This window comes from Mastigoproctus giganteus, chromosome 1 (assembly GCF_048544385.1).
Source record: "Mastigoproctus giganteus isolate SK-2022 chromosome 1, ASM4854438v1, whole genome shotgun sequence".
Taxonomy (NCBI): domain Eukaryota; kingdom Metazoa; phylum Arthropoda; class Arachnida; order Uropygi; family Thelyphonidae; genus Mastigoproctus; species Mastigoproctus giganteus.
Genome location: NC_143575.1, coordinates 182,411,474 through 182,555,652, shown reverse-complemented (window position 1 = coordinate 182,555,652; position 144,179 = coordinate 182,411,474). Strand labels below are relative to the sequence as shown.

The window sequence follows — 144,179 nt, the reverse complement described above, 5'->3', positions numbered from 1 at the left end:
TAGAACATGTACTGATTACTTGTCCAGCTTTTGCAGATGAACGCCGAAACTCCTTCAAAGAGCTAAACAAACATCACTCCCTCACTCTCAAAACCATACTGGAAGATAGGAAAAATATAGCAGATGTTTTTCAGTTCCTTAAGAAAATAAATTACTACAATCAAACATAAGACTAAATATTATTTCTAAAGCAAGCTATAGTCATTCTCTGTTACTCTTGGAAATCATTAGCAGCAATATACGAATTAAAACAAAACCATTATATAAAATAAAATTTTACAGGCGCATTTTAGCCGCAGTAGCTCTTGCGCCAAGAATCCTTAAATCAAATCAAATCAAAAAACAAAAGCAAGCAAAGAAAGAATCCTGGATCCGTTTTGCCTCAAGTTTTCACAGAAATACTGATTCCAAAATAATATGGAAAAAAATTAGACAGCTGTCTGGTAAGTTTCCTACCATACCTTCTCCAATTCTCTCTTGGAATGGGAAAGATCTCTCTAATCCAGTAGATATAGCTAATGCTTTGGGCAATACTTTTGCCGAAATCTCAGCAGCAACAGCCTATCCTACCTCATTCCAAAGAATTAAAAACACTGAAGAAAAACATGGTATTCACTTCAAAACTGCCCGTCTTCTCCCATATAACAAACCTCTGCAATATTCTGAACTTTTACATGTCATTAAAACCGCCCGAAATGGTGCTGCCGGGCCAGATGAGATTTATTATATCATGCTACAACATCTTGATGACAAAGCTTTGCGTTGCCTCCTGGTCTTTTACAATCGCATTTTTTTAGAAAATGTTTTTCCAGCTACTTGGCATCACTCTACAGTTTTGGCTTTCCTGAAACCTGGAAAAGATCCATCCAACCCCAATAGCTATAGACCAATATCTCTCTCAAGCTGCCTCAGCAAAATTCTTGAGAAAATTATCCACAGAAGACTCGTCTGGATTATTGAGTCGGAACAGCTAATGAGCCATAACCAATATGGCTTCCGTCAAAACAGGTCATGCTTAGATCTTATGGTCAAGGCTGAATTTGCCATACGTAATGCTTTTGTCAAACGTGAACATCTAGTAATGGTTTCAATAGACATAGAGAAGGCTTTTGATACCACCTGGCGGTATGGTATACTTAGTGATCTTTACCTTCTCGGACTACGAGGCAACCTTCCTATATTTATTCAGAACTTCTTACATACCAGATCATTTCAAGTTCAATACCAACATGCCCTTTCCCCAACTTTCATCCAGGAAGAAGGTGTTCCACAGGGATCAGTACTGAGTGCCACTCTTTTTGCTCTGAGAATAGATTCTATCACTAAGCAGCTTCCAAATACAGTTGAGACTTACCTTTATGCAGATGACCTTTCGATCTCCTGTCATTCTCAAAACATGAGGTCTATTGAAAGACAGCTTCAGATAGCACTTAATAAAATTCAACAATGGGCGAGCCTCAATGGCTATCGGCTCTCACAGCAGAAAACAGTTGCCATCCACTTCTGTAGACAACGCAAACTTCATCCAGATCCCGAACTTCAAATTTCTAACATCGTTGTCCCAGTCACCAGCAACATCAGATTTCTTGGATTAATCCTAGACAACAAGTTAAATTTCCTAGATCATATTAAAAATGTACGGACCTCATGTCTAAAGAAGTTAAACATACTCAGAGCTTTATCTGCCCAAACGTGGGGTGCAGATCGTACCTCGCTTCTTCGTTTATACAGGGCATTAATCAGATCCCGTCTCGATTATGGTGCTCCAATCTATGATTCTGCCAGAAAGAGCGCATTACGCTGGCTTGATCCAATTCAGCACAGTGCTTTGAGAATTGCAACTGGTGCATTCAGAACGTCGCCAGCACATAGTCTCTACATTGATGCTCATGAGCCCCCACTAACCTTACGCAGGAAAACACTGTTACTCAAATATGCTGTCAAGATACAAAGTTGTGCCTCTCATCCCGTTCAGTCATACCTTTTCAACCCACCATTAGAAATCCTATACAGAAACAAACCTAGTATAGTAAAGCCAGCTGGTCTTCGCCTTCTTGAATTGGTGCAAGTTTGGAATATTTCCATCCATTCCGTAAAGCAGGTGGCAACTTATACTCAGCCACCATGGGCTCCTCCTCCTCTTCCAACCTGTGACACTTACCTCCGTCAATGGAGAAAGAATACTTTGCAAGCATCAAATGTCAACCAAATTCATGCAGTTCACACTCAAAGATATACTGATTTCTCTCCAATTTATACAGATGGCTCTAAATCTAATTCAAATGTTGGAGCAGCTGCAGTGTTTCCGAATACAACTGTATCAGTTTCCCTTCCATCAGAATTTAGTATATTTTCTGCTGAATTATATGCAATTAAACTAACTTTAGAAAATCTTTATTCTGACAGTTCCTTAAAATCAGTTATTTACACTGATTCACTCAGCTCAATCATGTCATTATGTAATTCCTCAGATAAAGTTCACCCTGTTCTTGATGAAATCAGAAGCTTATTACTGCAAATTAAAGAACGCAACCAACTGGTCACTTTTTGCTGGATTCCAGCCCATTCCGGTATTTTAGGCAATGAACTGGCTGATAAAGCTGCAAAAAACCCAACTACATTTGATCTAACCAATATCCCTGTTCCAGCATCAGATTATGCACTAACCGTTCATGCTGCTTGCCTATCACAGTGGACAGCACTCTGGCACTCTCAGACTAATAATAAACTCTTTCAGTTTAAACATGATCCAAAAATTTGGCGCTCCAGTATCCGTACATCGAGACAAGAAGAAGTAGTCCTTTCAAGGGCAAGAATAGGACATTCCCATCTGACCCACCTTCATTTACTCACAGGAGATGATCCACCACAATGTACACATTGTTCTAATAATTTGACTGTAAAACATATTCTTATTGACTGCCCCTATTATAAACAAGCCAGAACTTCATCCTTGATATCATTGGTTAACCTTCATAAACCAGTAACTCTTGAAAATCTCATTGGTGATAAGGCAAATATTTCCGAATTTTTTGACTTTCTCCGGCAAACTGGGCTTTTCAATTATTTCTGATTTCAGATTTTCTTTTGATCTATGGAAAACTCATGTTTTAATATAATAAGTGAATAGGCACATTATAGCCTTAGCAGCTTATGTGCCATTAAGCCTCCAGAACAACAACAACAGCCATTTCATTAAACCGGTTCAAGAAACTAGTAACTGAACACAGGTCTGATTCAAATTACCTTCTGCTCAACTCCTGGAGTTTAAAAACAGAAGAAATACATTACCAATTTGGAAATTATGTAAATAAATTAAAGGAATAATTGTCAAAAAGCTTGTAACACTATGCAATCATTTCATCATTTTTGAATTAATAATTCTAATTGTAAAAATTCACAATGTAATTAATAACTACTGTTGACTGTCCATCAAAAAAAGTTTAATTTCTATGGACTCGCAGAGTACACTCTGTAACCTTGCAAAAGACCTTCTCGTCAACCAATCCTTTATTAAAAACCATAAAAAGTAAGCTGATACACATTCAGGAACTCCAGCAAGTATTCATCTTTTGCGGAATCCCAGTCCACCCTGGGATATCAGGAAACGAACGTGCAGACTATGCTGCCAAAGATCCATCCAACCTAGCCTCATCATGTTTTTGCGTTCCATATATTTTGATTACAGATCTAATACACGAATGATATCTAAGAAAAAAATGGACACTTTTAGGGCAAGCTCAAACGGATAATAGGCTCTTTCAAATAAAACCAGAGCCACAGTTATGGACCTCTAGCTTTCTTGCAAACAAAAATCTGTCACGGTCAGATTACTCATTTATTTCTACTGTCGGGAAATGATCCTCCATGGTTTACACACTGCAACTCTCCGCTCGGATTGAAGCACATTCTTGTTGAACGTTCCTTATCCACTCATGTTCCAGCAACTCTCATTCAGTTTTCTTCCAAATCTTAAAGCATCTTTGAAACTGTCTTATCATAGGTAAGGATGCTAATCTCGAGTTATTCTGCTTTCTTAACTGGATAAAATTATTATTTCTGCCTTTGCTCTTAACAGTAATCCTGGGTAACTTCCAAATCACTGCTAGCGCAATATATCCGTTAGACCAAAAATAACAACAAATTATGTGTATAATACATAATTCTGACTCACCATATATTTTCGTGGAAATTTAGCCGTCCTCTTCTTTATCTTTGAAGGCAGAGCGCTACAATACTGGGAGTATTTTCGCCTACCAATTTCTTCCAAACTGTTAATACTGTACCCCGACGGCAAGGAAACGTTCCAAGAAGACAGTACCACCTTCAGAGACGGTTTGAAAAGCAGTCCGAATATATGACATCCTCATTATTCCCACCAAGATCCGAATCTGAATCAAAAACCTGCGCGAAAACTTCCAAATACTCAAAGAGGAGCTGTCAAAGAATATGGAAAATTTCAGAACATCTTGAGATTTTTCGTATTCGGAATTTCTCTGTACATTTTGGAGAATTAATTCCATAGAGGAATGCTACTGCCGTCAACGCAAAAGATGGACCAACCTATTCTACTCGTATGGTATTTTTCCAGGGCAATGTTCTAACATGACGTTTCAAATACAGGAATTATATTCCTAAGGGTCTTTGCTCGAAAGTTAGAACAATTATTCTTTGAGGCATAACTACGTCACATCCTTTACCAGCTGCCTCTTATCTCTCTTGTGTAAGGTATTGCATTTTTCACTGTCATCGCATTGCGTACAACGAAACAGGTTTGTTTATCCCATCAAATACATCTGTTTTGCAATCTGAAATCTAAATTTCATTTTCTTCAATCACATAGAGCGAAGGACATAACCAATAGAACAGCCATCTCTGTGGCCTACATTACTTAACACCTGAAAGTCGCTTTTGATCTGCCAATAACATTTCTGCCTTAGGGCTAAATGGTGGCTAAGTACTCAAACTATGGGTGATAGTAATTTGTGAAGACTGTTAACTGATTAAATGAAATGGGCTATGACAGTGTTGAAGCTCTTACTGCAAAAGGTTAAGCGGTACCTATTACAAAATAAAAACGCATAAAACTTAATATTAAGACTTAAAAATAACGTTCGATATAACAAAATCATGAAGACATTGATAAAATAGTTCAGGAGAGAGAGAGAGAAAGAAGGAACTATAAGAAAATGTCAAGTTCTTCGAGCACTTGGTTACAGTAAAGATCGCATAAACTAATACATCACCTGAAGGTACATTAAGTACTTATCCCTAGAGGATTTGGTTATCAGCTGTCGAAGCACTTAACCTGAGCTGGTTGACTTCGATTAACCCACGAAAAGAAAGAGGACTAATGTCTAAGAGTCATATGTAGGCGGCTCCTGAATGCCGCTTCAACCTCGCAAATGTCTAAGAGCAGATCAATGACTAGTGCTTGTGAATATAGTAAATAAAGGGAGATGGTAGAAAGCACAGACCCTCACGAGTTGTGCAGGGGATCGCATCTTTGATTTATCAACGTCTAGAAGTGTCTGGGTTCAATTCCCACCTCTAGATGAAGTTGAAAGTTATACTTCCTGTAAGACTGTTCCAACACATGATAAAATGGTGTCAAAACATTCAAACTCATCAGCATAGAAGGCACTGTTCACAGTGCCTTCTTTCGTCATAAGCAAAATTTTCCTCTTGAACCAAAATGCGATCCAGGACAAAATATTGTTCCAAACAGTGAAAAATCATCGGCTGAAATTACAAAATTTCTGGGGCTCATACTTAATAAGAGGTTGACTTTTTTGAGTCACCCTCTATTGGTACACAGTAGTATCTCGTCCACTGCATTTAGAGGTTTATCTTGGGCATTCTTTCTTAGCTGTCAGGCACATTTTGGCCTCAGCTGCCTTTGTGCCTTTAAACATTCATGCTACCACCATTTTAGCTATCATCAGTAGCTATTCCTTCTAATTATCAATAAAGTTGCCACCCTCTAAAATGTTAATGAAGGATATTCAGGTCCCACTTGTAAGTCAAGTAAATCACGAGTGTCAAATTTTGGTGGCGTCAGATCGTTCTGAGACAACCAATCCATTTCGTCTTCTTCTGACTTCATGCTAGTAGGACTTAGCAGCCAGCATATTTCCCATGTGCGAAATCCACAAGTACTGCGCCTTATACAAGTATGTTGGAGCCGACCACTCGGTGTAAAAATGGAAACTTGTTTCCTCTCTTTCTTTGAAACTCGACTTTCTTCAATAAAACTTTCCTGAAAGTGAAGAATTTTTTCCTGATGATTTTAATTTTCACATCTCCAGTTGGCTCTAGTTTATTGATGGGACCTTCCCAGTTGGGTGGGTACAACTAAAGACTATTAGAATATTACACTGTTAGAGATGTTGAGGCTTTGTCTACACTGCTCGACAAAATTAACAGAACAAATAGAAAATGTGGTATAAGCCGTGCAACTTGCAATGAAGCGGGACAATATTGGGTATGTATGGTGGTGTACCATAGAATAACGAAGAAATAAGGCGACAGCGAGAAACTTCTGACAGATATAAGGGAAATTTATGGGGATTATATAAGAATTACCAAAAAAAAAATCACATTACAGAAGTCGATATAAGATGCTAGAATATAACGTCACATGACATCAGTACGGCGTATGATCCCCTCCAACAGCTAAATAGGCGATGAACCATGCTGGATATAAGGGTGTCTATAAGATATTGTGGCAACAAAGTCCCATTCTTCCACCAGTACGGACCTTAGCTCACCAAGTTGACTGTCGGCGAGCAATGCGACACCCAAGGGCGTCACACACACATGTTCGATCCGGTTTAAGTCTGTGATCGTGCTGGTCAAGGCAGTCGTTGGATATCATCAATTTCAAGATATTCCTCCACCACTTGAGCTCTACAGTATGTTCGGTGGCGTTTTCGTGCGTGAAAAGCAATTCTGGGCCAACTGCAACCCTAAAACGTCGCAAATAGGGTTCGAGGATCTGTTCTCGGTATCTCTGCGCAGTTACAGTATCCTATCAAAAATATGAAGGCCGTTGATTATTATTCCGCCCCACACGAGAACACTGACTCCACTAGAAGTGTCCCTTTCTCTGATGTTGGAGAGATGGTACTGCATTCCTCGTTGTCTCCAGTTGAAATAATGTCTAAAATCTGTTTGTAGGCTAAAACAGGACTCATCAGAAAACAGATCTATACCCCATTTGCCAGGTCTCCAATTTAAAGAGTGTTTTTCTCTACTGGGACTGAGTTTTCATTGTGTTTCTCTCTTACTCAATCAACTTTTCTGTTAAGTAGCTCTATTTTCTTAAGAGCACTAAGAAGTGAGCCCAGAAGACGGAAAGTACCTTTTTTCTTTAGGATTTAGTGCTCTTACTAATTGTACAAACCTCTACGCTTGGCCACCAAGCGTAGAGGTTAGTACAATTAGTAATAGCTCCTGCCTTCCCGTGGTGGGGCCGGTAACCTGGGTAGTAAAAATAAACCCCCCAGGGGCAAAAGGAGCCAAAATGGATACAAATAATTATCCATCTATAGAGCCATCGAGCTCAAGGTCACAGAACCTTCAGAAGACGTAGACCATGAATCCAATCAGGCCAAAAGACTTCGAATAGAAGGAGTGTCATCACGATATACCAAATTTCCTGATGATACATTCACTATCCGCCCAACTTGTGGGCAAGTTATCGCCAATCTTAATCCAAAAAACTTTGGAATCTATTGCTGGATCACCAAAAATGGTGATCCAGCAATAGATTTGGTGAGCTCCTGATTGAAACAGCCACCTCAAAACATTCTGAGCGACTGGTTTGACAGTAACAACTACTCCCCACAAAACCTTAAATTCATCAAAAGGTGCCATCAGTGAGTGGGACCTAATTCCACTGTCCGAAGAACTACTCCAGGAACTCAGCAGTTAAAGAGTAATAAATGTGAAAAGAATTATGACCAAAAAAGATGTAAATCTCAATCCAATTAGATCCATCAATATGACATTCAGCACTCCAGATTTACAATCCTCAATTAAAGCCGGCAATCTGAACTGTCGCATTCGACCTTACATTCCGAATCCCGTTCACTGCTTTAAATGATGTCAGAAATATGGTCATTCCCAGCAGATTAAACCATATGTCCCATCTGCGGCTCTAAAGATCACACTCAAGCGGATAGCTCAATCAAAACTACTCCTGTTTGGCCAAACTGAAAGGAAGCCATCACCGAAAATTTGTGAGCTATGGATAACAGGCAAGAAAATTCAAAAATACAAAAGAGAAAATAAAGTGACGTTTCCTGAGACACGTAGACAAGTTATGTCGACCATGCCTAATAGTCGTTCTTATGCAGCTCGCACTCGAAACATTGTTTCTACAGCAGCTCAAACAGATGTATCAGTTCCGCCTAACACCTCTCTAGTGAATTGGCTTAAGTCTCTCTAAAAACGATAATCCTCCAAAAAAAAAAAATCCCAGTTGAAAAAGAACAATTAAAATCTGACTCAGGCTCTAAAAATATTGGAATCTCCCACCAACATGGATGTAGATGAGCTGCTAGATAATGAGGAGCCCATTCTAGAACTCCATGCAGATGACACCATGGATATTGGACGCCCCACATTCCAAAACAAAAACAGGAAAAAATGTCCCGGTTACAAAAAACAGTCAGATGAATCAATCTCAGGTAAACCTAAATAATGCATAACATCACACAGTGGAATTGCAGAGGACTACGCAGTCATTTTGATGACTTAAAAGATTTAATAGCTCAATTCAATCCCATAGGTGTATGCTTAAAGGAAACATTCTTGTCACCTCAAGTTTCGCCAAAACTTTCAAATTGTACCATGTACAGACGAGAGAGGAACTCAGAATCACCTGCACGTGGAGGAGTAGCTAATCTTGTTAACGCTAACATACCATCCATTCCGATCCAATTAAGAACTACCCTAGAAGCTGTGGCAGCTCGCATTACAGTTGGTACATCACTTATCATTGTTTTCATTTATATTCCACCATCTGCACCACTTCTGCTTTCAGAACTTGACAATCTCATCGCACAACTCCCAACTCCAATTTGTCTTTTTGGTGATTTTAATGGACACCATCCGTGGGGGTCTGCTACAATGGATAGAAGAGGCAAATTGATGGAGGAATTCATGAATAATAATGGTCTTAACTTATTAAATTCTGGATCTCCTAGCTACATCTTCCTACCAACCGGATCTGTTTCTGCAATAGACTTGTCAATTTGTTCACCATCCATATTTCCAATCATGACATGGTCGATATTAACCGATCCCTTTAACAGTGATCACTTTCCAATTATTTGCTCAGTATAAACAGGGGTAACTCCAAATCCTGATCAACGATCCACTTAGCAGTTTAAGAAGGCAAACTGAGGTGGCAATTCTGCCCAAATACTCTTACACAGATTTTATGTTCAAAGACAACATATTTATGATGTAAACACTTACAAAACCAATCAGATTCTGACTGCAGCTAAGGCTTCCACTCTTATCGAAAACAGAGAAATCACTGGTGGAATACAGATTGTTTAATTGCCAAACAGGAAAAAAAAAACGTGCTTGGAATAATTACCGCAAGTATCCCACCACTAGTAACCTAATTGCTTTTAAAAGACTGAAGGCAAAAGCTAGACAAGCTAAGCGGAAAGCGAAACGGGATTCATGCATTGCTTTTGCCTCAACCGTCACCAAAGACGCGGATACACGGGTCATCTGGAAAAGAATACAGGCGTTAAATGGGAAATTTGTTCGGATGCCTTCTCCGATACTTCATTGTAAAGGGAAAGATATTTCTACTCCTGAAGAAGGCCCCGGGTGCCAAGCGTTATGGTGATCAAGCGATTTCCTGAGTGATTTCTAGAGCGTTTTCTCAAAGATATAGTTTTGTTTCAGTTATAAAAGTTTCCTTACTTTTCTATTATTAGGCAACTTAGTTTTACAAATCGTAAGCACGTTTAAGAAAGGAAAAACACCTTTCTTCTTTTTTACTTAAATTAACGTGCTAATTTTATACCACTTGGTCACTCTAGCGGCACTGCTCCTGCCTCCCCATGGCAGGGCCGGTAATCTGGGAGAAGAAATCCACTCTCCCAGGGCTGAAAGGAGAAAAGATGGATAACAATATGTATCCATCTTTAGAGCCATTGAGCTCAAGACGAGACAACACAAATGACAATGAAAATGACTTCTCCCAACCCAAGAGGCTGAGAACAACCCCTCAAGAGGATTGCCATCATTCTACACTCTCTCAGAGAATAGGTAAAGAAGCAAATCTCTCTAAATTCTTTTTGTATATAAAACAAATAAAAATGTATGACCGTTTCTAACTGCCCACCGTGCAGTTATCATAAGTAACTCAATTAATTTAGGAGGTGCAATATGGCCTAAGTAGCTCTTGCGCCAGAAAACACCACAACAACAACTCTCTCAGAGCAGCCTCTGAGTAAGTTATCACCATTCCTTATACAAAAATGTATTGAGTCTGATGCAGGTTCACCGAAAACTGTAAGGCGACTTCAGTCCGGGGATATTTTTGTAGAGACCATTAAATCTCGACATTCTTCAAAGTTATTAATGCTGACTACCTTTGGTGGACAACGAATAAAAGTCAATCCCCATGCCACCCTAAACTCCTCGAAGGGGGTATTGCAGAATGGGACTTATTAAATGTATCAGAAGAGGAAATAGTCCAAGAGCTTCGAGAATAAAAAGTAATCCAAGCAAGGAGAATCCTGACTCGGAAAGATGGTATTCTTGTTCCCACAAGGAGTATAATCCTCACTTTTAGCTCTCCTGTCCTACAAACATCTATTAACGCAGGCTATCTTCATTGCCATGTCCGTCCTTACATCCCGAATTCAATCAGCTGCTATAAGTGCCAAAAATATGGACACACCCAAACTGCATGTAGAGGTGAGGCAATATGTCCAAATTATGGATCAAAATCAATCTGAATGCACTGCTACTTCTCATTGCCCAAACTGTAAAGGTAAATCACCAGGCGTTTTCCAAAATATGCGAATTATGGAAACAAGGAAAAAAAATCCAAAAATATAAAGTCAGGTACTCAGAGGCGAGAAGACAAATACTCAAAACAGAACCAACGCTTACATGTGCCACTGCTGCTAAACAGTTTCAGTCAGTAGGTGTCCAAACAGACATTAGTTCCTCCAAATATATCCTTCGCTGATTGGGCACGTTCCTTGCTCTCTGCTTCCAAACAGTGTCCTTCACAACAAAAAACTGAACAAGCCAGTAACACCAATTACCATTCCAACCGACGTGCCTCAAACAGCAAAACCAAAAGTGGCAGAAACTAAGGTACTGAACCCACCAGTTTCAACGGGAATGGATGTTGACCAACGCAGTGAATCAGATGATGGTATATTAGATATTCATGCGACTGATGAGATGGACGTCACACGTCCCTACTTTCCAAAAAAAGGGAAAGCGAAATTGGATCGATGCAAGCAAGTTTCAACTAAAAATCAGTCAGAAACAAAACTAAACAACAAAACCACTTAATGGAAAGATTCCTCCAATGGAATTGTAGAGGCTTTCGCAATACAAAAGACGATTTATATGATCTCATCGACCGGTATGATCTAGGAGGCATATCCCTACAGGAAACCTACTTAAATGCACGAGTGTGTCCCACCATTAAAAAATATACCATCTTCAGACGAGTTAGGAAAATAGACTCACCAGCCCGTGGAGGAGTGGCAATTCTTGTTAGAAACAACGTTCCATCGAAACATATTGCTCTTCAGACTCCTTTTGAAGCAGTAGCAGAACATATTGTAATTGGCATCACTCTGACAATAGTATCAATATATATATCCCTCCTAATTTCTTATTCTCTTCAGACGACCTAGAAAATCTAATAGACAAGCTACCATCTCCGTTCTGCTTGCTCGGAGACTTCAATGCACATCATTCGCTGTGGGGGGGGGGGATCTTCAACAATTGACAAGAGAGGTAAGCTAATAGAATCCTTTCTTGATGCTTATCAACTCACCCTTTTAAACACTGGCGAGCCAACATACATTCATTTTTCGACTGGATCCATGAGTGCAATAGATCTCTCGATCTGTTCTCTCTCCACATATATACTATTACGGGGTGGTCTGTTCTTGAAAATCCACTGAACAGTGATCACCTGCCGATACTCTACAAACTCCAAACACGAGGAAACTCCACTGGATCCATGAGTGCAATAGATCTCTCGATCTGTTCTCTCTCCATATAGTTGCTGATGCGCCAATAAAACTCAACCAACCAACCATCTCTCCATATATACTATTATGGGGTGGTCTGTTCTTGAAAATCCACTGAACAGTGATCACCTGCCGATACTCTGCAAACTCCAAACACGAGGAAACTCCCCTTCACTACATCGCTCCATTTGGAAATTTCGTAGGGCACACTGGGGTGAATATGCCTCTCAAGTTCGGTTAGATGATAAAATAATGCAATCTCAGACCATAGAAAATGTCACGCAACACATTACTACTCAAATATTACTAGCTGCTACCATTGCAATACCAAAATCTTTACCGGGGAAACGGAAACACAGTAACTACTGGTGGAACCAAGATTGTACGCATGCGAAACAGGAAAAAACAGATCTTGGAATTTATTTCGTAAATTCCTCACAACTAGTAACCTAATTAACTTCAAAAGACTGAAAGCAAAATTCCGCCAAATAAGAAGGAAAGCAAAGAAAGATGCCTGGATTAGCTTTTCCTCAAGTATAAATAAAGACACGGACAGCAAAATCATCTGGAGGAAAATTCAAATGCTCAATGGCAAATATGTTCAGTCCCCATCTACAATACTAAATTGGAACGGGAAAGAGTTGTCATCAGCGGGAGGAATAGCAAATGCCTTAGCAGAATCATTTGCCAGCATATCAGCAATGTCCACCTACAACCCAACCTTTCAACGAATTAAAAAATCTGCCGAATAGCATAAGATAAATTTTTCTACGGCAGTTTCACCCATACAACCAGCCATTCAGATTAACAAAATTTCTAGGGGAACTCAATAAGTAGTGCTGCTGAGCCAGATGGGGTCTATTATATAATGTTAAAACAAAGCAAAAAGAACATTGTTAAAATGTTACAACCGTATTTTCTTAGAAAATACCTACCCACTCTCCTGGCGTCACTCAATTGTTCTAGCCTTCCCGAAGCCAGGAATGGATCGTACCTTTCCTCATAACTACAGGCCAATTTCACTGACTAGTTGTTTAGGAAAAGTCTTGGAAAAAATGGTCCACAAGTGGCTAACTTGGTTCCTGGAAGCAAACAACTTACTAAACAGCAGCCAGTATGGATTTCGAAAGAATCAGTCAACGCTAGATGTGATGATAAAAGCAGAGGCAAACATCCGAAATGCCTTCATAAGGAGAAAATATCTAGTCATGATTAATCTCGATATTGAGAAAGCGTTTCATACCTCCTGGCGATATGGTGTACTTTAAGATCTTCATTCTTCCGGCTTGAGAGGGCAGTTACCCCAATTTATTCAAAACTTCCTATGCAACAGAACGTTTCAGGTTAGATACACGAACAATTTATCCAAATCATTTGAACAAGAGGAGGGTGTACAGCAGGGTTCCATTCTCAGTGCAACATTATTTTCAATAAGATTTACAAACATGACACGGGATGTACCAAATACAGTAGAAACGTACGTGTTTGCCGATGACCTTATTATCCCTTGTCAGTCCCAAACTATGAACACCATTGAAAGATAACTTAAAATTTCCATAGCTAAGATCGAATCATGATCACTACGAAATGGTTATTCTTTACCAGAATAAAAAAAACCAACTGCAATTCATTTTTGTAAGAAACGCAAACTACATCCGGTTCCATAAATATTTTTAAAAAGCAGCCTGATTCCTATCACCAACACTTTTCGTCTGTTGGGATTATTTTTCCATACTAAACTTTGCTTCCAATATATCTTGCCTTCGAACTACATGTCATAAAAAATTGAACATCCTAAGAGCTGTCTCTGCTATGTTCTGTGGTGCTGACAGAAGCTCTCTCCTTTATCTCTATAGAGCTTTAATAAGATCACGCCTAGATTATGGATCACCTGTCTATGACTCCGCTAGAAAAAGTTCACTATTACGTCTGAACACCGCACAGCATACTGCCCCTAGGGTAGCTGTGGGAGCCTTAAGAACATCTCCGGTCCACAGCCTGTATATTGAGGCAAATGAACCTCCACTGAATATAAGGAGAAAATCCCTATTCTGTAACTATGCACTAAAGATTAAGAGTATTCCATCACATCCTAGCTGGCAGCACTTGTTTAATCCTCAATACACCATGCTATATCAAAATAAACCTAATGAGAATCGCCCCATCAGGGCTTCGACTGCAAGAGCTCATGATCAGTTGGAACATTAATTTTCAGAATGTTTTCCAAGACCTTGGTACTCCTGAACCTCCCTGGACTGAATTCGTACCTCTCAGTGACAATTTCTTTTTAAGATGGGGGAAGAACTCCCTGGCTAATACAAATTTTCAACAGTTCCATAAATCGCATTCCTTGGAAAACTCAGAAAAAGTACATATCTATACTGATGGCTCCAAAACAGATACAGCAGTAGGTGCTGCAGCAGTTTCTTCCACCTTCTCAGTAGCTGTGTCTCTTTCCACTGAATGCAGTATCTATACTGCAGAATTATTCGCAATAAAACTGGCTCTAGATAATATAAACCACTACCATTTATCAAAGAATCTTTGATATATACAGACTCCATAAGCGCAGTCACTGCTTATTCAATCTACATTTTCTCCCTCTCACTCCATTCTTAGAGGGATCCGATCCAAGTTATTTTACTATCAAACAGTCAATCAGAAGGTTACCTTCTGCTGGATCTGTGGTCATGTCGGCATCTCAGGTAATTAACATGCGGATGATGCTGTTAAATATCCCATGGAAAGCATGCATACCTTCATGCGATTATTACTTCCAACGTTGGGGGAAACAATCCCTGAACAATGAAACTTTTCAGAAAATACATGCAGCCCACTCCTTGTCAAATGCACAAACTCTGCAAATTTATACTGACGGCTCCAAAAGTGACACAGCTGTGGGAGCTGCTGTGGTTCTACCAAAATCAACAGTCTCTGTCTCGTTGCCTCAGGATTGCAATGTTTTCACTGCAGAACTCTATGCCGTTAAGATGGGCTTGACTTTCATTGCTAATAACTCCACACCAAAGACTATAATATATACAGACTCTTTGAGTGCAGTGACAACGCTCCACGGCAATTCCCGCTCTCCACATCCATTGATAAATCAAATAACAACTCAAATATTGGATCTTCATAAAAATAGGCAGAGTGTCACTTTTTGTTGGATCCCAGGGCACACTGGAATACCAGGAAATGAGCATGCAGATAAAGCAGCAAGAAATCCCACTGACAATGACAATATCCAGATTCCTTACACAGACTATAAATTAATCATTCACCAAATATGCAATGAAAAATGGAGAGAAATTTGGCATAATCAGTTAAATAACAAGTTACGAAATATAAAACAGAATTCGCAGGTATGCAAATCTAGCTTCCGCTCAAACAGGCACGAAGAGGTTGTACTTGCCAGGGCAATTGGACATACCCACTTTACGCATCCCTATTTATTGCAAGGAAATAACCCCCCACTATGCTTGCATTGTGATTCACCACTAACTATAAAACATTCTTATAGAGTGCGATCGTTATCAGTTTATCAGATTCACGTCATTCCGATGCGGTCCCTCTGTAACTTGAATGAGTCTCTTCAACTAAGACATATTCTTGGAGACAACTCTAATCTATCTGAATTTTTTCACTTTCTGAAACAGATTAATATATATACATGCTCTTATAAACTCGCTTTACTGATCTGTACAGTGTCTCTCAACAGAAATAGTCGCAATGTGGTCATAGTAGCCCTTGCGCCAAAAATCAACAACAACAACAACAGCTAAACATCCCGACTCTGGATCTTCCAGACAACTAAAAGTTCCCTACACCGATTACAAATCTATAATTAAAACAACATGCAGGAAACAATGGTCCTACCTTTGGAAAACTCAAATCAATAATAAACTGCTGCAGATAAAAAAGAGCCACAACTGTAGACATCTAGTTCCAGGAGAAGCAGGCGACAAGAAGTGATTCTAGCAAGGCTCCACATCAGTCATTCGCATCCAACTCACCTGTATTGGCTTATAGGAGAGAATCCTCCTCAGTGTTTCTTTTGTCAGTCGCAGCTAACAATAAAACACATCCTCATAGAATGTCCCCCACATTCAACAGTCAGAAAATCATGCTTCAGCTCCCTGTCCGACTTACAGGAACCCTTAAACCTTATTTAATGTTCTTGGCAATGAAGCAAATTTCGAGGAACTGTTTAATTATTTGAAACACATAAATCTGTATAATAAACTGTGATCATAGTGACAAGCAAATCATGAACAGGCACAATATGTCCCAAGAGGCCCTTGTGCCAAAAAAACCCAAAAACAACAACAACAACTCCTGAAGAAGTTGCTAATGCACTAGCGGAATCATTTGCAAAAATGTCAGCTTCCGCCTCCTATGCATCCACCTTCCAGAACATCAAAGCAGATGCAGAACGGCCTACATTCAACTTCTTCAAGCGCCGCTCATGCTCATTCCCGTACAACTAACCCTTTAAATTAATAGAACTTCAAGAATCATTAAACAGGTCTTCCAACAGCGCCACAAGTCCAGATGGAGTTCATTACGTTAAGCTGAAGCATTTACTTGAAGAAGACTTGAGAACTATATTATTTTTTATAATCGGATCTTTTCTGAAAATGCCTAACCTTCTCCTGGCGCCATTCGTTCATTATCGCCTTACCAAAACAAGGAAAAGATCCTTCCTGTGTTGAAAATTACAGGCCAATATCTCTTACGAGCTGCATGGGAAAAATTTTCCAAAGAATGATTCATACTAGGCTCACTGACATCCTGCAGTCAGAGAATCTCCTTCCAGATCATCAGTATGGCTTAGAAAAAATAGATCAATGGCTAGATTATGGTTGTCCAGTGTATGACTCTGCCAGGAGCACTACTTTAAAACGGCTAAATTTGATCCATCACAGTGTCTGAGGGCTGCGCTGGGAGCTTTCAGGACTTCTCTGATCCAAATCTATATATTGAAGCGCATGATCCCCGATTACACCTGCTAAGATTCAGAGGCTACCATCGCATCTAAGTTGGGTGTATCTTTATAATACTCAGTGGGATTCCTTCTATGTTTTCTTCCCTAATGTTAGTTGTCTTCGAATCACCTCAGATCACAAGTTGGTGATGATCTCTCCACCAATAGAGACTCTGTCTTATAACCATTCTCAGCTTTGTGTCATCTGACTTAGAGATTGGAACTGAGATGAGCTATGTGTTTTCTGGTCCTCGTTTCTGTGGTTGGACTGATGTTTAAAATATTTTAATCCGAATATATAGGATCAAAATTGGCTTTCCGCAATACCCGAATATTATGGAATCAAGGTCTTGTGAGATCACTTGGAAATGCCCAATGGAGAGCTGTCAATGTTTTGCTTAAATTCGTGTCCATGAAATTGTTTCTGTAGGGATGAAATCCTTTCTCGTTCAATTGTAAACTCCAGTATTTTATTGAAACCGCGATTTTCTAATATATCTGCTGAGACTATTCAAGATAAGAATATAATATTTTCCCAATTGGCTTTTATCCAACTCTCCAGCTTCGTTTTCTGCATACACTAATGCTCGCAACAGTTGTAAACAAGTTATTAATACATCCAAAGTTTATTTTCAAAAGTCAGAAACTTGCTTCTTGTCCAAATGGTAGTTGAGCCTACTGATCTCCTGCCAAAGCTGTTGGTCGCAGCATCTATCCACCTATACTTCTGCATCTGTTCCATTCTCATTTAAACAAATATCTAGCTTATTACTGTACCAATTTTTCTCCAAATCTTGTATCGGTCAGCTTCAGTCTTCTCCTACTCATAATGTCACTGAGCATATCACAATGCAGATGCTATCAGCAGAAACAGCCGCCATCCCTCAGTCTCAATTAAGAAACCATAGCCATAAAAAAACAAACAAACGCAGCATGGAACTTCTTCCGCAAATATCCCAACACAGCCAATCTTATTAATCATAAGAGACTTAGATCAAAGCACGTGACATCCATTGAAAGGCTAAAAAAACTCCTCTATAAAATGTGCATCATCAATCAACAAACATACTGATGCCAGAATAACCTGGAAAAAATGGAGCAGTTAGATGGTAAATATCATATGTTACCCTCTCCCGTTCTTAAGTGGATGGGAAGGAGATCTCTAACCCATGCAGAGATTGCAAATGCCTTAGGAACTGTGTTCTCTGAACTTTTCGCCTCAACCGTAAATCAGCAAAATTTCAAAAAATTAAATCGGAAGCTATGAAATTCAAACTAAGCTTCAAAGCTACCTGTCCTTTACCCTATAACCAACCACTGATTGAGCTGAAAGAATCCATGAATACCTCAAGAAGAAACAGCGCTACTCGCCCTGACGAAATTTACTATATAATGCTTCAACATCAAGATCAGCAATCATTATCCTCATTATCCTGCTAAACTTTTAATCGGATCTTCTCTGAACATATATTCCGCAGTTCCTGGAGGCATTCTTATGTGGTAGCCATCCCTAAATAAGGAAAAGCTCATTCGATTCCTTACAACTGCACACCGATTTCTTTAACCAACTGCTTGAATAAAACTTTGGAAAAAAACGCTGCACTGGACATCTACAGGTTGGGTGCAGCTGATTTTCAAAGGCCTAATTTAAATACACACACCTAACCTAATGATCTATTAGTGTACGTGAGACCATGGTTCTGTACCTCATTTACAGGTAAATAGATAAGTTTGATTGTATATATTATTATTTGATTATATTTTGCGTTTAATTAAATTAATTAATTGGAGTCTTGGATGCGTTTATTTATCTAAATCTCTCTCTCTCTCTCATTTATTGGGCTTTTTATGATTAATACTTGCAAATGACAGAGCATTGGCCAAAATAAACCACTTCATTTGCCCATTCCTTCTAAAAGTTTATCAATAGGGCTATTAAGAGGAAGCATCCGTATCTGTTTTGCAACGATCATTTTTCGATTTAAATTTTATTCGCGTGTGTGTTCCCTTGGGTAACGATGCCATAAACATTTCTAAGTCTTGACTACTTCAATTGGATCACCACGCGGGTTCCTAGTTTTAACATCTTGCAATTTACAGAAATTCAGACTTTCTTAGTAAGAATATTCTTTTGTACTCCAAACTAAACTTATTGCTCTTCCTTGTATTCTTTCAGGCAGTTCTACATCCTTCCTGAAATGAGGTTTCCAAGCCTGATGTAGAAGAGTTAAGGCTAGACGCTGTTTTATTTATACAAAGTTTTGAAATGAACATCAGTTGAATTTTTTTTTAATTAGACTCCGCTCTGTATCCATTCAGGGTCGTCTTATACGAAAGCTTGGAAGGTGCTAGCTCTCAAGGGTAGCAACAAAGAAAATCAAAGTAAATAGCAGCCTTCTTTTCTCTGTTCTCAATTTCGCAAACCTCGTTAACTTTGAATTTTGCTTTTAACTCACTTTGCGATGATTAATGGAATTGCACGACAAAATGGTAAGGCACCCAGAAGAGACAGAATAGAGGTGGTGGCCTTTAAGAAATTTCCTGAAGTAAAAGAGGATTGTTTATTGGAAGTATGCAATCAGTGTCTTAGAGAGGGAGTGTTTCCTGAAGAATAGAAAGTTGCTAGAGTAAAGGTACTTCACCAAAGTCCGGATAAAGAAGTTTCTGACTTGGGTCCTATAGAGGATGTTATGGAGGTGTTTGAGAGGATGCTAATGGATCGAATACTGAAGAAGTATGAGCAGAAGGGGTTTGTATTCTCTCAACAGTTTGGGTTCCGGAGGGTCAGGTAAACTATGCACAATTCAGGCTTTAACAGAGAATGTCCGCATGACCATGAGTAAATATGCCCAGGGTGTCTTTAGAGACATTATAAGGAGGCATTTGACGGACTATGGTGGAGAGTTTCTTAATGAGACTTGGAGTGATGGAATGTCCCGATAACTTCTTCAGAGTCATGCGCGATTATTTTAATAAGAGATCTGTAGAGATTGTAATGAAATATACACAAGTATATGAGGCATTAACGAGGGGTGCTTCGCATTGTTGGACACTTTGCGTGAAACGTTGTGATCGACGATATATTAGAACAAAATTGGGGCCACTGTGATGCAGTTTCTTACGCAAATGGGCTAGTGGTTGTAGTTTATGTGGAAACACGTGAGCAGCTGGAGGAAAGGGCAACGGCAGGACTAGTGCCTGCGTTGCCATAGTGGAAAGATGGACAGATCTCCATAAGTTAGAAATCTCTGAGAGAAAGACGCGCATGACTCTATTGAGGGGACGTTTGAATAAGGGGCATTCCTACCGAAAAGATATTTATAATTAGTCCTGTTTCTTATGCCTCTTGGTCAGATACCTAGAGTGCTTATAGATGAGAGATAACAGATGATGAGCAGAGCCCTTGATCAATTATATACGAATTATACACTAATAATTTTGTGTTTCTCACTGTATTAACATACGCTTGCAGTGCTTCGGGTAAATAATGTGGTCATTAGACGGACGTTAATCTCTGCACAGCGATTTACCCTTTTGGGGATCACTCGGGGCTGTAGAACAGTCTCAAATGATGCTTTACAGGTGTTGGCCGGCCGAATGCCAGTTGGTCTTCTTATTATGCAAAGAGCATTAGAGTTTGCTACTAAATGGGATACGTCAGAAAAATAGTAGGCTTTAGATCCCGCTCAGATGTAGGCAGAGAATATATTAATGGAGATGAACTTAAAATGTTGAAAAAAAAAAAAAAAAAAAGCGATTTAACGAAGGATATTTCAAAAGAGGTGATACCGTTTCTGCGATGGGTCGGGTGACCTAATTCTTTTTGCCCAAAATAAATATAATGAAAAGTATAAAGAGTTCGCCATCTTTGGAGTTCCATGGGATCTTTATGTTCACAGAACATTGTTTAAGAAGTCGATTGTATGAATTAAGAATTGTGGTCAGCTCGGAATGTGCTTGTAGGATGACTGAGGATGTAACTCATACAATGGACTATTGTCCGTTGTATAGCGAACTTAAACATCAGTTCAGATCACCTATTGGCACTTACTGTATAGCATAAGATCATGTACTGGAATTTGTTCCATAGAATAGGCTTTTTGAGGAGAAATATATGTACTGTATATGGCGTTTCTGGATTTCGCAAACGCCACTCGTTTGTGGAGGAAGGGAATTGCTGATGTATAAATAGATATAAACATTTACAGTTGTCTTATTGTAGATACTGTAATATTCATAAATAGATGCTTTTATGAAAAGAAAAGAGTTATTTTTGTTGTGATATGTATATTTTTAAATGTTACAAGTTTATTTTTAATGTGAAACGTATATTTCAAAATGTACTAATGAATTAAAATTAGATAGTAGACAACCCGCCTCCCCGGGGCAGGGGCGGTAATGGGCCCCATTACGCTTGATTTATCAGGTAGTGAGATACGGCTAAGTGGTTGACAGTTAAGTTTTTATATTAATTGTGCCCTAAGGTTCGGATCAGCATCGCTGAGGGAATACTTGGCTAATAATCTATAGTTCAAAATTATCATGTTAACTGAATTACACTTTTAACGCACTTTTTTTTTCAATTGCACTTTTAACCATGATTACCGCCGCCGTAGCACAGTGGCATCATCACCGTCTTTCCACACAGGGTTGAAAATAATATATTTTGTGCTGTTGTTATCGAAGTATGGTGTCAGGGGAAGGTTGTTAGAAGGTTATGGAATCTCGGTTGTTGCTAGATTAGGAACTCGGTGATAATTAGCGAAGTCACGCTGTTCTTTTGAGTACATGATGCATTAAGCTGACTTATTGTATTCACTGTAAACAACATCAATACAGCTTTCGTTTATATTTGACCAGGAAAAAAATCAAAGGCCCTTATTGTAATAAAATGTAATATCTTATGCAGCCTTGTTTGTATGTATTGACGTTCATAGCTCAAGCAGTGCCTATGTTTTCCTATATAACAGAGGAATTTTGTTGCACATGTGGGCAACAGGTGCAACCTGTTGCCCACATGTGCAGCAGGTACAAAAAGGTATATAAATGTTTGAAAAAGGTATAAAAGTTATGGAAGATTTGCAAAGGTATAAAAGTTATGGAAGATTTGCAAAGGTATAAAAGTTATGGAAGATTTGCAAAGGTATAAAAGTTATGGAAGATTTGCAAAGGTATAAAAGGTCTGCAAAGGTATTAAAGGTCTGCAAAGGTATTAAAGGTATATAAATGTATAAAAGGTCTGCAAAGGTATAAAAGGTTTGCGAAAAATATAAACGTATAGAAGGAAATGTTGCAAATTTTTAGGAGAAAGAATTTTACTGACAAATACTACGTGTCTTACCTAGATGTATCTTTAAATCTTTCTTTCATCATGATGGAAAATACAGTGTCTATACCTTTTCTGTGCACACTCAAACGTGTCTTTGAATTAGCGTATTTGAAATTCATATTTTAGATGCCGGTGTATATATTTGGCTTTCTGGTGTAAATTCTGTTGATTATAAATATACGTATTTATATGAATATTATATTTTTGCATCTCTACATTCTCCCTTACCCTTTCCAACCCACTTTTCCAAAGTCATGTTTGAAAAAAAAAAGCGCATAAGCAACTTTGTTTTTCAACTTTATAAGAAAAATATGTCGAGTTGTTTGATTTATTTATCTCTTCTGTTGACGAAGTGAGTCATAAAAAAAAAAACCTTGCTTTCGTTTACTGCTTAATGCACTCAGCGCGTTAAAAATAATCCTAAAGGTGTTTAGCATCTGTAGCCCTATTTTTACCCTACTAAGAGCTCCTCACAATCTCAGTCAATGAAACTTCAGTATTAACGATTTATTATCCGCACAAAACGTATGTCCTATTTCCAAAACGTTCCCATAGATGGCGCATGAGGGTTATTTAACATTCTATCCAGCATCCCCCATTTCAGTCTCGTGTTCCGCTACAAGCAACATGTATTGTAGCGAAGTATGGTCTGTGTAGATTCATTTAAGATTGGCAGTTTATGACGCTATCGTAAATCTGGCAATGAGTACAGAACCTCCTCACATCGAATCTTAATAGAAACGAAGCCTGACTTTTCGCATTTATTTCACAGATGGGATGTTGTATAGTCAGGTAAGCGATTTGAACTTAATTTCACTTTATTGATTAAGGAAGCTTTTTTTTTTTTTTTAATAATTTATTATTATCTTGACATTTTTATAGAGAAGTAAAGTGGAGAAACCGGGTTTTTCAGTTCCTTCAAAGAGGGAGGGCAAAAAATTGTCTGAAATATCGCTATTATATAAGATGGATATTGAGCAGATCTATGAAATTATTCTTTTATTATTATTTTATAAAAAAAAAAGCGGATAATATGATAAAATTTGACGTCATCATCAAAATTTAGGTGACCTCTTTAGGTATAAAGTTCAACATTCTTACAAATATTCGAGGAGAATACTTGATTAGTTAATCACATCAACGGTAATTAAATACTGATGAAATGTGTAAAACCCTGAGGGTCAGGACATTTTACTAACCCTACAACTAAATTTCTGCGTGCTCAGAAATTTTATTAGGACGATATAACATTTATAATTATTATTTTTTTAAATTTCCGGTTGAATTTATTCACCAAATTTGAAAGTGTGGTAAATAAACGTACTCCTTTGACCGTCTTTTAACTCAGCATTAAAAATAGGATTTCCATGCCAGAAATAGGATTTATGTTTCCGTTGTTGTTGTAGGAGGGTTTTATGAGAATCAGTGCATAAGGCCATATTGCTCCGTGTATACTGTCTGTAAATTGCGTGTGTTCTGAGGCTGATTTTCTCTTTGCTGGACGAAAAACCTGAGTTTCCGGGAGAAAAAATCGACGCTACTCTCGCCTGAGACCGACTAACTTAGCCACGTTGTGAAAAAGCCCATAAAAATTCCTCGCGTCATCGACGGGAGTCGAATTAAGGTCTTTTCCACCCGGTGTGGGCAGGACGGCGATTGTACCAACTGTGCTACCCACGAGGGCAATTTATTGATGCAGATTGGTCTGTGATTTTTATTTTTTGTTATTATTCGATTAAGCAGACTAGAAATGCGTATGCATTTTAAAATAAGTATAATTTTAGGATTCTAAACAATGTCTAAATATCTTTAGGAATCTTCTTTTGGAAATTTTATCCAGAAATCATATTTTTTAAAATTATTTATTAATTTATCATTTTTAGCTTAAAAACGCAGGAGAAGGAATTCGATGCTATTTTTAATAGTCTACAAAACTTTTGAAAACACGTTATGAATTTCAAATCAGAGCTTTATCATTCTTTTAATTTTAAAAACGAATATATTGGTTCAAGAGAAAAAAAAGAGACATTCTGCGCTTCTGCTTCCATGTAAAATCTTTTTTTTTTTTTTATCAGCAATATGATTATTAATTTAAAAGGTATCTGACTGACTTAAATTTATGATTTTTCAGCGATTTATCCTTCCTTCCTTTCTGTATTTACTGATGCGAAATTGGAGTAGTATTCTTTATAACCATTCTCTTTAACATAAATGAAATAGGTTATCGTTATGTACTCATTTGAAATTCGAATAAAGTTACAAACTGAACAGAGAAAGAGTCATTCTGATGCGTGAATACAGAAAAGAAGAGAGTAATGAAAAAGGTTCCTTAATTAGTTGTAGTGGTCCATAGAAAACCCAGTAGAAACGGTAGATAAGTTCAACAGTTACTTCTAAACAATATTTATACACGAAAGCAAGCTTGTAAAATAAGTGATGTAATTAGGATGAGATTCGTTTGTTAGAAAAGACCCTGAGGTTGATGGAGGGTAAGGCTCCAGGAGAGATTAGCATATATTCAGTTATAATTAAAACGGCTACGTAGGGCTGTATCAGACCGCTGAAAATGTTAATGAAAAAGCCATTAGACTCTGGGAAGATCTCCTTGGAATGGAGAAGTACTAATGTGTCCTCTGTCCACAGAGGTGGTCTAAAGAGGAGTTAGTCAGTTATAGATCAGGGAGTTTGACTTCTCTGGTAGGGAAGAGAAGTTCAAGGTTAAAAAACTTAGGTAAGGTTATGAAGTTCATAGGTGAGGTGATTCAGAATCATCTCGACAAGAATGGTATCGTGAATGAATCCTAGCACGGGTTCGTTAAAAGGAGGTTTTGCCAGATAAATTTAGTAAATTACTGTGACATGGTCATTGAACAGTTGGATGCAGATAACAATTTTAATATTATGCATCCGGACTTTAGTAAAGCGTTTGATATCGTTCTTCGTGGAAGACTACTATACAAACCAGAATAAGTTGGAGTTATTGGTAAGGTCTTACCGTATCGCAAAGATCCGATCTTCAGAGTGAAATAGTGTGACAATTGTGGTCCCCAGGGTTCGGTGTTGGGTCCTCTCTTATTTATAATTTTTATGATATTGGCGAAGGTATCTAAGGAAAGCTGTCAAACTTTGCTGATTGATTTGAAGGTGGGAGGGGATGGTTAACAATTCGAGTCAGGCCATATTGCTTCAAAAAGACTTGGATAGGTTGCATATATGGTCCGAAAAATGACAACATTTAATGCTTTTAAATGTAAGGTTATGCATTTTAGCCAGCAAGTTATAGATTACTGTAATCAGTTACCTACATGGGTGGTAGAGGCTGACAGTTTGGAGAAATTCAAAGGTCAGCTAGATTTTACCTACGGGAGGAGAAAAATACATAGATTGTCCATTTCCTTTTCGTTTATTATTTATTAATTATTTTTTTTATTAATGTTATTTTATTCTTCCTTTAATTTTTTTTTTTATTTTTTGGCTGGTGCAGCATAAGCCTTAGGCTTCCTCGCACCATATGGACATTACTAATACTAAAACAGAATCCTGTAGTCAAGTTTAAGCTCGGATGAAAGGGGAAACAGGTGGGTACTACGACAGAAGTGTCTTGTCTATGATTTAAAATGTAAAAGTGCCCTTCTTAGCTAACAGTAACCTCTTAATCCACACGGGAATGCAGTAAAAAAGGATTGAGATCGGGTCTAGTTGATCTCATGGGTTCATGGGTTTTCAGCCAAGAAACTCGGGTTTTCATCCCAAATATAGCATCACAGATTAATCTAACATAAAAAAAAAAAACAGACAGTATGTATTGATGTTTGATAGCATTAGTTGCTTTGGAGTACATTGTAAACGACTCGAAGTAAAATTGCAAGGAACTATTAACATCAATAAAGACGAGATTAGTAGGCTTAAAGATGTTCAGAATATGTTCATACTATCACAAATGCTTACAAATAGTCAACTGAAATGTCAATAAGGCAGTGTTCTTGAGAACTGAGCATGAGCCAGTAGTGTTCTATGAATTTTAAACAACATAAATTGGAATCCAACATACTGCTGTTGCTATATGCATTTTAGAAATTTATCTATGTCATAACAAAGGCGAAGTTGATGATTTTGAGCATATAATTGTAGGGTCAGAAGAGACCGCATTCAAATTACTATAAATGGGCATTTGGATCGTCATAGCTGCTACACATGACAAATAAAAACACGCCCGATTTTCAGAAGTATGCTAACCTTCCAAGGATTATTTTGTATATGGAACTCTTCTCTCGTGGAATAATCGAACCTTGAATTTGATTGGTGCTGTTTTTTGAGCAAAATTTTCTTTACTTTTAAAAATAATGTGGTTCCTGCAGCATTTTCTGGACACAGGTGTACCTTCAGCTGGATAAGGCACCACCACCATTCTTTTGCTCGAATGTCCATTCCTACATAATACTGAATACTTTCCCCCGTGATTGTTAATTTCGTTTATTTTATCAGTAAAATTAAGATCTGGAAGTCTCCCTACATTCTGTTGAGTTAACTGTCAACACCGTCATTTGGCTTGAAGGCATGAACGATTCCAAACCAAAAGCTAAAAAAGTCGCCATTTCTTAGTTTGATATTTGGAATTCTGTTGGAATTGAAGGATAGTTCATTCACCAACGTGTATTATGTCCGTAAATTGCATGTTTCCTCTGGTCGGTTTGCCTGTTTTGCTGGACGAAAAAACCCGAGTTTCCGAAATTCCCGAAGAAGGGGGGGGTGCTACCACAGACTTCCTTCTCAGAGACCCCATCGAGCTTGCATCGGTTCTGACCTAAGAATGGGAAATCATATCTCCAGCGCTAGTTAAATATTTTTCTGAGTATGAGCCGATCCACAACTGTATTGCTACCCAAAGGATCACGCATCTTTTCTTTTTTGGCCCCAGGTGCCAAGCTTTCCGTGGCCAAGCGATTTTGTGCGTTCCTCAAAGTATTCCTTTTAAAGAGCCTACATCAGCTAGATGCGGAGTACTCAGTGTACTGGAATCCAGCCATCGGAATATGCTGAGTACTCCGATAGCTGGACCGACCATCCACTATCAGGCTATTCGTATTGCCACTGGAGCATTTCTAGTGTCTCCTGTCCAGAGCCTCTATCTCGAAGCGAATGAGCCATCGTTATCGCTTCATTGGAAACTTGTCTCTACAGTGTGCATAGTATTCAGATCAGGCGCCACCTGAGGTTTCCCACATCTGCGCCATATGTACACTGTGAATAAATACAGAACTACTGTAAATGCCATGAAATAGTGTTGTGTATTGAATGTGAAGTATTTGGTTCGATTCTGTTGTGTGTCCTAGCATTTGGCCGCAGGACCCCTGGTGGGACCCCACGTTGCCCGCACACACCGCTAGGAGGTAGCCAGGCTGCCCATTATTCTCTGGCTTGTCTCCACTAGGGTCGTCTGAGCTTCCTGAACGGAAGCTCAGGAAGTTCAGGGACACCATAGGAGAGGAGGAGGATATATAAGACACACAGCAAGAGAGCTGCGTGTAAGTCCGACTGGCGAGTCAGGTGCCCGAGGGCTACTTAATTTTATCCAAGTTATGCTTTGTTGGCTAGTTAAGTTAGGATTAGGTGTTTGGAGTCTTCCTATTCTGCGATGGCAATAGGGTCTTCAGTCTTGTGAAGAGTGCTTGCGCAAACGTGGTAAACTCAATAGGAATAATTTTCTTCTGTGATGAATAAGTGTTCATTTCCTTGAGAGGTGTCTTGTGTACGTGTCAACAGGATGCTGCGGGGGTCCTTATAATGTTGCCAGGTATATACAAAATGGTTTCAGTCTTCTATTTCACCACCTACATAGTAAGGGTTGTGTCTATTCTATGATTCCTATGGATGTTAGTTTGTGGTCAGCTGATCTCTGTGCGGTAATGAGGTAGGTGGGATAAAGACCAGGAGGAGAGCATCAATTTGGTGACCGGAAATAAGGCATTCACATAAGGTATAAATGTTTCTACATTGTGCTTTAAAACTGAAATCTCTGCCAGAGAACCCAACGTGGACACCTGGTGAACACTCGCCAGACTGCCAATCAACCTTTTGGTATTCTTATCCAAAGAGTACTCAGAGATTTGGACATCACATTAAACAATGTTGCCCATCAGCAGGGCAACCCTCCCCACCCTGGCTTGCTTGTGTCCCAGCCTGTGACATCTCTTAACAACTGGAGAAAGCACATTACTCCATCTGCTATCTACCTGCAGCTCTTTTCAGCACACTGATCTGAGCATTCTGACTTCCTACCAGTCTACACAGATTGCTCGAAGTCAGAAGTGTCTGTGGGATGTGCCGCTGTCTTCCCAAACACCACGATATCTGAGCAGATCTCTCACGAATGCAGTGTATTCACTGCAGAGCTGCACGCAGTTGAGCTAGCCTTAGATCATATAGAAACCATCCACCACCAAAAATCTATTATATATACACCGCTTCTCACAGTTCATTGCAGGCTTTATCATCGAGGAGGTTCAATCTTCATCCTATCTTGTCCCGGATACAGTAGAAGTTACACTTCCTTTCTCACTCTGAATTTGATGTTCGCCTCTTCTGGATCTCCTGCCACATTGAGATCTTAAGAAATGATTTGGCAGACACGACAGCCAAAGCAGCGACCCTTTTTAGCTCCTGCCTTGCAATCCCCTATACAGACTACAGTCAATTAATACGAAAGAAACTAGTATCCAAATGACAACACTTGCTGCACTGGCAGGCTGAAAACAAGTTATATGAGATTAAGCCAGCAATCGAACATTGTCATTCGAATCTGCGCAGGAATCGTAAAGAGGAAGTTGTTCTTTCTCGGCTTTGCATAGGACATTGTCACTCGAAGCATTGCTATCTGCTGAGGGCAGACGATCGTCCTATGTGTAGAAATTGTGACACCATTTTAACAGTCACCATTTTAATTGAATGTTTGTGTTTTTATAATGATCGTCGTTTGTGTTTTTCCCATCTGTCTCAGCCTTATACACTCAGACAAATTTTATCGGACAATGACAAAGTGTCAGATATATTTAAGTTTTCGCAGCTTATTAATTTATATAATTTTATCTAGGATGTTTTATGCTTTATAACTGTTTTATATCATATAATCTTTTACAGCAATATATCCATTAATTATATATTTATGTTATTAAGACACATAAAACCGAATGTATCATTAAGATATCTGTTGTTATCTAATAAAACGTTTTTGATTTATTTACGTTTTCATGCTTACTTCCTAACTTTTGGGCACCGCCAGTGTATAAATGAAATGTATTTTGAAGAACTAAAGATAATTACCTGTTTCATTCGCATAGATTCCCATTTATGGCTCTGTCTTCAATGCCTGCCTTTAAATTGTTCGCTTTAGAAGGAATACAGATAATTTGACAGAATAAGTATTGTTTTTTTTAAGAATGACTTCAAAGAACTGCGCTGGTATTTATTGCAGGGGCTTCATCTATCGGAAAATCGACAGAGCATTTAGCGGAGAAGAATGCCCTACCACAGAAAAGTTATTGACTTAGAATTCTTCCCTCTAAGAATCCTTTTATTGAGGATATTGCGCTTTATTGCGGCAAATACTGAACTAACCCATAGTTTTGAATTTTTACGCTTTTTTTTCCCCTGAATAGCTTTGATATTGGAATTCGTTGATGACAAAGGCAGATAGATAGTCCAATAGTTTGATTTTACTCCTTTTGAAACAGTTTTTTTATGCCAACTAGGTTTACTTAATGCGAAAATATTCCAGCCAGGAGTTGTATGGTGCTGGGTGGTTTATTTTTGTTCTTCGGCCCTATTTACGCAAACAGAGTAATTTGTGAGAGTGAGATATCTTAATGTTGAATTAGTTTTGCGGATACCATATGAATATCACCAAGGAAATTTAATTTAACTTGTTACTCGCCCTTCAAGACGAGTGAAAAGAGTGAACAGTGGATGTTTATATTAAGGTAAATTTATAATTGAGAATAAAAACCGCTGGTTTGTTACTGATAGAGGAAGAAAAGTTACCAGCAGTTTAGATAATTATTGAGAAAAGCTTGGGGAACAACTGCTACTATATGTTATTCTACATCTGCTTTCAAAACCAGATGGATATTTCCATATAGATCTCATTCAGATTGCGTCTCAGAAGTTGCATTTGCAGTAAGCTTAAATGAAGATAAGTGTTACTGAAATCAATTCTATTGAACAAAATATCGATTCGTCCTCGAAAAAGTTTTCGTTCCTGAATTTTTACGAAGAATCAATAGCTGGGACCATCAATCTGAGCGGTAGAATCACCAGTGCATTCTAAGCATCACAATACACCACAAGCTTAGAAAACTTAACGAAATTTCATGTCTATCTCACCTTAAGTTAAGCAAGAAAAATAAAAGTGGGGTAAAAAAACCTTTACAGGGTATTAAAAGAAAAAGGCACAGAAATTTGAGGCTAAGAAAAATAAAACCACAAAAAATGCAAAGCTACCCTTACAAGATTTAGACCAAACAAAAGATACATCGATGATATTAATGCGTGAAAAGGAGAAAATATAAACCAATTTTAAAGTGTGGCTGGATAATCTTGTTAAAGTGACTCAATGGAGATTTTGTAATCGTTGGGAAATATTTTGTTAAGTAGAAGAGAGAATACAAGAGATACACTCGTAGAAGGGAAAACATAAAGCATCTCTCAGTGACTCTAATTTAAGCAATTGTTTCATGTTAATGTTCAAATTACTTCTTTGTAAAAATTTGCAGTAGAGAAAGAACATATCAATGACAGGGTAAAAAACATATCAATGTTTTATCAATGAACAGGGTAAAAGATAAATAAATTTTATTGTCTATAAATTCAACAGAATCCATTTTACAAAAAAAGTGGAACATCTTTGTCCATTTTGCCCTAACGACTACCAACTTGGACATGGGACGGGACGCAAAATATGAAGGAAAGGGCTCCTAGATTGGATACTCCTGTTTTGCGCAAATACTAAATTTATAATCATAGTACTAACTCTTAAAATTTAACAACACACATTCTAAAATATCATCGGACGTAGTCCACTTTTCAAAAACATTTTATTGAAGACACGAGTAATTATTATTTAACGAGAAAAAGAAAATGAAAGATAATTTTAAAAACCGTTATTTATTAAGTTTGAAATCCATTATTTAGAAAAACATCAATTTCCTAAATTACATGAGTTCAGTAGAGTATAAAATTCGTTCCCGGAAACAGCATCCATGCTAAAGGAATTCTAAGGTTTTTAATTCTCATGGAAAATGTCAATTCTTTATTGTTAGAACATATGGTTCAAGGTTTATACCAAATCTGCCAAAATATCAAATAGTATTCATTAGGAAACTGGCCAGCACTCCTTTTGTAACAAAAGCTCTACTTATTATCTTAGAGAGAAAGAGAGTACTAGTGTTCTTCGTAAATTTGTACCAACTGGTGCAAACGGGTTAGGTGGCACCACGAGCTGTAATCTTCTTAGATGACTAAGGAGTCAAATGGTACAATCGAATATTCCTGTATGCTTCTTTTATTGGGCAGATACATGATGACTGTGGTTTGTCATAATTAATGTCTTTGATTAAAGTTAGCTTCCACGACAATCAGCAATGATTTTGAATACTAATTGAATCTTTAAAACGTTGAATGATATTCAGCACTCCATGGATAAACTCGATGGAGGGGGGGGGGGGAAATGGTTCGTAAAGGCCATTCCCGTCGCGAACGGGAAGTACGCATTTCTCAAATTCTGTTCGTGATCCGAATCGAACCCAGGCTTTTAATTAATTAATATTAATACGATATTTTTGAAAAGTCATGAAACAGATGAATTTTTCTCCTGAAGTGAGATTTAAAAATGTTTCCAATTCGTTTCCAAGAACACAGACCAGCTTTTAATCAACTGTTGTTCGATGCAAGGTAAGGATCAAAAGTAGGATTTCGGTTTCATCTATGTTTGGGAGATGCACCAAATATCCGTGACATCCATCACTATTTAGGGGCATCATAACGTAATGAACGAACACAGATTTCTCAGCAGATCGTATTCCAGAAATATTCCTTTCTGCCTCATTTCCCTAAGGTTATATTGGAAGAACCGTTGCTATAGTAACGAGTCACAGTTGACAATAGGATTGACCTAAGAGAATTACTTAGAACCCATATATAGAAACAGCTATAAGAGACATACTCTCTCTCCTCCCCCTCCAACATCCTGTCTCCTTTTCCCCTCCTTCTTTCACTGCGCATAAGAAGTGCGCAAGTAAAAGCTGTTGGCAACGTCCCGAGTTGTCCAAGTAACTGTACTCTAACAGAAGAACATTGGCTGGTTGATATTGCAATGGCGTTTTGTCAGCCAGTGCCATGCGGATGAGAAAATCTATTCTGTAGTTTGTGCGAGTCATTCTTCTAGTTATAGACAAACAAACCTTAGCAATTAATGAGGACGCTAAGTATCAAGGCTTAGAAGCACGTTTGCGAGTTGATAAAATACAAAATACTTCCATTATCAGAGTAAGTGACATCTGTCGAAATTTAGCAGAATGAAAATTCTAAAAATGTGAAGTCCTAAAAGCGATATCGGAATATTTAAGGCAATGATTGGTGTGCGGGTGGGAAGGGGCTTTGTTTTCAGACTCTTCTGACAGTTGTTGCCTTTGCCTTACATTTGCGTCCATTCCTTTCAAAATCGTCACTGGAACGTGACAGGAATCTCTGCTTCATTTTTAATGTTACCAATAAAAATGAATTTTAAGATGCGTTTAAATAAGGGTCATTGAACTAATTTCTTACAAGTTTATTGCTCCCCAGTGCGTCTTCCAAACTCAGTCACTTATCGTCCGAAACTATCTCTTAGCGTTCCGGATAAGAAAATTTATGAACAGCACTCTCAACTTTGAAGTTTGATTACAACCACCCGAAACTGCTCGGGAGGAAGGGAGACCCTTAATCACGCCGGAGTGTCGAGAGCGGACTCTTATCTTCAGAAACACCTAATGTACCATCGAAATAAGACGAGATAGCAATAAAACGAAAATCGTGAATATCTTAAGGATTATTTTTATGCGTAAGAGTTTGTTTACCTCTCTGTACTGATTGGAGTGAAGCATTTTTTCGAATGAAACTCTTTTAAAGTAAATATCGTATCAAGTTGCTGGTTGAAGGGGAAAGTGCAGGTATGGAGGTCTGTACTTCGTCAGTTCGGGAAGAAATGTTAGTTCTGTGTATAATTTGAATGGTTGCTGAACTCTTTATTCTATTTCGTATAAAAACTAACAACCATTCAAATTCGACTTGTGGAGTAAGCTTTTAAAGCTCATTGTGTATTCATACGTAAAGTAATTGTGATGTAATGTTGTAGCTAAGAAGTATTTTACAGCCTATTTTTGTACACGCAAAATCGAAAAAGATGATCATGTATTCTTCGATCGTTTCGCCATTTCCTGGACGAAAAAGACATGCATCAGATAAATCTATGCAACCCTTGTCGCAGACCGTTTAGCTCGACCACATTTTGAAAAAAGTGGATAATTTCTCGTGTTATTGGCGGGTTTCGAGCCCAGACTTTTCCACACAGTGTGGGAGGACGTGATTACAACCACTGTGTTACTCGCCAGGATCCGTAACATCGCCTCAGACTTGATACTACTTTCTGGCAGAAAGCTGATGGTATTGTTTTTCCCTTCTCCTTTAAGGATCCTTGAGCTTCCCCAATGAAGAAGTCTTTGTTCAATTCTGCCCTTTAATTCATCCCAAAGAATGGTCAGTTGAGTTTATGTCGTTGTGCTACATGGTGGTCACTGCAATTTTCTGATGTTATTCTCTTCAAACCATTCGTTTGCAATTATGTAACGTGGATTGTTTTCGTATTGGAAGGTTTAAGGGCCGCTTTCTTAAAATGTAGGTCATGCAGAATTATCCAGAACATCATTGTAGGAAGCAACGTTCATGGTCCCATGCACTGTGACCATACCAGGAGAAACACGCTCAGACCATGACATATTCTCTTCCCAACTTCAGAGTTAGGACAACAGACACAAATAGTAAACGTTCTCCAAATTCAAACACGTCCATAAAACTGAACCAGCGTGTAGCGTGACGCATTGCTCAAGACGCCCAATTTCTTTTGATCCAATGATTAGGTTCGGTGTACACACCAATCGCGTTATGTGTTTGTTTTTGTTATCTAAGGTTTGCGGACGCAGCTCTTCTGTGAAAATTCATGGAGAGTTGTTTTATACGTATACACGTGTCTTGGAAATACAGATTTACTTGTGATCCATCGAAGCTACAAATGCGGATTATCTAAGGTCTGATGGCAAGATCTCTAAACAGCCGTCACAAGACATGTAGGCTTAGGCTCTTGTCAGTCAGTTAGTATTACGTCTACCTTGTCGTTCGTCATTCGTTCGGTTCAATGTCGCCACTGGATTCTCAAAGGAGTGTCCCATAACTGTTGGTACGATAGTGTACATTTAACAAATTAAATTCTCTATCTTCAATCTCTGAGTGTTCAGTCTCCATTGCAGAAGATCAAGTGTATTGCCCAGAAGAATTCTAAAACTTCTGAAATATTTTAATTTGCAAAATACACCCACGCTCGAATTTTTCCAGCCCTTCATTTCTACTTCCAAAAGAGGCTATCTGTCTGATATCTGATTTATTTCCAAGAATTTTTTTTCTCGTGTCTATCAATATAAGCAGCACTGATTCCTTTTTCTCACATGAATTTAAACCTAACATTGTCAACAGTCACCGTCTGTCTCAGTTTCTTAGCTGTCTAATATTACCTTTCTTTCTGAAGTCTTCAACAGACGTTTCGTTCAACGTTTTCTCCTAACTCCCATGTCCGTTTATGAAACTCTAGTGTAGAAAACTCGATGCTTTGTTCCCGTGTGATTATTTTCTTGAAAATCTATAACAGCAGCTAGACATTCCTTTTCATCTGCCCTGTCTGACTATCACGATTTCTGATGAATTCCTGTCCCTCATGTTCTTTATACTTTCTTACATTTCCTCTTTCGCATTATTCTTTTTTTCTTCTCGGTACTGTAGAGACAGAGAGAGAGAGATTTGAGTTTCTTAGTCCCTTGGTGATCCTTCTTTGAAAAACTATAAAATGTCATTGTTTTGTTGAGTAGAAGTAAAGAAAAGGAAGAAATAGTGAGTTAGCGTGGCAGGAAGGCCTAAAAACTAAATATTGTCATCTAACAATCCATTTTATTCGTTGAAATATAATCTCTATGACCATGTGCGAGGTTTCATGCGCCCAGTCGCTTTAACTCCATGCTTTTTTGCTTTTGCTCTATCTTTGAACAAATGGTTAATTTCCTTCCTGTGTATATCGCAAAGTCCTTTCTATGAACGTTCTAGAATAGATAACTGAAGTACAAATGGTAAACGTAATTTATAAGCTATTTGGCTGCTGTTGCTTGTCGTACTTGGTCTTGTATGGTTGCCTTGAAGGAAATAAATGTTCACATTGATTTATTTCTAATTGTTGCTTGGAAGAAATATATATATAAAAAAATACAAGACGAAATCATATTCCCTGTTTCTCTGTTAGGATGAGAAAATTGTTAAAATGGATACAGGACATTGCATTGTAAAGTGAAACTTCTAATTGGAAGTAATTAATGCCTAATTTTCTGATCTAAGTGGATCTAATCACTAATTATAGACTGTATTATAAGATCAAGCAAGCTATGATTTATTGGTAATTATTGCTGTCTGTCTGGAGTAAGATTTCTTGTAGGCAATGAACGAAGCCAAAGTGTACATTGGAGATCGAAGATCGATTTGTGGACTTAACTTACTTTTTCTCCTAAGCTATTTGCGTGCTTTGGAATTTGAAATAGTAGATGACAGGAAATCCGTGTTATAGCCTACAATTAAAACTTTATAAACTGTCAATGTCACGTCTACTTCTCGCTTAACTGACAGCACAGTTGAAACTCTGCTGTAATTTATGCCAGGGTAAAATTTGTTGCCGTGTTCATTGTACTCCTTGGTTAGCATCTGCCTGAAGACTGTGCTGTCACATGTCAACAAGATTGACACCATAGTCATCTCGGAAAATCATCCACATCTGTACACTACAACCCAATCCATTCTTTTTCCACTTTTATTCAATCCTTTCATTCTATTCATAGACACTACTGTCAGTCAATGCAGCGTCTCTGATTGTACGTGTTTGTTGTCTGAGTTTTGAGATGAGAATCCATAGAACTGACAACCTGTATTTTTAGTCAGAGAACTGACTTATTTTTCTTCGAGTATCTTTGTGGAGGTTTGAATTGCACCTATTCTTTAATATTTTAGTAAATATTTTCGTATTTTCCAGCTGCTGAAAATAAATCTGGTAGCCATCTATGAAAGACGATTGATCTCTTAGCTTAAGGGATGCAATACAGCACTACGAAAACTGACAACAGATCTTTTAAGATTAAAATTTAAAAAAAAATGAAATGGTGATTATTTCAATTCGTTACAAAGAAAAATTGTAAATTAATTCAGTTAGCTCTATAAATTAAGAAGAAATTCAAAATGTCGCGAAATGCGTATATATTATTTGCTGATGCACCAATAATTCAACAATAGCGCTGATTTATACCAACTCAAGAGATTCAACTTTGATTATTCAAGTGGAACCTTGGGACATTTCTTGTAATGTTTTCAATACAGATGCAAGCATTCTGCGCATCTGTAGATGCCAAAGACATCGTAGTCGGGGTGGGGGGAGAGGGTTAGGTGAAGAGGAGGAGCTTATCGAACCCATTACGGACAGGAGCTACAGAAACAGGCAGCTTATGAAAGCTATTAAGATAAAACTATGTAACAGATGGCCAGGGTGTGAAATGTTTATTTTAATTATGTTTCTAAATGCCCGGATGATACACAAAACAGACGAACATAATCCTCTTGGACTAGTGACACCCAACAAATATTAAGCAAGAAAGAGAAATGAATGTTGCAACTAATGAGAAAATTTTGGTCCCATAGTGTATCGTATCGCTATGAAGTAGGTCATAAAGTGTCAGTTATTAATAGTTTCCTCCTTAGCGGAGCTAAAGACACTTCTTCCTCACACTTCTGCCTTCAACGGCTTCTTTTTCTTTTTTCCTTTTAAGAAAGTTTCGATTACCGCTATGCAGCCTCTATAAGTCTTGCGCCAGTCAACAAAAGAACACAAACAAGTAACCCGATCACACTTGGAGAGTGAGTGCGTGTAAAGCGGAACCTCGAACATGAATAAAGGTCTTGTTACTGAAAACTTCTCCACACGCTCTTTGAAACCCTAGAGTCATTGTTTCCTTTAATGGAAAGATTACTAGGCCTGTTAGCCAAACTAGACTATCCCTCTAATCTTATCGTTTTTTACTTCTATTATTCAAAAGACATGCGCGTGAGTCTCATTATCATATTTGCGAAATTTAGTTCATTGTCACCTCATTTAGTAAATTGAGAAAAAGAAGAAAATTTTAATCAGTCTTGAGTTAGCTTCTTTAGCTGACCAACAGCAAAATCAACTCCAACTTTGACAAAAGGAAGGCTTTAAAAATTTTTAACCCAGTGATCCAGCCCTCGTGGATAGCACAATTGCTAGGATCGCCGTTCTCCCCACACAGAGTGGAAAAGACCTGAGTTCGAATCCTGTCGAGGATGTGAGGAATTTTTATGGGTCTTAACTCAACGTGGCTGAGTTAGTCGGTCTCAGCAATGGTAGCGTGGTTTTTCTTCCGAAAACTCGGGTTATTCATCCAGAAAAACAGAAATCAACCTCAGAACACTCGCAATATACACAGAGCAACATGGCTTTAGTTGCCGATCCTCCTAAAAACCCAATAACAGCAACCATTGATCCACAATATCTGTATAACTCTGTGGCAGAGAAACTAGCAGGAACAAACAAATATGAACTGTTCCAGATAAAATGGAAGTTAAACCTTTTGAGATCATAGATTTAGGAAGAAGTTGTCCTAGCTAGAATCAGAATTGGCCACACAAATCTAACCCACACGTGCCTAATCCGTGCTTGTAACCGTTAAACACACATTAACAGATTGCAGAGAGTTTGAAAGAAATTGTAAAGAGGCTTTCGATTCATTACTTAACACATGAACAGCGCGCACTCAAAGAAATGTTAAGGTACAAAGATAACACGCATGATGTATTTAATTTCATGAAAATTATAAACTACTGTAGCCTTCTGTAATGAACATAAAATAGACAAACTACTACATGTATCCAAATAAAAACTGCTTTTTAAATAATAGACTAAGAAGGCTGAATGTTTAACACATGCCAAAGTGAAAAATTTCAAAGTATCCATAAACATCGAGGCCCTGACGCACTGTGGCCAGAGAAGCCTGTCACTTAATACTAAACCAAAACCAGAAAAAGAGGTCATTATAAATGCATGTGGAGAAGCAACCATAACGATGGGTTGTCTTCGCTCTCATCGTTGAGAACTGCTGAATTTACACTATCATTGCTATGGTATACTTCCACATCCTGAAAGCTACATAATGGATGAGTGCCATAGACTCTTCAAGTTAGGTTTACCCAAGTATGGTGATGTGATACCGTAGCCTGCTGGAGTTATTAAATATGCATTTATTGAGTAAGTTTTTGTTCTGTACCCCGGATAGCTACCAAATGGGAAAAGATGTTTACAATATCGTTCTTTTTGCAGCAGCCAAACACCTTCGCTTTATCTACTGGACCTTGCAATTTTCCAGGCGGTTTTATGGATCCGAACTCGAACACGATACCAGAAACCTGCCCAAAACAAACACAAATTCGCCTACAAGAAGAAAAGGTTTTTCTTCTGATATTTATAACAGCAGATAAGTTAAATCCAGGATATTTTAAAGAACAATGTATGACAATCCGTTCGTATATCTACAACATTCTACCAATTGCCAGATCTATTCAAATCCTCCACGAAAGGTTGTATGATCCTAAAAATTCCACCAAAGAGTAGATTAATGGAACAGCTTGCTTTGGCAGTGTGTACACGGAAAACAGATTAAGCAACTTATGAGGTGATACTTGGGATATAAAGTACCACGGTGGAAGATTGATCAGGCTGACTGGACTGCCTTCCAACATCAGGCAAATTTTGATCTTAGCACAGTCAGTCAAGAGCCTATCAATGATGCAGTTAAGTACATCACAGAAAATATTGTCCAAGCAGCTGCGAATGCTGTTCCAAAAACATCTGCCCGGTTTCCACCATATCCCAAACCTTGGTGGAATTCACAATGCACAGCAGCCAAAAAGGCTTAAAACAAAGCGTGGGGGATATTCCGCCGATATCCTACCACGACCAACCTTATAGCCTTTAAACGTGCACGAGCCAAAGCACGCTACATCCGTCGTCAGAGTCAAAAGGAATCGTGGATCCGTTTTACATCATCTATTAACCAGTCTACCAACTCTAAGGTAGTCTGGGATAAAATCCGGAAAATGAAGGGGAAATATACATCCCACCCTTCTTCAATCCTAGATTATAATGGATGCGCTATTGTAGATCCAACTGCAAAAGCTAATTCTCTTGGGGAAACATTCTCTAACATCTCTGCAACATCTTCGTATTCCCCAGAGTTCCTGGTCCTGAAACATAAAATAGAAAAACAGGCACTTAATTTTAAGTGTAAGAGTGATTGCCCCTATAACGGGGAATTCACTATACACGAACTGAAAAGAGCCCTCACTCTTTCAAAAGCAAGTGCTGTTGGATCAGATGGCATCCATTATGAAATGATTAAACATCTTTCACCAAAATCTATGGATTATCTGCTCACTCTAAGGTATAACAGAATCTTTATCGAAGGGCAGTTTCCGGATTCCTGGCGCAAGGCAACCGTTCTTGCTTTTGCTAAGCCAGGAAAGGATCCAAAAGTCACTAGAAATTATCGTCCCATTGCTCTGACTAGCTGTTTGTGCAAAATACTGGAGAGAATGGTTAATTCTTGTTTAATCTGGTATTTAGAAACAAATGACCTTCTCTCCAACATCCAGTGCGGCTTCCGAAGGAACCGGTCCACTTTGGACCATCTTATTAGACTGGAAACATCCATCCGGGATGCTTTCCTAAAACGTGAACACTTGGTGTCGGTGTTCTTTGACATGGAGAAAGCGTATGACACAGCTTGGAGATTTGGCATATTAAAAGATTTGCACAGCCTAGGCCTTAGAGGGCATCTTCCTGTGTTTATTCAAAACTTTTTAGCCAATCGATCTTTCCAAGTTTGTGTGGGATCCTCACTCTCTCGTTCCTTTAGCCAAGAGGAGGGAGTACCACAAGGATCAGTTTTAAGTGTCACGCTTTTCGCCATAAAAATAAATTCCATCACAGAACAACTTCCTCCAACTGTAAATAGTGCCCTCTATGTTGATGACTTTAGCATTTTTTGCCAGTCGTGCAACATGAGGGTTATTGAAAGACAACTGCAGAAAGCCATTGATCGCCTTAATTCCTGGGCTAATGGCTTCAGGTTCTCGCCGGAGAAGACCGTTTGCGTACACTTTTGTGGCAAGCGTAATCTTCATCCTGAACCTGAATTAAGGCTCGGACAAAATGCCATTCCAGTAGTGTCAAGCACAAAATTCTTGGGCCTTGTGTTCGACAAAAAGTTGACCTTTCTTGAACATATTCGTCAACTTCGTACAAAGTGCACGAAGGGACTAAATATTCTTCGCTCTCTCTCCTCTACTCGTTGGGGAGCAGATAGGTGTACCCTACTACGTATTTATCGTGCACTTGTACGATCCAAATTGGACTACGGGGCCCAGGTATACTCCTCAGCTAGAGACAGTGTCCTTCGATGGTTGGATCCCGTCCACCATCAGGCTATCCGTATCGCTACTGGAGCATTCCGAACATCTCCTGTCCAGAACTTATACGTCGAAGCAAACGAACCACCGTTATCCCTTCGACGTAAGCAGTTGTCTTTAAGCTATGCTTTAAAGCTGAAATCCCTGCCAGACCATCCTACGTGGATATCTGTCTTTATGCCACGTTGGGAAAACTTGTACAATACCCGTCAGACTGCCAATCGACCTTTTGGCATTCGTGTCCAAGAGCTACTAAGAGAGTTTAACATCATGGTAGACAAGGTTGCACAAACACCAAAAGAGACTCTTCCACCCTGGCATGCTCATACTCCATAATGCGACTTCTCCTTTAAGAAATGAGTAAAATCTGAAACCTCGTCATCTGTCTACCATCAGCTCTTTTCCGCACACCGAGCTGAGTATTCCGACTTCCTGCCCGTCTATACAGATGGCTCGAAGTCTGAATCGTGCGTAGGATCTGCTGTTGTCTTTCGGGACACTATAATATCTCAGCAGATTCTTCCTGAATCCAGCATATACACTGCAGAGCTGCATGCTATAGAGTTAGCCTTGGATCACATTCGAACTTCTCAATGCCAAAGGTCAATAATATATTCTGATTCTTTGAGTGTATTACAGGCTTTATTATCTTTGAGACACAACTGTCATCCAGTTCTCTCTCGGGTTCAGCAGAAGATATATTCTCTTCATAAATACAAATTTGATATCCGCTTCTGCTGGATTCCTAGCCACATTGGGATAAAGGGAAATGATTTGGCTGACACTGCAGCCAAATCAGCAGCTCCCACTAACGATTGTTGCCTGTCAGTCCCCTATACAGACTACAGGCAAATAATACACCAAAAGATATATTCCCAATGGCAAGAATTATGGCACAGAGAGAGAACAAATAAATTATACCAAATAAAGCCTCTAATACAAACATGGCAGTCCAGTCTGCGCAGGAATCGGAGCGAGGAAGTTGTTCTTGCCCGACTCCGCATAGGACATAGTCATCTGACACATTCATTTCTGCTGAGGGCGGATGATCCTCCTATGTGCGAGCAATGCGACACCATTTTATCCGTTAAACATATTTTATGTAACTGTTCCAGTTTTAGTAATGCTCGTCTTATCGCTTTTAACCATCTGACTGAGCCTTATACACTCAGTCAGATTTTATCTGACAATGACAATGTGTCTGCTGTTTTTAGCTTTTTAAAATCAATAAACGTTTTTGCTCGTGTATAAAATTTATATTTTACTGTGATTTTTATTGATTTATATTTTATACCTTCTATACATTTTGACATAGTGACCTAACTAATTAGGTCACTGAATGTTTAAAATTTTTTATATATGACCTGGTCTTGGCGCATTATAGCCTTGGAAGCTAATGCGCCAATAAAAAATCAAAACCCCCCACCCCTTGGGATATAAAGAACTATTGGATTTATGTATGAAATAGGCATTTTGAGATTTTCGCCTGATCAAATTGTAAATAACCATCTAAATGTAATTAAGCACGATGCTAATTGCGAAATATGTCTCAGAATGTACACAGACAACAGATGGCGTTGTTGTTAATTATAATGGTTCCCCTCGCTGCTTCTACTAGTTTATTTCCTACGAATATATGCATTTATAAATCTGTGTATAGATCTACGTATAGGTATACCTTTAAGAAGAATCGGTAATGAATTTGGTTCGTATTAATAATTCTACAGTTGTTAGTTTAAAGGGGAGGCGTGCGGGAAGGAGACTTAATAAAAGAAATATATTTAGGAACCGCATCAAACAGGAACGAGGTTTATTTAAAGATGGTAATGTTTCAAAAACATTTACAAATCTTTAACAGGGTTACTGGGAGACAGTGTACATCACCCTTACATTAGCTTAATGTCTTATGTATAGGGTGCCTATAAAAGAAGCAAATACATTTAAACATTTAGCGCACGTTACATGAATCATACAACGATGAAATAAATGCTGCTTCTGTGAACAAAATCATATCGAATTTCATATGGCAAGGTGGTAACACACCTCTAACGTGGATCACTCATCACAATGAGGATATTACCACAAAACTCAATATTATTTTTATGCTGACCATAAAAATAACTAAAAATAAAACTAACGTTTGGCCCCTGCTTCGACAAGATGGGAGGTCCTGTATGGCTCCGCCACGATCAGTTGGCTAGTGGATTCGCCTGCAAAGGTTAACTGTGTCAATGTCATGCTCCTACCCTCATGGCCCGAGGGACAGGATTCAGGCAGGAGCGATGTGGGTATAGCGTCCGAGTTGCTCTGGCGTCCCACTCCCGAAAGCATTTATTGCTTGCCAGGTAATGAACGTCCCATTTGGGCTCTGTGGTGAGTGGGGAGCCCGGGCGCCGAACAAACGCAAAACTTATGAATAGTGATGAATTATTTTTTTTTTCTGGGGGCCCCCATCTGCTTCCTAACTGAAAACCAAACTGACGAAAAAGACAATGCCAATGTAGCAAAGAGACCACGAACCGAAGTGTCGTCAGGTCCCACTTCAAGATTCTTGATTATACATTTACACACTGTGAAACCTATTGGGAAAATGCCGCCCTTCTTTGTATAGAAGGGTTTAGAGGGGTTAGTAGATTCCCCGAAATCAGTTAAGACGCTTCGTGCTAGGGCCCTCTTAATTGAAACAATAAACGACAGAGACTCAGAACAACTACTCTGAGCAACGTCGATCGGATGAATACCGATAACAGTGACAGCACACAGAACACTAAATTCATCAAGAGGTATCATCTTAGAGTGGGACTTCCTTGGGGTTACTGAGAAGAAAAACTGAGGGGAAAATGATCGCAGATGATCTGCCGTGGAGCTACTGCCTGTCCATGTTGCTCTGCAAAAGACTACGAAAGCACTGCATATACAACCACCAAATCCACTTGCGTTAACTGCGAAGGTGAGCACCCTGCATTCTCCAGGCCATGTCAACGGTGGAAAGAGGAAAAAGAGATACAAAGGCTCAAGGCAGAGCTGAACAAGTCCTATTAGAAAGCGAGGAAAACAGTCGAGCCAATAAATAGTAAAAAGCCTATATATGCAGACAAAGTTGCAGGGAAACATTCATTGCGACGCAAACTGATATGCCTATCCCACCAAAAGAGTTATTCACCCCAGTTGCACGCTATTTATTGAATTCTCAAAAACTCACTCAAAAAACACAGTCAGCTGCTGCTTCAATATCAATACCTCCTAGCTGTCCACCACCATCGAAACCAAGTGGGAAAGAAAAGCCACAAAAACCACCACCGATTACACAAGAAAAAATGGATGTCAAAGACAAGGAGGTAGCAGATGACTCAGTCCTGGAATTCTTTGCCGAAGAAGAAGAACAAGAAATGGATACAGGCTAATGCACATTCTTTCCAAAGAGAGGAAAAATCCAGGACTGAGAAAGTAAAGCTCTCGGCAGTTCGAAAGCCATCAGACGAACCCATCAAATCAAAATGACAACCATACTATAATTCTTACAATGGAATTGCCGGGAAAATTCTTAGAGGCAATGAATAAGAGTGCAATCCAAGAACATTTTACATAGGCACCTTCACGACTTTGGGACGTTTAGTAACCCAGTATACCCCATGTTCTCTCAGTATATTGAAAGTGGCTGCCGATCGGACAATCCCCCTCCCCAGGACAAACTCCTTGGGACAAATAATAATGCGAAATTTTTAAATGATGATTTTTATTCTTCTTATTATTTGTGGTTTAGAAACACTTCTTTCTCAAGGATGCACAACATGGTTTTGTTAAGGAAAAATCGTGTTTAACTAACCTAGTAAACTATTTGACACAGTTACTCTTGAGGAGGATGTAGGGATTACTCATGACAGGCTACTGTATAAGATTGAACAGGTTAGGATAACTGGTAAGATTCTAAGATGGATTGCTGTTTGGCTGCAGGGCAGAAGACAGAGGGTTGTGATTAATGGATGTTCTTCAGATTGGTGTAACGTCACGAGTAGGATCTCTCAAGGATTGGTTCTTGGACCACTGTTATTTCTCATTTTCATAAATGACGACGAAGGGATAGAAGGCGTAATGTCAAAATTTGCAGACGGCGTAAAGATTGGCAGAGTCGTTAATGATAAATGCTAGGACCTTCAGGATGACTTAAACAGAGTTCAAAGATGGTCAGAAAAGTACCGGCTATGTTTTAATGCCATTGATTGCAAGGTCTTCGAGAACAGCAACCTCCAAATGAATTATACGCTTGGCGGGGTTGAATTAAAAACAGTGGAGGGAGAAAGGGATCTTGGAGTTACGGGAAGATATGAAGTTTTCTGAACAGTGTAAACAGGCAGCCAGGAACGCCCATGGTGTCCTATCGATAATTTTTCGAACGTTACCCTGTACAGGTAATGAGGTCATAATTCCACTGTATAAGGCAATTGTAATACCACATTTGGAATACTGAGTTCAAGTATGGAGACCTCATCTGAAACAAGACATTGAGCTTCTTGAAAGAGTCCAAAAACGGACACCTCGAATGGTGAGATCGGAAAACGGACGACGGCACGAGGAACGACCCCGATTATGTGGGCTACGCAGCTTGGCAAACAGAACCTCAGAGGTGTCCTGATTGAGGTTTACAAGGTTATGATAGAGATTAGTAGAATGAATGAAGGTGGAATTCTCACTGTTATAAAGAGTTCGAGAACTAGGGGCCATAAATTCAAGTTACAGGGATTGAGGTTTAGAATAGATTGTAGGAAGTTTTCTTTTAGCCAGATAGTTGTTGATTGCTGGAACAAGTTGCCTTCGCAGGTAGTTGAGGCTAACAGTTTGAATAAATTCAGAGGTCAACTGGATAGTTACCTGTGTGAGGAGGGAGCATATAATTTGTGTTTTCTTATCCATTTGATTGTTTTATTCTTCTTCGTCTTTTTTGCCAGTGCAGCAAAAGCCTGTGGTTTCCTTGCACTATATGACGAATACTTTTACTATTACTATATCGATTAAACCAGTAATGTACCAGATTCAATAAAATGTTGGGCAAAAGAACAGGGAATTTACATTTGTAAATTTTTTAATGAAAAGTTGCAATAATGATGTAATTGAATTTTAGACAATTTGAACTGCTTTTTTTGCAGTGCTGCAGTTCGTTATATTGAGTATTTTGTGATATATATATATATATATATATATATATTCATTTATATTAAAATTTTTGTTTTTATCTATTACTTAGGATTTTATAATTTATTTATTTATTTATTTTTTTGCAAATGGCCAAGTAATTTTGTATGATGCTTATATATATCCATTTGAGATCCTCGTACATTATATGTGTATATATTAGTATTAGTAATGGCCGCATAGTGCAAGAAAGCCTATGGCTTATGCTGCACCAGCCAAAAAAAAAAAAAAATGGAATAAAACAATGATAAAAAACTAATAATTAATAAAAGAAAAGGAAATTAAATCTATCATCCTATAGGTTTCCCTCACCCGAAGGTACTATCTAGATGACCTTTGAATTTCCCCAAACTGTCAGCCTCTACTACCCATGTAGGCAACTTATTCCAGTAATTTATAACTCGCTGGCTAAAATAAAACTTCCTGCAGTCCAATCTAAACATCTCTCCCCGTAACTTGAATTTATGTCCCCTAGTTCTAGCATCATTTATAACCTTGAAAATTTCGTCCTCATTCATTTTACTGATGCCTCTCAGAGCCTTAAACACCTCAATCAAATCAAATATCCTCTAAGGTGTCTAATTTCCAAACTCTGCAACCCACATATTCGAAGTCTTTCTTCATAAGGACGCCCTTTTGCCGACTCACCAGGCGAGTTACCCGTCTTTGCAGACGGGTAAATCAAGAAGCTCGATGTCTTTCTTTAGGTGCGGTCTCCATGCTTGAACACAGTATTCCAAGCGTGGTCTAATAAAAGCCTTATATAATGAGATTATCACGTCCCTAACTCTACTTGCAAAAGTTCGAAAGATCATTGATAGGACACCATGGGCCTTCCTTGCAACCTGTTTACAATTCTCAGAGAATTTCATGTCTGACCGTATCGTAACATCTAAGTCCCTTTCCTCCAGTACTGGATTTAGTTGAACTTCACCAAGTGAATAAGTTATTTTGAGATTACTGTTTCCCAGGTGTAATACCTTACACTTTGTTGTATTAAAGCACAGCTGCCATTTTTCTGACGATTCCTGAAGTCTATCTAGGTCTCTCTGAAGAAGCTCAGCTTGACAGTGATCATTAACTACTCTACCAATTGTAACATCATCTGCAAATTTAGACATCACGCCTTCTATCCCTTCATCGATGTCGTTTATGAAAATTAAAAACAACAGTGGTTCTAATACTGATCCCTGTTGAACCCAACTTCTTACATCAACCCAATCTGAGGAATAGCCATTTATCACAACCCTCTGCCTCCTGCCCTGAAGCCATCCTTCTATCCATCTAAGGATTTTCCCAGTGATTCCAACCTGTTCCGGCCTATAAAGCAACCGCTTATGTGGGACTGAGTCAAAAGCTTTGCTGAAATCTAAATATACAATGTCGAAATTATTCCCTAAATCCAGCTCGTGAGTGACCCTTTCAAAATAGAGAACCAAATTTGTTAAACATGATTTTCCCTTTACAAAACCATGCTAAGTATCCTTGAGAATTTCAATTCGATCCAAATAATCCTGAATTCCACGCTTGATCATTGCCTTCATGATTTTCCCTACCATTGAAGTCAGACTGACAGGTCGATAATTTCCCACTTCACTTTTAGAGCCACCCTTATGTATGGGAGATACATTTGCACTTTTCCAATCCAAGGGAATCTCCCCAGAGTCTAGTGATGCTCGCATAATTAGCCTCAATGGTTCAATGCACTCGCTTGCCGCCTCTCTTAAGATTTTAGGGTATATTCTATCAACTCCAGGAGCCTTACTGGCCCGTAGGCTCGAAAGGTTTATCATTAAATAATCTTGCGAAATTTCAATATCATTAATTACATATTTTGCAACTTCGCTCCCACAATTTCCCATTGCCACAAAAGGTTTTTCATTTGTAAATATCGATGCAAAATTACTGATGAGTTCATCTGCAACGGCAGCTGGGGTATTTAATACTGTCCCCTTTTCCTTACGTAAAGGTCCGATCTGGTTTGTCCTGCACTTCTTGGCATTTATATATGTGAAGAATTCCTTATCCCCCCGCCCTCTTTGCTCTGTTTGCTAGTGATTTCTCATAAACTGCCTTTGCCTGTCGAACTTTTTCTGTGGCTCTATTACAGATCATCTTGTAGCTGTTATAGGCTTCAGTACTTTTTATTGCTCTGTAACTTTTCCACGCTGTCTTTTGCTGCTCACGTCTTTGCCTCCGTAGCCAGGTGGGAAGGAGCAGCAGTGCGTAGCACACGCTTCTTGATTAGACCGGAGTTCGAGCCCGTCACTACCAAATACGGAGGATGCGGAAAGGTCAGGAAATGACCACCGCATATCCCCGGAGCAATATGGCCTTAGTTGCTAATTCTCCTAAAAACCAAATAACTGACTAGCTGCTCAAGTAATCTAGCAACTTCATTATTCATCCAACTTGAAACCCTCCTCGTGGAGTATTTTTTTAATGGTAAATGCGCACTCAAGGCATCTGTGATTAATGTTTTAAAAGCATACCGCAGTTCAATTGTATTCATTCTCTGCTCGATATCTACCCAGTTAATAGAGGCCATGTAGTACCTTAAGGCATCGTAATTTCCTTTTCTGAAATTAAAACCCATTCCTTTGCCTTTTACTGCTGCTACTTCTCTCGTCATCATCCACCGTAGAACTCCGAGATCACTTCCTGCTACTGGTTCCTCTACTGTCAACCCTGTTATGTCATCTGATTCATGGGTGACGATGAGGTCTAGGATATTCTTTTCTCTAGTACTTTCCCTGACATGTTGATACGAATAACTGTCATCTAGTTGATTTAAAAATTTTGTTCCTCATGTCGAGTTTCCTTCCCACTTACTCCAATCAATTAGAGGCAAATTGAAATCATCCATAATAAGGCATTGACGCTTACTTGCCCATTCCATTTGCATGTAGAGGCTTTCGTCATAATCTTCACAATCACCTGGTCTGTAGATTACTCCTACTCACATTATACCTTTGTTTCTAACTATCTCACACCATACAGATTCTATACTAGCACGTGAAACGTCTGAATCCGGGAAAGCTATCGTCGCCACAGGCTGCTTCTGATAAGAATCATAACCCCACCACCCTGAACCCTAAAGGTTTCTCCCTGAACCTTTAAGGTATCCTCAATAATACTGGCAAAAACTTTTGCACCATCTTTGTTTAAGTGCATCCCGTCTGTACAAAACAAATTCCTTCTACCTACAAGTGTGGGCCATGCTGATAGAAATTTTCGCCCAAAAGCCTTGCAGAGTCCTTCAACTCTTGAGTTAATCCACAAGGCTTTTAACATATAATCTCTCCTATCGTGTCTGAGCAGAATTGCAGACACATAGACATTGTGGCCTAGCTCGCGGAATTTCCTCACCATGGTCATGTATGTTGGTTTTAATTTCTGTGTATTAACGTGTATAATGTTAATTAACATATACAATTTCGTGCCTTTTTCCTTATTGTGATAGTACAACCGTCACATCTTTTCAAAGTGCATTAAATGAATGATGAGGGATTTGGGTCTTTCTAAATTCTGCAAAGAACCTTCGAGCAAGACTATCAAAAAAAAATCGAAACAAATAACACAAGTGATTTTAACAGATATCCTTTCCTCGATACAAAATTCCATCTAGTTTAGGTACTATATAGTTTAAGAACTGCATATCAACAATATGTGTGAAGGTTGTTTATTGACTCCTCCTGGACAAGCTTAATTGGTGTTTTCGTTCAGAACGGTAACTGGTATACGTACTTCTCTTCCTATATCTCGTTCAATTTACTTGAAAGAAACACGAAACCCTTGAACCTCTTGAAAAGGTTCGGTATAATGAGCTTGAAGGGACGTAAGTGAACACCTGACAGTTCAATGCATGCTTCTTGTCAGCAGGCTGGTTTCACAACAAACTCTTGTATTTCCGGGAGATTAGAACAAAAACAGCAGAGCGAGAAGCCAGCAGTGGAAAAATATTATACTTTATCCACCCTCGTGCAGTTTCATTTCAGAATATTTTTGGAGTGAAATTTCAGAAATATTGTGAAAATTTTTATTACTTCTGCTCCATAGAAAACGAGACTTCATGAAGATCACTGGATGAGAATGGTAACTGTTTCGGATGCAGTTTCACGAGAAAGGGCAAAAGAACAACCACATTTTAAAAATGATTGTATTATTTTTAAATAACTTGCAATAAGAGACTCGTCTAGCTGGGTTGATATTTTATTAATTATGATAAAAAATTAAATATTTTTTCAGTTTTATACAGTCACTACAGTTTATCTTACTATTACGGAGAAAGAGAGAGAAAGACAAAAGGAAATATATTAAAGATCTCCTTAATTTAGACACCCCTTTATACCACAGTTCTCTCGCATATAACTAGCGATAGATAACAAGGAATTGACTTGGACATATCAAGGTCAGGGCTGATGAAATGAGGAAGGGAAAGGGCCTCCTTGCCCCGGGCGTCATGTTTGTTGTGACCTCGTGTTCTCTTTATTTGATAGTGTTTTCCTGATGATTTTGGCCTAGCAAATCTCGATGACCCGACCGATCATGGCACTAATAAAAAAGCCAAAATATCAGAGCTTTCTCGGAGACTGAAATAAGAGCGCATAGCAGAAATTAAGAAGTGCAAAAAGCGAGTTTCCCAACAACTGTGGATATTTATATAATCTCATTTTTTATGAATTATTAACAAACTCAAATATCGAAACGTTGATCTGGAACTAAATATCGAATGTATTACTGTGTATCTTTTGTTACTTTGAGACAATTACTAATCAGAATTAAGAAAAATGTTTTATACATTTCTTTTCGTTTCTTTATTTCGGTTTGTAATAAGTATTTAATTTTTAACTCATAACCTAGTTATAAATCTCTAATACAGTTGGTGATTTCGAAAGCTTATATTTTTGAAACCTTAATCACTTCCAGTACACTGGAAGAAATACAGATAATTTCGAATATTTATCATGAGTTTTGGAACAGAAGTTTTGTCTGATTTAGGGATGAAAAATAAAGCAATGAGACCTCGGTAATTGCATGTGTTCTTTGATTCGTCTCTTTTGCAGGATGAAAAACTATTTTCCAGAAAAATTGTAATTAAAACTACGCACCCTTTTTCCGCGTAATTGGATCACAAAAAACCCAAACCCTGTCGCCTCTCCCGACAAGAGTATTTTTCAAATTTTCCCCAACGGAATCCAATCTTTTCTAAAACGTAGACGCACTGTCCACCTCATTATCATTAAGGGCTTTAATTTTGGAAAGCTGAAAAAGGGTAACGATTCAGACCTTATATTAATGATACATGCTTTGAAAGCTCTGTGCATATACACTGCTCGACAAAACTAACAGAACAAAAAATGTTTTTCATGAATATTTTATTTTGAGCAGTGTCGCCAACGATAAATATTTAATATAATAGGTATCCTGGCAGGCAATTCCGAGTATCCAATAGAAATCGATCTACCACCTCAGAGAGCCGCTCATTATGCAAATTATTCATGCCTATAAAAACATGGGTTGCGATCACATCACTTCATTCCCGTTTTCTGGCTTGCTCAGTGGGACAGCCACATATCCAAGATGGCGGGTCATCTCGTTTAGATGATTCTTTGAGATGGCGGGCTGTTGGACGACTTGAAGCCGGCCAATCGCATACGAAGGTGACATGTTGGCTTAATGTGTCATGCAGTGTCGCCTCGGCACTATGGAAGCAATTTCAGGATACAGGAATCATTACAAGATGAACTGACCAAGGTCGTCCAAGGGCTGCGTCAACCAGAACACACTGCTATCTGGCTCTAACAGCAAGACGGAACCCTACGATGTCCTTTCATCAACTGTCTCTTGAGGTTGCTGGCCACAAGTGATCACATTTCCAACCGGACTGTGTTAAGAAGACTCAATACAAGTGGACTCTATGCAAGGAATCCAGTGGTTTGCATCCCATTAATCCTAAACCACCGAACAGCTCGTCGAAACTGGTGTCATGAACATGTGGTTTGGAGGCCTGATAAATGGGACATAGGCTCGATCCCGTACATCATAGTGCACTAAGAGTGGTACTTGGAGCTTTTCGCACATCGACGATTTTAAGCCTGTATGCGGAAGCGTACGAATCGCATCCACATCTTCGACGATAAGTACTGCTACTAAATTATTCAGCCAAAATCAGCAGTCTCCCACATCATTCCAAGTGGCAATATCTCTTCATGGCAAAATGGAGAGACATATATGAAAGTAAACCACGACTCAATAAACCAACTGGCCGTAATCACAAGGTGGGACCTGAATTTTACTTCAGTATCCTAGCATGGAAACCCAGCCATGGCAAACGCTCCCAATACATGTTGACAGACACTTTCAGCAATGAGAAAAGAATAACCTTCCAGATTTCAACATTAGGCAAATCCATATGGCCCACTCCACTGAGTTTAGAAGTGACATTCAAATATACACAGATGGATCCAAGACTAGTAGTAAAGTTAATACTGCTGTAGTACTAACAAATGCCACCATCTCCAGACAGCGTCCGTCAGAATGCAGTACTTATACCTCAGAATTATATGATATTGTTCTAGCCCTAGAGAATATAAAAGAATCCTTGTATACTAAATCCATCATACATACGGACTCGTTAAGTGCTGTTAATTCTCTACAGTGTAAATTCTTCCCTAGTCATCCTCTGGTACAGAAAATTTGGTCGCAGTTACTAGAACCTAATGTACATGGACAGCTCGTAATATTTTGTTGGATCCTTGGACACGTTGGAATCCCAGGAAACGAGCAGGCAGATTTAGCTGCTAAATGTGCTACAAATGTGATACCGCCTAATTTCAGGACTCCTTATATTGACTATAAATTAAATAGACGTATTTATTATCAAACAAACATTATCAAACAGACGTATAAATAACAGTAGACACGCATATGGAAAGATCAAACAAATAATAAACTTCTTGAAATCAAGAGAGAACCCAAACAGTGGCAATCCAACCTGAGACGAAATAGAAAGGAAGAAACCATACTAAACAGATTACGCATCGGTCATAGGTTCCTAACTCACTGCTACCTACTAACAAATGATGATCCTCCACATTGCAGTAACTGCTTATCCTCACTAACAGTAAAACATATCATCATAGAATGCCCACTATATCTGAAAGAACGGAAAACTGTTTTCTTTTCTCGTTTTCATAATTGCAACCATTTATCATTACAGTGTGTTCTAGGAGACCACGAGGACATGGATGATATTTTTCTCTTTTTAAAATTGATAAATAAATATCACAATATATGAACCATATCACTTTCAAGACAAACGAAGAAGATATTAGACAGTAATTAGTGCATTATAGCCTAAGTTGCTGATACACCCGCAAATCTAAAAACAAAAAATGGGACATAGTTCTGTTTCCTGATGAGTCCCGTTTGACCATAAATATTTGACCATCCTTATATTTCATCTGGACACAACGAGGAATGCGGTACCATCCCTCCAACATCAGAGGAAGGGACATTACCGTGAAGGCGGTGTTCTCGTGTGGGGTGGAATAATGATCAACGGCCGCACCCTCTCTTCTTGCATAGGGACACTGTAACTGCGCAGAGGTACCGAGAACATATCCTCGAACCGTATGTGCCACGTTTTAGGGGTGCGGTTGGCCCAGATTTTCTTTTCATGCATGCCACTGCACATACTGTAGAACTCAAGTGGTGGAGGAACATCTTGACTCTGAAGATATCCAACGACTGCCGTGACCAGCACGATCACCAGAATTAAATCCGAGCGAACATGTGTGGGACACCCTTGGATATTACATTGCACGCCGACAGCGAACTCCTTGGCAAATTGAGTTAAAGTCTGCGCTGTTGGAAGAATGAGATTATATGCCATAGAATCTTATAGGCACCCTTATATCGAGCATGGATCATGCTCCGTACTGAAATCATGTGACCATATTTTTGAGCATCATGTATCGACTTCTGTAATGTTGTTATGGAGGTTTAATGGCACATAAGCTGCTACGGCTATAATGTACTTCTGTAATGTGACCTTCTTGGATAATTAATCTATATTGTACGTAAAGGTACGATACAATGTACCCAGCACGGCATGGGGCAGGGCTTTCACGTGGATAAATATAATCCCTATAAATGTCCTCCATACCTGTCCGAAGTTTCTCGCTCTCCTCATTTCATTGTTATTCTATGGTACACCATCATCATAGCAAATTTTGTCCCGCTTCATTACAAGCTGCACGAGTTACGCTATATTTTCTACATGTTCTGTTAATTTTGTCGAGTAGTGTATTTATCCATAGATTTAATGCTGTACAGATCCCCCCTCAAGTAATTTTCACACGCTGTTACGCATTGAACAATATGCAGCTTATTTAACGAAGTACAAAAGTATCAGAATCTGTGTACATTGTTCTCACTGTCAATGATCGAAAAACATCCGTCCAATCGAAGGTTTTTTTCCATTTATTGTACAGAAGGCAGATTTAATTCATTATAACAGTGAAATTCTAATCTGTGTGGAAATCCTGCTATTCTTCCGCAAGAATATATCATGCTTAAAATGATTGTTCCAATGTCCTGTTCATCGGAGCAGGTCCATGGGTGAAGCAAAGTTTAAATATTTACCAAGAGAAACATCATGATTGCTGCGGGGAAAATAGGACAGCATTGATCGATCGGGGAATCAGAGGCAGCCCGAACATCGTGTGCAATCGAAGCCTCTCCGAAAATACGTCGGGTTAGAAACCTGAATCGCAACACTGGACATCGCTCCCGGAACTACATAGAACTGGAAAAACAGAAAAAAAAGAAAGAAAAAGTTCTCATATAATGTTTACCAATATATTAGCCATCTGATGAACGTACTATTTGGTCACCAAGATGGATATGGTTTAACAGCGGTTCGTTTATAATTCCTTGCATCTGAACTTAACCATACTTCTCTTCTTTAAAATTAGCCAACCTTACATTCTATTGTTTGATAGCAATAAACTGAGAAAATCAAATTGCTATAAATATAAACCCTCGCAGCATTAAATACGAAAATATTTTTCTTAAATATAACATACCTTACTGCAGTTCGCAGCAAAATTACTCTGGTGTCCACTCTAGACTTTCACATAGTTCCATCAAAAATTATGAGATCTGATTCATCAAGAAGCTAAATATTTTATATAGGTTCATTCTCCATGAACAGTTCAACACTGTACTCCGTATAGATGCAGATTTCTCAAGGTTTTCGATGGGTAGGGCTTATCTCCGAAAGTCCTCAAGCGGCCGAACGGAAATCATGCAGATGATCATTCGAAATCTTTGTTGTGCAATAAGCAATGATATACTGGAGATCGGCTGATTACATATTTATCATAATTTTCTGTAAATAATGCGTAATAGCCATTGTTGTTGCTGCACCATTCAAAATCGTAAACCAAACCAATTTGTGCGTGTCCACATAAATCCTTTACAGCGATAAGTTCAACTGGACTCCCAATAAGTATGCAATAAAAAAAGATTTATCTGCATAGAGCCTTAATTCAGTCACATTTAGAACATGCATCTTAAGTCCCGCTTAGAATATTTACAATATGTATGCTCCGTTCCTCGCCCCCGGACGTGGGCGCCTGTACGTGGTGAGGGGATCTCCCAGTGATGCTGCTGGTCCTCCAGTTAGCATCACTGAGACCCAACGCCCATACCTTGGTTCCAGCGTTACATCATTGGAATCCGGCGTGTGCACCGTGCGCCGCGACCCGTGGAAATTCGGAAAGGGGGATCCTGGTGGTTGTAGGACCCAGCCTTGATACACCACTTTGGCTCCTGCTTCGACAAGACGGGTGGTCCCGGACCGTTCCGACTGGGATCAATCGGCGGGTGGTTCTACTCTGCTTGGGTCAACTGCGTTTCAATAAGTCTCCCTCCCTTTGGTCCTGGGACGGGATCAAGGCTTATTGGAAACGTGGGTGCTCCTAAGCGAACTTGGCATCCCATTCGTGTACGCAGTACTTGCTAGTTCATGAGTGCGCGTCTCCTCGTAGGGCTCCGTGATGGGTTAGGTACTTAGAGCATCGGAAATTTTTATCTTACTCCTATGAGAAATTTAAATTCTATTTCTTCTTGGGGCCCCAACAAGGCCCCTACCTAATCGATCGGAAGATACCGATAACTGCTAGGCTCAAAAAGGCCCAGAACTGAGGAGAGAACACCATCTGTGACACCGCTTTTCCTCATTCTCCATTCCACCGGACAGCAGGTACTCGGGAAAATGTCACCCTTCTTCATCCAGAAAGGATTAGAACGGTTGACGAAGTCTCCAAAATCTGCCAAAAGGCTACATTTTCGAGACATTTTAGTTGAGGCTGCAAGTCAAAAACATGCGCAGCAACTACTGAAAGCTACATCATTAGGGGGATTACCCATCATCGTTACCCCCCCCATGAAACGATTGAATTTCTCACGCGGTGTCATATCAGAGTGGGACTTCTTCGTGTTTCTGAAGAAGTGATCTGCTCTGAACTTAAAGACCTAGGAGTGACGGATGTCAAAAGAATATCGATGCGGAAGGATGGGAATCGCGTCCCTACCCAAGTTCTCATCCTAACGTTCAACACCCCACGGCCTCAAAGTTCCATAAAAGCAGGCTATTTAAAGTGCCCAGTGAGGATTTATATCCCGAACCCACTGAGGTGTTTTAAATGCCAAAAGTATGGCCACTCTCAAACAGCTTGTCGTAGCACCGCTGCCTGTGCTCGCTGTGATGCTAAAGACCACGAGGGCAAGGAATGTTTAGCTTCTAAGCCAAGCTGTACTAACTGCCAAGGAGAACACCCTGCATATTCTTGAGCATGCCAGCGGTGAAAAGATGAAAAGGAAATTCAGAGATTAAAAAAAAGAGCTAAACATCTCCTATCAGGAGGCCAGAAAACGCATCGAACCAATAAATAGCGCCAAGCCCTCATACGCACAGAAAGCTTCTGGGAAAAGTACCATTGGTACTCAGACCGATATGAGTATCCCACCAAGGGAGTCATTTACCCCCATTGCACGCTATTTATTAAGTTCCCAAAAGCCCACCCAAAAATCAATCAGCCGCCACTCCTGTATCCGTACCTCCTAGTGTTCCACCACTTCCAAAACACAGTGCTAAAGAAACTCCGAAGAAAGGGGAACAGGCATCTACAATCCAAGAGGCGATGGATGGCAAAGATAAGGAGATACAGGACGAGTCTGTCTTGGAACTCTTTGCGAAAGAAGAAGAAATGGATACAGGCTAACGTCCAGTCTTTCCAAAGAGAGATAAACCCAGGACTGAGAAAACGAAGCCCTCAGCCCTTGGAAGCCACCAGACGGACCCAATAAATCTAAATAACTGGTACATTTAAATTTCTACAATGCAATTGCCGTGGATTCCGTAGAAATAGAGATGACATCAAGGCTCTTCTGAGCAAGCATGAACCAACTTGCTTTTGCTTACAGGAGACGTATTTAAAGGCAAATGAGGACCCTTACATACGTAACTGCTCAGTTATTCGCAGAGACAGAGCTGGGGTTGGACCTGCCCACTAAGGAGTCGCTATCCTTGTGGATAACCATATCCCATTTCAAACTGTGGTTTTCACCACTAATCTGGAGGCTGTAGCAGTTCGTCTTACAGTTGGGTTCCTTTTAACTGTTTGCTCCATTTATTTGCCACCTGGGAACGACACCACCCATGGAGACCTTGATGATCTCATCAAGCAATTGCCATCCCCTTTTCTATTGTTAGGGAATTTCAATGGAGATAATACTCTGTGGGGTAGTTCTGACATCAATAGAAGAGGTCGGATTATCGAGAGATTGCTTGAAAACAATGATCGGCCCTTCTAAATGTGGGATCTAACACCTTTTTCCACACGGCTACCCGTGCATTTACTGCCATTGATCTTTCCATCTGCTCCATTTCCCTCCTGCCTCTGAGTACATGGGAGGTTGAAGAAAACCTTTATGGTAAGGTGAGGTGTAAGGTGTATTTAGTGTCAGACGGCACCAGGGGTTTCCTCCATCTCCGCGTAGTTTTCATTGCGGGTGTACCAGTTCACTGGAAATGCCAGAGATTTAAAAGTGTATGGATATTGTATATGTGTAGTGCCGTGTACCGTTGTTCATCTGGTCGTTTAGCCGCTGGACCCCTGCTGAGGCCCAACGTTGCCCCACCTTTGCCCCGTGGAGGCAGACCAGGAACCCAGTAGGCTTAAGTTACTCGGGCAGGTCCTGCCACCTAATTTCCTGAGATTTCAGTGGCTAGGACCTAAAAAAAAAAAAAAAAAAAAAATTTTATTGTATTTTTATTGCATGCATATATGCGTGCATACAAGCACATATATGCACACATGCACATATGTACATCATACTTGTGCCAACGTCAATCGTGGGGTTGACGTCATTTGAGTTGGGTGCATATATGCATGCATACACATACCAACGGCAATCGTGGGGTTAACGTCGCTTGAGTTGGGCCAGAACGTTGGTGAAGATTTTTGGATGTATTTAGGTGTGTTATTAGTTAGGTGTGTTATTAGTTAGGTGTGTAGTTAGGTGTGTTATTTTGGATGTTATTTAGGTGTGTGGGGCTTCGCTAGCGTGAAAATAGAGAGGGGGGAGGCTGAAGACTGGGGGGAGAGAGATAGAAGTATGGAGCCAATAGGGAAGACAGCCCCAAGTTTCAGTGTGGCATGCCCATGCCCCACCAGAGTAGAAATGAGGGGGGGGCGACGAGAGAATCGTCTCCCCGGGGGAGTAGGGTTTAAAGATGAAGGGGGCTAGGGTGCCCTCTTCAGGCCGCCGTGAGGCTTTGGGAGCTAGGCTGCAGTTTGTTGTCTCTATCTTGTCCCCTTGATTCAGATTGGGACACTCATGAGGCAATCCCTGTCCTTTTTTTTTTTTTTTTTCCGTTGATTCTCTTTTCTTCTTCTTTTTCCCTTCTTCTTTTCTTTATTCCTTTCTTTTCCATTCATTTTCTTTTCTTCCACAGTTTTCTTTTCCAGGAGTTGTCTCTGTCTTATGCGATTTATGTTACTGTACTATCAGTCTCGGTATATGGCAATTAACACCCTTCTCCTTGTGAAGAGGTCCTGTGCATACTGGGAGAGCGCTCGGTACTCCTCTTCCGTGTCAATGAAATGATGTTCAAGTCCTTTGGGGAGATAATGGATTTTCGTGATGAGGGTGCATCTGAGGTCTTCGTATTGTGAGCAGTCGTAAAGGTCGAAAGCTGGGGTGGTCCCAGCTTTCGACCTCCCCGCACGTGCAATTTGGATCAATGACGAGGCAGAAGCTGAACAGTTTCTGGTTGAAGGGTCCATGTCCTGTGAGTAATGAGGTCAGGTGCAAGCCCGGGAAGAACCAGCCCGGTTGCCTTGGGTATATTTTGTTCAGTTCTGAAAAAAATTTACGAGTGATCTCGCCCTTTGTCGTCTCTGTCCATCTTTGTTGCCACTCCTGAGCCTTTGTAGCCGTGCTCTTTCCGTTTTTTGACTGCTTGCTGGGTTGATTGTGAAGTCCTGATGATTTGCGGCCACTCCCTTTATGGTAGTGATCACTTCCCCGTGTTATTCACCATTTCAAATGGGAGACAATGTCACCAGTCGAGGATACCACGTTGGAAGATGGATCACGCCGACTGGAATGCCTTTCGTCATCTGCAACGTTCAATACCACTACAGTCGGCCAGGAGCCAATTAATGAGTCAGTAAAGCACATCACAGAAAGTATGGTCCAGGCAGCGGCAATTGCAATTCCAAGGACATTGTCCCGCTTTCCACATTTTCCAAAACCCTGGTGGAATGGAGAATGCACAGCAGCTAGGAAGGCTCAAAACAAAGCATGGGGAATATTTCTTCCTTGTCCCACCACTGATAATTTAATAGCCTTCAAGCGTGCACGTGCCAAAGCACGGTACATCAGACGTCAGAGCCAAAAGGAATCTTGGATCAGATTTTCATCTTCCCTTACACGGGCTGCCAATACCAAAGCCATCTGGGACAAAGTTCGGAAAATGATGGGCAAATACATCTCGCACCCTTCATCGATCCTGGAACATAATGGATGTACAATTGCAGATCTAACTGCAATTGTAAATACTCTCGGGGAGACATTCGCTAAAGTGTCTTCAGAAACGGCGTACCCCCCATAGTTCCTCGCGCTCAAACAAATGTCAGAAAAACATCACCTGAAGCTGTCCAACAATCGCGAGGAACACAATCAGCCCTTTACACAGTGGGAGCTGAAAGCAGCCCTCTCACTATCCAAGGTGAGTGCTGTTGGGCCAGATGACATCCATTATGAGATGACTAAACACCTTTCATCGGAATCCATGATCGTTTGCTCTGTCTCTATAATAGAATCAACATTGAAGAGACATTTCCGGACTCTTGGCATATTGGCTACCGTCCTTCCCTTTCCGACACCAGGAAAGGATCCAAAACTACCAAAAAATTACCGTCCTGTTGCTCTGACGAGCTGCTTGTGCAAGATCCTGGAAAGAATAGTCAATGCTCGTCTTTTGTGGTATTTAGAAGCTAACCACCTCCTTTCCAGGTTACAATATGGCTTCCAAAGGAACAGATCAACACTTGACCATTTAATCCGCTTGGAAACATCTATACGTAATGCTTTTCTGAAACGTGAGCACCAGGTGTTGGTTTTCTTTGATATGGAAAAAGCGTACTACACGGTTTGGAGATATGGAATTTTAAAAGACATATATAACTTTGGTCTTAGGGGACACATTGCCTTCTTTATTAAAAACTTCCTTGCAGACCGGTCTTTCCAAGTTCGTGTAGGATCCACCCTCTTCCGGCCATTCTGCCAAGAACAGGGAGTTCCACAAGGATCAGTTTTAAGCGTTACGCTTTTTGCTATCAAAGTTAACTCTATAACTGAACAACTTCCTCTAACCGTAAACAATGCCCTTTTTGTAGACGACTTTAGCATCTTTTTGCAGTCATGCAATATGAGGGCCATTGAAAGACAATTGCAGCATGCCATTGACAATGTCACCTCTTGGGCAGTGACAAATGGTTTTAAGTTCTCGCAAGAGAAGACTGTCTGCGTACACTTTTGTCGCAAACGGAACCTTCACCCTGAACCAGAACATAAACTCGGTCAATACATCATTCCAGTAGCACCGGAGACAAAATTCTTGTGGCTCATTTTCGACAATAAGTTGACATTTTTACCCTATATCCGTCAACTGCAGACAAAGTGCACGAGAGGGTCGAACCTCCTACGTGCTATTTCCTCCAATAAATGGAGAGCAGACCGCTCCACTTTACTCAGCGTCTATGGTGCGCTTGTCCGATCTAAACTAGACTATGGGTCCCAAGTGTACGCATCAGCTAGAAACAGCGTACTTAGGTGGCTGGACCCAATTCATCACCAAGCCATCCGTATTGTTACTGGAGCATTTAGAACATCCCCTTTCCAGAGTTTATATGTTGAAGCAACTCAACCACCACTGTCATTCCGACGAAAGCAATTGTCTTTAAAATATACCTTTAAATTAAAATCCCTGCCAGACAACCCTACGTGGACATCCGTTTTCAAGCCACGATGGGAAAACCTATATAACACTCGTCAGACTGCCAACCGGCCTTTTGGTGTTCGTGTCCAAGAGCTGCTCAGAGAGCTAGACATCATGGTAGACAATGTTGCCCAGTCACCAAGGCAACCACTTCCACCCTCGCATGCTCGTTTACCATCATGCGACTTCTCCATTATAAATTGGGGTAAGTCCATAACTTCATCTTCTCTCTACAACCAACTCTACGCTTCCCACCGGGCCGAATATTCCGACTTCTTGCCTGTCTTTACTGATGGCTCGATGTCGGAGTTGTCTATTGGATCTGCTGCTATCTTTCCAGGTCTTTCTATAACTGGAAAGATTCCCCAAGAATGCAGCATATATACAGCTGAGTTGTATGCTATAGAGTTAGCCTTGGACCACATTAAAACCCATAGGTATCAAAGGTGTATGGTGTACACTGACTCTCTAAGTACACTGCAAGCTTTATCGGGTATGAGGTATAATCCTCATCCATTTGTGACCCAAATTCAGCAGACGCTACACTCTCTGTCTGAGTGTTCGTCAGAATACCATCAAATGATGGTAGATCTCAAATAGATCTACTATCTATTTGATTTTTGAGATCTTCGAATAGATCTCAAAAACCTTCAGATCATCTTATCTCCAAAACATACAGCTTATATATAGAAGAAACTTAATCCCCGGTTTACTCAGGAGGGATAATACTACTATACAACCAGGTAGCAAAAATCAAAGTTCAGAAAAAACCAGAAATCAGATCCCGAACTAGGGAGAGGAGCTCTTGTTTCACGTACGAATTTAAACCCCATTGGGACACGCCGTATGACAGAATACCTAATGAAATTCCCCACATCCCCTAGAGATTTCGACTTCAAAAGCTGATGCACGGTTGGAATGCCAATATTTATCGCATCCTCCAAGATTATTATTTTTTAATCTCTAAACCTGCAGTACTATGGACTCTGTTTTCACCATTTTGCTTTTATTTTTCAGGAACAGGGCAAATCCTATTTGTCAAACTATAATTTTTAGCAGTTAAATGCAGTCCATGCCTGAAAAATTCACAGAAATAATATATCAGTAGTTCAAATAAAGCTGAATTCTACAGCGGTTTCGTCGGCTTTCACACTCATTGTCTACTTTATCAACCTTACATTGAAAATAAATAAACTTCTAAATGTAAAGTTTTGTACCCGGTGTTATTTTCAGTCATTTTAAAACAACCTTTCCTGATACTGGTTCTACCTTCAAATGATCAGACTTTGACAGCCTTCCCTGCACCCCATCGTAACATGTCATTAAGGAAAATTAGATACAGGAGGTATCCCTGAGGAACTCAAGTAGCTTCACTGGCACGCTTTGAGAATGTCCATTTATGACCACTGTGTACCTCGTATCTTTTAGGCAGTCCTTAATCCAATGAACTATGTTGGGAATAATTCCAGTTGCTATTCAAGTTTATATAACAGCCTTTTATCCGGAAACGTATCAAAAGCATTGCTGAAGTCAATGTAGGCAAATAATATCGAAGCTTGTTTTGGGAATCAACTGTTTTGACTCTTTAAAAGGATTATTATTAGACTTAAAATGTATGGATTTCAAAATCTTCGAGTTATTATCTTACCTTGCTTTCTCATTAATGATACTTGCTATTGAAATGTTGGAACAAAGTCTTTTAAGTTATTATAGATATTTTACCATTAGGGTGACCCATCTTTTGAACAAGGTCCTCTAGTGAAGTAACATATTAATATGCTTTCATCGAGTGAGATTTCTCTTGGTCAGATTCAGTGGCTAATGTATGGTACTTAATGCAATCCGCTTTCGAGGACTGAATTAACAAGTATTTCTCTTGAGTGAAATTTCGCATTCTATGAAACTCCAAAACAAAGGAACCGCAGGATTCTAATGTTCTAAAGCCGATTTAGAACAACGAAGCTTCCGACTTCGGTAAACATATTAGTAATTCCAAGAAGAAGATGGAATTACTAATATGCTTACTATAGTACTTCAAATGTTATGTAAACTGGTAAGTCTTAAGCTTCCAATCTCGTTTAATCGATGTCAGACAGAAAACTTTAGTGAAAGTTAAAATGCCAAACTAGGTAAAAAACTGTTTCTACGATTCCAGGAATGAATTATTTAGAAAAAATATTTAAAATACGGCAATAGAAGAATTCATCCATTATATCAGCTCCATAAAATCTTAGCATTTCGCTTTTTTAAGGAAATCAAAGCACCATTCAAATCTTGTAAAATTTTTAAATGAACGCAGAAAATCCTTGGACTTTTTTTATGAAAATCCCAAACACGAGAGGTATTATAACCTATAGTACTTGGTATCGTGCATGGGTTGAAGGTTGAGAAGATGAAAGGAGATATTTGTTAACATTTGACTTAAATTTATGTAGATTTTAATTTTACCGAAGTATCTATGAAGGGAGGATGTTCCAGAAAACCGAAGTTGAAGGAATAATTGAGGAAAGAAAAGTTGGTTCTCTGAGTTTGAAGTCGGACAGCAAAAGGATGCTGATTGGTTGAGGCACGAGTTCGGACTGGTTTGGAAGAAAGAGCAGAAATTATAGAAGCAAATTCAAAGGAGTGTGCCCATGGAAGATTCTATAGAAAAGGCATGCAGCAGAAACAGAACGTCTATGAGACAGAGTGGAGAGATTCTGTGAGCTGTGAGAGATGAGTCATTAATTAATCTAACTGCCCTCTTCTGAATGGAATCTAGAAGCCTGAGAGAGGTTTTGGAGGCACTTCCCCAGATGTGGGAACAATATTCCATGGTAGGTCGGATTTGCGAACGGAAAAGAAACCCTAGTTTTTTTAAATGCAGAGGAAGCAATATGTGTGATGTGCTTATGCTAAGAGAGATTAGAAGGCAGATTGAAGTTAGATTGTAATCCCTAAGGGAGATATGTGATCTTGTCTAGAAATCTGAGTGTCATCAAAGATAAGCATAGGAGCAGAAGAATATATTTTGCGATATATAAAGCAGGATTGAGTTTTATAAGGATTGAAATTGACTAAGTTATGTTTGCCTCACTGGAACGTTATCTGGAGATCAGAATTTAGAGAATTGGTAGCGGATATTCGAGTAGTTGAAGCTGTTTATGCAGGCCAAGGTTTCTCAAATTGGAAGATGGAATGCAATGTGCTGTCATCAGCAAAACTATAGATAGGATTTCCAGTCAATGGAAGAAGGTCATTAATATACAAGAGGAAAAGAGTGGGAAAAATAACTGAATCTTGGGGAACATCTACATTAGTGGTGAAGTTAGAAGACCGAGAGCCATTTACTATCACCCGCAGTGAGCAGCCAGAGAAAAACCTGGATACACAATTGGAAAAACATAAGATGGAAGCTTATTTAGACGATCTTTATACTATACCAAACACGTCAAAAGCCTTTGAAATGTCGAGAGCAACTGCTTGAGTTTTACCAGACTTTCCCCATTAAATTTGTCCACAGGTAGGTAACATAAGACCAGTGGATCAACACTAACGGAATTCATACTGGTGATCATTGATCAGATGGAAGGCTTCTAGATAGTTTTAGAGTTAGTGGTTAATAGATTTCTCCATTAGTTTAGAAATTGTAGAAATAAGTGCAATGGGACGATAATTGATTAGGTGGGATTTGTCACATTTGTCACCCTTTTTTAGGAACTGGCTGGATATGAGCAAATTTCCAAGAAGGGAAAACACCTGTGGAATAAGAAAATGAAAAAGGCGACTCAGAACAGCTCGAGTTTTTCGTCCAGAAAAACAAACAACTCGCCCATAGAACACCACGGATAATTAACGGACATAATACACAATGCACGGCAGATAAATTTAAATATTCGGGTGGCCTAATACAATAGTTTGAATACATTGATTGGAAAACCAAAATTTAGATAAAGGACGAGATTTTAAGGTGGAGTGTGAAATAGAGGGTTCCATCCCTACAAGAATAATTTCACTGACACGATCTTTTTTTTTTTTTTTTTTATGTAAACCTCAAACACGAGAGGTATTAGAACCTATAGTACTTAGTACCGTGCTTGGGTTGGAGGTTGAGAAAACGAAAGAAGATATTTGTTGACATTGGACTTGAACTTCTGTAGACTTTAATTTTTAGGAAATACGTATGAAGAAAGGTTGTTCCAGAAAACTGCAGTTGAATGAATAAACGAGGAAGATGAAAAGTTGGTTCTGTGAGATTGAAGTTGGACAGTAAGTGGATGTTGGCTGGTGGCGGCACGTGTTCGGACTGTTTTGAAAGAGAGAGCGGGAATTATAGAAGCTAATTCAGAAGAACAGTGCCCATGGAAGTATCTGTAGAAGAGGCATGCAGCAGAAACAGTGCGTCTATGAGAAAGCGAGTGGAGAGACTCTGTTAGAGATGAATCATTAATTAACCTAACTGCCCTCTTCTGAATGGAATGAAGAAGACTGAGAGGTTTTGGGGGCACCACCCCAGATGTGGGAACAGTATTCCATGGCAGGGCGGATTTGCGATTTATACAGAGTGAGCAGCTGTTTGGAAGAAAAGTAACGCCGAGAGCGAAAGAGAAAACCAAGTTTTTTAGATGCAGAGGAAGCAATATTTGTAATGTGCTTGTGCCAAGAGAGATTAGAAGTCAGGGTAATCCCCAAAAGAGATATATCATTTTGCCTAGAAATCGGAGTGTCACTAAAGATAAGCATAGGAGCAGAAGAATCCTCTTTGCGAGATATAAGACAAGACTGAGTTTTAGAAGGGTTGAAATCAACTAAGTTGTCTTTTCCCCACTGGAGAATTACCTGAAGATCGGCATTTATGGAATTGGTAGCAGATTTTCGAGAAGTTGAAGCTGATTGAGCAGGGCAAGGATTCTAAAAATGGAAAGTAGAATGCAATGTGCTATCATCGGCAAAACTATGGATAGGATTTCCAGTCAATGGAAGAAGGTCATTAATATTGATATTAATATTAATATCAATTAATATTTATATATTAATTTATTAATATATAAATGCTGACATAAGAAGATTTGAAACAGTAATTCGACGAAGAAAAAGAAGAAAATAAATCTCGCAGATCATCCCATTTTGCATTCTTGTAATGCCAAACAACACCAGGTTGAGATCCACGAGAGAAAGACTCCATTGGAAAAGAGACTATCACCAAGTCGTGAGTTGAGGTGCCTAGAGGATCCCCCCCTCACCTCAACCGTGAACTTAGATGGTTTTTTGTGAGAAAAAATATCAAGCATGTTGACTGTGTGGTTAAGTTAGTCTGGTATTCTCGTAGAACAATCTGTGCGAGGTTATTGGCAATTGCAAAAAATTCAGCATCTCAACCATCTGGCTTCCGTTTTCTAGTTAAACCGACATTTGGACAATTGAGATGAGCTGGAGTTGGACTGGAGAAAGTAAAGTTTCAAAGAGAGGAAGTCAAAGAGTTCCAAGTGTTTAGTGGAGTTGAGAATACGATAGAGGCAACAGATGAATTTGACAGAATGTGGTAGAGAGATTTTAAGTCAGAGAAGATCGAAAAGAGAGATTCCAAATATCACTTCTGTGATAGGGAATATCAGAGCGGAGAGAATCACACAGCAAATACTTTGGACAACTGAGATGAGCAGTGGTTGAATTAGCTGATAATATGGATTTTGTCAGAAAAAGTACGTGGGGCTTGAAGACTACAAGTGGAAATGGACATCATTAAAATTGGAACTGGTACCACGTATATTTGTGAAATGAATGGGGAATTCCTTGGGAGGTTTAGATCTTTTTTAGATAGGTTTGTTCTATTATTCTGATTATTCATGTTGCAATCAGTAGTAAGAAAAGGAAGGTAGGGAGGACATGTATGAAGTAATGAAATTTTTGGATATGGCGTACACACAACAAGAATATACCCAGCTCCGACAATGTCCCCCGCATATACACTATTCGGACTCCCTCCAGTCACTATCTGGCAGGGTAGAGGCAGTGAGATTATACGCTAGCTGATCCGGAAGCCTGCTAGAGAGTTATCAATAGGGTGGGTGCGATGGACTATCGAGCTGACGACCTGCGAACACCAGTTTAGAGCTGTGTCCTCGAAATGTATAGTAGATTGGATCTCGCTATGATGTCCATCATAAACTCAAAAGGCATCAATCGTAATTCATGATAGAAGAGATTGGGGGTGGGGTTGCCGGAGCTTTTTTGAACTGTCTCATCCTTTAACGCCCACATTGAATAAAATATTTAAATACATCTCGAGCTAATGATATTTATGCATCATCTCTCAATGTTATAATCAAGTAATGTCTGTTTCTTGCAAATCAGGATTTTCTTATTGGGGACACGAGCGAAGTTGTTCCAACTTCGCTCGTGTCCCCAATAAGAAAATCCTGACTCAAAAATTCATATAGTAATGTTTACTGATTATTTTCAGGGTACTTTAAAAATAATATTCAAGACGTTGAGAGTAGCAGATGCAAATGAATAGTAAGAAATTGTCGGTGAACTCAACAACTTCAATATACACTGTTTTTTTTTTTTTTTTTGCTATTGAAGAAAAAAGTCATTGTGAACTTATTTCAATAATAATTCATAAATTCTAATAGTATTTCTAATCTGGTTTAAGTCACCTTTTGTTGAAATGTTGTCCTAAAGCTCAAATCGGAAATCCAAAACTAGTTTTGGAATGCAAACCAGCTGGAAATTAAATTTTCCTTCTTCGCGTGTTAGCATTTTTCAAACAAAAAAAAAAAAAAACATGTAAAAGCGCTGTAGAATAATATTTAATTTTAATATTATCACTTTTTTTAAGGGAACTAAGACGTTTTGTTTAAATAAACACAAAGGCTTTTCATATTATTTTAAAATTCATTTGACTCGAAGCTTGCATGTATCTGTTTCTATGAAAACCTTTAAAATTGTTTTGATACTGTTTTTTCCAATTATAATAATGCGATTGTGGGGAAAGATATATTCTTCGTATGCTCTTTAATTAAGCACCTGCAGTGGCACTGTTATTGAACATATGTTGTTTGTCTTCTATTTAATGTTATTAGAAAATCATTACCAAGTCTTCCTCTAACGCAATATTAAAGATGCTACTCGTCTGCTGCACAACTGAAAACTTGTTTGTTCGTGTGCTGAAAAAGTTAACAATTGTCTGTTTCATCCGCAGCACAACCGAACAATTGTCTGTTTCATCCGCAGCACAACCGAACAATTGTTGTATGTTTCGTCTGTATCATCTGCAGCACAACCGAACAATTGTTGTATGTTTCGTCTGTATCATCTGCAGCACAACCGAACAATTGTTGAATGTTTCGTCTGTTGCATCTACAGCACAACCGAACAATTGTTGTCTGTTTCGTCTGGCATGCAGTTCGTAGAAAAAAGTTATCCATTCATTTGCTTTTGCTTTTATTACAGAACAGTGAAGAAATTCAGTTACAGCTGCTCACTGCTATTTAAATAGTCTGCGTAAAATTTCTCTAAATGTGGCCTGAGTCCTACATTTTAATTTCTTCTTGTATTGTTGGCTGAATCACACGACTCAATTGATCTCTACAAATCTCCAATCTGTCTTTTGCTTGACACATTCATTACTTATTGAAACGAAACACATCCATCCATTTGGTGTTCTTTCAACTCTCCTATAAACCAGAGAGTAGCGTTCGCTCCCACTCACATGTTCTTCGCTGCTTCGAACCCGTGGGAGCCCATTTTGCGGTTGTGTGCAGAGGCAATTTCGCTTCGGGTAACTCTTTCACAGCGCGCGCGAATAAACAAATACATCACCGCGTGAAATGGGTAGTGCGTGACATCCACTTGACATTGGCAGAGTTCAGGGACGCGTTTACGAATAACAGATGGCTGTACCGTACGGGGATATTTGGAATACTTGTACATGTTTATGTACAGAATAGCCATCTTCGGTCATTCCTGAGCCTGCCGAAATGCTTAATCCATTCTATATTTTCTAGGTGTGGGTTGGTAAGAACTGCTGAAAGGCGTTTCCAGAACCATTTTTCACTCCTTAATAAAAAAGAGTGAAAAAAACGAAAGTTATCTCTCTTCCATGATTACAATGAATTGTTTTTGTTTTGGAGAAAGCGCACGTTGTCACACGATTTCGTGTGTGTGCGTGTGTGTCTGTACGCGTGCGTGCATATTGATCATTTATTAATCGTCTCTAATCTTTCGCGATAAATTTTGACAGTTATGATAACCAGTCATACAAAGTGGGTTGACAGCAGATTAAGTTATCTGTAAGTAGTTGGTGTGTGTGTCATTTAAATAATAATTGAATTTTTGGTATTGAACACACTAATCAATCTTGGGTACTTACCGAAAATACTGACGTCATCTGATGTAATTATCGAACCAATATAAAACGATAAGTGATTGATACTGTTGTTTTTGTATAGTCCTTTAAACATGTAGAAATGGGACGAAATATTTAAACAAGCTTCCTCCCCCCCACCTCTTGTACCATATTTGTATGCACAGTTGATTCTCATTTGCCGGTGGAAGGGATGTATTGAAAGAGGACAAGTCAGCAAAAGGGGGAAAATCTTAAATGTACGTGTCAATAAATTAGATTTATTGAAAGTCAAGATAAAATTTTTGCACATTTTTGTTCCCTCCAAATTCTTAGAACCCAAAAACTGACCTGATGACAGATTTAAATAAGGAATTCGGAAACGTCGCCATTTTAATTTGGATTTTGGAACTGACTGGGACAAAAATTTTAAATTTCTTTTGGAAAGTTTATCCTGGCCTCTCCCATCAATTAATCGAATTTAAGAGTTAAGAGTTAAGATTTGGCAAAGTGTTTTCTTTAAAGTTAATATATTTTCACTTTCTTTTTATTTCTGATGGTCTGATCGCGATACTAAATTCATTAAGTTTAATTGTCGAAGCTTTTCCAAAATTAAGGGTTTTTTCCCCCTTTGTTTTTCGTTTTGACATTTCTCATCTTTCAATAGATCTGCTCCACACGACACTAAAAACAATCAAAAAGAAGAAAACAAACTAAAATGAAAAGGAACAGTAATTGAAGTAGTTTCCAATAAGAGAACAGCTTGTTGGATTCCTCAAATCGCTAAGTGGTTATTACACAAACTGGATTGTTGGCACAGAAATAACTGAGGGTTGAATACTTATACAATTCTGTTTAAAAGGGCTCTTGTCTACACCCCCTTATTCTGGTGTTCTTCTGATGCCGCAAATGGCCAAGCCAGAGCAATAAATGACCGCATCTCTTAGTTTTCTGTCGACACGCCACATGATTTTCAACAAATCAAGAAGCCCAAGTTAAAGGATATCGTTATTAAAAAGATCTTGATTGACACGCTGTCATTTGGTCCTACTAGAGAAAGGTTTTAGATGTGTTTAATCACTGTCGACGTAATACAGCGATCTAGTTACACTACTTCCTTGGATGCCAAGTGGGAGCTGTTACTCGATCAATTGGTCTCTGTTCGTCAACAGTCTGTATCCTTTGGAAAAGGGAACTTCGCGATTATTGGATAGAAGACTCAGCATTAATTGTGGAAATCCCAAAAAAGACTCGCTTAGCCCAAACCTTTGAGTACATTCCAGACTTAGACCATGGAAACAAGAACATGGGATGTTTGAGCTGTTTATTGTTAAAGCAAGGTATGTAGAGAGTTTTGTTTGGCTGTTTTTCTAAAGAAGTACTCGAATAAGAAAGAGAAATCTTATTTAGAACGATATAAATGTTTTTATGCAATGTTTATTGCTGAGAGAAGGACTGACAAACTTTATTTTTTTTTTCAATAAACGTATTTTTGGGTCATTTGGTTGTCTTTTTCCTTAAGAAAAACATTCATTTGTTTTTTTTGGATCGAGAACCAATTATTTAAGATATTACTTTGTGTGTAGGTGGTGTGCCTGTGATGAAATTTCATAGGTAAACAATGCGGGATAGTAATTTGTTTTCCTTCTCCGTTTTCTTTCGTAAAATGATGAAAAAAGTTTAACTTTTTTCGAAATTTCCCTTCACTCAAATTACATCTGAAATGAGTTTCCTATTTTCCCGAAAAACAAAATATTCGTTTGAAATTAGATAAATTCTGAGAAAAACATCGCCGAAAGCACTGAACTATATTTAGTTCATAGGGTTAATACGAAATTTGACGCTTCAGTCTTTATTTTACCAAAAAATTGAGACATATTAATGTCTTCAAAAAGTCAGTCAGTATTTTGGATGGCATCTATTAAACTTTTATCAGATACAAATGTAATACTGGCGTTTTAGATTTGAGCCTGGGATATTATTGCTCGAAGCACTCTGGTATATTGGCTTCTGGCCTTGGTCTGCGATTCAAAATACCATGTATATATCAAGAAAATAAAGCGAAAGGTTTGGTAATACGAGCAAGACTTTGGATTCAACATACGTTGTGCTCAATTCACTAAACAACTGATAAATTATCTCCATTAGATACTCCATGTACGTGTACACATGCAACGTGCAAACTAATGATATTTCAAGAGAATTTCTTTTAAAATTCAAATGACTTTCTAAAGTAAGAAATCTGGGATAACTGTTTCGAGGAGTTGTTGGGCCAGTTTAGAGGGGTCACTGTGGTTTAGCAAGTTAAGAATCACTGTCTCACGATATTTGGGAGAAATCATTGTTCATTTGCCCAATGGAGTCGTTTCTGTATCGACTTCCTTCAAATATCATTTAAGATTACGAATCCATTGATTTTTTTTTTCATCTTAGGCCGCGAATATCAACGGAAATATATCCTTATGGATGCTGCAGATAAGGTGGACAAAGTTCCTCTTAGAGATGGATTTATTCACACATCGTATAACAGAGTCTTTAAAGCCTGAAATTTCTCATCTTGGCTACTGAAAGATTCCAAACTGTTTCTGCGAGTAGAAATCAGCATTTCAACAAGAGTTATTGGATATCCTGGCGAAACATCATGACACGCGATAAAGCTCCACAGGAGATGCACGAAAGAAAATAAACAGATGCTTGTAACACAGCCGGCGTATTTCCTCGCGTACCATACAAAATCTGTTTAGAGATAAAAAAAAAAAGAGCCCGGTAGTAATACTTGAAAATGCTGGTTCGCTCTTTTACTTTTTTTACTTCTTTTTGCTAACAAGTGCAGCGTTTGTAATGATTTTTCTCTAGGTTTTCATCCCAGGCAGCGAGAGAATCTCTTTCAATTGTTGAGCCTTGGAGGGGAAAATGTGGAGGCGAGTTGCCATGGTAACCGTTGGACCAACGGATAATGCTATCTATCTCTTGCGTGCATATTTTGAAAGAAGAGTTAAGTTTTTTGCCCGATATCAGCGGGGAAAAAAATTAAATAAATGTACAACGATTCAAATAATAAATGAAATTATGAAATGCTCTTGTACAAAATACTTCATTCTTCTAAAGTCTTATTCATTCTACATCTTCCAATAGGTAATTAATTTCCAACGAGGTTAATTAACGCGTCATAACCTTGAGAGGTAGTTGCTTTTATAAACAAGTTCAGTGTCCTATTTTAAACGCTTCCTAATTTTGTGCCTGAAGACACTTTTTTTTTGTTTTAACTGGGAAATATAATTTCTCTAATTATCCTCTACCAATATAAGATTCCTATTTTTATTTACAATCTCAGGAGGGCATAATTGTTTGTTTTTAATCAATCGACGCATTTTTAGTAAAGGAAGAATATTCTCTGCATATTTCTAAAAGGATCGGAACCAGTTTATAGTTGATCACCTCAATACCACTTCTTTTCTCTGTCCTTTGACTCAGTGCCATAAACGTCATTCAATTCCAAGGTCAACTGCTTCATTAAAATTGATTCGGCGTGTTAACTCCATATTTGGTCTTAATTGAATGAATAAATATACTGCCTCACAGAATTCATTAAGCCACCTAGCAGGCCATCTTTTGGCTGACAATGATAAGTGCATGTGAAGCAGTATCTCTGCTTTAAAGGTTGTTATAAATTAGTTTTTACCACTGAAGGAATTTAAAAAAAACGAGCGATGGAATATTGTTGAATGTTTATAAAAGAGCAGATGTAATGAATTCTACCTTTGAAGAACCCACAGAGCTTCGTTCAAATTTTTTGTAAAGCAATATTCGTTTCGTTCCTTGTTTGTCGTTATGGCAACCAGAATGAAGGAAAAAAAGGGCTAGGAAATGACAAGTTGTTCAACTAGACTGCGCATTCATATGGAATTTCGTTTTCATCTCATGAGATGTTTTCTTTGTGAATGTCGCAATTGAAATTTTATTTATTTTAATCCCGTATTTTTAAATATTTAAAAACTTGATCGTTTGAAAACGAATGGGTTGGTTTTTTCTATCCCCGTTTGTTTTTACTGGATCTCTTATTTCCATGCGTGCATAATATTTAGAAATTTATTATAATTTGGGGTTTTTTTGCGCATTTCTTCGATGGAAAATAGCATTAAAATTCGCTGCCGTCATTCAGATGACTAAAATCTCACTTCACGCTGAACATAGCTAAGAAATCAAAATTATAATCTTAAGTATTGCTTAAAGGACACGTGCATATACACAGAGAATTTTAGAAAATCTTCCAGTTACTGACTTGATTCGAACTCAGAGCTCTCCAGTAAAGTAGCAGGCAACCCACTAAGCTGGCATGGAAGACTGAAGACTCGGCAAGACCAGGAAGTACACAATTCTTGCGAGTTCGCATCCATCCCATGGTGGAATAACTCCCGCAAAAATTTCAACTTATGTTATGGATATATCAGTTGGACTTAGTGATGTTCACTAAGTCCAAGTTCAGTCTATAGTCAGAATATCGACGTTTAATCATCTGGATAGAGAAAGAGAAATTTTCGCCGAAGCTAACCCATAAACAGTTGCTGAGATGATCAGATGGGCTTGAACAATGACTACTCCGTGATGTACGGACGAAGTTCTTGAAGTCTGCGTTGGAATCTTTGTGGGTAGAGTTGGACGGACCCCAATTCCTTCCTCAGCTAGTTGCGCTCTATACTCTCCACCATAGAGTGCCACTAGTGGAGAAATCTTTTCAGAAATGGAGTATCAAAGTGAGAATATCTTGTGGAGTGGCCACCGAGGTCTCCAATCTCAATCCCACTGTGCATGGATGGGATGTTCTAGTCGTAGCGCCTTTTTCACCACCCAGAAACAAAACCTTACATGAGTTACGAGCAACCTTTCTGAAAGTGGTCTCGTTAACAGCATAATAGTTAGTTGTGTGTTGCCTGGATGTTGCTTATTTATTTTATTTTTTTTTCTCATTTATGCCTTAACTTTCGTCCACCACCGTAATATCAAATATTCTTTTTTCTTATTTTTATATCAATTGCTGAAGAGCGATGAACGATAGCTTATGCTGAACTGTCAGTTTGTTTTAGTATTTTTTAATTAGATTTATTTCCTTCCGCAAACTTTGCCCTCAAAGCTTATCTTATCATCAAGAATGGACCAGTAATGGATTTCAACTGAGCTTCGTGTTTCGCCGCTACATTTCAATAGCTATTGCATGATAAGAATATTGCTCAGAGAAACCTTGAACAAGTTGGTGAGGCGATGTTTGATGGTATATTATTCGAAGTTGTCTACCGCTTTTCATTAACGCGTTTAGGATCAAGAAAATTTTGCTTGTTGACTGTCATTTAACTCGTGCCTTGAAATATTTATTACTAAAACCAAGAAGGCATGTTGCACACAATAAATACTGTTTTATGTGTCTTTAGGGACGTAGAGCGATGATTTGGAAGAAACTTTCCTCTTCATTCATGCCTTATGTATAAGTTGCCTGCCATGGGAGAGGAGACTTCTGTGCGACTTCCTCTGTTGTGGATATTTCTATTGCATGTAATTATAGGTAAGTTTCTTAAGCACTTACTTCTGAGTACCATTCTCTCACCGAAAAAAAAATTCCTCCTGTCGAGAAGAGATCCAAACTCGAGAATTTTCCATACGGTTCAGAAAGAGCGATTTCTAAAGTTGCGTTAGCCACCTGGGGCGGTCATTCTGAAAACCCTAGTTGGTTCCCCTAAGTGCGCCTATGTTTTTGTCCAATAATTCATTTCTGCTGTAGACTCCTGCTTCATGGACACTATATAGTCGCTTATACCTGACGGTTTCAACAACCTGATACACTGATTATCCTCTAGTGTTCATCAGTACATTAAGGGATCATGTTTCTCGAATAAACTGACGCAATAGGTGGGTTATCTTTAAGTCATCTTCTTCCTCACTGAGAAATATTCAAATTAATTCGATTACCAATCTACAGCAGATTATGATTACATTATAATGTACATGCAATGTCCAGGAAGGATGTTTTACTTAATGAATGCATAAACTTATTGGATTTATCCGTTAAAGTGTACAAAAATAGTAAGACTCTCCAGTTTTCACAAGTGGACCTCGACACCCACCCATTTTAGAGGAAATATATGCTCTAAATGTTAATTCTGCCCTTCTCCTGTAAAGAATTATTTCCGGTAAGACACATTTTTCTCTTTCAAATGATAAAAGTTATATTAAATACAAATCGATCATAAAATAACTTCCCGCGATGAATTCATATTTTATAGAGAAACGTTTACATAATATTTCAAAGGAACACAAAATATTACTCAATGTCGTCTTCTGATTACATTCTTTTAAATCTAACGTTTGGTTTTGTAAAAAAAAACTGGGAGAAAACACTCAGCCAGTGAGCTCAGCTGAGAATGTTTTCTCGAGAAGGTTGGTTAAACTTCGATGGATATTAATGAAATTCCACCTTGTTCGAATATGGTTCTGTCCAGGACGCGTCATTCGTTTAATTCAGGTAAAGCGACACCTGAATATAACCTGTTTTTATCTCCCCCTGTTTTATCTTTCTCTTACAGTGTTTGGGTACCACCCCTCTGGCCCCGGGTGCCAAGCGTTATAGTGATCAAGCAATTTCCTGAGTGATTATTAGAGCGTCTTCTCAAAGATATAGTTCTGTTTCAGTTATAAAAGTTTTCTTACTTTCCTATTATTAGGCAACTTAGTCTTACAAATCGTAAGCTAGTTTAAGAAAGGAAAAACCACCTTTCTTCTTTTTTCCTTAAATTAACGTACTAACTTTTATACCGCTTGGTCACTCTAGCGGCACTGCTCCTGCCTCCCCGTGGCGGGGCCGGTAACCTGGGAGAAGAAATCCACTCTCCCAGGGCTGAAAGGAGCAAAGATGGATAAAAATATGTATCCACCTTTAGAGCCATTGAGCTCAAGACGAGAGAACATAAATGATAACGATAATGACTTCTCTCAACCCAAGAGGTTGAGAACAACCCCTCATGAGGAGATACCATCATTTCTCATTCTACACTCTCTCTCAGAGCAGCCTCTGAGTAAGTTATCGCCGTTCCTTATACAAAAATGTATTGAGTCTGCTGCAGGCTCACCGAAAACGGTAAGGCGACTTCAGTCCGGGGATATTCTTGTAGAGACTAGTAACTCTCAACATTCTGCAAAATTATTAAAGCTGACTACCTTTGGTGGACAATCAATAAAGGTCACTCCCCATGCCACCCTAAACTCCTCGAAGGGGGTAATTGCAGAATGGGACCTGTTAAATGTATCAGAAGAGGAAATAGTCCAAGAACTTCGAGAACAAAAAGTAATCCAAGCAAGGAGAATTCTGACTCGGAAAGATGGTATCCTTGTCCCCACAAGGAGTATAATCCTCACTTTTAGTTCTCCTATCCTACCAACATCTGTTAAAGCCGGCTATCTTCATTGCCGTGTGCGTCCTTATATCCCGAATCCAATCAGGTGCTATAAGTGCCAAAAATACGGACACTCCCAAACTGCATGTAGAGGTGAGGCAATATGTCCAAACTGTGGATCAAAGGATCATAATCAATCCGAATGCTCTGCTACTTCTCAATGCCCAAACTGTAAAGGTAATCATCCGGCTTTTTCGAAAATATGCGAATTATGGAAACAAGGGAAAAAAATCCAAAAATATAAAGTCGAGAATAAAGTCACATACTCAGAGGCAAGAAGAGAAATACTCAAAACAGAACCAAAGCGTACATATGCCACTGCTGCTAAAAAATTTCAGTCAGTAGGTATTCAAACAGATGTTACAGTTCCTCCAAATCTATCCATCTCTGATTGGGCACGTTCTTTGCTCTCTGCTTCCAAACAGTGTCCTCCTCAACAAAAAATTGAACAAGCCAGTAACACCCCAATTACCATTCCAACCGACGTGCCTCAAACAGCAAAACCAAAAGTGGCAGAAACTAAAGTTCTGAACCCACCAGTAGCTACGGGCATGGATGTTGACCAACGCAATGAATCAGATGATGGTATATTAGAACTGCATGCGACTGATGAGATGGATGTCACACGTCCCTACTTTCCAAAAAAAGAGAAAGGGAAATTGGATCGATCTAAGCAAGTTTCAACTAAAAAGCAGTCAGAAACAAAAATAAACAACAAAACCACTTAATGGAAAGATTCCTCCAATGGAATTGTAGAGGCTTTCGCAATACAAAAGACGATTTATATGATCTCATCGACCGGTATGATCTAGCAGGCATAGCCCTACAGGAAACCTACTTAAATGCACGAGTGTGTCCCACCATTAAAAATTACACCATCTTCAGACGAGATAGGAGAATAGACTCGCCAGCCTGTGGAGGAGTGGCAATTCTTGTTAGAAACAACGTTCCATCGAAACATATTGCTCTTCAGACCCCTTTTGAAGCAGTGGCAGTGCGTATTGAAATTGGCATCACTCTTACAATAGCGTCAATATATATCCCTCCTAATTTCTTATTCACTTCAGACGACCTAGAAAATCTAATAGACCAGCTACCATCTCCGTTCTGCTTGCTCGGAGACTTCAATGCACATCATTCGCTGTGGGGATCTCCAACAATTGACAAGAGAGGTAAGCTAATAGAATCCTTTCTTGATGCTTATCAACTCACCATTTTAAATACTGGCGAGCCAACCTACATTCATTTTTCGACTGGATCCATGAGTTCAATAGACCTCTCAATCTGTTCTCCCTCCTTATATACTATTATGGAGTGGTCTGTTCTTAACAATCCAATGAACAGTGATCACCTGCCAATCCTCTGCAAACTCCAAACACGAGCAAACTCCCCTTCCCCACGTCGCTCCATTTGGATATTCCGTAGGGCACACTGGAGTGAATATGCCTCTCATGTTCAATTAGATGATAAAATTATACAATCTCAGACCATAGAAAATGTCACGGAACACATTACTACTCAAATATTACTAGCTGCCACCATTGCAATACCAAAATCTTTACCAGGGAAACGGAAACACAGTAACTACTGGTGGAACCAAGATTGTACGCATGCGAAACGGGAAAAAAACAGATCTTGGAATTTATTTCGTAAATTCCCCACAACTAGTAACCTAATTAACTTCAAAAGACTAAGAGCCAAGTTCCGCAAAATAAGAAGAAATGCAAAGAAAGAAGCCTGGATCAGCTTCTCCTCAAGTATAAATAAGGACACAGATAGTAGAATCATTTGGAGGAAAATTCAAACGCTCAATGGCAAATATGTCCAGTCCCCAGCTACAATACTAAATTGGGAAGGGAAGGAATTGTCATCACCAGCAGAAATAGCAAATGCCTTAGCTGAATCATTTGCCAGCATATCAGCAATATCCACCTTTAACCCAACCTTTCAAAGAATTAAAGAATCTGCAGAAAAGCGTAAGATTAATTTTTCCACGGCAGTTTCACATCCATACAACCATCCATTCACATTAGCAGAATTAGTAGGGGCACTAAATAAAACACCAAATAGTGCTGCTGGTCCAGATGGGGTCTATTATATAATGTTAAAGCAACTTGACAACAGAGCAAAAACAACATTGTTAAAATATTACAACCGTATTTTCTTAGAAAATACCTACCCACTCTCCTGGCGTCACTCAATTGTTCTAGCCTTCCCGAAGCCAGGAAAGGATCGTACCTTTCCGCATAACTACAGGCCAATATCACTGACTAGTTGTCTAGGAAAAGTCCTTGAAAAAATGGTTCACAGGCGGCTAACGTGGTTCCTGGAAGCAAATAACTTACTAAACAGCAGCCAGTATGGATTTCGAAAGAACCGGTCCACGCTAGATGTGATGATAAAAGCTGAGGCAAACATCCGAAATGCCTTTATAAGGAGAGAACATCTAGTCATGATTAATCTCGATATCGAGAAAGCCTTCGATACCACCTGGCGATATGGTGTACTAAAAGATCTCCATTCTTTCGGCTTGAGAGGTCAGTTACCTCAATTCATACAAAATTTTCTATGCAACAGAACGTTTCAGGTAAGGTATATGAACAATTTATCCAAATCATTTGAATAAGAGGAGGGTGTACCGCAGGGTTCTATTCTAAGTCCAACATTATTTGCAGTAAGAATTACAAACATGACACGGGAAGTACCAAATACAGTAGAATCCTATATGTTTGCCGATGACCTCATTATCTCCTGTCAATCCCAAACTATGAACATCATTGAAAGACAACTTCAAATTTCCATAGCTAAAATAGAATCATGGGCACTGCGGAATGGTTATTCTTTAGCCGAAAAAAAATCCACTGCAATTCACTTTTGTAAAAAACGAAAACTCCACCCGGATCCAGAAATATTTTTAAAAAACAGCCTGATACCTGTCACTAACAATTTTCGTCTGTTGGGGCTACATTTAGATAATAAACTTAATTTTGCTTCCCATATATCTTACCTTCGAACCACGTGTCTTAAAAAACTGAACATCCTAAGAGCCGTTTCCGCCATGTCCTGGGGTGCTGACAGAAGCTCTCTTCTCCATCTCTATAGAGCTTTAATAAGATCACGCTTAGATTATGGATCACCTGTCTATGACTCCGCTAGGAACAGTTCCCTATTACGACTGAACACCATACAGCATAGTGCCCTTAGGATAGCTGTGGGAGCCTTTAGAACATCTCCGATCCATAGCCTGTATATTGAGGCAAATGAACCTCCACTGCACCTAAGGAGAAAATCCTTATTATGTAACTATGCACTAAAGATTAAGAGTATTCCATCACATCCTAGCTGGCAGCACTTGTTCGACCCTAAATACACCATGCTATATCAAAATAAACCTAATGAGAATCGCCCAGCAGGGCTTCGACTGCAAGAGCTCATGATCAGTTGGAACATTAATTTTCAGAATGTCTTCCAAGACCGTGGTACTCCCGAACCTCCCTGGACTGAATTCGTACCTCTCTGTGACAATTTCTTTTTAAGATGGGGGAAGACATCCCTGGCTAATACAAATTTTGAACAGCTCCATAAATCGCATTCCTTGGAAAACTCAGCAAAAGTACATATCTATACTGATGGCTCCAAAACGGATACAGCTGTAGGTGCTGCAGCAGTCTCCTCCAACTTCTCAGTAGCTGTTTCTCTTCCCACTGAATGCAGTATTTATACTGCAGAATTATTCGCAATAAAACTGGCTCTAGATAATATAAACAAGTACCATATCAAGGAATCCTTGATATATTCAGACTCCTTAAGCGCTATCACTGCCATTCAATCTACTTTTTGTCCCTCTCACCCCATTCTTAAAGAGATCCGATCTAAGTTATTTCACAATGAAACAGTCAATCAGAAGGTTACCTTCTGCTGGATCCCTGGTCATGTTGGCATCTCAGGCAATGAACATGCGGATGCTGCTGCAAAGCATCCCGACGCTGGATCTTCCAGACAAATAAAAGTTCCCTACACCGATCACAAATCTGTCATTAAAACAACATGCAGAAAACAATGGTCTCTCCTTTGGAAAACTCAAACCAATAATAAATTACTGCAGATAAAAAAAGAGCCACAACTGTGGACATCTAGTTCCAGGAGAAGCAGGCGACAAGAAGTGATTCTAGCAAGGCTCCGCATCGGCCATTCGCACCCAACTCACCTGTTTTTGCTTATGGGAGAGAATCCTCCTCAGTGTTTCTTCTGTCAGTCGCAGCTCACAATAAAACACATCCTCATAGAATGTCCCCAACTTTCAACAGTCAGAAAATCAAGCTTTAGCTCCCTGTCCAACTTAAAGGAACCATTAACGTTATTTGATATTCTTGGCAATGAAGCAAATTTCGAGGAACTGTTTACTTATTTGAAGCACATAAATCTGTATGATAGACTGTGATCAAAGTGACAAACAAATCCTGAATAGGCACAATATGGCCCAAGAGGCCCTTGTGCCAAAAAACCCCAATACAACAACAACAACAACAACCACCCCTCTAACTGTTTCATCATGGAGAGACATTTCAAAGTAATCCTTGCGCTCTGCTTCACCCGGATGACAATACAGACCTTGACCATGATATTATAGTAGAAAAAAAGCCGGTCCCAGTTTTCATCTATCTTAATTAAGCATATATTAGCAAAATCCATCCTCCTTAACATTCGGTGTTAATCATTAAACAGATTTGATCATGTATAGATGCAGCCTGAACGTTTACCTCCCTCCTTTGACAGCCGTCCTCTCTGGACTATCCATGCATCGATTGATATCCCTGGAACTGAAAATGCCTAAACTTCATGTTCAAGCAATTTCTTGGAGATATTTTCTTAGCTGTCTCATCAAGAGTTGTTGGTCTACCATTTATAGGACCATCATATATGGCCCCAGGTGCCAAAGTGATATTATCGATCACAGCGACTTCTTTAGTGATTAATGTCCATACTGTAAATACCTTCTTAATAAGTCTTCGTAGGTTGAACATGATACAGACAGATTTCTGAGGAGTTCAGTTATCATGGGCTGTTACTAATACTTCTTATTACGTTACAGGTGTAGTTAGCAGTTCAATTATATTTATCAGACCACGATGTGATAATCCTTTTGGAAAAAATATTGCTAGTAAAGATACCAACTCGGATTCGCTCTACACGTTTCCCTCTTTTCTAGAAAAGTAGCAACACCAAAACGCTTCCGTTTTGGCAAGTTTCCTTCTGGTACAATTATATTCCAGATATCGCATATAGTCAACGCAGAATTGCGTATCTCGAAGTTTAAGATGTTTGGGATTAGCGGTATCTTTCGATCAAGGGCCCGATTCAGATCAAAAACTTTGACGGAGTTCTCCAGAAATTCGAATCCTTAAATCCCTTCCTTATTTCGGTACAATCCATTGGTCCATATCCAGGTAGTCCCGTGAGTCTCTTCAAAAAATATTTATCCTCTTATTACAGAATAAGCTTCCAATAAGCCTTCCTAAGCTCTTGCGACAGAATTTCATCACTGGGGATGTTGTATCGTGTACAAACACGTCACCGTGGCTCCATCTGGAGTTAGCAACTCTTCGATTACATCACTTTTGTGTGCAGAATTTAATACCTATAATACTTCCGTTATGTACAGGAACAATAATGGAATATTGTAGGTTTATTATGCATTATAGAGCACACTACAGAATACTACTCACACTCACTGCAGTTATGTGTAATATCTTTATTCAGCGTGTTGCCAAAAGTATTGAGTTAAAAACAGAAAATGCAGTTATCTTTCAGCTTGGTGTAGGTTCTAGATATAAATCGTCTTGGAATAATTTCCAACTATTTATATTTCTCTATTCTCCAGAAAAATTTTAATTTGGCAAAATATATCGGCTTCCAAGGTAAGGTAAAGAAGACTAACACATGGATCGCCGTCATTTCGCACCGTGTGAGAAAACGCCTGGATTCTTGACCCACGGAGAGTAGAGGAACTTTGAGATATTTTCAAATCGAAGCCGGCTTAGTCGATCTCGGGCAAGAGTTGCGCTGTTTTTTCTCCCCGAAACTGTAATTTCTAATTTAGTAAAGAGGTAAGCTGGAACACATGCAATTGAAAGATACAATGCACTGACGTCTCATGTCTTTAGCTGCCTTGGCAGAAAATCAAACGACAAGAATGCAAGGGCAAGCCATCACATGTGTTTCGAATTGTTTCCAATGAGACTGAGAACAGAAGAGCTCAAAAAAGGCCAGTCCATTGATGTTGCATTATTTTCTCTCAGACCAAGCCAGTGCTAGAGGAGAGGTTTTATCAACTATGTCATGGTCCCTTCTGCAAGGCGCCATCCCACAAAAAACCATCGGTCAAACACCATGTAGCGAAAAGCAGGTCGAAACCAACAAACCAATTAAGAAAACAACGTCCAACTGTCCAGAGATCTGTTGTAGTCAAAATACGTGGGTTGCCTGGTGATATTTAATTCTGACATGGAGAGTGCCTTCCATTTGCGTCCGATGTTTCAGTCCCACCTTGGATGTATCACATATCGCTGTGCGCCCTTTCACTCACATCACTGGGGAAACACACCTTATCGCAACAGAACATACTGCAAATTCATGCCACATTGAGAACTCAGTATTCAGAGTACACTCTAATCTACACAGACGGATCTAAAACTGACTCCCAAGTTGGTGAGAATAAAAATCATGATAACCCCTTACTCATATTCAATATTTTGATATTTGTACATGTGCTTTGATAAGTACGTTGAGTCAATTATATCTTTGTACAATTTGAACGACTCGTTTTTATATTAATATTACTTCAGTTAAATTTTATTTATTATTGTTTTTTTCGTGGGCCTGCACAGTAAGAGCCTTCCATCGTTTTGATATTACATCATGTCCTCCTGGATACTTCCCCTGCAATAGCACTTCAGACTGCGTCGAACAACGATTTAATTGTGATGGTAATCCAGATTGTGATGACCACTCCGATGAGTGGCACTGCGGTGAGTTAAAGTATTTCCTTCTTCGTAACCAAAAAAAGAAATAATAATAATAATCGTACAAAAAAAAAACAATATTTACTTTATAATATCAGTTATTAAAAATTGTACATTATTAAAATAATAAAATTTCAAATTTTTCTTATAATTCCAAGAAAGGATGTTCATCAATCACTTAAAGTTGCAAATTATATGAGGTTTTAAAAATAAACCCTAAAGCTTCGTTTAGAGCTGATTAACTTCAAAACAGTTAAAGCCATCCTTAAATAATCCCAACCATTTTCCTAAACAGTGTGGCTATACTTTAATACTTTGAAAGACATTTTTCTTTAAATTTTAATGAAGATAAACTATACAAGTTTACTTGTAAATATGTTGGATGATGAATCACCGATCAATAGCACTATCGCACGCGAAGCGTGCACTATTATGATTAGCAGTTTTCAAAATACGTAACAATAAAGTGCAACAATTGTCGGTTAAATCAACCGATAGTTGATTGTTGCGTTACGTAGCCACGTGTCAACGGCGCTTATATTTCTGGATAATTATGAACGAATTGAAAGGATTTTTAAAGATTCTGCATCCAAATAACTTCATTAAATATTTCGGATAATTAAAAGAGATTATGTTTGTTTAACAAATTAAAACACTGTTTGATAAAAGACGCATTTACCACTCTTGTAATAATGATCAGTTCTCTGTTTATAGACGATCCTGTTCGAAAAGAATTTTGGAATAATTTATACCGAAAGCGACCGGACGAGGACAGAGAGAAAAAAGTTGAAGGTTGTGGTAAGTATGATGTATATTCTAACAGTTCCTTTATTGTTTGTTGCTAATCATTGTATGCATGAAAACTGTAACAAAGACTTGAACAATTGACTTGATTATATCAAATTTATGCATCAATCCGGCGTATTTCATTGTCTTGCTAAAATATCTGGTGTATGCTTGGATTGAGGCTTTCTCCTGAGTCAAAAGAAGTATTGTTTACATAGAGAACTGCTTTGACATGGGCAGAAGCGGTTTATAACTGTCTACCCAGCTGAAAGAGGCAACATATCAAGTCTGTCGTCGCTGCACTCATGGCTCAGACTAGACATTCATTAATCTGTTATCTTGAGCTGTAAACAACGCTGGGAAACGTGTACAAAGTTCCGATTAAGGAACTTTGTATCTTGTTCTTAAGTGAACAATTTTTTAATTCCCTTAGGTTAAATCTATTGAAGAACTCGATTAAAAAAATCACCCCATGATCTACGAAAAATGTGTTAGAAAAAGAATTACTCAAGAAATTAGACTTCGAGTTAACGGGGTCTCTGTCATTCCCTTGATAACAAACGCATCACGTGGCGTCTAATAACAAAGGGGGAAACAGTGGAGCTTGTACGGTATGTGAGATCTAGTCTTATTCTACTTTCCCTTTGATAGGATGAAGGAATTATGGGATAGATTCGAGTTAACGGGATCTCTGTCATTCCCTTGATAACAAACGCATCACGTGGCGTCTAATAACAAAGGGGGAAACAGTGCAGCTTGTATGGTATGTGAGATCCAGTCTTATTCTACTTTTCCTTTGATAGGATGAAGGAATTATGGGATAGATTCTCTACCGTACAGCTGCTTTTGCATTTGTATTCCCTGATTGCTGGGTATTAGCTCTTAGAAGACTGTGAGGGTAACTTATGTCAGTGTAACTTAAAGGAAAGTCAAGCGTCTTAACCTACTTAAGCTTTCGTAGAGGGGAAATGTATAATAGTAACCCCTGAGTGCTAAGCGCGCTTCCTTGTGATCAAGTGATTCCACGTGGGATAAATAAATGGAATACTTTATTTCGGTTTCTTATGATTTCCAATTGAATGTGTACGCAATTAATTGGAAATATATTGGTATTAATTCGAGTCTTTCTAATTCTAAACACGTGCCTTTAATTCAAGTTTAAATTCAATTCTAAAATTTTAGACCGTTTTTTATACGCCGGTTCCTAAATCAATTGTGTCAATTAGCAATACAGAATTAGCATTAAAATTATGATAGTAGTATTTAATACTTCTATATTTTGTAAAAAAGGAAATTTAAATAGTATATTTATAATTAAAATAATTTATTCATAATTAAAACTTAAATTTTTTAAATTTTTGTTTAAAATTTAAAATTATAATATTTTGTTATAAGATGTAAATCGTACTTTCTTATAATTTACAGTTAATTAGAATGATGATGATTAAAATCAAATTTTCCATAGTTTTTTTTTTTTTTTTTTAAGAATTATGGAAGGTTCCTGGAGAATGCGTTTGCTCTAGCGTTAATCTCTTCTGCGAGAGAAGTGGATTGGAGAACCCTCCTCAGAATCTACCTGCGAATGTCAAAGAACTGTAAGTGTGATGGTAGTGTCATTATGTCCTTTCTACACTAGGGTCCAAAAAGTTAAGTAAAGCAATAAAGTTTTATCGATAACTCCATAATGAGTGAAAAACAAAAATAAAGGAAATCGACCTTGATACAAGAACGATATTTTCCAACGAGATAGTGTTTTAATTTTATTTATAAAGAACAAGAAACAATATCATTGAGTTCAAGACAAACATATTATTGAGGAAATACGAAAGTAAGTTAACGAAACGATTATAAAAAAACCATTTTGTCCATCTTTCATGAAAGCGCGTCTTAATGATTCTTTATCGGAATAATACCAGGCTGAGTACTCTTGAACAGCTTTAAGAATATTGTTTATTTGCAAAAGTCTGTACATCTTTTATATCCAAGCTGGTGGAAAAGAAAATGCATTATTTTCTTGCAGATGTTTCTTTCCGCTTACTTGATTCTTTTAGACATAAAAGGCAGCCTTCCAGCGAATCGAATTTCTTTGACTACATTCACATATCCGGGAAAAAAGGAGAGAAATCTTGTCTAATATAACCCTGGATCTCTAATAAACCACTAGAAATCTAAGCTCATGTAAATTTAATGTTCTTTACCATTTCTTACGGTTTCTGCCCAGCTTATATGCTCATAGATTTTCTCATTTAGCTTCCAGATCACATCGATTTGGCTTCTTATTTCCTCTTTGCGGTAGGTTACAACAGCCGAGATAGCTGGATTGCGTTTGTTTCCATGGATACAGAATAATATTATAACAAATCTTCTAACAGTTGGAAGAACAGCATCAAGTTCAAAGATGAAGTGTCACGTGTCATTAAGCGAAGGCCTAGGCTATTGTTGCAGAACTTTTACGGGGTAGGGCACATCGTGGTTGTAGTAAACAAATCAGCAAATCTCTTTCTGCCTTCCCCTTCACCAGACTTCAACAGATAAGTCAGATATTCAACTAGTAAGGGTAGCGTAGGTGCGCATGTTGCGTGCTCACATCCTACGCTGACACAAAAATGAATTGAAAGCTTCCAGGTTGGCTTCTCTGCCATGAATGCGTTATTCAAGATTATACAAGTAGTATCAAAGATGTAATAGTGTAAGAACTGTTTGTAGCTAACGGTCCACAATGCCATGAAATGTATAGTAAACAAGGAAATGTCGATGGTCAAAGACAAAGAGGATTTCAATTTTATTGTGTCAGCCACAAATATATCTGTTTCATTGGAAAATTATCGCAAAAGGAGGGTACCAAAATGGATGACAAAGAGATGTGAATATTTATATATATTTTTTCCAATTGCTTGTATTATTCGGTGGGTTTGTTGGACAAAAATCCCTAGTTTCTAAGGGGGTAACGATCCAACCCTTTTCTGAAAGCGACTAACTCTCCACGTTGTGGAAAAAGCCCATAAAAATTCTGTGATTCTAACCACTACTGCCCACGAGGGTCGCAAACAATGAAAACACTGCTTTCTAAAATGGAACTTTTCTCGTATATAAAAGCAAAATAGAAGGCAGTCAGATCGCTGTAAGATTAGTGGCATAATTATCTTTGAAAAGAAAAGAACCTATCAGAAAAAAATCACTGAAGATGAGAGAGGGTGAGGCTTCTGGGTTGGGTGAGGCACATTCGATTATATTAAAGAATACGGCATAGGAGTGCATCATACCATTAGAATTGCTACTGTGATCATCATATGACTCCGGAGTGATTCTTTTGAACTAGAAAAATGCAAAAATCTTATCTGGAAACTAGGGAACACGAAATTAAAGGTGGTCGAGGATGAGAAAGATTTATGGATTATGATATAAGCAGGCATAAAGTTTTCCTTACGGTGTAAGCAGGCGGACAGGAAGCCTCAAGAGGGTACTATCAATGATCAATAGGACCTATGCCAGCAGAGAGAGAGAGAGAGAAGGATGTTATCGCCTCTTTATATAACGATGGTGAGGCCTCATTTGGAATATTGTATTTAGGTCTGGAAGTCTCACCTAGTTAAAGGACTTCTAGAGTGTCCAAAGAAGGGCAGTTTGGTTCAGAATGCTAAGGGTTATCCTCATGAGGACTGTCTTAAAAGATGTGGACTGCAGAGCCTGGAGACTAGACATCATAATGGTTACTTGATAAAGGTGTATAGGCCCTAATAAAGGTTTTAAGCAGAACAAATGAGGTAGGAATATTTGTATTCGTAAGTGAAACTAGTACAAGAAGGCATACAAATATAAAACTTTGGAAAATAACAGCAGATTACATGTCACGAAGTCCACCTTCCGGTAGCGTGTTGTTGATGATAATCTATAGGAATAAATTGAGAGTATTTAAGGATAGAATTGATTAGAATATAGTTGATTGGAATAAGTTTTCTTTGGAAGTAATTGGCATAGACTGACGAAGTTGAAAGCTGAACTGGATGATTACTTTTTTAGCGATAGGCATTTGTAATCGATTCAGTTCTTTCTTGTCACATTCAGAATAATTTTGCTTCGTTTCTGCGTCATTTGGAGTAATATTACTAACAGTTATACTAAAGTTATAAATTCCTAAGGCCAATGAGTTGCTGTCCAAATATAAAAAGAAACCCGTTGCAAAATTGAATTGTTCCAACATCATAAAGAAACTGTTTTATATTCAGAGGTTTATTTTACGTTTGAATAAGCGCTTATTTTAATTACTCGTGCATGATTTATTGTCCTTCTCTATTATTGCGATGATATCTTATAATGCTCATCTGTTTTATATATAGGGATCTTTCAAGCAACAGGATTCACATCATTACAGAGACAACATTTCCCGTTTTGGACAACCTTCAAATACTGTGAGTAAAACAGATTTCGTATTTTCCCCCCATCCTGTAGAATTTAAATAAAATTACACGCAACAATAAGCTCAACTTATCCTATGAAATACAAGAAAAAAAATTAAAGCTTCGAGTGTTGTGTTGCTTATATGACCGGCCCTTCGAACTTGAATAACTTAGGAAAGTGCCTTCATATTTCTCGGTAATGCTGTCAGCAGAAAACTTATTATTTTCCTGGAAGACTCTTATCTCTAGTTTACATTTAGATTGTCCGATTTACTCGGAAAGACGCACATAAACAACTATGAACATGCGCAGAAACTGTAAATGAAACTTGACATCGCTTTATTATGCTAGTTTTATATTTTTAGTCCACCAGATGGCGGCAGTGTGCATTTTCAGTGTCTTTGGTTGAGCAGTTGGTCCATCACGTGGTTACTTAAGGGATGAGCCTCCAGTATGCAGCAACTGTGAAACTCAACACTCAGTGAAACACCATAATTTACAGCAGATCCTCGGAAGCAGAAGAGATATTAATGATCTTTTTATTTTCCTGAACAAATACCATCTGATCTGAATCCACCTGTTTCGGCCCTCATGAGTATCACAGTTGGTAGGATCGCCATCCTCCCCACACCGGCTGGAAAAGACCCGAGTTCGAGTCCCGTTGAATGGTGTGAGGAATATTTATGAGTCTTTTTCACAACATGGCTGAGTTAGTTGGTCTCAGACGAGGATAGCATGGTTTTTCTCCCTGAAACTCTGGTTTATCATCCAGCAGACAGAAAATCGACCACGGAACAACATGGCCTTGGCCACCGATGCTCCTAAAACCCAAAACAACAACCACCTCTTTAATATACCAAACCTATACCATTTGACTGTAATTGGTATATTATGGCCTTAGTAGCCGTTGAACCAATAAATCAAACAAACTATTATATGTTGTAGGGTTTTAGGTGCATCAGCAACTAAGGCCATATTAGTGACCATATCACACGTATGTCTGTAAATCACGCTAGATGAAAATCCGAGTTTTGGGAGAAAAAACATGCATGCTCTGTTCTCCTGAGATCGACTAACTCAGCCAGTTGTGAAAAAGGCCCATAAAAATTCCTCAAATCATCAACGGGACTCGAACTTGGGTCTTTTCTGCCTTGTGTGGGGAGGATGGGGATTCTACCAATGGTGCTACTGACGAGGGCACTTCTACAGAGCATTCAAGTTTATAAAAAAGTCAGTAGCAGTTATGTTCAGAACAAAAGCAAACGTAAGACCGAAATTTCATCAGAACCGCACGAACTGTTAAGTGAAGTATTAATAAGAGATTTTGAAGAGATGAAAATTGCAGAGAACTAAATCCTGGTGAAGAATGCATAATTGAAGTCGTAAGAGTTGAGCCTACAATTGAAGATGTAGCACGGGGTGATATTTCTCATAAGAAATGTGGTCCTCGACAGCGGTACAAAGAGGTTCGTATTGAGTATACGACTATGACATCATCTTATTTATCGTAAATAATAAAAATCTAAATAAATGAGTAAATAAATAATCTAAATATGTGTAAAGAAGATGAAGAGTCTAAATAAATGAAATATAATTATCCTCGTGGAATATTGATGACACAGGCTGTAATGCTATTTATTTATTACTACTGTAAATTACAAAATTAAATATTGTTTTCATAGTACTTCGTATTGGTAGTAAATTCTACATTTAATCCTAACTCAGTGTTCCTGTTTAATTGAGTTGTTTATGTATTTGTTATTTTGGCAGAATATTAACGTCCTCTGAGGTAACGTTTCTACACACGGATGCTTTTCGGAATTTGCCCAATTTGACAAACCTGTAAGTAATAGCTGTTGTTGAAAATTGAATATACAATAAGTGTTAATTATGTTATACGTTTATTAATTTACTATGTATTAAATTAAATTTAATAAAATTATGTATAATTTTGTAACATTTTAAATATCACATTTAATAGCTTTTCATTAATTTAATATAAGAATTTTTTTTATTATTATTATCGATTTATTGTAGCAGTAGCTTCATTCCAGTATCCCCTCCACCTTATTTCCACTGTGACACTTTAGAAGAACTCATTTGCATCAGCATGCTAGTACAATAGTGATTTCAGAAAAACAGGGCCCCAAGTGCCAAGCGATAGGGACCAAGCGATTTTCTTAAGCGAATTATAAAGTGATCCTTCCAAGTGATTTTGTTCTCTTTCATTTCTAGCCGCTCTTATTCTCAGTTCATTGTAAGTGGTTCTTCACTTAGCAGATTTTAAGTAGAACCCAGGAAGGAAAATCACCTTTCTTTTTTAGGATAATTATCCATTTTCTCACTAACAAACTAATCCGCCAGCCGCTTGGTCACTAGGTGGCACTGCTCCTGCCTCCCCGTGGTGGGGCCGGAAACCTGAAAGGAAAAATAATCCTTTCAGGGCTAAAAGGAGCAACAATGGACTTGACAAACCAGGCTTCTCCTGGAATTATGGATCAAACTGATCACAATCGGCAGCAAGATGATCTTAATCCATCTACTGCCAAAAGACAAAAGAAAGATGTGACCCAAACCATCTCGCCACTCTTTCTAATTGTTCATTCCCTATCAGACCAACCAGTTAGTAAACTTTCTCCCTTTGTTATACAGAGGTGTCTAGAACATATAGCTGGTCCACCGAAAATGGTTCGCCGCTTGAAATCAGGCGACCTTCTGATAGAATCGACAAATCATCGACATTCTGAGCTTCTTCTTGAAACCAAAACTTTTGGAGGGTTTCCCATCAAAGTCACTCCACATGCCACTTTAAATTCATCTAAAGGGGTTATCGTGGAATGGGACCTCCTAAATAGCTCTGAAGAAGAAATCGTACAAGAGCTACAAAATCAGAATGTCACACATGCCAAACGAATCCTTATTAAAAAGGATGGAAACCTCGTTCCAACCCGCACCATCATACTTACTTTCAGTACTCCAACTCTACCATCATCAGTCAAAGCCGGGTACCTGAATTGCCAGGTAAAGCCATATATCCCCAATCCAATACGATGCTTCAAGTGTCAAAAATATGGCCATTCCCAAACAGTATGCAGAGGACAAGCTATTTGTGCCACTTGCGGCTCAAAAGAACATACCTGTAAAGAATGCAATACACAGTCTCCTCTCTGCCCAAACTGCAAAGGAGACCACCCTGCCTATTCCAGAGACTGTAATATATGGAAAAGAGAAAAGCAAGTTCAAAAATATAAAACTGAACATAAGGTAACATATCAAGAAGCCAAAAAGCAGATACCACTATTTCCAGCAGTGAGATCATATGCAGCAGCAACAGCAGCAACTACAGTGCAGAAAACAAAGGTAATTGCAATACAGACTGACATCACAATCCCGCCTAACATCTCAATAGCAGACTGGGCACGTAACATTCTTTTACAAACAAAACAAAAAGTTGATCAGGCAATTAATACACCCATTGTAATCCCACCAGATGCTAAAGATCCAACAGCAACAAGCAGTACAAATTCCACCAAACCTGTTGAAAAAACACAAAAAAATACTGACACTATGGAAATTGATGAAAAGGAGAAAGAAGATGAACCAGTTCTGGAACTTTACGCAAATGATGACATGGACAGTGTTGGCCGACCAAGCTTCCCCAGAAAAGAAAAAATCAAAACAGATCGATTAAAACAAGCAACTCATCGTAAGTCATCTGAATCAAGTACTAAACCCAAATAATGCGTACACTTCTACAATGGAATTGTCGTGGCATTCGAAGTAATCTAAGCGATATCAAAGATCTAATTTCTGTATATGTTCCCGCAAGTATCTGTTTGCAAGAAACAAACCTAACTCCGAACATTAGTATTTCAATCAAGAACTACAATATATATAGGCAAGATCGAAAAACCAATACAGGTCATGGAGGAGTCGCCATTCTTGTTGACTCTAATGTTCCATCCAAGCATATTCAGCTACAAACACCCCTTGAAGCAGTCGCGGTACGCATCGTGACTGGAATTACCTTGACTATGAGTTCGCTCTACCTTCCACCTAATCATGCGTACACACTGCAAGAATTTGAGGATTTAATTGAACAATTACCATCTCCTTTTTGTTTGATGGGGGACCTTAATGGGCATCATACCATCTGGGGATCACTTCATACAGACAAAAGAGGACAGATGATTGAAAAACTTATAAATAATAGGAACCTAACACTCTTAAACACAGGTACCCACACCCATGTCCACTTACCAACAGGAACTACCTCTGCAATTGATCTCACCATCTGTTCCCCAGCTCTCTTTCCTCTCCTTGACTGGTCTGTTTCCGATGATCCTTATAGCAGTGATCATTACCCAGTTGTTTGTCACCTACTAGCAAATGATGTACAGCAACCTATAAGAGGTATAAAATGGAAATTTTGCAAAGCAAACTGGGAAAAATACCAATATGCTGCTTCTTTAGATGAGAAAATCATAAGACATACTGATATCAATAATGCTGTTACTCACATCACAAATCAAATAATTTCTGCCGCAAACATTGCAATACCAAAGACAACTAACCAGTCTCATAAACATTACAAGCAGTGGTGGAATGAAGAATGCTTGGAAGCAAAGAAAGAAAAAAATAAGGCTTGGAATCAATTCAGAAAGTATCCCACCACCACCAATCTCATAAAATATAAGAAAGCCAGAGCAAAAGCACGCTATATACGCCGGAAATCTCAGAAAGAATCATGGATATCCTTTGCAAGCAAAATTAATAGAAATACGGACAGCAGAATAATATGGAATAAAATTAGACAAATTTCAGGCAAATATACAACCGTCCCTAAACCGATCATAAGCTGGAAAGGTCATGACATAACTGAACCAGAAAAAATTGCAAATCTACTAGGAGAAACATTTGAGGAATTGTCAGCAACAACGTCATACAGACCAATCTTTCAAACATATAAAGCTCAAATTGAAAAATACAAAATTAATTTCCATGCAGCTCATGAGATTTCATACAATCAATCCTTCACTATAAATGAATTGCATAAAGCCCTAGCCAAATCTAAAGAAAGCGCAGCAGGTCCGGATGGAATCCACTATCAAATGATTAAACGCCTCTCTAAAAATTCTTTATGCCTGCTGTTACTGCTATATAATAGGATATACCTTGAGGATACATATCCAGACTCTTGGCGACATTCGTTTGTACTGGCCTTTCCAAAACCTGGGAAGGACCATTCAAATCCATATAATTATCGTCCCATCGCACTCACCAGCTGTCTAGGTAAAATTTTAGAAAAAATGGTGAATGATCGGTTAACATGGTTTCTTGACTTCCATAACCTCCTGAGTCCTAGTCAATATGGTTTTCGGAAAAATAGATCCACAATAGACATAATGACAAAAGCTGAATCAAATATTCGCAATGCCTTTCTCCGAAACGAACACCTCGTAATGATATGCCTTGATATTGAAAAGGCGTTCGATACTACGTGGAGATATGGTATCCTTCATGAATTGTACAAATTAGGTCTTCGAGGCCATCTACCAAAGTTTCTTCAGAATTTCATGACTAAAAGAACTTTTCAAGTCCGTTATCATCATATTCTGTCTCTAATATACAATCAAGAACAGGGGGTCCCCCAAGGCTCAGTCCTCAGTGCAACCCTTTTCGCTATCAAAATAAACCCTGTAACAGAAGTTATTCCAGCAACAGTTGAAACCTACCTATATGCCGACGACCTCACAATATCATGTCACTCACAGAATATGCGGACAATCGAGAGGCAGCTCCAATGTGCTATTAACAAAATAGAGTCCTGGTCCACCTATAATGGGTATCGAATCTCAGTACAAAAGACAGCGGCAATACACTTCTGCAGAAAACGAAAGATGCATCCTGATCCAGAACTAAGGATAAGCAATCAACAAATTCCACTCAAACAGAGCATCCGGCTACTAGGACTAATCATGGATCAAAAATTAAATTTCCTAGAACACATAAAATATCTACGTACAATGTGCTTAAAGAAATTAAACATTCTACGAGCTGTATCAGCCATGACATGGGGAGCTGATCGTTACTCACTTTTGCATGTTTATCGTGCAATGATAAGATCTAAATTAGATTATGGTTCACCCATTTACTCCTCAGCTAGGAAAAGTGTGTTGAACTGGTTAGATCCAATTCATCACAATGCACTACGTGTTGTTTCAGGAGCCTTCCGTACTTCACCTGTGTATAGTCTATACACAGAGATCCATGAACTCCCACTCAGTCTTCGTAGACAAGTTCTTCTTATGAACTATGCTGCGAAGGTTCAAAGCCTTCCTGGACATCCAACATGGCAATATCTTTATAAACCGAAATGGGAAAATTTATATACGAACAAACCTAATATATGCAAACCTGCAGGCATCCGACTAAAAGAAATACTCTCACAATTGAACTTAAGTATGGATAAAATCTACCAAGATACCCCCACAGCCCTTCCACCTTGGGAAATCAGTTCAGTTGACTGTGACATGGTCCTCATAAAATGGAAACAGAACAATATCCCAAGTCAAAATATAAAACAGCTACATTCCTCTTATGTAACACAATTCTCTGACTATTCTCATTTGTACACTGATGGATCCAAGACGGCCACACACGTTGGTGCCGCTGTTGTATTGCCAAACAGCATAATCTCACAGTCTCTTCCAATAGAGTGCAGTATTTTTAGTGCTGAACTATTTGCAATTAGTCTCGCCCTAGATCACATTGCCAAAACTTCCCCCGTAAAAAGTATCATTTTCACAGACTCGTTAAGTGCAATATATGCTTTACAGACAGAAGATCATCCATCTCATCCGTATGTAAGAAAAATTCTTTCCTCCTTATCACACCTTACGAAAAACAAACAAAGAGTTAGATTCACTTGGATTCCTGGACATTCTGGAATACTAGGCAATGAACGTGCGGATGATGCTGCAAAAAATCCGTCTAACAAAAATTCTCACTTGCATAAAATACCGCTCAATGACTTTAAAAACATCAATCTAAAAGCCTCTGAAAATATATGGACGCAGACCTGGAAATCTCAAACAAACAATAAATTATACCAAATCAAACAACAGCAGAAATCCTGGAAATCAAGTTTTCGGTCAAACAGACATGAAGAGGTTATCCTCGCCCGACTTCGCATCGGACATACATATTTAACACACTCTCACCTCCTAAGGAAAGACGATCCTCCACAATGCCCTCAGTGTCTGACCACACTAACAGTGAAGCACATCATCTTAGAATGTCCACGATACCAACTTGCTCGCCAATCAGCTTTCAAATCGCATTCAAATGAACCATTAAGCCTTGAACTCATTATGGGAGAAAAATCAAACGTCAGTGAACTCCTTTCATACCTCAGCTTAATAAACTTAACTAATCATATCTAATATGGTAAATCAGTAACAATATAACAGGAAATAACAAAACTTGAACAGGCGCAATATAGCCGAAGTTGCTCTTGCGCCACTAAACTCCAAACAACAACAACAACAACAATCAGAAAAACAGCTGTATTGAACCCGCCATTTCCAGCCAGAGCTCAGATCTGAAACCAATATGACACGTTTGAAATGTTTTTGAACAACTGAGAGTCAGAACAAGAGTTCGTAGTTCAACTGTTAGGCTGTGGACCTAACAATCCCCCCCCGCGCAGGAGATGAGCAAGATTCTCAAGTATCCAAATACCAGAAAGTCCCAGAGTTATTGACCCACTGGAATTATATTCGTATCAATAACCCCACTGTATTTCAAGAGGATTTTGATACCATTAAAGTCTGACGGATCATATTCGATATTAAAAATTGACTTCCCATAATGAATTTATTTATATTTCATAAATGGTATATACTTATCTCAAGGGACTTCAAAATCTCTTTGGGAGCAAACGTTTTCCAGTCTCATTTCAAGTAATCGCATAGCAGCTTTCAAACATCACTCAGACAAAGGGATCTTGGTCAATACCGAAAACTTTCCTTCTAATTGGATTTTTAATTTCTAATAATTTCAAAGTTCTGGTAACATTGTTTTAAGAAGTTCCATAGTCTCTTGGATTTAAATCGGCGCTTTTTTGGAGGCAATTTATTATCAAAATTCAACTAAATGAGATTATTACATGGTAATGCATTCTTGAGAGGACGGGATACACTTCAATGGAAATGAGGTGAAACTCCATCTTGTTGGAATATGGTTGTGTCACGGACTACTCGTTCACTTCTCTTAGGTAAAATGACATCTGACGAATCCTGGCATATCTTGTCCCAGTTACTGTAACCGGGGGGAAAGGTATGGACCTAAACTTGCGACCGAAAGCCCCTTTTTTATGATGGAGAAAATTTCAACGTAAGACTAGATGAGGGGTAGGGTCTCCTTTGCCCAAACAGCATAATTGTAAGGTTCACCTTGTTAAAAAGGTAGAAATGAACTTCATCTATTCACAACATAGTTAGCCACTTCGGGATTTTATCTAATCTTGATAAAGAAATAATGTGATCAAAATCCATCATGCTCACGTTCGTTGAACAGATGAACTCACGCCTACTTTACTTTTATTTCATCCGAGTAAAATAAAAATAATAAGTGAACTCTGAAAGAATTCTGTACTTTAATCAAATCAAATTCAATATGCATGACTTTACTTTCAGTATCATATGAAAAAGAAATTGTGATAAGTGCCACACAATCTCCTCTTCTTCTTCTTTTATTTTCTTGCCTGGCGTGAGATATTCGCTGCCTTCAAATTTAAAGGATTTCACAAGAGTGTCTTTGATCAAACTGTCTCTTCTTCTTTCTGTAATCTACTACTCCTGCATCTGCCACTTTCAGTGCCTTCCACAACCCGAGAACATCAAAGCCAGTATTCTCAATAGAGCTTGATAAAAAAACAAAAGCTCTTCCGTTGCTATCTTCCAATTTCTAGATGCATCCATTGATCATAACTTGCAAGGATTGGTGAGATAGATAACTAGGAATCCGTTAGCCAAAAATTAATTCTCGTATCGCAAAGAAACTGTAGTAGTTTGGTGTATTCACATAACGAAAGTTCACCCTGTTTATGTACAGTCAGCCACACATTAAATAAGTAATTATTATAATCCCAGTAATACGTATCATCATATAAATTTCCGAATTATTTAACCAGCTATAAATAAAACTTAATTTATGATAATAATGGTCTTCAGTTTTGGGGAAAATTAAAAATCTGAATTAAATATTTAACTAAATTTTAACGAATGACTTTTAGAACTAAATTAATTGAAAATTAAAGAATTTTTTAATTAAAAAAAAAACATTTATTAAAATAAAAATATCTAAAAATATTATATTTTTAATTTAGGTACTTGAGTGGCAATCTTCTGTCTTTCATCTTGAACGAAACATTCGCTTCGAATGCAGCGTTGAAACTGCTGTAAGTTTTTACCTTGTCATGTGATTTTAATCATTATAATTAATTACAGTGAAAATTATTATTTCTTAGCGTTAAGTGCAAATAAAAAGAATAAATGTTTTATTGCAGCGTGCTCTCCCACAATCCAATTACAGTTTTATCCCATGGAGCTTTCCACGGGCTTCACAATCTGGAAGAGCTGTAAGTTGAAAAAGATTTCTTCGAACTTTAATTAATTACCAGAGTTTTTTCTTTTCCTTTGATACAACAGCTTAATTAATTCTTAGCACCGAAAAGTGGTTGTAATTTGTGCAATATTGCTTGTCCCCTTTAGCACTGTTGATCTTTAATGAATATTGAACAAGGTTCACTTCTGACCCCATTAATAACACCAACGATTAATCTTGTTTTTCAGTGATCTTCGGGATTGCCGCTTGCGTTCACTTCCATTAGGATTATTTGATACATTAGAGGCCTTAAGATCCTTGTAAGTACCTTTTTTAAACGAGATTCGATCACTTAAGAAACGTTTTCATTAATTTAATTTCTTTAAGACATTTTATTATTATTTTTTTAATAAAATAATACATTTTATTTAAGAAATAAAGCTTATAGTACTGCTTTTATCTTTATAATTCTTAATTTTAAGCGTATTATTTATTAAAATTTCTTATTATTAAAATTAGGATTTTAATTAGAGTAAATCTTATTTAGTTTTATTAAAACACAGACTTGTTCCTGTTTCTTTGAGTACTAGTTAGCTTACAACTTTTCGATAGTTACAGGCATAAAATTTCAAAAACAAAACTTTTCTTTGCCAGCTTCCACACGTGTCGATCTTCAATTCCTTGAAAAGACTTCGATTACATGAAGAGAAGCTCAAAACCACAACAGTACTCAGTGAATCCGAGCTTCTGAGCATGCAACTCAAGCGAATTACGAATATAATCCACACAGTAATGTAAATCCTTGTAAACACCTCTTGGCTGTTCTGTTCTGCAAATGAAGCATCATACAAGTGTCTCCATGGTGTTTACTGAAAAGAGGCGGAGGGCTAATTACTGCTGGTGATTGCGTTACAAGCTGATCTCATTGTTTCCCTGGCAACAAAGCTAATGTCAGTTGACCCAGACACTTGTCAGTTTGCCTAATTGGGATTTTACTTTCGTCCTAATGTGAATTGCTAAAAGAAGCAGAAAAAATATAATTAAGTGTTAATACAGTACTTTTCCAAACTTCCAGATTACTGTAGTTTGTTTAAGCTTACCAATCTTAGTGGTTTTTGTCCTTTATAATTTATAACAAAGTTTTAAAGATGCAGCAATTCTCTCAATGGCATATAATTTAAGTGGCCACAATTGCCACTTTGAACTTCTGCTGGAATTCACGTTAGTTCCAGAAACAAAAGGGCCTTTGTTAAATATGGCTCGTTTGCTTCAACTATTAAATAAAATTGTTACCCCTATCCTCGCCCAAAGAGCTGTAAGAAGGCAAACCAACAAAACACTTTCAGTTATTCAATTATCATCGGATTACTTTGCTTATTTTAGAAAGCCAAACAAATGCGATAAATGTATCTTTTTGATCTGTGTAAACAGCGATTGTCGTGACAATGTCAACAGAATATATTTCATTCTAAATGGTGACATAACCCAGACAGTGAGCCAGTAAAGCTTCCGTTGTCTAATACGGCTCAGTCATTAATCTCATCTGAGAAAAGTATACCGTTTGCTGAAGTCGTAAAATGCATTCAGAGGTTCGAGTAGTTAAACTGCACAAGGGCTCTTTTATAGACAGCGACTTCAAGCTGAGAACACGAAAACATGTCTGGGATATTGATTTATGGTTGAACTTGACGACTGGGTCAATGGTAGCACACTTTTAATCGAAACTTAGCTTTCCTGGACAAATTTGGAAATTTGATTGCACAGTCACATAATTGAATGCGCTCACTTTAAAAGCACTGACTTTAAAAACTACACTTTCATATTTTCGAAAGGAAGAAGAATATTTATTCGTAAGAGTGAGGCAAATATAAAATAACGTTCAGCAGAATTGTTACGTCACTTCCTTCATAACTTGAAACTTCGAACTTTGAAGAATCAAAAACTGCGTGACTTTCGAATTTCAACAAAAGCCAAGAAAAATTCAAATGCTCGTGTGTCTGTGGTATCTTTTTATCTCGTGATTTATATCTCCACGTTCCTTGGGATTTCCCAACAGCGCATTGAACTGAAGATATTCGAAACGTGCATTACTTCCAGTTGCAGTTAGAGACTGGATGACTTGAAGCTTCCGGTTATATTTCCGTTAAAGAAAAGTGCAAATTCTGCACCACTACATTACCTTTAAACAACGCGATATCACGACTTCCTTGAAAGTAAGGTGTTATCTACTCCAAGATGCTTTCACAACACCATAATAGCACCATTAAGGTCATAAAATAGTTAGTTTATACGTAAGGCTTAGTTTCTTATGTTTTTGTGTTTGGTGTATGAAACATTCGAAATATAAGGAAAAAAAGATCACAGAGTTCACTATTGTCGCAATTTTGCATGAGACAAAATATTTCTGTCTTTAGAAACATTTTTTTTTCACATGCGCAGTTCAATTTTTTAAGGTTATTTTCTTAATCTTTTTTTAGATGGCTAGATGGTAATCAGATCTCCACCATTCCATCCAGGATGTTTCGCAACCTCTTGCAGCTCGAGTTCTTGTACGTATAATCATGATGTTTTCATTATTTTACCGGTTTTAAAAATAGAATAATTAATAAAGTTAATTAACATTTTCTGTTCTTTAGATAATCATAAGTCCTTTGGCTTTGAATCTACAAAAAAATAGTCGAAAACCGCATCTCCATTGGAGACGTGTGTGTGTGTGTATTTTCATAGTAAATGTCCATTTTTTTATCCTCAACTGGAAAACTAGGAAAGGTTACTCGATAAGCCCATCGTTGCTCGCAGAGATCTTCTAGCTGATAAAGATAGCGAGTGTAAACACTACAATTGAGTTATGTTATGCTAAGTGGAAATGAGTGATGTCGCGATTTAGCTTGCCAGGATTTATCTCTTCCATGTGTTAAGCCGGAAGGAGATATTTATGGCTACACGTTTCTTATATCTGTCACCGGAACTGCTGAATTAACATCAGGTTACCATGGCGATTCGCTTACCTGTTATTTTTCGTATGTCGGTCTAGGCTCCTAGACAGAATTGGTGGCGAGAAATTTCATATGCTGGGTCCTAAATAAGAATTTGTAACCTTTTTTTTTTTCTTTTGGTTCATTCAAAGCGTAAAATACCTGTTGTTGTTTTCACCATGTTCGTCCGTCCGTCCACATGTAATAACTCGACTCTAGTGGACGGGTTTTCATGAAATTTTATATGTGGATATTTTAGATAGATTTCGACTAACAGAATTTCAGAAATTTCTGTTGGTCGAAAGGAGGGATGGTTTCATGGTAGTCGTAAGTGTATGATTTTGCTTTACCTCAAAAATGGAGAAAGCAATACATTCTGATGACTGCTGCTTTTGTATGGATGGTGGATATATCAAACTCTGCGGATCGGACAGCTATAGTAAATCCCAACATACCACCCTCTATTGCTCCGGTGCCTCACAACAAAGACCTGTAGATTCCCAATCTACCTTCTTGAGAAAAGTCTTCAGAACTGGATGATGAATATAGTGAACAGCATAGAAAGGGCCAAATTATCTATTCAGCAAGAATTAGACCAAATGCAGGCAGAGCTTTTGCCAATCTCCCTTAAAAGTGAATCCTACTGAATACCAGCTGGAAGCTTGGGATCCATTAGATTTCACTCTTATGCCGCTTATGCACATTTTTGCAGTGTTATAGACTTCCTGTGCTATTGTTTGGATTTGAGTGGTCTTTATGAAGAAATTGGTATTGGTCACAATCTAAAAGAGTGGCGTCTTTTCACAGACAGTTCAAGAAAAAATTTGTAACTGTGTTACTTCAAAATGGGAATATGCAACCATCGATTTCTGCTGGCTCTCTTCACATTGAAGAATCTGCGCAATAGCACAGTGGTTATAATCACTGTCCTCTCCACACCGGGTGAAAAAGTGGTGATTGGAATCCAGTCAATCGGAAACTAGGGTTTTTCGCCCATCAAAGGCAAATCGACCAGAGAACATGCACAATTTATGAACGTAATACACATGGGCCCATGGGTTAGTTCTTGGGTGGCCCTAATAGGACAGTGTTTTGTTCATATTAAAGAAGAATACAGAATGCGAAGCATGTGTTACAAAAGATCAAGTATGGTGGGTATAAATGTGATGTCTGTGGGAAGTTCAAGACGCTGGGATTCCTCTTTGATTTCCAGGGTGGTTTTATCAAATTCCTTTGCATTCTCTGCTCGAGCTCTGCATCGGGGACAGAGAGGCAGTAGAACATCACTAATTAGGAATAGAATGGTTTGCCAGAAGAGAGTTGTAACCCGGCGTACACATTGTAACAAACAATCCTTTGATTCAAAGTCTCATTTGCACTACTCCCTATGAAGCTGAGACTGGTCAAACAAGTTGTTAAACCATTGGACTCTCAAGGTGACATCTTCATGTATGTACGATGCATGTTTCCAAAATTGTCTAGTGAAAAAGTGATAGGTAGCATATTTATTGGTCCCCAAGACCTGTTGTAGTTGTTGGGCTTTAGATCCATCAGCAACTTGCTCTATATTGTGCCATTGTGTATTATGTCTCTATATGTGTGTGTCTGTTGTTCATTGGACAATTTCACATTGTGTTCGCTAAAAATCCCAGAATAGCTCACTAGAAAAACTCTACTTGCTCGGCATATGATCGACTTCAGAAATTGCTCCAGTCATAGAAGGGAATCGAACGCACCTTTCCAAGCGCGTGACAAGTGGCGAAACTACTATACCGTCGAGGAGGACACAAGTTAAACAGATGTTGACTTCACAAGGATTGGAGGAGACAAATCGGCTGATGCTCTGCGAAATGATTGGTAGCTTTTTCACCTTGTAGTGATAGCTTCCTTGGTAACATTAAGAGTGAAAATGTCGAAGAACCGTTTGGCAAGTTAACTGGAATTCAGAAGGGAAATGTAATGCAGAATGTTAATCAACTCCATTACTTGCATTCTCGCCTGTATTTTTTCACTCCACTGCTGGGCTGATGTTAGTGAAACTCATGGGCGACTATATTTGTGGTTCACACTAGTGTAATAATCAGTTCCTTGGTTCCTGTTTATTAAACTAACATGATCACAGAACACGACGAAGTCGAGTTCAAATGTGAATATTTAAGGAAGGTTTTTTTGATTAACCTGTAGAAGGTTTTTTACATTTTAATGTGTTCTCTCATAATAGTATTATCGAGGATGAAAGAGCTCAAAACTATTGGGTAAGTTCCGGTCTCCCAGCATACTTCTGTGTGAGGTATTGTGCTGCTGAAGTAGTATCGATTAATTTTTCATCTGCCTGCATATGTACACTGAGTGATCACTGAATTATGACCACCCCTATGAAAAATGAATGCCGTTGACCACGTGAGGTACGAGAGTGCGGAGTTAGTCGACCTGCGTAGCGTCGAAAGGTGTCAGTGGTTCAGTAGGTAGTCAAATTCCGAGATCATATGGGTAAAAGGTAGGATTTATCGGACTTTGATAAAGGACAGATTATGGGTGTTCGACAAGCTGGTGCCTCGATTTCCCAAACGGCTGAAGTGGGGTGTTCGAGAGCTGCCGTTGTTAAAGTGTACCAGGACTGGCGTCAAAATGGTCAAACAACGACCTGACGGCAAAACTGCAAAGGTCAGCGAAAGGTTGGTGTTAGAGGTGAGCGCCAGGTCCGATGACTCGTACAGGCGAAGCATTGTTGAAGAGTTGACTACCCAATAACATGGGCCAACCCGGAACAATATCTGGCATGACGATGTGTCGCACGTATGGGCTAAACCAGCAGACGACCCCTACGGCATCCTCTCCTAACCAATTTGATCGGCGTAAAAGACTCGTCTGGTGCAAAGCGCATGCAAGTTGTACATAAGAAGACTGGAAAAATAAGGTGTGCTGTCGGATGAGTCACGTTATTTACTCCACACCGTGGATGGTCGTGTACGGATTTGGCGTCAACAACATGAGGCTCTTCATCCATCATGCATGGTATCAAAAGTGCAGGCGAGTGGAGGCGGTTGTATGGTGTGGGGCATGTTTCACTGGCAGGAACTTGGACCCCTGGTGCATGTGGAACAACGTGTCAGTGGTCTGCGCTTTCGTCAACTGCTTGCTGACTGGGTAAACATTTTCCAGAATGGCGATGGTGTCTTCCAAGATGGCAATACGCCGAGCCATCGGGCACTTGTTGTGCAGGAACGGTTTGAGGAACACAGTTCTGACTTCCAGCATATCGATTGGCCTCCGAACTCCTTCGATATCAATCCCATAGAGCACTTGTGGGACACTATGGAAAGGCATACCAGGCGTCTGGATACACCAATCACCTCCATACCAGCATTGCTGACCGCATTACACACAGCTTGGTTGGCCATACTTCCCGAACGCTTCCGACTTCTTGTTGAATCAATGCCATGTCAGACAGCTGTTGTACTGAGGTCAAAAGGAGGACCCCTACGAAGTATTAGGTAGGTGGTCATAATTCAGTGATCACTCAATATATATATAAATGCTCTGAATTTCTTAAAATTCCCATATGGTAGACTGTTGCGCCACCTGTCGGGAATCACCGAACAGTATATGAACGTATTTTTTTCAATCCTGTAACCTAGACACAATGTTGAACGGTAAATAAATAAATGATTAGTTAACTATAATTTGATTTATAATAATAATTTAATTAATTTAATAAATCAGGTAATAAATATAATGAGGTAGAGATTGAATAAATAATTTTGTATTATGCAGATCTTTCTCCAGAAACGCTCTAGTAGCTGTCAACATCAGCGTCTTCGACGGATTGCAGAGCCTACGTATTCTGTGAGTATTCCCCCCCCCCCCTTATATCTTTTGCATGCGAAATCCGATGTTGCTACTTAGGAGGAGGAATGATATAGATACAATACAATGTATTCTTAAGATTTCATGATTTAGCACAGTTGGTATAACCACCATCTTCCTTACACCGGAACAATGGTCAATTCAATGGCAAGCTCAAACGCAAAATAAGCTCCATTAGATTAAACTTCAACTGCAGTTATGGACCTCCAGCTTCCGTGTAAACAGAAGGGAGGAAGCCAGAGCGCGAATTGGCCACAGTCAACTTACCCATCTTATCTTCTCACAGTTAATGATCCTCTGCAATGCAACTCTTCGCTCACAATGAAACATATTCTTGTTGAATGTGCTTTGTACACCACTGCCCGAAAAGTCTCATTCTGCTTTCTGCCAAACCTTAAAGAACCCCTGACGCTCAACCATATCATAGGTAACGATGCTAATCTGCTGGAATTTTTCCACCATTGATAGGTGCTATATGGCCTATGTAGCCCTTACACCAAAAAACAATATGAGAGGATTGTATGGCTTTTTCTCCTGGAAACTGGTTTTTCGTGAAGTAAGCAGCAAATTAACCACAGACATACTCAATTTACACACATTAGGCAGCTCAATATGGTCTAAGCTGCTGCTGCGCCTAAAAACCGTACAACAACCTACTCTTTGTTTCAATTTATTATGTAGATTATTCGTTTTAATTAAAACAAAGATGAGTGTTTGTTATTTATTGCTGTTACGTAAACATAACATACAGGGATGGAAAATAACGGAAAATCTGTGATAAGAGTTACAGGTGTGCACTAATATGGTGTTGGGCGACCCTTAACTTTTAAAATAACTTGTATTCTACGTGGAATAGATTCAAATAAATCTTGAGCTGTCTTAAGAGCCGTATTGGACCACTCTTCATGGATGAACGTTTGAAGCTCTTTGAGTGATGAAACTAGAAGAAATCTGCATCTCACTCTTCCCACTCCTCTCCACATATATCCACTGTGGCTCGATAACGTTAAGTCTGGTGATTGCAAAGGCCATGGGAGATGCTTAGCCTCATTTCCAATGTTTTTCAAACCAAGAGTGGATACCTCACATCTGTCTATGTATATTGGACGTTCAAGATGATGATAGGACCTAAAGAAAAGCAGGATGTTGCTGTCCAAAACATTGTTGATCCTCCTCCATGTTTGACACTGGCACAAGAAAGTCAGGATGATGTACGTCCTTTAGCATTTGCAAACGTAAACTTTCCCTAATGTTAAAAAAAACGTGTGAGTGATGATTTGTTTTGTGATGACATGTTTCTAATCACCAAATATTCAGTTTTTGTGCTCCTTACACCATTCCATCTTCAGTAACGAGTGGTCGGCAATAGCAGCTTTGCCATAAATTTGAGATTTGATGAAGTTTTCGTCAAATTGGTTCGCTATAAACTGGATTGCTGAGACTCACATTAAGCTTTATGTTTTCAGGCTACAGTATTTTTCAGCCAGCTTTGATTTTCTGCCAATTCCTCCTGTGAGAATTTGTTTTTCCATGCTTGGTGAACGCAGACATCACTTTCGATGACTACTTTTACCGCATTGCACAGGAACATCCGTTGTAGGCGTCTGAGCTGATTATAGAACACAATAGAATCGCCTCGGTTCCGTGTACTATCCTTTGGCTGAGAGGAAGAGAGATAATTTCTGAAAGTCTTGGTGCGTCTATTCAGAATGTAAGCTGTTTTGCCAGGGTGACGATGATGGTCCTGAATGCGATTAATTCCCGGGAGAGTCCAGTTAAAGATGATATATAGAATGTTTCTTGAGATTGTGAAAGCTTATCCTAGTGTCTTCTTTAGCCACCTTATGATCCAATATTCTATACCAAGGAAGCTCTTGATTTGAGTATAGAATACCGTTCTATGATGCACTTAGATGATGCAGAGGACAAAACAACAGATGCGGAGAGTACCATCGGGGGAGACACATCTCAGGGCATACTGAGTAATGAGGAAAAGATGGTAAACACCAGTAAGTTCTTGCTTTGCTCTCCAGAGAGCTACAAGAATGCTTGATGTTTGCAAAGTGCGGCGAGAAGATGAGTTGTTCGTCCCATGTGACGCCTACATCTGTGTGACGCGTGACTCTAGTGACAGGAGGCCATCTAGAAGAACTGTGTTATTTTTATTCTTTTTATTTGAAAAATTATCTGGGAGGACTTGCTAGGATTTAATTCTAAGCCTTTGAGGTAGTCTACGAGATCCGAAGTCTGGCGTGTTTCAGCCTGCTAGGTATGTGCAGCGTCTCGGCTGTCTTGTGAGGAGATAAACATCTTCAGGTCTTCTGCATACGACATAAAATTCAATAGTAATTGAATAGATAGTTGAGAAATGTGACTTTTTTCTTAGAACTACTTCTTCTTTTTTTCTTCTTGAGAAGACAGCTGAAGGATAAGAAAAAAACCAGCCACATCGAAGTATTCCTGCAAATGCACATTTTGGACATAATCCAACTGGTATGAAAGGGCTATAAGAGTGCGCACACGCGCTGTTTCTTATAAGATTATATGAATGAATCGCTTTCCGATCACCGTTTGAGAGGATCTGTTACCATGGAAACGGTAAAACCAAGCGTGGATGTCCCACACCCATCATTGCTTAGCCGCGATGCTTACAGCCTGGGAATGTTCTCACCATAACGTGTTATGACACAGTCAGTCCGTCATCGTCTCGTGAGTATAAAGGCGCGTTTGCAGACCTCCGAAAAGTGTTTAATATCTTGTTGCATCCCTCGGTTCTTCAACCACTCAGACAAAGTGCGGAGAAAGTCCTAAGTTTGTCTCCGGTACAAAGATGGCTGTTCCGATGTAGTAATTGCTTTCTGGGTTTCCGTCCATCTCGCGTAATTGCACTGTTTGACTGATAACCTTAATCGTGCAGTTTCTTCACGTGATCGTTCATTGTCTTAAAGGGATAAGGGATGTCAAGGAAATTGGTAGAAGCACAGTAACCATTCCTGAATACAACTGATAGCAATTATACCTCACTGAGTCATTAACGGCCCTATATGATCTCCCATTCCATATTTCTGGTTATCGAAAGATAAAAGATGGAAACGAATTTAGCCAGAGAGTTTAGTGTTGGTAGGGACATTATTCCAAAGATATTCTTTGCAATGATATCCTTACCGAAATGAATCGAATAATAATAAGCAATTTTAGGTTGTTTACATCGACTCAGTTTGAAATCCTTTAAAATGCAAATTGTGCGCATAAAAACATGACAACATAACACACGAACACAGTAGTTCTTGAGTGCAAATTTTTAAAATGCAGTGTAGTGGTTTCTGGGCGACCCTCGTATATTTTTATTAGAAAAGTATATTTACTGAAGAACGCAGTAAAAATAATATTTCATTCTTTATTTCCAGATCTTTTTCAAAAAACCGATTTCACCAGCTGAAGTTCAACAGTTTTGGAAATCTGACGTCACTAGTGAAGCTGTAAGTTAGATTTTAATAAGAATCAGTAATTGCCTCCAATTTTTTTAATGATATACATTTTTAATATGTTTGAAATGTAATAAGGACTAGTAAGTGAAGAGAAATGTAAGAGAACGCCTATTTATAACTATTCTTTGTCTCCTGTCCTTAAGCCATTCCCTAATCCATCAAATATCTTCTAGATATTTGATAAAAGCTTGACCAGAGTCTAGGATGCAAATATCAAAGTTCGTTTTTACATCCAAATGTTTTATGACCACTTCATAAAACTTTTGGATACGATTAACCAGATTCAGACAAGACCCTTCTTTCACGGACCCATTCTGTGATCCCAATTGGATTCTATTGTTATCGAGTGTAGTCCTGATAACACATTCTTTATGGACTGGAGAAAATGTTTCCGCTTCCCCAGTCCAAGGGCATCCCAGAGTCTAATGATAATATTGCTAATATTACAAATGGTTCGCTACATTGGCATGCTGCCTTCCTATTCGCAATATAATAAAATCTTCGACGACCAACTGTCTACCGCTGGAGCCTTACTTTCTCTGAGTTTCGTTTTCCAACAGATGCTGCCCGACAGATCGTTATATGACTAATTTTATCGCAAGATGAGTCCCCTTTTCCCCTCCTGGTTTAAATGCACTTTCACTTGTAAAAATAGTTGTAGAATACTTCGTCAATTCATCTTCCAAATCGTCGGGAATATCTTCAATTCCACCTGCGACACTCCTATTTGACTGGAGACAAAAAGTGTCATTCCTTGTGAAGCTTTTTAACCCTTTTCTCCCCAGCGATTTCTCGTACTCAGCTTTCGTCTAATTAAATCTTTCAGCTCTTTTTAATTCACTTTGGCATCATTTTTTATGATACTTCTGCACCAGTTTGAATTAATTAGTGGCCCCCAGGATAAAGGACCTTGGACCTCGGACCTCTCAAGGACCTCCCAGGATCTTGAGAGTTTACAATACATAGAATTATCAACAACAAGTAAACAATAAACATATAAAGTTTAGACAAAACTCCAAAATCTGGCTAACGGATTACTCGTGGTACTTACCACCATAAATAATCATTCGTTCTCACAAATTGGTTAATAACAAAATGTTTATAAACTAGGATTCTAGAAAACAGGAAGGTACGCCAGTAGAATTGATATCCCTTAAAAAGTTATAATAATATGAATTTTAACTCAAAGGAAAATAAATCTTAACTCATTTTCTTAATCCTCTCCTTCCCAATTTCATGGATCTCGTATACTTTGCATCCTCATCGGCATCACTCCACTTCCACTCTTCTGAGAGATAAGCCTCTGCATTACGACTTTAGACTTCCTCTCGTGCATTTCATCTACTTCTACCCCTGTGGATGAAGCGGCTCTTCGAATTATTTTGTAAGGGGGATATCTATTAAAATGCTTTTATTATATGTTCTTGACCAAATATGTTAATGATCTATGGCCATTGCTGTTTCGGACCACAGTTGGCAGGTACGATAAGAATGCCTCTTTGTTGGAATTCATTTTGATACTTAAATACCAGTTAGGGAGCAGTTTGCGATCAGACTGCTCTATTTACTGTGTTTAATGCTTCTGTTTTTCTTTTAGGGATCTTGAAGGCAACAACATACGAATCATCGAAAATTCAGCCTTACATTTTCTCCCAAGTCTGGAATCCCTGTGAGTAACCATTTCTAAATCTGCTTACAGTAATCAAAGATTTTGTAATATCTGAAATAAGAGTATGATAACCAGTATTTTACACTTTTATTTTGTTTCAGTTAATGATGAATGTTATCACTAATAACATTTTCATTGATAATTGCAGCCATTTGAAATTTTAATAACTTTATCGTCATTAATTTACAGTGATCTACGAAATAACCAGTTGAGGAAGTTACAACCAGGGATCTTTGATAACTTGACTTCATTGCAATACGTGTAAGTAGCCACTACCTCTTTTGGCTTTCATAACTATATGCCAGTTTCAAAATAAGACCATACGTAAGAAATTTTCTTAGACACTTTCGGCGTTTGACAATTTAGTTCCAGGCTGCGCATGCCAAAAAAACGTAAGACCGTGATGCAACACGCCATGTCAGCTGACCTACCTTATTTCTTCTCTCTCAAGGTCAACTGCGTATCGTAAGTCTTTCGCACGCGGTCACGTTTAAGGTGTTACGTGGTTCAAGGCATCATCATTGCGTTAAACGATGGAATAAAGAGCAAACATTAAATTTTGTTTCAATTGGGGTAAAAGTAAAACGTTGAAAGATCCGATTTGGTAGTGTAGAGGACATTAAAAGAAACGTGACAAAGATAAGTGTTTAATAATATTTTCCAACAATTCTATGAATGATCTCACGCATATATGTGTAATTGCCCAAGCCGACTTTGAAAAAAAAAACAAAAAACGAAAACAAAAAACAAAAAACGAAAATAAAATGAAAACAAAAATTGTTTTCATTTTAATGTCTCTTTTTCTTTTAATTAACAGCCCTGGAACTTAATTCGTCAAACGTCTTCATAAGAGTGAGTTACAATAGAGTTTATTAACTCCGAAAAGACATTGAAACTGATTTTTTATTGCAGATACTTTGACGAGTTCCGAATGTGTTCAAGCGCACTCCACGTGCGTGTATGTAAGCCCCGAGGAGATGGAATTAGCAGCATCGCTCACCTGCTGGACAACGTGGTGTTGCGGGTGAGTGTGTGGATCGTCGCAGTGGTTGCATGTTTGGGAAACATCTTTGTGCTAATCGGTCGCATCTTACTGACTGAACCCAATGAGGTGCACTCTTTCTACATCAAGAACCTGTCGCTGGCAGACCTGTTGATGGGAGTGTATCTCCTTATCATCGCTTCTTACGACACTGCATTTCGTGGGGAATACATCAAGCACGAGAGCAGATGGCGACATAGCTGGCAGTGCAATTTCTGTGGGTTTCTCAGTACTTTGAGTAGTGAGTCGTCGGTGTTAACCCTTACCGTTATCACCGTCGATCGCTATACGTCGATTCTCCATCCTCTAACACTTAAACAACGTACCATTCGCTTTGCCATCTCCTGCATGCTGCTGGTTTGGGCGGCAGCCATTCTGTTTTCCTTGTTACCAGTGCTGAACATCGATTACTACGGAGACGAGTTTTATGGTAACAATGGTGTGTGCTTGCCACTTCATATCCACGATCCCTTCGCTCAAGCCTGGGAATATTCTACATTCCTGTTTTGTGGTGTCAACATGGCTGCCTTCGCTTTCATAGTATTTGCCTATATCAGGATGTTTTTCACCATCACTCATTCTAAAATTGGACTCCGCTCCACCCAGCAGCTCCACGACAGGACAATTGCAAAACGCTTTGCCTTCATTGTAGGAACGGACTTTTTCTGTTGGGTGCCCATAGTTTTCATCAAGTTCATAGCCATGGGTGGTAAGTACACCTTTCAGGTCTTAATATGAATAAAGTGTGGTGAGTGGTACTAGATACTGAGAGGGATTATTGTAGTTTATAGCATAATCAGAATTATACAAACATGTGGACATGTGTTTATGTAAGGGGCGGCTCAGTTCAACTCCGCCTCGTATCTCTGTGAAGAACAGTATCACTACAAATGGGCCAGATATGTGAAAGACGTAGGTTTATGTGTATTATATGTGTATCTGTTGTAATGTTCTGGCCGCTTGGCTACCTAGAAGCATCAGTCACCTGGACAGATGATTTTGTGTACTCATCCACACCACGGGAAGGTGGGCCAGTTCCAGTAGATGGGACACCTATGGTCTCAGAGTATGAGACAACAAAATAATTAAAAAAAGATTAAAAAAATAAATTCCTTCTCTGGGGCCTACTCCAGAAGGGGGAAAAACCCGAAAGGACGAGAAGGGAAAAAAATAAAAATAATGAAAACCGAAAGAAAGAGGGTGGAGGAAAAAGAGAGAGAGAGAGATAAAGAAAAGAAGAGTAGACCTTCCAGTTGTGCAACCATTAAGAACGGCAGCATCCACTTCGAAGCCTCCAGCCAGATGGATTTTATCAACCTCGTATCACTGGAATCATATTTTCCTTAGTTCAAACACTTCTTTAGCAAAAACCTGGAACATCTGACACTTACAACGGTCTCTTAAAAATATAGCTTCTTCTCCTGGAGCTACACCCTCGAGAATTTCACGTATCGCTGTCCTGGCATTGTCATATATTCGACAATCATATAGTGTGTGCTGCCAGCCATCCATAGCCCCGCAAAAACAACGGTCCGTGTTATTTAGTCCTAATGCATATAATTTCTCATTCATTGACCCGTGCCCTGTTAACAAAAATGACGACTGTAAACTAGGTTTTTATCAATTGAGAAAAGTCACGTTCGGGATAAACAAATTGGTCACTCTTCCAGTAGGTATGGTATCCCATCTTATCTGCCGTAAATTGATTACTTCATTCATACATCTTTTCTTTTCGCCTCTACAGTCAGAGCGAATATTGATCTCTGTAGGAATTTTCCTCTTAATACGGTAGCAAAAACCACGATACAACAAATGTAGATCCAAGGGTAGCGCTCCAGCCAACACCTGCAACGTGGCAGTGGACACCGTTCTGCACAATCTTAGAATACCAAGAAGCATGATGCGCTGTATGGAATTTAGTTTAGCCCGAAACGTAGCTATTTTAACTCTATGGAACCAGGCTCCTGCAGCGTACGTAGTTATAGGAAGGAATACTGCCTTGTAATACAGAAACAGTGTTTTATGTGATAGGCCCCATTCAGACTTTGAAATTCTAATGATAGCACCAGAAAATTTCCTGATTTTATTGCTTAAATATAATAAGTACTGATGAAATTTACTGTCCACAATAATTCCCAGGTATTTGGTATCAAGGACCATAGGTAACTGTACACCATTCAACTTGATCTGAGGAGATCGATTTATATCCAAAGCTATTTTAAATAACATCATTTTAGTTTTGTAAGGACTAATAAGAAGCTTATAGCTTTGAGCCCAAGAACTTAAGTCTGTCATCACACTACTAGCTCTCTCTTCTAAGAGTGAGCGAGATCGTCCTGCAATTATAATTGTCAGATCATCTGCAAATGCCAGCACCTTACAATTAGGGAATGTGCGAACCAACCAATTCTGTAAGACTAGGTTCCAAATAAGGGGTTCCAAGACAGAACCCCTTATTTCGTAGCTCGAAGTGCTTGGACTTCGCTAGCACATATCTATTTGAAAAGTAACTGTTGAAAAGCATATATAATTCCTTGGAACAATCAGCGTTTCTTAACTGAGCCATCGCTGCCTCCCACCAAACAGTATCAAATGCCCCTTCGAAATCCACGTACATTGCTAATTCATATTTGGATGTAGAATTCTCAATATGCGTTCGAAATGCCACTAGACAATCTTCACAGGATTTCCGAGGAGTGAACCTATAGTGCTGAAGCGAGATCATATCCTGCTGTACTAGCAGGTCGGTTACCCGTAATGCCATTAACCTTTCAAGGATTTTGCCAAAATAGCGATAGGACGATATGATTTAGGTTCAGATAGTGGCTTCCCAGGTTTTCTAACTAACTTCAATAATGCAGTTTTCCACTGCGTTGGAAACAGCCCTTCTGTTAGACATTTGTTATACATTAATAAAAGGATATTAGGTAACGTTTTATAGAACCTTGTTATAAATATATTCTCGACTAAATCAATTCCAGGACATTTTGTGAGATTAAGCTTCTTCAAAACCCTTGTAAGTTCTTCCATCGTAAACTCCGCAGTATTTTCTCTAGCTACATAGAGCCGATTATCTCTACGTATACCAGTTTGATACTCAGTATCTTCCTGAGGATCGTCAGTTGGAAATAACTTACTTAAAATTATCTCAACGGAGTCCTTCCAACCAATAGTCTCACTGATATCCGTTGTTACAGTATTAAACACTTCCCCATACCTGAATTTGTCACGTGACAGTTTATATAGTAAACCCCACGGGTTAGAATTTCCCGATTCTTTCACAAAAAGTGTCCATGCCGCCCGTTTTTGATCAGCTATCTTCTTACTATAATTGTTTTTTAAGGATAATAGTCCTCGTGCAGCCTTGCAACCTTGTTGGGGGACCAATGACTTCTGACTTCCTCTGATGACAATCTGACTTCCTCTAGTGAGAATCCGTTGTCGCTAAAATTTTTATTGTATAAATCCTCAACGAAGTCTTCTTCACTTAAATCCTTAGATATGTCGTATATCACGACTGCTGGATTGTGTTTCTTGAGAACCCATGTAGATATGCCCGCAGAGGACACGGGATCCGAAGTAAATATGCTAACTAGGTCAGACTTGGAAGCAGTTTCTGGCATCACGCCTTTGTTACGCGCTAATCTTAAGGATTTTATTTTTACATTCTTGAACTCTGACTTTAAAGTATTAGATACTAAATTTTTCAAGCGGCACTTGTTTTCAGACTACTATTTTCAGAAGCTCATAATATTATGACATTTTCACTTGATCTTACTGATTTTTCCTTCACCCTAAGGTGCTCCGTGGGCAGCATCAGCATATGATCTCACAAAGGAGGCGGCCTAAACTCTGTTCCCTCATACGCTGCTGTATTTGTTTCAGCTGTTTGATTAACTGATTCCTGGATATGATCCATTTTGTTAATATTCCCTACTGAAAAAGTTTTTGTGCAATTTTATCTAGTAAATTGGCTCGGATTTCGATTTCTTTATTAATATCATCTTCAGTTAAGAGAGCTGTGATAACAGTCTCAAGATTTGACCATTTTTCCATAATTTTACTCTTCAGCCTTTTTTAGGAACTTTGTTGGTCTCCCCCATGAGGAAGCTCATTACATCTTTTCTCATATTGGATATCTTGTCACGCATGAAAGAAGGATCCTGTGATTTATCCAGAATTTCTGTCTTGTCATTTTCTCCAGAGCTTACAGAAGTTCCAACTTCTTCAGTTCAAATGTAACCTTCACTATTAGGGTTTTCTTGAGTTAACTGTGATAACGTTTCCCCAGTCGGCTTTGGAGAACTGTACCCTTTGAGCCAGTGACAGGTTTTCTTATCTCCGAACAAAGACTCTTGGGTCGACCATGATGTTCATATCAAAATTAAAAATACAAAATACTTATCTATGCAGATGAGTCCATCGAAGTCACGAGCACAGGCAGGTTGAACATCACTTTATAATAGTCTGGAAACGAGAACATATTATACGTACTTGCAGCTTTAATTATCCAAGTAGGAACTATCTAAGCGGATTACCCATTTCATCTAATAATTGGACTACTCACTGTATCTTTCTTAATATAATTTTTGGTTATTATTTTTCGAACTTCGTCAAATGTATCCAATTTAAATTCACGTTTCACAGTTTATACTAAGAGGGTTATCCCAAAATTAATGTATATTGCTCATGCGCGAGTAGCTATTTGACGTCATAACATTGAATGTGGCGTCAGTCGGAAGTTGCTTTCTGTTGACAAGGTTCCTCCATAAATTTCGTCGTTGAAATGATATAAAGTTTCTAATGGAGTAAGAAAACATGTCGGGTCGAATAATGTAGGAAATCCAGCGGTAGTCAGAACGCTACAGAAATTCTTAATGACTCGAAAGTCGTCGCTGAACGTTTCATAAAGTTGAGGTTACTCTTCAAGGAAGTAATTTTCCGAAAGTTGAAGAGATTTCCATTAAAGCTGAAGCATTCACATCTCAACAGAAATGCGAACAATGTACAGTATATTGTGTCTACACTGAGTAGCCACTTTATTAGGCACACCTTCACTTTTATGAAATGGAGCGCTCCTTCAGTAAAGGCATTACGTGTTTGTATCATGCGATATAAATGGGCAAGACGAAAGATTTGAGTGACTTCGAAAATAAATGACATTGTAGTTGCCAATAGACGCGCTGGTATTAGTATCTTGGAAACTGCAACCTTGATTTAGATTTTTACGTATTACTGCTCGTGTATATCGAGTTTAACCAAATAACATACAGTCAATGGCGATCCTGTGGCCAGAACTCTGTGACTCAATGATGCGAAAGGCCAACCGAGGCTGACAAGACTTATGCAAGGTAGCAGAAAGGTTACATCAGTCAATTAACAATCTGGTACAACAGAGGCAACGAAAGACGTATTTAAGAACTCACAACTCGTCATTACTGTGTCACAGATGGACTATTACAGCCAAGGACTGAACAAGGTGCCATTCTTGGCAGAAAAAGGCAAGAAGATCAATGGAACACCAACACTAGACAGTGGCAGACTAAAAACGTTTCTGGTCTTTCGAATCCTGGTTCCTGCTGTTTCATGCTGATGGGACTAGAACAAAGCAAAAATAGCATGGGTCCGTGGATCCGTACTGCAACGTTTCAATCGTTTTACCGCTTTTAACCATCTGACTGAGCCGTATACACTCAGTCAGATTTTATCCGACAATGACAATGTGTCTGCTATTTTTAGTTTCCTAAAATCAATAAACCTTTTTACACGCATTTAAAAAAAAAAAAAATCTTATTATTTTAACATTTACTATGGTTACTTGTTTACTGATCTTTGTCTTTTATAGTTTATACTTGTTTTTATACCCTGACTTAGTGACCTAATTCATTAGGTCACTGAAAGTTTTACCTTTTTATGACAAGGTTTTGGCGCATTATAGCCTTAGTTGCTGATGCGCCAATAAAACTCAACCAAACTCAAACGCAACGTTTCAAAATGCAAGCTGATGGTGGCAGGATAACGGTGTGGGAAAGGTTTTCGTGGTGTATATTGGGTCGCTTGAAATAAATGGAGTAAACGTCTGGATACCACGGGTTATCTGGAAATTGTTCCAAGACACCAATGAGTTCTTCCAGCCGGATAATGCGCCGTATCACAAAACTATAATTGTACAGAACTAGTTCCAGGAGCATGACAATGAATTCAGCCTACTGTGATTCCTCCTCATTCGCTAGATCTCAATCCTTTCAGGAACTCCTCCAAGATAGAAATGTAGGTTATTGCATTCACAGTTCCGTTAATAATAATCTTAATTCGCTTGTTATGCTTGTTATGCATCCCCAGACCATCTGACCAGTGAGGAACTTTACAGTCGGTGTTATGCAGTCAGGATGGTATGCCTCCGATGTTCGTCTTCTGAAATATCTCTTCCCATCCGAGCCATGCAGAATGAATTTCAATTCGTCAGAAAAGATGACGGTGTCCCATTGCTCTTGAGTCCACGAAACATGCGTTTTAGCCCAAGCAAGTCGCTTCTTCCTCATTTGTTCGGTCAACAAACACTTCTTCTTGGGCCGATAGGCATGCAGACCACATTCCGAAAGCCACCTTTGGGTAGTTGGTGCACTTGTTTGAACACCAGAGGCCATCTCAAAGTTCAATTTTAGATGAGAAGCAGTAGCATGGCGATTACGAAGGCATAGCCGTTTCAAATATCGATTTTGGGAAGGCGTAGTCACTCTCTTACGGCTTGATCCAGGTCTTCTCTTCACATCACCGGTTTCACACTTTAATTTCAGCACTCGGGATACTGTTGACTGGTGGCAGCTTATTTTATCAACACGTGTAGAAAGCCATTCCTAGGACAGAGCAATAGCTACAATTTTTTTTTCTTGGTGTCAACTGAACATATGGAGCCATGCTTACACCTCCACAAAACAGGATACTAATGAGCGTGTATACCCTTCCAGTGCCGTATTTATAGAAACGGCTGATGCAATACTTTGCAATTACTGTCTGTGCAATAGAAGCGTTATCTGTCGCAATACCTTTGATTTGCCACAAACAAAAGGACTGTAATCAAACAATATCCTATACATTTCGCTACACGTTACTTTTTTTTAAGGTGATGCAGTTTTTTTGTCCGCCACTGTAGATCTTGACCCTCTCAATCATCATCTTCCTTGCACATTAGGTCTCCTCACAGGTCTGCGCTATTTAATTGCCTCATTCTCTAGAATGCAGCAATCTTGCCTTGCGGTACCCCACGTGTTGCTCCCCCAAAGTAGACTGTGAGTTGACAATTTTGCGTTAATTTTTCCGCTTACTAACTGAGAAGGATGACAAACTTAGTGAAAAATCTTGATGTACATCTGTAGTCAGTATAGCATTTTGCACTTCTCTACCAAATGCTCCCTCGTGGTTAGCACAGTTGATAGGATCGTCGTCCTCCCCACAAAAGACCTGAGTTCGAGTGCCGTTGATGCCGTGAGGAATTTGTATGGGTCCTTTTGCCAACTTGGCTGAGTTAGTCAGTTTCAGGAGAGGGAAGCATGGTTTTTCATCCAGGAAACAGAAAATCGACCCACACACAGGGTGGTAAAGACCTGACTTCGAGTCCTGTTGATGACGGAAGGAATTTTTATGGGCGTTTTCACAACATGGCTGAGTTACTCGGTCATAGGCGAGGATAGCATGGTTTATTACTCCAGAATCTCTAGTTTTTCATCCAGAAAACAGAAAATCGACCTCAGAAAAATGCAATTTACAGACGATATTCACGACATAATATTGCCTTAGGTGCTGATGCTCTTAAAACCCTACTACAACAACTAAACTCTACCAAATTTATTGAATATTTTCTAAATTTTACCGTTGTTTTCCTCTTGCGCATAGGTAAAATGTAAACGTCTTGATGCTCTCTCTTTTACAAGTCTACAGTAACAATCCTATTAAATCTCCAAGCTGTTCCAGCTGTATTGGGTAGCTGTTTGAATGACTCTTTCTTTTATGCATTCTAGCAGTAAAGATTTTCTAAAGATACATTCTTTCGAATGACCAAATCATCATTCACCATAAGTCTTTATTTTCCTCCCGAAATTAACTCTTTTTTTATTATTTACCTCGATGGATGGCAGCGCTCTTTTTTAATATTTATTGTTTAAAACTTTAAAGATAAAGAAAAATAATAGTTTTGTTGTGCATAACCATTAAGGGAACGCCTTTTAACATTCGTTGTGGTGCCATCTACTGGTGAGAAACTTAACTTCGTTTAATGATCGTTTGCTTCGATCCACCAACCAGCGGAAAAATATTGGTGGCGTATTTGTTATCTTACCAATTTTATTTAATTTCACAATAGCTAGATTCGATTATAAAAACGAATTAATACGCTTGGTACGCCTTCGAACATCTATTTTATTTGCCTTTAACTGTGATTGATTTTTATATTCTCTGCATGAACAGTTGATAAACAAATAAAAACATTTTGGAAAGATATTCACAGCAATGCAACCTCAACTATCTGTCAGCGCGCGTTGGTGGCCCGCGTGGTATTCTTTCCCTGCCATCTGCTCGCTTACTGTATCCTCGGTAGTTAATGGCTGGGAATGTCAGAGGCGACATCTTTATGAAATCAGGAGGGAGATAAATCGGATGTGATTGATTTTCATTGCTCGACCCTGTGGCCATGGTATTCTGCGAATAAAGACTTATGGTGAATGATGACAGCTCATTGCTACAATACATTATTCTGCAGGGGGCTTTTCACTAAGTGGCTTATACGGAAACAGAAAACATGGGTTATGTCAACATTATGACAGAGTGAGGTAGAAGTTTTTCTTCAATACAATACACAGTTTTGGGACGCCCTTCCAGTCCTTTGTCAACTCAAAAGTTCCTAAAAAAACGATCCACGTTTTGGTATGGATTTCATTCTATGACCTAAACCTTTCTCTTAAAAAGAGTAAATTAAGGAACCTTGGAAGAAACTTTTGGAGGAAACGTATCTTTGCAATCTTCACTTAGAATGATACCGCGATTCACGATTTCTTTGTTCTGCTGTTTATATGGAAGTTTTATAAAGAAGAAATGGCCTTAAATCTCGGGTTGTAGAGATCCATTAAGGGAAGTCTAGTAAACATTTATGGAACTTTATTCACACTCCAGATGTCGCTAACGACTGTTTGAAAGGCCGGTGAACAACATTTTGATAGCCTTCTCTTTTGTATTACGTTCAGTGTGCAGATGCGAGCACTTCCTTTAAGAATATCCATGTTTCTAATTTGTAGGTCAGTGTATCTGATGCGATTTAAGAGCCATTATTCAATGTCTTATGTACCTTTTTTCCCCCAGGAGTGCCTATTCAAGCCGATCTATATGCCTGGATGGCAGTCTTTCTTCTGCCCGTTAATTCTGCATTGAATCCCATACTGTACACCTTGACTACGAAATTATTCAAGCAGCAGATTGCGAAGATCGTATACAACTGCCGTCTTGGAGTTCCTGGTTCGCATGTGAACGACAACTCGGGTATTTCTCTATCTTCCATTCTCCACAACCACAGTAGAAATTCGAAACGTATGGCAGTTACAACCTACTCAGAGGTAAGTAGTACAAATTTAGCTAATGTTCATAGATTAGGGGCTGCAAGACTAGATTTGTGTACATATTAAATATTTCTACATACAAATTACTGCACCCTAAAATTGCGGATTTCTGCTAATTTTTAGAAAAGGATAAAGTGATTGAAAATCTGACATCAATATGGCTATGACAAAAAGCAAATATCTGCATGGTTTTCATATATCAAACCTTCCATTAATTCAAGCATGAATTGCGGAAAAAGCAAGGCTAACAAGACTTGAAGGGTCCTGTCTTCTGACTCGTCGTTGAGTAAAAGCAATTAAATTTCCAGCATGTTGTAATCGGATGAGAGAAGATGGCCCCTTACACAACCGCTGTTGATACTTCAATACCTAAGACAAGTCGAAGTTAAACTTTTAAGCTGGTTGCTTAATAAGATTCATCTAGCGAAAATCCATTTATTCTCTAAGTCAATTATTAGGATTCTGTCTTCTCATTTAGCAAGTCGGTAATCAGTGTCGATGAGCAGCTCTAAATTAAGCCCTCTCTCTCCTGCTATTCCGAAATACTCATCATTAATCCATTTTCCTGTTTAGAACTTTGAAAGCCGTAATAAAATTTGTCCTGTTGACTTAATTTTCTTGAAACTAAGTTCAGGCTCCTTTTGGTACAAATTTGAAAGCCTATTAACTAGATTTTTTTTGGTTTCCGAAAGACTAAAATATACATCGAGTTGTCATTCATTTTTCAAAGTATTTTTCTTATTCCTTAAATTCACTGAAATGATTGTCAAATTTTGGCCCTTCGCGTGTGGCCCATCGGTTAACATTTTGAAAAGGAAAAGGTCTGGGTTCGAATTTTTTGTGGGCGCTTTTTTATACACAGTGGCCAAGTTAGTCAGTGTCAGGAGTGGGCAGCATATTTTTTATCGATCAAAACCGATTAATACGATCTATACTATCTTTAACTATTAACTACAAAATAAAACAGCTATTAGATAATTTGTTATCCATGGAAGGCTTTCAAAGTCCTTTATGCTATAAGCAGAATCTGTAAGTATGGAGTACTCGCGAAAAAAATATACGTGAAGAGTAATCCACTCATTAATATGTACTGTAGTTAAAATAAATTGCTAATTCTTTTGTTTTTATTTTTGCAGAATAACAGCAACAAGACTGCTGTGTTATCAGGCAACAAGCAACATCATTATTCTAATGGCAAGAAGAGGGTATCGTCCCGAGCAGCAAATAGCATGTTATAGTAATCGCAGTTTGTGTAGAACCACGTGGACAGTGCCATACGAGCTTACTGATGAGTTTTTCAATGGGAAAGAGACCAACTGTAAATACAAAAATTCTTATTTTGAAAGGCAGCTGATTGAAAACTGTAAATAACTTTGTGTGGTTACTGAAGTACCTTGTGAGGCTGACTTAAAAAAAAACAAACTATTTTAATTATGGTGTGATGTAATATAAACAATTTCTGTGATATATTAAGTAAATAACTAGTGTTGTAGTAATGGTAATTAGAATCTGATGAAGCATTCCTACGTCGCTAATTTAATCAGCACTCACATGACGGATTTTTTCTTGTGACATTAAACATCGATATCCCTGGCTAAGAAACATGTAATCTTACACTCTTGTGTAACACCCTGCTAAAAGCCTTCAGATACAGGTTTTTGCTTCTAAAGGATCAATGAAAAATTCTACCGTAGCTCTTGGAAGATTCTTTCAGTTATCTTGACTGAATCGACAGTTAATCACAAAAGACGTGGCCCTCGTGGGTAGCACAGGTGGTAGGATCGCCGTCCTCCCCACACCGGGTGGAAAGGACCTGAGTTCGAGTCTCTTCACTGACGGGAAGAATTTTTATGGGCTTTTTTCACAGCATGGCTGAACTAGTCGGTCTCTGGCGAGGGTTGCATGGTTTTTTTCTCCCGGAAACTCTGGTTTTTGGCCCAGCAAACAGAAAGTCGATCTCAGAACACAAGCAATTTACAGACAATACACACGGAACAATATGGTCTTAGTTTCTGGTGATCCTAAAACCCAACAACAACAAAAGACCTGAATCTGCTACACTTTTTTCCTCAGTTTAACTAAAAGGTACTTGTTGCAGAGATCATTCTAGTTCTAGTATCGTCATTAAGAAATTGGAAAACTGTGCTTTATTGTTTTTTCGTGAGCTGTTTACTCTATAAATAACTTCAGAAGACCTTCAGGAAGATTCAACTAGATTATAATGAAGTTGTTATATTTAAGGCGCTAGCATCTGCAGTTTCACTAGTAGTATTCGAAAATCCGTTTACCGTTTACAAGTATAAATATTAACTAATTTACGAAACGGTTGTTCAAAATGATGATCTCATGCTTTAGCGAGTATACTTGTTTTTATTTTGAATTTCTTCTAGTTCGTTAATTGCATCGGATGCCAGTTTCAGAAGAAAACTTAATTTTACGTAAACTGAATGGGAGTTATGAAGAAGGGAAGGACAATCTTGGTGAACTTGATCAGGTCTTCTCTTTCTGATTTATCTGATCTGTCTAATGACGCCATCGGTTGGTATATTTGTCATTGTCTGCGGATGTAATTTGTATTCCGCTCAACTACAATATCATTACTGTGTTGTGACACCTTTGACAACACAACTTTCAGAGGACTGGAGACAACAGTTCTCTTTATTTCCAGGTTTTGTAAACCGAGCTAATCTAAAGACCATGAAAACGAGCTTTGCACCTAGTAGAAGCAGCACTGAGAGCAGCATCTCAGTGTTGCCAACACGCAACGCTTTATAATATCGTGCAGTTACCCATAATTACCAGAGAAGGAAAAACATCAAGTTATTTTCAAACGGTATATTACAAGTATAAATATGAATTCGATATGATACAGCAACTTGACATGAACACTGCTGATTGATATCTTCTACCGGGATCCATAACAATCTGCAGTAGAATAGAACAAAAACCCAGAATATACCGCCCGAAACTCTAGTATCTTCATTAACAACTCGAATGCTGTTTCAAGCTATACCTTTTAGGAATGTCATCATAATGTTTTTTAAATTGAAATTCTTATAATCTGCTATGAAATAATAATGCGCAGGAAGAGTGCTTTAAAAAATACGTTGGTAATTTTAGTTGCTATGCTATCGAAGATTCGTATCATATTTCGAGTTATTTTTATGCATTGGGTTAATAAATTCTTCGTCAAGTAGATAAAATTTAATATAACAAAAGTCCTACTAGGACATTATGATTACTGTATATATATATTTTTTTCTTGGTGCATACATATTGGATAAAGTCGAAAAGTACTTTTCAGCGATCAGCTTTGGTTAGGTAATAACAAATAATTTATATAACTTATTTTAATCGGTTAATATTCATTTAAAAATTTGATACTGAAGTCGCCGATCCGTTCATGTTTTCCAATATAGAACTGAATAAAATGAGCAAAATACACATTGCTGATTGAGTGATATGAATCGCATCCTGACCCAAATAGATCGATATCTGGTAAACTTGAGGAGTTTTATATTTTTTGTACAGCCTTGGAGTAAAAGTACAACAAATCTTGGAAGTGGTACATCAGTTATGCGTGTACTTCAAGATTCGTACTGAGCTACCTAAAGAGAAATTCGTACACGACGAAAGAAGGAGGATGTGGATAGTGGTTTCTTTTAGCAAGAAAACCAGGAGTTCATCGGTTGAAATTGGGTGAGTGTATGGATCAAGCCCATGGAACCATTCTTGCATGAGGTATCTTGAATTGCACAGCACATATCCTGTTGGTCGGTGGGAGAAAAGAGAGGCCAAGTTATAAGATTTATTTGGTCAGTGACATTAAATGGGTTTACCAGCCAGACAGACAGACCACGGCCATCAAAATCCTCTGTATCCTTTCAAATCCTTAGCCATTGAGTCCTCCCAAGATTTTCGGAGAACTCATTCCTTCATCCTGTCTTTTTTGGTAGCTGGTATTTAGCCTAAATACCTAAATAGTAGCTGGTTCCAATAAGATAATACCAGCTTCATACCGCGACAGCCTGCTGGTAGTCTTCTGCCGACCTATTATGGACAGTATCCAACGTTCCACGGTGTTGTTTGTACTAGGTTTATGAGACAGCGTGGCTGTCCATTGGCCTGTACACTCCTCTGACCTCTTGTATGTCGATCACGTTTTCTCTGGTCGTTTTGTACCAATGGCTTGTTTTATCTACTAGCTATTGTTCCTCTTATATACTTGATACTGTAAGATTCATTTGGTCCGTGGTCATCACCATCCTGGTCACCCGTCCACCATAACTACAAAATACCATTCCCAGTTCAAAATTTGGTAGCCCACATCTTCTCTTTTCCAAATGAATGTTCTGTGAATAACTGCCAGATATTATCTATTGTTTATCCATAGACACTTGACATACATTTCCTTGCAAAGGAGAGTATTCCTGATAAACTGGGCATAGAGAGGGAGAGGCAGCAGAAGCAGTAGTTGGTCATTTTATTCTGTTTTGTCTGTACACGTATTACGGTTGTATTTAATTTTACTTCTATTACTCTGATTTTATTATACGAAGAAAATTTATATTCCCCTATATACACTACGAAGATTTTAACTGAATGTTTAGCAACACACCTATGAAATGAAAAAGTAGTTAGTAATTTTAATCAAAATCAACATACTTCTAGATCAGATCATATAATAAAGAACTTCGTATAGATGAAATGGAGTGAATCCTAAACATATGGTCAACAAATACAAGGTGGAGCTAAGAAGAAACGAGAAATATTATTTTAAATACAACAATTTCAGTGTTTATCCCCTTCAAAGTACTCTCCAGCCGCGCCTATGTGGCGATCCATTCGCGAATTCCAGGATCTAAACAGCAGTGGAAGTCCTCGGAAGATACCGCCTTTAATTGCTGCGTTGTGTTCTTCTGAATGTCTGCTAAGTCCTCAAATCGTTTTCCTTTAAGGTGGAAAAACGTCGCCAGATCTGGAGAATAGAAAGGATGGTCCAATGTTGTGATCTTGTTTTTCATTAAAATCCTTTGCTCTAAATTACGATCACTGATTTTTCCACCGAAGGATTAAAACACTGATTCACTTAAAGAGGCATAGTTCAATCAAGGTGGATTTCAATTTTCGGGTACAGAAAAAAGTCGCCAGATCTGGAGAATAGAAAGGATGGTCCAATGTTGTGATCTTGTTTTACATTAAAATCCTTTGCTCTAAATTGCGATCACTGATTGTTCCACTGAAGGATTAAACACTGATTCACTTAAAGAAGCACAGTTCAATCAAAACTTAATCGATTACAACGAAACAAGAACTGACCTGTATAAAACAAGTTACACCACAATATCAATGCCATTGACATGCCCAGTGACATTGGTAAGCAGCAATTCTCGTTTCATTTGAGCCACGCCTTGTACCTATACCTTTACATGAGATATTCATACGCACATTGCTTGATAGGTCCATAATGTTTTGTTTATTTTTTGTATGCTGATATTCTCGCAACGAGCCACACGTGTATATAGATACATGTTCAATGTCAGTCACATATTAACAAAAATTGTAAATATGTCTTGTGCGGCAGCCTAATGATCAAATTTGTGCCAAATGATGTTAATCAATTTTCTCTTTAATATTAAATATTTAGGAGAAAAGGGGGCAGATATTGGTGAAACAATAGGACGGTATAGTTCATTTGTTATTTTAGCACCTCTACAGTACAAATTTTGATTAGTATTCGCTACCATTAGTAACAAAGGTGTGTATAATTAAAAAACCAATTTTGTTTATCAAAACGTCCGGGTAGTGGCGCTTCCATCGATTTCAGTTGTCTGTAAAATACGTTATTTGAACGTATCATATTAATGTTATTTGGATACCTTTCCTAGCTTTAGATCTCATCTCCACGTGAACTAAATGTAAATAAAAGACCGCATCGATGTAAAATAGTCCAACAGCACAACGTTGTATTTGTCATCAAGACTCGATAAATCACATTTAATTCTTTCTAGTTATTTTCTAAGTGATCATTATCTCTGGAGCGAGTTTCATTGCTCTACAGTATTGCTGACTAGGAATATTTTTGGGATCACTTCCTTGATATAGAAATTTGATTTTTTCAATTTGAATCTCTGATATTTTAAATGAATTTTGTGAACTTTCATGTATGTATGACTGATAAAAAACAATAAAATATTTAGATAAAAAAGGTGTCCTTTCTTTATTTTATTGCGTCAAGTATTACCTACACTACAGCATCTGTTATGAATTTTACAACACAGAATATGACATTTCATTTCACAAGAGACAAGCTGTCTTCTATTTAGAATTATTTCATATTTATTATTATTATTCAGACAATAATATTCACTTTTAAAGTGGAATTTTTATTTAATAATAAATGTTTGGTAAGTTTGATACGTTACTAATTAAATGTGTTAATATATCACGAGCCTCGAGGCACTTTTAACCAAAATTGCACGCTCATTAACATAAATAATGCGAAATTACACGAACTGCATTGTTTTATGTAAAATTTATCTTAGGTTAGCTCAATGTGGTTGTCATCTATGATTTCAAACTTGCTTCATTTATTAATTCATGTTTCAGAGATATAAGTTGTTTTCGTGGTGGAAATCATTGCTGACTTTAAGAAAGCCAAGTTGTTCTTTGCACTCAGAGAGCTTTTCTCTTAACTCAAATTGGGCTTGCGTTTACTTATGATTCTTACTCCACCTCTAACCATTTGAATTGGACGCTTCTGGCTAATGCTCGATTCAAGTGTTCAGAGGGCGCTACAGGTCGTTTGTGGCATCGACAGTTTTGCATGTTTTTTTGTGTGACGGATGTTGCTGTACTAATGTGCCGAATTTTAAAGTGGTTAATTTTTTTAATGGGTGAGTGGCTTCTTTTAGTAATTAATTTGGATTTAATGTTTTGAGAGGACATTGCGTAGTTGTCAATAATGATTTACTTTGATATATATGAACAAGATTAATTAACTGTGAAATCTTTATCCAGTGAGCGTAGTTCAACTCCTTCACCTTAACTGCTTAATTAATAACTGACAACACGGAATTCAAAACTGTTGCAAATTAATAAGTAGTTTTATTATGTAGGAGTTTAACTTATGTAAAGTTTCTTCCAAAAACTCATTTAATAATAATCAGGTGGTTTAATTATGTTATTCCTATTTCACGTTAATTCATTTATTGCTGAGAGGTTTCATGGAACTTCACCCATAAAATGTTTCTTTATTATGGGAACAACTTGCTTAACCACTTGATTGCCCATTAAGAAAAAAATCATTTTAAGTTACTGTTTTAGTCCTTTTTGCCATTGAATATTTGGCATCGTCGGTTCAAATTAATGCAATACTTTTATAGTTATCGGTAACTCTCAGGTTTAAGTATGCATTTATCGCTGAGGCTAGTTTGCTTTATAAAAATCAAATTTGCGTACCTAATTTTGCTCATATGATCAGAAGTATCGCTTGAAAACCTAGATTCGAAATCAAATGGAACGTGCCTTTACTTCTAAAAATATCCTCCCTCCCCCACACACTTTGAACGGCATTCCATTTCGTCAGAACCACCTGAATTCGTTGAAAAAAGTGCAAGAATATTAGATTGAATTGGTGAAAAATGTGATTGATCTGAATGTATGCCATAAGTTTTGTTCATTAAGAAGTTTTGTGAGAAGATAAAAATACTCAATTATTTTTCTGCAATTACCGAGAGTCGAAGCTAATTTGAGGATGAGTACTCTCAATAGCGAGAATAATTGTAGAGTGCTGAAATGGCTGAAAAAAAGTAGGTAATTAAGGTAGGAAATCATAGGCTCGCCTCAGTTCGATAATTATAACGTAATTTTCTTCACTCGTCGGATTATGATTTACTTTCGTTGCTTGTCTTCATTAACGCCACGTTTAAAAATCAATTCCATTTTCTTTTAGAGGAAGAAATGTCTGAATAAATTGAAGTGTCTTCCGTGAACTGGGCGGATTGCCCAGGAATGGCAAATATATTTGAATTATGGAATACTTTTAAAGCGAAAATCACAAAGCCATGAACGCTTATGTAAACTCCTTTAAGAAAATATTACAGGAGGAAGATTTCGATGTTACAGAGCGATGGAAAGTACTGAAGCCTACAACAGGTACAAATTCATCTGTAATAGTACCACAAATAAGTTCAGGAAGGCCAAGGCTATGAGAAAGCATTGGCTAAGGAAGCATAGAATGGGAATATGCAATTTTTCGTGTATGTCAATACAAGGAAGAAAAAAGAAAATCATATTGGACCCTTGTGCTCTGGGTGGGAAAGTCTTAGACAACCCAGTTGTGTTGCAGATGAATTGAACAGGTACTTCTGTCTTTACTGACCAATGACTTCATGCCGAGACATGAAATTAGTGATGTCATAATTACAGATGATTGCTTATTAGAAAAACTTTAGAGCATAAAGGCAAGTAAGGCTCCTGGAGTTGATGACGCATACCCTATAGTTTTGATGGAGAGCGCGAGGGAGTGTAGTGAACCATTGAGGTTAATTATGAAGGCATCTTAGGATTCAGGGGAGATTCCTTTGGATTGGAGAAGTGCCAATGTGTCGCAAATACATAAAAGCGGTTCTAAGAGTGAAGTTGGTAACTACAGATCGGTTAGTCTGACTTCAGTGGTAGGAAAAATCTTAGAAGCAATGATTAAGAGTGCAATCCGGGAATATTTAGATAGATATGGCATTCTGAAGGGCATACAACATGGTTTTAAGGGTAAATCATCCTTAACTAATTTAGTAGGCTATTATGACACACTCATGAGCTGGATTTATAGAATAATTTCGATATTGTTTATTTGGATTTTAACAAAGCATTTGACTCGGTCCCTCATGAGAGGTTTTTGTATAAGCTTGAACAGGTTTGGGATTACTGGTAAGCTTCTAAGACAGATTGCTAGGCTGCAGTGCAGACGGCAGAAGGTTGTGATTAATGGGTATTCTTCAGATTGGTGTAACGTCAGGAGTGGGGTCCCTCAAGGATCTGTTCTTGGATCACTGTTTTTTCTCATTTTGTTAAATGACATCGACGAAGGGACAGAAGGCGTGATGTCAAAATTTGCAGATGACGTAAATATTTACAGAGTCGTTAATGATCAGTGCCAAGCAGAGCTCCTTCAGGATGACTTCAACAGGCTTCAGAGATTTATTTTATTATTTATTTATTTATTAACACACAACTGTATATACATTCTCAAGTTATCTTAATCAATTTACATACAATATTAATCAATTTATATACAATATTTATATACAGATTTATATACATGCTCTTATATATACTGTAGTCTTTCTGTACATTGATTGTGTGTGTCCTGATATGAAGGGTGGCTCCTAGACACAAGCCCATCTCCACCTTTTACTCCTGAGAAAGCTCAGAACGTCTGCAAGACAGGCCTGAAAAAAAGAGCATTATGTCAGGCCATTTCGCCACCAGGGATTAACTAACACCTGGATCCACCATTCTCTATGTGTGCTGTAATGCACAAATCCTGCACCTACCGGAAGTAGTGCTATACTGGTAGGTGCCAGCAATCCCGCCCCCAAGGCTGCCCAAACTTGGAGGCCAGCGAAAAAAAAAAAAATAATAAAAAATAAAAATAAAAATAAAATAAAAAATAAAAATAAAAATTTTCCAACTAAGAACAATGTACACTTGTTGAAAAAAAAAAGCAACATTATACGATTATTTACATGCAAATAGCAAATACATACACTTACATTAACTTAACACTTAGAAACATTAACATTATCTCCACTTTAGAGTCCATCTACAAATGCAAGCCTGAATTGGGTGTCCAGGAGCAGAAGATCATCTCGCTGTAGACAAGAAACATCCTATAAAGATGACATTACACGAAGTGTTCTGTCGTCAAATGTGCAGCACTTCCCTTAATTGGTATCCTGCAATAGATTTCTTAGCTCCTGTCTTCTTTTAAAAACTTTGGCCGAGAATTCCTGAAGCAAAGCAAAGATGTCCCACCTCTGAACCAAGAGAGGTAAATTATTCTCCGTGAGGTTTGGCAACCTATTTAGTAATTCCTGCGTGTCTGAAGTATACAGTCCGCATTCAAGGATGACATGTCTCCAAGATTCCACCTCACCGCACGAACAGTAGGGGTCAGGTTCTAATCCTCTTTCAAATAGTTTGGCCCTTAAGCCATGTCCAGTGATTAAGTAACTCGTGGTCATGGTGGGAGCAAACCAAGACGACACCCTCCTGTCCATTGCAAAGCTTACGGCTGGAATGAAGCCCCTTGTAATGGTTCCATACTCACTCAAATCCCAACGTTGCTGCCAGCAATTCACAAGCTCGCCCCAAATTCTACGTTTTTCCTCCTTTATGTTGTTATTTGGATTAGAGGTGATATTCAATATTTGTAACGCCCTTCCCTTCTTTAAGTTATATACAATACCTCGGAAAATAATGTGTAAATCCAAGGGGATGGTACCTGCAATAACCTGTAAGGCATTTGTCGACACTGTCCTTGGAGCGCGTATAACTGTAAGCAACATTGTACGTTGCAGGGACAGAAGCTTGGCTTTAGTTGTAACCTTGGTAGCAGCCGCAAACCAAATACCAGCACCATAATCTACAATGGGAAGAAATATCGTCTTGTAGTACAATACCAGAGTTTTTTTGGATAAACCCCATTCCTTGCGGGAAATTCTAACAACTGCAGCTACGAACTTTTTGATTTTTTCATTGATTTTAGTGACATGTACATGAAACCTGAGACGATCATCTAAAGTTAAACCCAGATATTTGGTGTTCTGTACATATGGAATTTGAGTACCATATAGGGTTACCTTTGGCGGCCTTCCATAATCGAAGTGGTGTTTAAACACCATGAAATTGGTCTTGGTGACAGAAATCTTTAGTTTATTCAAACCCGCCCATGCCACTAAATTATTCAAAACTGACTGAATTTTTTGTTCGAGAATTTGTCTTGATCCTCCCTGCACCGCCACCACCAAGTCATCTGCATATGCAACTTTGATGAACTCATCGCTATCCTTCGTGAGCCACTGGTCTAGCACTGCATTCCAAAAGAGAGGTCCCAAGACTGAACCTTGAGGGCATCCTCTTGAAACGGTAGTCGTGTATGATAAATGCTTTGCACATACTCTAATTTGTCGATCCTTAAAGTAAGATCTGAGGACTCTGAACAGGTAGTCATCACACTTTGCCAGTTGCAGTGACCTGAGAGCACTCTCCCACCAAAGGGAATCGAAAGCGCCCTCAAAGTCAATAAAAACAGCAAGAACATATTTGCTGTTTGCCTCCTGAATGTAAGTCAGCAGGGTTGAGATTGCGTCCTCAGTGGAACGTCCTTTTTTGAATCCAAACTGGCAATCAGAGGAGAGATTATGTTCTGTAAATAATTTAAAAATCCTTGGGGCAATCATCCTTTCAAATAATTTGCCAAGATTTGCCAATAAAGAGATTGGCCTGTATGCTCTGGGGTTTGTTTTTGGCTTTCCCGGTTTATGCAAGATTTTTAAGAGCGCAAGCTTCCATTCGAGAGGGAAAAGCCCTTCTAGCAGGCATTTATTAAATAAGTTTAATAAAATCTCAGGGAAGAATTCATAAAATTTTCCAATTACTTGATTCTCAATGAGGTCAATGCCAGGACATCTTTTATGGTTCAATTTAGCTACTGCAGCACCTAGCTCAAGCATATTAAAAATGGCAGTTTCGGTTGTCCCCTTATATTCACGATTAATGCGTCTAATTTCCGCTTGATCAGGGCTGTCCATAAACGGCAAATCTTCCGGAAATAGGCTACTCACTATCCCTTCGACTGTAGATTCCCAGTCCGAAGTTTCTTGATTCTCTCTAATTATCGTGTTGTAAATTTCACCACACAAAAGTTTATTTCTTGAAAGCTTATAGATTATACCCCAAGGGTCAGCATTTCCTGTTTCCTTCACCAGACGTTGCCAACAATTTTGCCTGCTATCAGCAATTGCTTTATGGTACCTCTTCCTCAAGTCTCTGTAATCATTTTTCAAAGCCTGAGTGTCTGCGTCCGATAGATGCCTATTCCTTTGGTATGCTTTTCGTGTTTGTTGAGTTTGTTTTCTCAATTCAGCTAGTGTCGAAGACCACCATGGGACAGAAGTTCTTCCTGTCTGTTTTCTTTTCGTCGAGTAGGCCATCGCTTGATATAAATGATATTGAACCAGAAAAACATATTCTTTTGCTGTTAAGGTGTTAATGATTACTTTGTTATCTCCATTAAAAATTGTATTCAGATATTCACGAAACTTGGTCCAGTTCACCCTGTCCATCCGAAAACGCCTTAAATCCCTTATTGTTATATTCACTTGCCTATCCTCCGGTAAAATCGAGAAGGTGATTGCTCGATGGTCACTATTAATTAGATACGGATTGACGTCCCAATTTTGCACCCTATCCACCAGATTAATGGAGGTTAAAGTAGCATCTATATTAGATTCACCATTTGTCGTCGAGAATGTATATGGTTTATTTGGCAAGTTCTTTACACAGAGATTATGATCCAAGATCAGATCAACCAACTGCTCGCCTCGAGCATCAGAAAAGCCGCTGTTCCAAAGTGTAGACTTAGCGTTGAAATCTGCTGTAATTAGTAAGTTTTTAGCTGAAAATCTGCTACATACCCTGTCAAGTCTGTGTAAGGCTGGCTGAATATCTTCTGAGGGAGGAAAATACTGGGGAACCAGATAAAACGACTGGTCCCTGGAGGAAACCAGGATACAAACTGTGGTAGCAGAACATTCACTTGAGATAGTTGTTATTACTAGTTCACTGTTAAAGATAATTATGGCGGCCTTGGGTCGATCGTCACTTGAGGCAATAATCCTTGCTGAAATTGGATATCCTATAACTTTATACGCTGAACCCCCTACCTGAGAAGAGTAATACGGTTCTTGCAAGCATACAATATCAAACCCCAGATCATCAGCAGCTTTCCTAATCTCGTCCGCCGCTGCACGAGATCTTTGCCCATTAATCTGAAGAATTTTTATTTCGCCGTATTGCAGGTTAACACTTGTTGAATCAATTACCGTTGTATTATTCATGTCTGGTTCTTCGGTCTGTCAATTCAACAGCTTTAAGATTGTCAGAGAAGTGGCAGCTATGTTTTTATGTAGCTAAATGCAAAGTCTTATACTTGGAGAATAGCAACCCACAAATAAATTATACAGCCGGGCAGGGTTAAATTAAAAACAGTGTAGGAGGAAAGGGATCTGGGATTTACAATACGGACAGATATGAAGTTTTCTGAACAGTGTAAACAGGCAGCCCAAGTTATCCTATCGATGATTTATTGAACTTTTAAGTTTTCATATCCTTAGATTTTAAATGGAATAAAGGTGGCTGGATTTTCTTTATCTAGCCGTCTTTATAATGTTCCTTCGCCTATAAATTTTCCTTGACAATGAAACCGATTTTGATATTTTTTTTGGTTACATCAAAAAACTATATATATCAAAATCGGTAGCTAGTTTTTCCCAGTCTGGTTGTTTGATTTTCTAACATATAGAATTGATGGGATGGACGAGACAAGAGCATTAAATGCATTAAATTATTATCGTACAACGATATTTCATAAACAATGAGAGATCGATGCATAAACTTCACTGTTGCTGATTATAAATCAGCATTATTATCCTGTCTTGTTCACGAAATCAGGGATGAAGGAACTCTAATATATATAATAAAATAAACTTAATGTAATATATTACAGATAAGGTGGGGGGAGAGAGATAAGAATCAATACACAGACTCAGAAATTCAAAGAACTGTAGCAGTGCATACCACTATTTTCTGACGAAGAGTAATGACCTCAGAGATCAGTTTGGTTCAAGGTTTGCCAAAAAAAATCTTTAAAATTGTTTGCGTTGTGTGAAGGTAAGCTTTGGTGTCGTTTTTTACAATTCTGAGAAACTTGTAAGAGGCGACACCGTTATCTTTAACTCCGAATACGTTTTAGAATAACATCACGAGACATTCGTTTACATACAATTATTATTTTATACACTGAGTGATCACTGGATTATGACCACCCCTATGAAAACTGAATGCGACCCGTTGAACACGTGAAGTACGAGAGTGCGCAGTTAGTCGACATACGTAGCATAGATAAGGTGTCAGTGGTTCAGTAGGTAGTAAAATTCCGAGCGTGATGGGTAAAAGGAAGGATTTATCAGCCTTTCATAAAGGACAGATTGTGGGTGTTTGACGAGCTGGTGCCTCGATTTCTCAAACGGCTGAACTGGTGGGGTGTTCGAGACTCGTCTTAGTTAAAGTGTACCAGGACTGCCGTCGAAATGGTCAAACAACGACCCGACAGCAAAACTGCAAAGGTCAGCGTAAGGTTAATGTTAGAGGTGAGCGCCGGGTCCGATGACGCGAACAGGCGCAGCACTGTTCAATAATTGACTACCCAATACATGGGCTAACCCGAAACAATATTGGACATGACCATGCTTCGCACGTATGGGCTATACCAGCAGACGACCCGTACGGCATCCTCTCCTAACCAAGGTTCATCGGCATAAAAGACTCGCCTGGTGCAAAGAGCATGCAAGTTGGACATTAGAAGACTGGAAGAAGGTGTGCCGCTCGGATGAGTCACGTTATTTCCTCGACACCGTGGATGGTCGTGTACGGATTTGGCGTCAACAACACGAGGCTCATCATGCATGGTATCAAAACTGCAGGCCGGTGGAGACGGTTGTATGGTGTGGGGCATGTTTCACTGGCAGGAACTTGGACCCCTGGTGTGTGTGTGTGTGGAACAACGTGTCAGTGGTCTCCGCTATCGTCAACTGCTTGCTGACTATGTACACCCCGATATGTTACACTTTTTTTTCGAATGGCGATGGTGTCTTCCAAGATGACAATGCGCCGAACCATCGAGCACTTGTTGTGCAGGAATGGTTTGAGGAACACACATCTGACTTACAGCATATTGATTGGCCTTTTGAACTCTCCCGATATCAATCCCATAGAGTACTTGTGGGACACTATGGAAAGGTATATAAGGCGTCTGGATACACCAATTAAATACCTTCACACCTGCATTGCTGACCGCATTACGCACAGCTTCGTTGGCCATACCTCCCGAACGCTTCTGACTTCTTGTTGAGTCAATGCCACGTCGGATAGCTGCTGTACTGAGGGCAAAAGGAGGACCTACGAAGTATTAGGTAGGCGGTCATAATTCAGTGATCACTCAATGTATATTAATCATCTCAAGTTGGAATTACGCTAAAATAATATCAGACGATTGTGAACGTGTTCCAATTTCGAAGTGAGGTCTCGCGCATCCTTCCTCCTCATTACCCTGTGTGCATTACTGCCATAACCCTCTGTGACACCAAATTGCATCAGATAGAACATCAGAAATTTATAACTTTAAGATTGTCACTCTAAATTAAAACGAACTAATCAACGAAATATGTCCCCCCCCCGCCTACTTACACACTCTCGAAAGGCTGCAGAAAGTAAAAATTATGATTCATAGCTTTATTCTGATGTTCTTTGCATCACAGAGGGTAAGGAGAGGATCAGAAACTCCCCTCTTTTAGGAGTGATTTCTCTAAATGAATGAAAATTCGCAAAATTTGAAGGCCTAATTTATATATTGTAATCGGACTGTTCTTAAGGTCTTCCACAGACAGTTCGAGTACTGCGCTTCGACGACTCTGTCTGGAATATGTCTACCGCTAATCGTCTTTTTTCATCGATTGCTTTTGACATCGGCAACTGGCAGAGGAACGTTTCAGAAGTATTGAGATAACTACATGCCATATTGTTCATACGAATATCGTAGAGTGCTGCTGAAGGAAAACAGTCATTTCCAATCAGCATGACAGGTTAAAAAATAGTTTAGAGAAGAGCGTGGATAAGTGGTAAAATGTTGTGTTGTTGGACAAACGGTGTAGCGGAAAATCTCGTTTATAGATAGGACAAACATCTTTTCTAAAATATTATAGAAAAAGTTGAATATTGATTGGAAACCATATTTTCGCAACCAAGAGCCCTCTTAACAGTTGACTGTGTTATCAAAAACTCACCCACTTCTGAGATTCTTCCCTGGTGAGGAGGAGGAGGGATGCTACTTGAATCCAAGCTGATTTCCTCCAAAGAAATTTAAAAAAACAAATATTTGCTTAAAGGTTTAACAAAAGCTTGCTACTTTGTGATTTTAAATCATTCTATTTAAAATCTAAAATTTTAAATAGAATGAAGCCCGAGCAGGTTCTCTTTTGTAGTAGATTTTATAGACTCCATTGCGAGACGAATATTATTTGCTTGAGATTGAAGAACCATCTTCCAACTGTTATTCTAACCTGTCGCTTTCCATTATACCAATAACTTGGCTCAAATTTTGAACTCTTCAAGGTGCGCTAATAAAAATTGAAATCGAGTAGGAAAGATTTCATGCTAATGGTAAGCAGCCAATCACGCCGAAAAAGTCACAACTGTTTATTTAAGCACTTAGAAAACGTTGACTCGAAAGTTCAAAGAGACGTTATGCAATAGGAAGTTGAATTGCCGTTTTCGATGCTTTTACCTCCCTTTCATCTTATTAAGAGATCACAAGTCTCTTGCTTCTCCAAACTTAAATACTGTTTTTTTCGTGTTAGTTTAGTTTCTAATAGCTATGTCGGTACAGTTATTAGGAAAATAAACATCCAAGAAATCTATACTCCATTTCTTTGAATATGATATTTTTTTTTTTCTCTCTTTCTCCGTCTTCAATGAATCTTTTAGTGGCAGCTTCGTTTAGGTTATTCGCATTTCTGTGTAGTGTACTTTTCAGTACCAAGAATCGAAAAGAAGTCTTTCAAGGCTAGATCTTACAATTTCCGAGGCCCTTTGAAGACTTTTTCAGCTTTCTCAGTTTAAATTCTTTCGTAACGATATTTCGGAAAAACTCGTTACGAAAGGAATCTTCAAAGCAATATTTGTAAACCACGTGAGCGATTTGAAGAGCTGAAACGGATGAGGACATTGCACTAAAGAGACTTATCTTTTTATTGCAGCTTCAAAATACCACCAAAGATGTTTAGAGAAAATATGAATTCATAGAATAGTGGTATAAATACAGCTTTTTCGTATGTATCGAAGACGAAGTTTTAAATAAGGGTGCATAAGAATTTTAAACACTATTTACACTCTAAGTTTCGAACACAAAAGCATTCAATATTTTAAAAAGCCGTAATACCATTAAGGAACTTGTTAAAGCAACTGAATTTTTGAGTGTCAGTATATTGTGCCTGTAAATTTTACTCTTTCTGCTCAATGAAAATTCATTTTTGTGGGGGATGCAACCCTCGCCCGATTAAGTTGGCAACGGCTTGACAGTATATCCTTTATGACAGTATAGTGGGCTCGCCAATTCTCATTTGTTTGGAGAGATTTCGGTTCAGATCCCGTTGCTTTCAGAAATGTGGTTGAGTTAATCGGGCTCCGAAGGTAAGAAGGTTTCCCTTCTGGAGCTTAAAAAGATAACGGATGATATCACATGAACAAGCTATGGCCACAGTAGGCGATACACCAAGAAAATTTCCACCGAACGGAAGCGTGGTATCGCGTGTGTACTTGGTCTATAATAACGAATATATTTGGCCTAATTGTTGGATGAAAAACCAGTGTTTCCAGAACGAAAGCCTATTCTTCCGTCGTCCGAGACCGAACAAAACAACCACAAAATATACGAAAAAGGTAGTAAATATTCACTTAATTATTCCATTTTGTAATTATCAATTTGCTGCAATTTTTTGTCTCCTTTTGTTGCTAATAACAGTATTCATCTCGTGCTGTCCCAAAAAAGTTAGGACAGCACAGTTAGTTTGTAAAATTTTGAATAAAAAGTAACATCTTAGACTCCAAGTCACGAAGGTCTTTTAAAATGCAGAATTTCCAAGCCATGCACGCATTTTTCATATAAAAAATCTGGAACATCAGGAGGTGGTATGTCTTTGGAAATCATAGAGAATACTTTTTTTTATCTCAGGCATAATAAATGTTCAAAGGTATACCTGTTCTTTGGAAACTAAAATGTGGCTTCCAATTGAATGAGTCCACCGTATGAAAAAGATATCTGCTCATAAGAAGATTCTGTTGAATAAAAGAAGTATTTGTGAATGCTGATATTAATCTTATAAGAGATATCATCTGGCCCCTTACAACACTTTACTGAGATGAGCAATGTGCTATTTTCAATTAATGTTTTTAGCGAATAGCTCACTTTATAGATGGACCTAACTCGTTAAGAATGACGTCCATGCATACATTTTTCTAATGTTTGTCTCAAAGCCAGGAATACAGGGGTGTATGAAAGTGGTGTCTTCGCGAAAGCTTTTAGAATGCTCGTAATTTGAATTTGCTCTGAAACTGTACTGTACTTCATTTTCTACACTGTCGCCAAGTTTAAAAATTAAACTTTGCATTTATCTTGCGTTACAGAGAAAGTGAATGTTTTGCAGTAAATCTTGAAGCATGTTGTTGGACTTGCAGAAGAAAAGGAATCTTTAAATAAAATTATTAATGTTTTTATGGAAGGAACGTAAACATTTCATTAACATTAATGATATGAGAAATGTACCCAATGTGTGAGATACACCCAGTATCATTACGTACTCGCGGTTAACCCAGTGGTTATGCTCGCTTTTTTCTTGTCAATAGTGCAAGATTCGAGTTTTTTTTTTTTTTTTTTTACTGTGATTGAGTCCATCGGTCTGAGGAAAAAGTTGGGATGTTTGGGAAGCCGATCATAGAATACACGCAATTTATAGATTCTCCTATCCGTAATCGTTTCCTCGCAAATGATATGGGTATGTATCATTATAAAAATTAATTTAACATGGACTTGCCACACGACCTGATATAGCATTAAAGAAAATAGTAAAATAAATAATTTTAGGGTTTGTGGGTTTTCTTTTGTTAAAGACATCATTCGATTAACCTCTATGGATCACTGACCACATCAGCTAGATTAAACCTTAGCACGGTTATGTATTATTAAAATTGCCCATTTTCCTGGGAATGTTGCTAACTCATTTTCCAGAGTTAGTTACTCGATTATCTAATATCTTCCTTTACTTTGTAACTGCTGGTTCTAATTTGTTTAATCTCCACCTGTTAAGTTACAGCTTGGAATCATTCACTAACCCCACCCTCAAGCCTTATTTTCTGTTTCAGAACGACCTTCCATACGAAGGAAGAATCCTGAATGTCTGCTTATTTATCCTTACAAGAATTGGCAAAAAGAAATTTTATTTCCTTAAGGTGCACATCTTGGTGTGCACCATAAGGTGCACAGCGAAAAATTCTGCTCCATAGTGCATTCTTCCTGAAGTTTATTCGTTACTTCGACTTAAATTTCTTTTCGTCTTAGGGTTTATCCGTTATCTTCGGCCCTTTTTGCACTTCTAATATTCTAAGATAGTAAATGGAATGAAGTTCAAACAAGCTCATTTCTGCAGGAGAAGATTAAGCCAAGATGACCTCCTTGTGGTTAGCCAAGTTAGCAATTCTGAGACGTATCTTATTAACGTCAGACTGATCAAGCCTAGAACGTAATAGTGCTTTATTTTAAAACGTTACTATATTTTTCAAACACGTTGAAGAAATGCATCGTAATAACCCATTATTTCTACAAATTAAAGATTTTTTTTATAAAGAGAAAAACTATACAGCTATTGAAACAGAATTTGAACTCACCATTACAATTAAAACAGCGAAATACAAATGGGGTCATGAAGCCTGACATTTTTGAGACGAAGTTTTTTTGCCACAAGGACTAGTGGCATAGTGTTTAGGGTTAGGCGCCACCTGTGGTCTCCCACAACTGCGCTGTGCTGACTTTTTGACTTCCTTGGGCTAACTTCTGTATACCGTAGATGATCTGATTTTGGTTCTTCACGGTGACGTTGCTATTCGCGCTGTATATAGTTTTCGATAGATCTTGTCCTTGAGCATTTTTCCTAAACGGGTTGTGCCAAACTAAAAATCACGGGGACGTCAGTATATTCATGGTCAGAGTGCTTCTTCTCGATAAACACGATGACATAGATATATTCACACTGTCGCCCGAATGATAATGATTAAAAGGAAACTTTTGATCCATCGCGCAGTCTACAATAAGAAAAGGTGCAAATTCGTAATTTTTGTGCATCATATCAATTTATTGTCAGATTTTCGTTTCACCCCTGTAGCTACCTGGCTAGACGGATGCACAGGGATATATAACATCTTTCTGTTAGAGGACCATCTTAACACAAGATTACAAATGGCTATTTCAGGGTACGGTATAAATAGACAAACACATGTAGCCTGAAGAATACATACAGATGAAGTAATTGAGAATACGCTATTATATCAGGTGATAGATTTAAGTAATTTATTGAAATCTGAACGATTGAATCACCTCAATTCCAAACACTTAAACAACTAATTAATTCATTCATATAGTTTAGCTGGAATCCCTAGAGATTCCAATTACTTATGATATACTAATGACATTAGTTAAAAGTTCAATTATTGTACATTATATAATATATATTGCAATTAAGACTCATAATAATCTCGAATGCTATCAAGTTACCAATAAAGAATTACTCTGTAACCCAAAGTTGAAACAAAACCCATCGGTAACTTCTACAACCTTAATTAGATAATTAATTAATAGAATTTTGTAAATCTTTCTAGAAAGTTGTACCTCAAACCAATGTTCTAATTCCACAGGCCTGAAACAAATTATGTCGTATTTGGACTATTACTAAGTAATCTTCTAGGTTAAAGAATGTTTTCTATAACGCCCCCAATAAAGAGCATCACTAAACGAATCAAAACCTGAAAGAAAACTTAGCAAGTCTACATGATGCAATTGATTCGATACGGAAAAAATCGTCCTCTGGAAATTCTGTACAAGGAGAACCTTTATGATTTTACGGATTTTCATGTTTTGAATTTAAAAGAAAAATATGGTTACCTTTTGAATTTAAAGACTAATAAAATTGTTGTCAGTTATCGCAAATGAGAAATTTATACCCATAAAAAAAGCCACGAATTTGAAGAAAGAGAATGTCATGGAATTCTTGTCTTGGAGGTTCTGTTGCTCTGTATTTTTCCATCTTCGATTTGTATATTATTACTCTGTCTATTAATCTTTCTCCATTTTCAGCCAGAGAGAAACACCTTAATTATAGCAGACGTTGGAGAATGAAAAGGACCTGGGGGTAATTGCGCAGTTGGACATGAAGTTTTCTGAGCAGTGCAAAAAGGCTGCAAGAGTAGCTCATGGTGTCTTGTCAATGATGTACAAGAATTTTGCTAGCAGGGATAAGGGGGTAATTGTCTCCTTGTATAAGGCAATGGTCAGGCCACACCTTGAGTACTGTATACAGGTCTGGAGGCCTCATTTTAGGAAAGATGTGTAGAGCTGCTGGAAGGAGAAGGGCAACGAGATTGGTGAGTGGAACAAAGGGTTGCTGTTACCAAGAAAGGCTTAAGTTCTGCAAATTGCAGCTTCTGGAAGATAGGCACTTGCGAGGCGATCTAATTGAGGTGTATAAAGCCTTGAATAGATTGAACATGCTCAATGCTAATGGAATTCTTCCTCTTGCTATTTAAATATTAGCTATAATATTTAAAATAAAATACAGTAAAGCTAATAGTGACTGATAT

The 144,179-nt window shown here is 38.4% G+C and overlaps 1 protein-coding gene across 1 annotated transcript; it reads left to right on the top strand.

Moving 5' to 3' along the window:
• Positions 1-23,189: 23,189 nt before the first annotated feature.
• Positions 23,190-124,532, top strand: LOC150091351 (uncharacterized). Its single transcript, XM_090383368.1, has 18 exons — positions 23,190-23,359; positions 75,957-76,087; positions 84,860-85,000; positions 85,709-85,792; positions 87,267-87,375; positions 90,118-90,189; positions 91,948-92,019; positions 99,569-99,640; positions 99,749-99,820; positions 100,035-100,106; positions 102,264-102,335; positions 106,536-106,607; positions 110,036-110,107; positions 111,714-111,785; positions 111,975-112,046; positions 112,698-113,536; positions 122,179-122,429; positions 123,569-124,532. The coding sequence occupies exons 2-18, from the start codon at positions 76,006-76,008 to the stop codon at positions 123,668-123,670; spliced, it is 2,328 nt and encodes a 775-aa protein (XP_090239494.1). The 5' UTR covers positions 23,190-23,359; positions 75,957-76,005; the 3' UTR covers positions 123,671-124,532.
• Positions 124,533-144,179: the final 19,647 nt, after the last annotated feature.

Excerpts from the sequence above, each read along its gene's own strand:
- LOC150091351 (XM_090383368.1), top strand. The coding sequence starts at position 76,006 with ATGTATAAGTTGCCTGCCATGGGAGAGGAGACTTCTGTGCGACTTCCT. Across the intron at positions 85,793-87,266 it reads GAAAAAAGTTGAAGGTTGTG|AATTATGGAAGGTTCCTGGA; the intron begins GTAAGTATGATG and ends TTTTTTTTTAAG. Across the intron at positions 100,107-102,263 it reads TTAGAGGCCTTAAGATCCTT|ATGGCTAGATGGTAATCAGA; the intron begins GTAAGTACCTTT and ends ATCTTTTTTTAG.